The sequence below is a fragment of the Vombatus ursinus genome, unplaced genomic scaffold, assembly GCF_900497805.2.
Source record: "Vombatus ursinus unplaced genomic scaffold, bare-nosed wombat genome assembly UNPS02014841.1, whole genome shotgun sequence".
NCBI classification, from domain to species: domain Eukaryota; kingdom Metazoa; phylum Chordata; class Mammalia; order Diprotodontia; family Vombatidae; genus Vombatus; species Vombatus ursinus.
The window spans coordinates 40,466,949-40,611,127 of record NW_020954619.1 but is presented as its reverse complement, the minus strand read 5'-3'; positions in this window follow the sequence as shown (position 1 = coordinate 40,611,127).

Below are 144,179 nucleotides of genomic sequence, written 5' to 3'. Positions count from 1 at the left end.
TTGGGAGACTTTAGACAGGTTTCTGCTCCCTCTTTCCTCTTTATAGGTGGGTCCTGATTTTCTTCTGTAAAGTGGACATCTTATTATTATTATTATTATTATTATATACATATTCCTTAATTCACAAAATTATGGTAAGAGTAAAATATTACAATCTTTATTAAGTGTTTCACAAAGTTAAAGTACTCTATAAATGCCATTTTTTTTTTTGCTGGAGGCATTTTGATTTTGAAGAAAAGTAGATTGGACTTGAGGTTGGGCTGGGTTTGAATTCTAGTCCAGACTTATATTAGTTGTATGATTCTTAACCTCTAAGACTTTTAGTCTCTTCATCTGTAAAAAGTGTCAAGCGAAATCAACTACCTTCCAGAGTTGTTGTGGGACTCAAATCAGAGAACTATCTAAATGTGATCTGTGATTATTATATTATTTGATTTCAAAGAGACCCTGTAATTCATCTTGAGTGACTAGCTTCTTTCTAGCAAGTGACTATATCTACAGATGAAAAGACTAAAAGATTAAGCAATCAAGCCATCACTTAAATCATTTATTAAATATTTACTATGTTCCAGGCACTGGGTTAGGTGATAGAGATTAAAAAAAAAAGACAAAACCATTCCTCCCTGCAAGGATCTTGCCTTCCAATGGGAGAAAAAATATGCAAATACATAGGTATATATACAACCCATATTCAGGTAGTAATAATAATAGCAAGCATTTACATAATGCCTACCATATGCCAAGTACTATGTTAAGCACTTTACAAATATTTCATTTAATATTCAAGATCTATAAAGCAGATACAAAGTAACTTTGAATGGGGAGAAGCACTAGAAGCTGAGGAAAACCTAACAAATCCTTGTGCAGAAGGAGGTAAGTTTATTTCAGTCTTAAGAAACCACAGATTCTAAGAGACAGATATATGACATTGGGTCACCAGAGCAACAGGAAAGAGATGGGAGATGGTGTGTCATGTATGAGTCATACAAGAAGGCTTGTCTGACTGGATCATAGACTGTATAGATAAAGTAAGTGATGTGTAAGAAACCTGCAAAGGTGATTCACCCAAGGACACTTAGGTTATAAGTACCAAAGCCAACCCAATACACTTCCTCTCAAGTTTCTTCAGACTAAAATATTTTATATTGAAATGTATCTATGATTTCATCAACATAGGCACCCCCACAGACACAGATCACTACTGTTCTACATTTCAGTAAAGTAGTTTGGCCTTAATGATACAGAGCATTTCCTCAATTTTCTCCTTCTTTCAATCTGTGTAGACACAGCTTCAGAGATGTCAGTGCATGCAACTGCCTTTCTTCCCCTCCCATGAGAGAATTTCACTCATTTTTCTCAATATGCTGTCATAATGTCAAGGCAGCTGCTATTAAAGTGTCAAGTGAAATCATCCTTACTTTCCTTCTATTTATTCTTACTGAAAACCAGAGAAAATGCAACATTAAACAATGATGATGAGACCCTGACAGAAACACAAACAATGGCATTTAGAAGTGAGGTGACTGACTAATCCTTTGCTGGACCATTCATAGCAGATCATTCAGAGGTATACAGAACAATTTCCTTCACTAGCCATAAATCCATTCATGCAGTGAATACATAGGTAAGAAGAAATAGAATGAGAAATATATATACACTTGTTCTAGTGGTTAGTGGGTCCTTGTGACAGTCAAGAGTGAAGATACATTTTCCGTTTTTTTCCAAGCTTTTAAAAATGCAAGGTGCTATTGTGAAACATAGTTCACCTAAACTTCTCTTCTGTTGTTGCTACCTGATAAATGAAAGAGGATATTCATCATCTTGGAGATTTCTGAAACTTATTTAGATGCTTTTTATAAAGAGTTTTTGCATTCTCAAAGAAGTGCCATGTCGTTGGGGAATAATAAACATTATGAGTAATCAAGTTTATATGTGTAGCAGAAGTTACATGATTAAACAGTTTACTTAGAAAAAATACTCCTGAATTGTGCTTGTGTATGTGTGTGTGTGTGTGTGTGTGTGTGTGTGTGTGTACATGTGTATAAAAGACTTTGATATGTCAATGGAACTGTTTTCTTATCAATGTAAATATTCCCTTCACTGATAAAAATCATGACCCATCCATTACCATTCTTTGCAAGACTTGTCCAAGTTCTCCTCCCAAAAACCTTAAAGTTTCATTTGGAAGGAACCTCAAAAGTCAATCAGTAAATCAATTAGCATTTGTGAAGCATCTACTTTGTGCCTGGCAATGCTTATCAATATTCCTGAAGGAAGCTAGAAATTTCATGAAGTAAAGATAAAAGGGCAATGATTACAGAAATGGAGAAACACCTGAAAAAAAAAAAAGTCATGGGAAGAGGAGATTTCCATCTGTTTTATAGAGGGAACAGATAACATACCTGTTACCAAGGAAGCAAGATTAATGAAGCAGAATTTTATGAAATACAGCTTGAAAAGCAAGTAAAAGCCAGACTGTTAAGGGATTTATGCCAGGCAGATGATTGTGTATTTTGCCCTAGGGGCAATAGGAAGCTGTTACAGATTTTTGAGGAAAGAAATAAAGTGACACAATTGTATTTTAGGAATTTCAATGTGGCAGCTGTTTGCTGAATAGAGTAGAAATTGGAAGGAAAAGAATGAGTTAGGAGGTTATTGCAAGAGTCCAGGTGAAAGGTGATTTGGACCTGAACTAAAGCAGACATCATGTGAGTAGAAAGAAGGTGACAGATGCAGAAGATGTTTTTGGGAGAGAATGAATAAGATTCAGCAACTTATTAGATATGAATAGGGAGAACCCAACATATGAGTTGGGTCTTGTGACCCAACCCAAGAAAAGCATCTTCCCGGGTAAAGGTGAATATACTATTCTATATATTTTGTTAAATGTTTGCTTTTGTAAAAATAGATTTTTATCAATGTTTCCCTTTTAAATTGTAATTTTGGGGGAAACAAAAGAGTATGCTACCTTACTGACACTTTGAATTACACATTGTAAAAAAGAAAAATAATTAGGCAAAAAACATTTCATCACAGTGACCATATCTGACCATGTATATAGCATTCTGTAGTAGGCCCCCAGTTCTCTGACATAAAAAGAGAGTCATGGGTCAGTAAACAGAATGCTGGACCTGGGGTTAGGAAGACCTGAGGTGAAATCCTACCTGCACACTTACTATTGTATGACCCTGGGCAAGTCATTTATCTTCATTCTGCTTTGGTTTCTTCATGTAAAATAGGGATAAATGATATGAGGATAAAAGGAGATAATAATATGTAAAGCCTTTGCAAAACTTTAAGCTCTATATCAATGGTACCTATTATAATCATTTTCATTTTCATCATTACCATCAGCTTCTGTTCCTGTGACTATAATCTGCTTTTCAAAATTCAGTTTTCTTTGAGCGTTTTGTTCAATAAGCATTGTATTTTTTCCTCTTTTTCCTTTGGTTCCTTCTCATTCTAGAAGATCCCTCCATTCCTGCAGTTTTCTCATCTTGGAAAATCTCTTCCCCCTGGCAGTCCTTCCATTGGTAAATATTCCCAGAACCTTAATTTTGAGGAAATTGCCATGCCAAATTAACCTCACTCCTCTCTTGGAGCCTTTCCAGAGTCCATGGGCTTTGGCACCATATTTGCACACAGGTGCAAATCTACCTGGACCCCACAAAACCAGATACATTTATAGATCTCCTTTTCCCTATTAGAATGAATATAAACTCTTTAAGGGCAGGCACACTGTGTTTCTTTTTGCTTTGTACTATATTTATATTTATATTCTTAGTGATTAGCACAGTGTCTGGAATACAGTAAGCCTATAATGAATTTTTTTTTTTGCATCTTTGATTTCCTTGGAGTCTATGCCTAGTAGTGTGATCACTAGATTAAAAAGTATGGGAAGCTTAGTTACCTTTTTTGCATAATTTCATTTTTAAATATATCTATTTTATTAAATAATTCCCATTTACATGTAAAAATTTAAACATTAATTTTTTTAAATCTTAAGTTCCAAATTCTCTGTTTCCCTCCGGTCTCCCCTACCCTTTAAGAAGGTAAGTAATATGAAATGGATTATACATACGAAGTCAAACAAATCATATTTATTTATTTATCTTGTACCTTCCGAGGATTTCTCAAACTAAATGGATCAAATTTTTAGCCTATTAGCCATTTCCCCACATAATTTCAAATTGAAATTCAGAATGATCAGAACATTTCAAAGCTCCATTAGTCATACATCAATGTGTCTATCTTCCTATACAGCCCCTCTGACATTGTTTCTGTTTCCTTTTTTTTTTTCCTTTTCCTTTTCCAATTTGCAGAGCATAAGGTACAATTTAAGAACTTTTAAAATTTGAAGTTCTTTTATTATTAGTGACTTGAGGTATGTCTTCAAATGGCCAATTATAATTTGCAGTTTACTTTTGAAAAAGTGTTCATACTTTTTGAGCAACCATCTATTGGCGAATGATATAACTTTTAAAGTCTGTCCCTTGACATTGGATTCATTTAGTTTGAGAAGTCCTCCAAAGGTACAAGAACATTTTGCTAATTTGTTCCTTCGAGGAAAAGATCAGCCTAACAGCTAGGCGGGTCCAGTAGTTAGCTCTCTGGACCTCAAATGAGGAAATTTTGAGTTCAAATCTGGCCTCGGACATTTTCTAGTTATTTGACCTTAGGCAAATCATTCAACTTTTGTCTGCTTCAATTTCTTCAATGTAAAATAAAGTTAACTTATTCCCAGAGTTGTGATAGACAAGATATCTATAAAGCACTTAGCACAGTGCCCGGCACATAGTTCAATATAAATGCTAGATATTATTGTTGCCACTTATTATTATTATTATCATTACTGTTTTTATTATTAAAAAATTCTGAATTATAAACAGCTTCAAATGAACTGGCTTTCAATCATTTTCAATACTTTCAACTGCATAGACGACAGGAAAGACTGAGGCTGTCCTATTGGCTTAAAAAAATCATATGTTTTCATAAATAAGAACAATGTGGTATTATGAAAAGGGAATTAGATTTGTATTTGGAGATCTGGGTTTCAAGTCCTGGGTTCACTATTTACTATTTTTTTAATGGAATTGGGTAAACCAAGTCCCTTCTCTTGTGCCGTATTTGTCCAGCAATGAAAAAAGTGTTGGACACTAGGAGGACATTAGAACCCCTCTCATTTCTATAAAATATGATCTTAGCTATCATTTGAATTTATTTTAAAGAATGAATTCACATCTGTTTCTGCTGAGGAATTTAAAGGTTATCTGCTTGCACCTAAAACTTTTTTTTTTTAAATTAGCAGCCCATCTTTAGAATAGAAACTGTAAATTATCCACTCAGTTTCTTCCTCATGGGACAGAGAATATACCAGTTAAATATAAATTCTGTCTAGTTTAAAAATGAAATATCTTTGTTCCAGCCATTTGACCCTTAACAGATATCTTTGAGAAATTCAATAGATTACAAATTGTAGGACTGTTTCAGAAATCCAGAAAGAAGCTTTGAATTCCTGTGTATTCCTAAAGGTAAGAGTGGCTATGATTTGAGCTACAGGCTAATAAAATGGTGTCTGAAATATTTCATGTTGTTGTACTGATTAGCATGACCTAGAGTGAATTATTTAATCACCTTCCATCCTGGGGTCCTTATTTACAAAGCAAGCATACCTGCTCTAAAAAGGCTTTGGAAAGCAATGGCAAATAAACATCAATGTAAGGATGTTATAAATATGAAATGCTATTTAACTACATCATTATCTTTGCAGCCATTATCCTTCATTAAGTACATATCACATAGCCCACCAAACTGTTGGTCTTAGGGAACTTGGAAATAATAGGCAACAATGGACTAATAGGACTTAGTTTCTTGACAAAGTGAAAAGCTTTTTGATACAAGTAAAACATTTATTGTAAAATGTACTTTCAGGGGACAAAAATAAAATATGGGATAGCTCACATTATGTAAAACTTATTACAATCCCCTTTAGCAAATTAGTTTGTCCTGTAAGAAGAACCTACTAGATTTACAGCTACTTTACTGAAGGGAACAGAGTCAATAATCTTGTAATTACATATTTATGGGACAGAAAGTCCCTGGGGATACTACTGGGAATGTGAATTGTTTAGATTCTTTGAAAGAATGTAGTTCATTTTTATGTAGATGATACTGTGTTTTGTAATTTGTAGGCTACATGCCTTCAAGGATGATCCTAGTATATCCAAATTACCCTGGTAATTTTAAGATCAGGAGCTTAGATTTAGTGCTAGAAAGGTAGCTTAAAGGCAATAGGATCATCAGGACATTCAAAACTGGAAGTGACCTGAGGTGTCATCTAGTCCAACCATCTACTCATTCTATAGAATAGAAAGCTAAGGTCCAGAGAGTTTCTGTGAGTTGTCCAAAGTCAAACAGATAGTTACTGGAAGGGCCAGAAATCAGACTCAGGTCTTCTGAGGCCAAATCCATCGCTCTTTCCAGTGAGCCATTCTGCCTCTTGGGGCTTTTCTTTATTCACAGATTGATAAAACCACTAATATCAGAGTAAGAAAAGACCCCAAAGGTCAACTATTCCAATCTGTAGTAGAATATTAATCAACCAAACTAACCTAATTGCTCTTCCTCATACATTACATTTCATCTCCTCTCTCCATATACCACTGGCTGCTCCCCAGCAACTCCTTCCAACTCTGCTCCTAATGCAGTCCCTCATTACTTCTAGGAATTCCCTATGTTTTCAAAACCCAGCTTAAGCACTGCTTTGCAATTAATCCTTTTCCTTATTCCCCAGCTATTAGTGCCCTCCCATCCAAAATTACAATGAATTAATTTTGTATTCAGGAAACAGCTTATGGTAGTGGATAGGGAGCTGATCTTGAATCAGGAAAACTTGATTTTAAATTCCATCTCTGACATGTATGAGCTGTGTCATCTTGGGGAAGTTATTTGACCCCTAAGTGCCCTAAGAAACTTCTGCATTCATAGAGTTAGCTCCTCACACCTATATACTCACAGGTCTGGGGATAGGGGTGAAGTAAAAAACAGTAAGACCATTTTACATGCAGGTTGTCTTTCCATTCAAATGTAAACTCCTTGGGGACAGAATCCTTTCACTTTTGTCATTATATCACCAAGCTTGACAAAGTATCTGGAAAATTTACCCATTAGAGGTTTTCTTAACAAAGATACTGGAGTAGTTTGCCATTTCCTTCTCCAGTTCATTTTATAAATGAGGAACTAAGGCCCACAGGGTTAAATGACTAGCCTAGGGTCACCCTGCTAGTAAGAGTCCAAAGCCAGATTTGCCCATACACATATAGGAAAATTTAAGGTAAGTTGGAAACTTAATGAGGGACAAAGCATTGAAAACTGGGGTAATAAGGGAATGCCTTACAGAGAACATAGTTTGTTAGATCAGCCTTGAAAGGAGATAAATATTGAGAAAGGTGTAGTTGAGGAGACAGCATTTTCCAAGCATGTGATTGACATGCTAATATATGGAGATAAGTAATGAAATGTCCACTTTGCAGAACAGCTAGTTGAATAACTTGGTTGGTTAAAGGAAATAATAAGATTAAATTCAGAAAGGTAGATTAGAGTCAGACTATGAAGGGCATAAAGTACCAGGTTGAGGAATTTGCATTATTTCCTACTGCAAAAAAAACCCATCAATGATGGTGTTAAGTAAGAGGATGATATGGTCAAATCTAGATTTTAGGAATTTCCATTTTTCAGTTGTGTGAAGAATATATTCAAGAAGGGATAGATTCAAAGCAAAATGCCCAATGAGGTGGCTTTTAGAAGAGTCCTGGAAAGAGGTGGAAAAGACCAACAGAGACTGTATGGATAGAAAGAAGCAGAAAGATAAAGATACAATGGAGGGAAATGAATCAAGGATCATTAAAAATTATGAACTTTGCTAACTCAGATAATTGTATTCTTAAGAGGAAAAGGGAATGTTGGCAGTGGAAAGTAGGTCTAAGAGGAAAGATTATACATTTTGATCATGCTAAGTTTGAATTGTTGTTGGATTATCCAGGTAGAGATGCCCAGCAAGCAGTTGGATAAGGGGGACTAGAGAACAAAAGAGTCATATGCATAAAAATGATAATTAAGGTAATGGCAGCAGATTAGATCACCAAGAGAGCTTAATTTAAATATCAGCTCCTTTGAGAAGCAGCTAAGTGATACAGTGGATAGAGCTTTGGGCTTGGAATCAGAAAGACCTAAATTTAAATCAGCCTCAGATGTTTATTAGTAGTATGATACTGGGCAAGTGACAACCTCTGTCTGCCTCACTTTTCTCAACTATAAAAATAATAGCACCAACCTCCCAGCATTGTTATGAGGATCAAATAAGATAATATTAGCATGGTGCTTAGCACATACCAAGCACATGGTAAAGGTTTGTTTCCTTCCTTTCCTGATCAGTTTGCCCCTCTCCAGTTCTCAGCATTGTCTCACAGAAATTATATTGTATTTATTTCATATATATTCTCAATTTATTCTTCTGTATATATACTCTCCTCTTCAAAAGAATATAAGTTCCTAATGAGAACAGACTCTTTATCTTTGTCAGTCTGGTGCAGGGGTGGGGAACCTGAGGCTTCCAGGCCACACATGACCCTCTAGGTCCTCAAGTGTGGCCATTTGACTGAATCTAAACTTTACAGAATAAATCCCCTTAATAAAAAGAATGTGTTCTGTAAAACTTGGACTCAGTCAAAAAGCCACACCCAAGGACCTAGAGGGCCACATGTGGCCTCAAGGCTGTAGATTCTTTACCACTGGTCTAGCATGTAGCACGGTGATGGGTACATAGTAATGGCTTAGCAACTATTTGTTTTATTGCTTTTAATTTAAGAAAGCCAATACAGAGCCTTGGGAGATATCTACACTTGGAAGTCAAGGTGGATAATGACCTAGCAAAGTAAACTAAAAAGAAGTGGCCAGAAAAATAGGACAAGAATGAGGAGAGTGCATTGTCAGAGAAGAAAAAGTAAGAGAAAGGATCTACAAAAGGATGTGGTGGTGAACTATTGCAAAAACTGCAAAGAAGTCAAGGAGGAGGACCAGGAAAGGGTCATTGGATTGAACAATTAGAGATTATTGGTGATATTGGTAAGAGTTGTTTCAGTTTAGTGGGAAAGTTGAAAGTCTGATTATAAGGGGCGAAGAAATGGAGTGGGCAATAAGGAAGCATTGGTATCAAAAGGAGACAGCATTTTTCAAAAGTTTGCAAGTTAAACATAGGAAAAATATAAAATAGTAGCTTGATAACAAAGTCAAGAGTAAGTTTTCATTTGATTAATTTATTTTTCTAAGGATAGAGAATATCTGGGAATGTTTATAGGCTAGGTAAGGATAGCATAGGGGGCTTGAAAAAGGGAGAGAAGGTTTATAGCATTTACTGTGGTAATATTGTTGAGTCAGATGATGATGACAGCTTAGCATAACTAACTCCATTTTTTTTAAACCTCCATTTTGTGATTAAGCAATTAAGAGTAAGTTGTTTTTCAGTAATAAAGATAGGTGTTTTGTAGTATAACACAGTAAGGAACATGTGTGTATTCTTAAACAACTGATAACCATATGTGATGCCTCTGATAAGAAAGATCAACAATGAAAAAGTATTAGAAAAACTTTGTCAGTAATTTTGAAGTAAACTAGCAATCAAATTATGTGGCAAATGTGACTTTAGGGACAACTCTATTTAAAAATATTAATACCCATCAGAGATCCCAGCCATCAGCCTATTCCAAGCTCTTACTTCAGAGTGACTCCTTCCCCACACTAGGGACTCAAGCAGTTGTATTGACTTGAGCATGGTGATGACTGATGGAGACTTGCCAGATGACCACCTCAGAGGGAGACACATGACTTTTGGCTGGACAAGGAGAGAAACTTGCTACAAGTCCAATATAAAACAAAATTATCCAAGTCTCTAAGACACAGGTTGGAGGTATTTTTTTTATAAAGATTATTCTTTTACACTTCGATGAATAAAAATTGATTATATGCATAGAGGAGTGGAAATTTATTGGTGTTTCCATCTACTAGTCAGTATAATTAATTGTAAGTCAGCCATAGGTGTTTACCTTACATTATAAAAGCATTTCCAACCTGCTAAATCAAACCAGAAGATTATCTTCTATTTGTTGTGTTGACTTTCATGATTTGGTTACTGTGAATTTAGACACTGATATCCTATTTTAAATTATTTACAAAAAAAAATGATGGAACTTGACCAAAATCAATATTTTAATCCTAATCAAATTTGCTTAAGGTATGATTAAGTACTGGAATTAATTTTGAGAAGCTTTCTCAGCTGGAAGGGAGAAACAAATCCTTCATTTTACCTTCTCCTTTGTCATATAAACATTATGTATGACTCACTGTCTAATACTCACATCAACATCTTTTATTTATCTCACACCTTTGCTCCCAGTGGACTCTAAATTTGTGAAGAAAAGAAAGTCGGTCATTTTTACCAAATACTGACTTTTATGATAGTATTTATAGGTTGTTTTTATTCTTTTTAATAGCCTCTGGGCATATACAGCCCCTACCATTATTTTCCAAGTCTAAGGACAGCAGAGCATTTAGCATTTATGCAGACATGCACAAAACATCTCCTCCCCATTACAAAATTTTGAGGGCAGATAGAGGTGAATGAGACAAGGTAGGAAAGAGATATGAGTGAAACCTATGTTACTTCCTTTGTAATTCCACAGGTGGTAGTCAACAGCATCAGCATCCACTGAGAAGCAAGACGATAATCAAGTATGTATTGAATCTCTAGGGCTAGGGTATAAGAAATGTTTGAAATTAAGACTGCATCTTTGTCTGAAAAGAACATATAACCTAGTCCAATTCAAATCAGAGTAAATTATTTTATGTCTGCAAATAACTAAGTGTCTAATTAGTATAGAATCTACTGTTCTAAGAATTGGGAGATGCAAATAATTTAAATATGAAACTATCCCTGCACTCATGCACAAAACCTAGAAGGGGAATATGATACATACACATAATTGTTCTACAAAATAATATATAAGTGTATTGGGGACTTACAAAGAATGTGCTCCATAAAATGTATGAGAGACTAGGTAAAGGTTCATTGAAATGACAGTTGTTGAATTGGAATTTAAAGGACTAATAGGAATTCCTTAGTGGGAATGGTCATAAGGTCAATTTAGAAATGGAAGGAAATTAGAAATCACCTAGTATACCCCATCATTTTAGAGATAAGTAAACTGAAACCCAGAGAGGTTGTTACTTGTTCAAAATACTGTAGGCAGTAGAACAGCAGAACTAGAATCTGAACCTAGGACCTCTGATTTCCAACCCAGCACTTTACTACGTTGTCTCACCTTTGCATAATCATACCTTGTATACAAAAATCCATAGAATTTGAGGTTTGTAAGGAACATCAGCAGTCGTTAGTCTAACTCACACACAAAAGGAATCTCCAGTACAATACAAAAATTACCACCAGCTGCTGTTTGAAGATTTCAAGGAGGTAGAACTCACCACATCTCAAGATGGCCCATTGCACTTTTGACAGCACTCGGCATAGTGCTAGGCACATAGCACCTGCTACATGTTTGTTGTTTGATTGATTGATAGAGTAACAGTTTGAATTGAAAGAGATTTTTTTCTGACATCAAGTCTAAATTAACTTCTTTACCCATCAGAACTACTCTAATCTTTGATCCACATGACAACTCTTCAAACACTTGAACAAAGGTCTCATCTCTCCTTTTCTTTCCAGTATCTTCTCTGCTACAAGTTAAACATCCTCTTTTTAAAAGAAAGTAAATTAATTTTACTATGTTTTAAACTAACAAAGCATTTATTTTTCTCTTATTCTCATACCCCTGAACCAATTGAACAAAGGTGGTGGGGGCGGGGGATGGAGAGACAGAGACAGAAAGAAAGTCAGAAACATGGAGAGATAAAGAAACAAAGAAAAATGTGGGCAGAGGAACAGAAATAAAAGAAGAAGGAGCAAGAGCAGGAAGAGGAAAAGAAGAAGAAGGAGGAGGAGACAAAGACAGAGAGACAGACAGAGAGACAGAGAAGGAGGGAAGGAGAAAATTCTCACTGAAAACATTCATATGCAAGAAAAGCAAATTCCTTCATTCATCTTGATCTAAAATGTATGTATCATTGTCTATTCCAAATCTATCCCCTCTCTGTCAGGAGGTGGGTAGTATTAATAGATTAAGGAATAGAGTGTTTATTAAGTGGTTACTATATGCAAAGAATTATGTTAAGAGTTAGGGATGCAATTGTTGGTGGAGTTGTGAACTGATCCAGCCATTATGAAGAGCAATTTGGAACTATGCCCAAAAGGCTATAAAACTGTGTATACCCAGCAATAGCACTTCTAGGTCTGTATCCCAAAGACATCATAAAAAAGGGAAAAGGATCTAAATGACAAAAATATTCATAGCAGCTCTTTTTGGTGGCAAAGAATTGGAAATGCCCATCAATTAGGGAATGACTGAATAAGTTGTGGTATATAAATGTAATAGAATAATACTGTGTTATAAGAAATGACAAGCATGCAAATTTCAGAAAAACCTGGAAAGATTCCCATGAACTGAGGCTGAGTGAAGCAAGCAGAGCCAGGAGAACATTGTACACAGTAACAGTCACATTGTGTGATGACCAACTTTGATAGACTTAGCTCTTCTCAGCAATGCAATCATCTAAGACAATTCCAAAAGACTCATGATTGAAAATCCTATCCATATCCAGAGAAAGAGCTATGGAGTCTGAACGCAAATTGAAGCATACTATTTTGTCTTTTTTTCTTCTTTCTCTTGGGTTTTCCCTTTTGTTTTAATTCTTCTTTCACAACACGACTAATGTGGAAATGTTGAAAAATATATATATATATTTAAAAGAGTTAGGGATGAAAATATAAAAATAAGAGTCCCTGTACACCAAAATCTCCCATTTTTATGGGAGAGCCAATATATGTAGAAGGTTTCAGCTGCAAATCAGATGGAAAAGTTCCAGAGTCCTTTAATGTTCAGAGACAAAATACATGGTAATATCTGCCTTTATCATCATCATCTTCACTGATAAAATCATATCAATTTCTGATGCAGCATTGGCATGCATCATCATTGATTCCCAAGCAATTTGTCATAGCATTGATCACAATTACCATGACTAAATTGTTTTTCTTTATAATATTATCATCTTCCTAAAGTCCATTCCCATTCCATTCAACCAGTCCTCAAAAACAGGCTCTTTTCACAATTTTCATCACACTCCTCTAGAAGAACATAAGTTTATCACTGATTTTTCTAAAATACGGAGCCTAAACTGAATGACAAAATCCAGATATGTTCATATCAAGTATGAGAATTATGCTAGGAATACAATTTCATTCTGGACCTTTTGATGATGGCTAGGATTACATTAATAGTTTTGCTTTCTGATCTACATTTTTTCATATGAATTTCTCAATCCAAAATAGCTATCTAACAATACCACTTCATTCTTATGTTTTTAAAACTGATTTTTTAAACCCAAACATAAAATTTTACTTTTATAACTATTAAATTTCTTCTTACTAGGTCTTATCCAGTGTTCTACTCTGTCAAAAATTTTTCAGATGTTTTTCAGTCAAATACTGTCTTACCTATCTCACCCACCTTCATAACATCTACAAATTTGTTAAGTGTTCATTCATCTAGGACTTTGAAAAATAAACACTTGACAGTACAAAGCCAAGGTAAATAGGAATTACAGTTGATAGAGTGCCAGGCCTGGTGTCAGGAAGACTCATCTTCCTGAGTTCAAGTCTGCCTTTAGACACTTACTAGCTGTGTGACTCTGGGTGAGTAACTTAACACTGTTGGCTTCAATTTACTCATCTGTAAAATTAACTGGGAAAGGTAATAGCAAGCCACTCTAATATCTTTGCCAAGAAAACCCCAAATGGAGTCATGAAGAGTCAGACAAAAACTGAACAACTGAAACAACTGAACCACAAAAATATGCCAAGATCTGTGCTAGGCACTGGGAACACATTGAGAATAATGAATATCCCCTGCCTTCAAGGAGTTTATTTTCCATATATTTCTTCCTCTTTTAGTCTTTCCATCCTCTGACATTCAAGATAACCTGCTTTTCTTAAAACAAAAATGGCAAATCACTCCAGTATCTTTGCCAAGAAAACTTCAAATGAGATCATGAAGAGTTAGACATAACTGAAATGACTAAACAATAACACAAAGCCAAAGGTATATTTCTGTAAGACTCCACTAGTGATATCTATTCAAGTTAACATTTACTGGTTAATGATCACTTTTGGGGGGTAACTTTTTTCAGAATCTATGTAACTTAATTTTCCATTTTATGTAAATATAGCTTGAAAGACTTTTACTAATGCTTTACTGAAATCTGGCATAACTTGTTCTTGAAGTTAAGGTAGCTCTTGTGTTTTCTTTTCCCTTTCTAAATACTCACAATCTATGTTTCAGAATATTATGAGAAATTGAAATCAAGATGACTAGTTTTGAGTCATAGAAGCTACACTTTTCTCTGATTTGAATATATGGACTGCATCTTCCTTCCCCTAGTCCTGAAGTATCATTCTCTAAAATCTCTCAAAATCTCAAATACTATTCAGTAATCTATATCTATCAGATTTTTCAGTACCCTGGAAGTAATTCCTCTGCATCCACTGGTAACTTGAACCCATTGGTGTCAACTAGGTGTTCTCTTATTCTCTCCCTACATTTTGGTTTCAGTTCTTGTTAACCCTTTTCCCAACTAGGGACTATTCTCCAGGGCAGTGGAAAAAGAAAGAAACAAAATATGAATATGGAAGTGAGGAATGAGACTCTAATCCTGGGAGCATGCTCTGAAGTGGAGAAACTCTCTATCCCATGTCATCATAAACTTTCAGAAATAGGTTTATTGTATATCTGTGTTCTCAGGCTCTAATTGGGAACATGAGTGTGTGTAGTGAGACTACTTAACTTTATAGTCTGCTTCCAGGATTGCACTGTCATTGGCCAGTTCCTACCCTACACCTTTACAAATCATTTTCTTCCTTCTTCCAAAAAGAGTTGCAATTTGTGACAGTTCTAATTTTGAACTAAAATAAAAAGTGAATTGTTCAAGGCATAGCATTCATATTTTGGTATGAGGAATCAATCAGACATCTTTGAAATCATTGCAAGTCCAGTCAGATTGGATTGCTTTTAATGTGTCTGAATTGGGGATAGCTATCTGTGTAGTGGGACAGTTTGTGTGAGTTTTTAATTTTATTTTAATCCAAAGTTATTTAAAAACATAACAAACAAGCCTGTGTAATGGTGGATTTTTGGATTGCCATTGTTCCTATTATATATCCAATCTATCAGAAATATTAGGCACCCACACAAGTCTTAAAAGCATTGATAAACAGCTTTTGAATGCTCTACCTGAAACAGTACTTTTGAGATACTAAATTATAACAGTCTTCAGAAAGAAAAACATGGCATTCTGTGATCACAGGTGTATTCACACATGTCAGAAAATTGAAATCCAATTCAGAAGGCAATATTGGAAACAATTTGAGCTGGGACTCAATCCTGCCATGGCTGAAATAGCACAAGAAATGACTTTGAGAGTGATTCTACCATTTTTTAGTTCATTCTATATGACTGAAGTCATCAATATGGACTGAACTGGAAAAGTCACATAAAATTCAGGGCTTATGTCATTTCATCCAAAGCACAGGCAGAAAGGTATTTCCACCAAATTCATTTAAATAAAACATCATACACAAAAAGTAGTATGGAACTCAACACTGAGACCATAAAGCTGTGTATTCTTTGACCTTTCAAAAAAGGGCAGGAGGGGAGGGGGGGAAAAGACATGAATAAAATCTCCATTGACTTTTCTTATTGATTAAATACAAATTTTAATTCAAATATAATTTTATTTTTGCAATAGTGATAATCCTTAAAATTCTATATTATTTTTTATAAAATGAATTACATTATAAAAGTATTTTGTAATTTTTATATAAATGGAGAAACAGTATGATGTGGTGAAGAGAGTGTTGGACTTGGAATCAGGAAGATCTGGGTTCATATCTCGCCTATGACACTGGCTGTGTAATTGTGCAAAGGTCACTTAACCCTCTGAGCATCAGGTACCTAAGTTGTACTAAATTATAAAAAACTTATGTCATTGTTCTGCCAATGAAATTCCAGTTAATTATAATATGTATGTACAAATGTGTAAGATGAAGTTAGGGAAGGAAGCTCTGATCAATTGAATTTGTCCCAGGCTATTTGATGAAATTAGAAGCTAAAACATGCAGAAAAAAATTGTAACAAAAAAAGATATAATGGTAAGGTAATAGGGACAAGAGAGGTGTTGACATCTTAAAGGAAGTGAAAAGAAATCTTCATATATTATGTGACCTTTAACAAGAAGGAAGAAATTATTCAACCATTTTAATGTAAATATAAAGTGTTGAGACACTGATTGGCTGAGGAATCAGCAACATCACCACCACTATACCCAGCCACTTAGTCCCCGTCAAAAAGCAATCCTTTTATGCAACAGGAGATACTCTCTAAAAAATTATTTGAGAGTAGTCATCATGATAGACAAGGAAAAAGATAGCTAAGGGTCTCCTTCCCTCCTCTTCCTTTGATTATGATCAAGAAAAGAATCAACTGTGGAAGAACCTCATTCTTAAGGGAAAATCCATCTTTGCCTTTCACTTTATAACTCTTCTGCAAATTCATTAGGACATAAGGCAAGGAGATTTCCCTTTCCTCCATACCCCTCAGCAATGACACTTTACCATTCACCCAGGAGATATCACATCTAGTGGATAGGAGGTCCACAGAATCCATTTGTAAACACCAGAGGTTGAGCTACTAAGTGCAGCAGGCCTAGAGAGAAGAGATGAAGGTCTGCCCAACAAAGACATTCTACCTAGGGTTAATCAGTGTGAGGAAACCTCAAGTAGATAAAAGACAGACAGGTCTCAAATATTTAGTAACTGGGCCCTCACTGTAGCAAATCAATCATTCTACTCTTTGATATTCAATTCATTATTCCATTCACCACAGCTAGTTCAAACTTTACACTTTCCATGGAACCTCATCACTATACCCTCTCAGCTAAAGCCTGCCAAATACTTACAAAAAAAAAGACCAAATTCTGAGAGCTCCTTCTTTTCTCCTCCACTTTATCTCATATCAGACATTTTCCCCATCTCCTCTTTCCTGTAGTCTATCCTGAAGAGATGACCTTCTAACCCATTACACATGCCATGAAATTGCACTCACTATCACCTGTACTCTTTATCTTATCTTCATTCTCTCTCTAGCTGTAGGCACCTTCTTTGCTGCATAAAAACATGTTTGTTTTTTTTAAAGACCCTCATTTGATCCTACAATACCCACTAATTATCACCCATTTCTTCTTTTCTTCTTTTTTAGGTAAATGCTTGAGAAAACCATTTCTATTAACTAACTCTACTTCCTATCCTCTCATTCTCTTCTAAACCTTGTGCAATCTGGTTTCTGGGTCTCCTACTAATCAAAGTTACTAATGCTCTCTTAATTGCCAAATCCAATGTCCTTCATTCAATATTCATCCTTTTTGAAGATTTTGCAGCATTTAATACCATTGATCACCTCTTCCTAGATACTGTTTATACTATATCTTCATGGAACTTTTTTCCTGGTTCACAGTCTTTCTGTATGACTGCTACTTCTCACTCTCCTTTGTTGGGTTTATATCACAATCCATAATTGTTAGTATCTTCCAAGCCTATTTCCTGAGCCCTGTTCTACAATCTTACTTGATGATCTTAATAGCTCCCAAGAGTTCAGTTATTATCTCTGCAGGTGATTCCCAGGTCCATAAATTTAGCCTTAGCATCTCTCCTGAGCTACTGTCTTAGATTATCAACTGCTTTATGGACATTTCCAGCTTGACATCTCATAGGCATCTCAAACTAAACATACCTAAAGGAAAAGTTATTTTCTTCTCCCCCCAAATTTCCCCTTTTCCAAAATTCTCTCTTTCTTTAGAAGCCTCTACAATTACCCCAGTCATCCAACCTCATCACCTCAATGTAATCCTTAAGTCCTCAATCATTCACACTCATCCAATGTATCTAATCTATTACCAAGTTATGCCATTTCTACCTCTACATGTCTTATATAAATCCCCTTCTCTACTCATCTTTCATCACATTAATTCAAACTTTTATCATTTCTTGACTTGCCCTTTACAATTGCCTTCAAATTGTTTTTCCCAGCCTTGAGTCCTTCCTGATTCCAATACACTCAGTTTCCAAAGTGATCTTCCTAAAGTGCATTTCTGACCATGTTACATTTTTCCTCCTTACCCCTCACTCAAGAAATTTCAATTGCTTCCTATTATTTCTGGTATGCAGGGCAGTTAGATGGCACAATGGATAGAATATTGGTCATGAAGTCCAGAAGACTCATCTTCCAGATTTCAAATCTAGCTTCAGACAATTACTAGCTGTGTGACCCCGGTAAGACACTTAATTCTGCCTTGGTATCCTCATTTATAAAATAAGCTGGAGAAGGAAACGGCAAACCAGTCCAATATCTTTGCCAAGAAAATCCTAAATGTGGTCATGAAGAGTCAGAAACAACTGATCAACAACCTCTAGGGGCCAATATTAACTCTTCTACTTGGCATTTAAATCTTCATAACCTGTCCCTTTCCTACATCATTTTTCCTACATTTTGCTTCCTTCCCTATACTCTAGCATACTGGTGAAAACATACTGGTCTACTTTTCATTCCAACATAATGACAATCCATCTCACATATCTGTACCTTTGTTTTAGATGTCACACATTATTAGAATGTTTTTCTTCCTTACCTCTTCATCTTAGAATCTCTGGCTTCATTCAAGATTCAGTTCAAAAGCCACAATCTGCAAGAGATTTTCTCTTGTCCAACAAACTTCTAGTGTCTTCTCATCTGGGGTCAGCTTTCATTTTCCCTGTACATATTTTCCCTATCATATTTCCCATTAGAACATCATCTCTTGGGGGCAGCTAGGTGGCACAGGGAATAGAGAACCAGCCCTGGAGTCAGGAGGGCCTGAGTTCAAATCTGGCCTCAGACATATAACACTTAACTAGCTGTGTGACTCTGGGCAAGTCACTTAACCCCAATTGTCCTCAAACAAACAAACAAACAAACAGAACATTATCTCTTTGGGAGAAGGAAGTTTTTTTTCCTTTTATGTGTGTGTTTGTGTGTGTGTGTGTGTGTTTCACAAAGCTCTGCACAATGACTGGTATATTATAAGAGCTTAGTAAAGTAAGGACTTGTCTGAATGAGTGTTCAATCTTCCCACTGATAGTGGGATATTTGTGGAAGAATATGCCACAGGTTTATTGGGAGAATATTTTGTTATGATTGTTCATGGTATACCATTTCAGGAAATGTTTTGCTTTGAGATGATTATATCAATTAGCTGATTATTGAAAGTAAATAAAAATTTTCTCCCTCATTAGAAGGTAAAGTCAATGAGAGCAAAAACAGTTTCATTTCAGTGCATGATATGAAGTGGACACTTAATAAGTGCCTGTTGACTGAATTGCTAATTAATTTATGAAATTATTAAATGGGCCAGGCACACTGAATTCTTTGGGTACTTACCAGAAAAGACCACAATGACAGTGGAAATTGAGGTTCCAATCATACCTTAATAAGGTACAGAGGGTATAGGGGCAAATGTCACAGAAAAAATATAGAGAGAAGCAGCAAAAGGCAGCAAAGGCAGAAGACATGGGAACAAAAGGTGCGGTAGTGGAGGAAAGCAGGAAGTGGTGAGGAAGAGTATGGAGATGGGAAGAGACATCAAGTATTACTCATGTAACCATGGATTAGAGTTGTGAGGATCTGACATTATGGACCTGATAGAGATGGAAGAGGGTTGAAGAGGGGTGGGAGGAGGTTGGAGGGGGAGGTTGCTTATAGAATTTTGGGGAGAAAAACCAGGCCTTATCTGTGCCTCCTTGAGATTAATTAGTTCATTAATATGGCCAGATCATTTGAAAGTTATCAATAAAACTTTAAGATTTGTATATATATATATATACATGTACATCATCACAAAATTATTGGCACCATTTGGTGATCTGCTGGTCTTCTGGGATTTAGCTAAAGTTTACTTATCATAGGACTAAAAGACCCTGATAGTATGATTTCAAATCATATAAGGATTCAGCACAAATTAGCAGGATGTGATTTTTGATTAATTTATGATATAATTTCTAAATTATGCTTCTTTGATTTTTGGGCCAGACTGTACATTCCTTCTAGCTTCCCCTTTGCAATCGCACTTCCTGCAATCAATAATTTATATTGACTACTTATAAACTTACTCTACTGTTTGGAGGGAAGGTTGGTGGTCATGTGGACCAGAACAAAATACAATTTTAACATTCATTGATAAGTTTATTTATTTCCCACAAAAAAAGGGACCAGATAGACACCTTCAATTGAGTCAGCTTTACCTCCATCTGCCATCAAACACCCTAGGTATGAACTATTAATGAAGAAGACAAAATGGCAAAGTTTTTGCCTTCAAGCAGCTTACAATCTATGTTAAATGGCTTGCTTTTATGTTCACTCAGCAGGTAAATGTCAGACCAGATTTGAATCAAGTCTCCCAGCTCAGCGCTCTTTGCACAATGATGAATTACATTTGTTTTCATATATTTCCTCTTCCATACCCACCCTCCCCTTGTTATGCCTTAAACAGAAAATGAATGTATAGGATGACAATTTTCCCCCAGTATAAACACCTACCCATGATCCCTGACTTGCAGGCACACACACACACATACATTTCCATCAACACCTCAAGGAATTAAAGGGTAGGGAGCAAATTGTCTTCTGTGAATTTGAAGTTTTTCTTTATGCCTCTTGCTCACTGGTTCCAGTTCTAATAGCTTGTACTCCTAAAGTCTGGGCCCTACCCCACTCCAGACCTCAGAGAATCATCCCACCCTTCTTGCCAGAGGTGTCATCACTTGCATCTCTCAGAACCCTTCCCCTTTGTGGGACCCTGGGTCCTGACCCATAAAACAGCCCTGCCCTGATGTGACCCTTGAACTAGTGTGACAATTAGGTGGTCTTGAAGATGTTCAACTGAACATTAATATAATTCTACATTTATGGCAAATCAATGGAACTCAGCCACTAAAATTAAGTAGAAAATGGTGTTATCTAATGCCAATCTTTATTCTACTTGTTCTTTCACCTCTTTAAAAAGTTGACCACATAGAAGTGGTGTGACCTTCCCACAAAGTGGTCACATGGCTAAAAAGCAGCAGAGTTGAGTTTTGAACCCAGATTCCCTGGCAGCAAATCCAGCCCATTCAGGACCACATTCAGGTCTGTTTTGATTTGTTCTATACTCTTAAACTACTTAAATCATGTGAATTTATTTGAGAATCAGATCCTTAAGGGCAGTAGCATGATGTTTAAATCTTTATGTTGGAGACTACTAGGCTTCAGTACATTTGACAGTTGGTAATTTTACCACTTTTCCTGCCTTTGTTTTCTGCACCAGTGCATTGTTGAAATGACATTCATTATAAAAAAATGCAGGAAGTTACTCTTCCTACATTTTCTCACTTCAATTAGCTCTAAAACTGAGCACATCAATGACATGAGATTCCCACTACATTAATCAGACAGAAATCATCTAAAGCTTTATAGTTCCACTCTTAGTTTTGGAGCAAATAGCTTTGTGAGTCAATGACTGTGGTCATCCCAATATTATTGTAAGTTGTGGACTTCAGATTTCAAGTCCAGGAATTCCTCACTTCAGTACTTTTAGGAATTTGATGCCAAATTCCACAAGACAACTAAATTTCATATAAGGATATCATAATGCTATTCTCCTTTCACAAAGAATATACCCTGTGTCATAATTGACATTTATATAACACTTCAGGGTTTGTGAAGTGATGTATATACACGCACTTACATATATATAATATACACATGCATATACATATACACATACATATTTACATATATAGAGAGAAAGATCTACATTTACATATAGGTATCTATGTATAGATTAAATAGATATGAGGAGTATATATCTAATATACAGATATAAATATATCTATAGATATATATGCACTTAGACATATGTATATAAGTTAGTATATTATGTTTTGTGGATATACATACATATGTGTATATATGTGTGCACATGTATAATAGACACACTTATGTGTATAATTTTACTTGATTTGCACAATAACCCCTTTGAAGTGGGTACTATAAGATGTTATTTTCTTCACATTATGGATGAGCAAAGTGATGTTCAAATAGTTTAAGTGACTTTCTTGTAGTGATAATGCTACTAAATATGAAAGGTAGGATTGTACAACAGATCTTCTTGATATATTGTTAAGCATTCCATTAATTATTCAACTTACTAATCAATAAACATTTATTATATGCCACTGTGACTTACATATGGCATTAGGCTATGAGGATGCAAGTATACAAGCAAAACAGTCCCTGTTCTTAAGCTTGTTTTTTAACATGCACGTATATGGATGCGTATAGTAAAACATTATGAAAGAAGAAACAAGGTAAGAAGAGGCTTTAGTAGCTACAGGACTAGGAAAAGTCTCAATCAGGTGGAACTTGAGCTGAGTGCGGAAGGAAAATATGGATTACATGTGGCAGAGCTGAAGAGGGAAAGCAGTCCAGCCATAGGGGATAGCCAATGCAAAGGCACTGAGATGGGATATATGGTGCTTTGTGTGAGTAAGCTGAAGAAGGCCAATTTGACTAGACTGTAGAGTGTAGGAAGCATCAAACCTCTCTGTTTCACCTACTATATCATTTTCTGAAAAGTCATCAAGCATTTATTATGTTCTTACTGTGTGTCAGGCACACACACAAAAAAGGCAATGACATTGCCCCTGTTCTCACATTCAAAGGAGATAAGATGCAAATTAACTCTATACATACAAGATACAGTGTGAATGGGAAGTAATCTCAGAAGGAAAACATCTTGGTGGAAGGTGATCAGGAAAGGCCACCTACAGAATGAGGGAGTCAATAAATGTAAGTTGAATTGATTTGAATTATAATAAACAAATCACTGAATTTGGAGCCCACAGGACCTGAATTTAAATCCTGACTGCCACTTAACTGATTTTTTGCAAGACATTTAACTCTGAAGGCCTAGATTTTTTCATCCATAGAATAAGGAGATCAGATTAGTTGATTTTTAAGGTTTCTTGTATCTCTAAATCTTTGATCCTATATATTTATACTCCAATATATTTTCTCTGAGTTTGTATGTTTTCTAGCTAGGTTGAGCAGTGACTAGATCACTGGTTCTGAAGTCAGTAAGACCTGGCCTCAAACATTTAGTAGCTGTTTAACCCAAGGCAAATCATTTCACTTTTCTTTGCCTCAGTTCCCTCAACTGAGTTTAATATATATTGAGGTTAATAATAACATCTACCTCTCAGGATTATTGTGAGGATCAAATAAGATAATGTTTGTCAAGTACTTAGCATAGTGCTTAGCATATCCTGTTGTTCTGCAGTCAATTTTAAGTCCTGACTCTTCATGACCCCATTTGAAGTTTTCCTGACAAAGATGCTGGAAGAGTATCTCCTCCTGAGGCCAGATTTTAACTCAAGAATATGAGTCTTTCTGACTCCAGGCCTGGCACTCTATACATATGTCATCTAGTTGCCCAGTATATCATAGGCACTATGTAAATATTGATTCCCTTCCTTAAATAAGACCTAGAGAAATCTGCTCATGCTTTGGAGGTCAAAGGAAAAGTAGATTTTTCCTCTAATGATTCAAAAGTAGATAAGGGCATTAGGTAGAGGCAGCTACAGAGGATAAATATCCTTTGATCTCAGAATGAGTTTGGGGAAATAGCTTTAAGAATAACAAATAAAGCTTTACTAAGTCAAATGCATAGGTCAGCAATTGAGACTAGAGAGAGATAAGACAAAAACTAGTCAATCAACCAAAGAAAGGAGAGACTGAGAAAGAACTAGACCTACTTCCTTAGTGCAAGGAAGGCTCAGATTAACTGAAAACATCTTTATACTTTTAATTTTTATTGTTAAGTAGTTTTTCAGTCGTGTTTAATTTTTCATGACCCCATTTGGTGTTTTCTTGACATAAATACTAGACTGGTTTGCCATTTTCTTCTCCATCTCATTTTACAGATGAGAAAACTAAAGCAAATAGGGTTAAGGGACTTATTCAGGATCACACAAGTGATAAGTGCCTAAGGCTGGATTTGAACTCTGGTCTTGCTGACTCTAGACATAGCTCTCCATCCACTACACCACCTAACTACCCAAAAATTTAATAATTCCCTGTTATTTGAATCATGTAATGAGTTAGAAGGGACCTCAGAGATTATATCTTCCAACTGTCATTTTATACATATGGAATTTGAGGTTCAGAGGAAGTAAAGAACTTGTTAACCTCAGGGACAGGAAACAGGCTAACTTTTTTTAAGATTAATTAATTAATTGATTTTTAGTTTTCAGCATTCACTTGTATAAGATTTTGAGTTCTAAATATTTCCCCCTCCTTCCCCTCCCCTTCCCCAAGATGGCATGAAATCTGATATAGGCTATACATGTAAAATCATAGTATTATATTTCTAGGGCAGCTATATGGTGCAGTGAATAGAGCACTGGCTCTGGAGTCAGGAGGAACTGAGTTCAAATCTAGCCTCAGACACTTGATACTTACTATCTGCGTGACTCTGGGCAAGAAATTTAACCCTGTATGTGTGTGTGTATGTACACGTATATGTGTGTGTATATGTGTGTGTGTGTGTGTGTGTTTCCACATTAGCCATGTTGTGAAAGAAGAATCAGAACAAAAGGAAAAAACTCATGAGAAAGAAAAACAAATAAAAAAAGAGAGAAAACAGTATGTTTCGATGTGCGTTCAAACTCCATTGTTCTTTCTCTGGATGAGGATAGCATTTTTCATCATGAGCCTTTTGGAATTGTCTTAGGTGATTGCATTGCTGAGAAGAGCTAAGCCTATGAAAGTTAGTCATTGCACAATGTGACTGTTACTCTATATAATGTTCTTCTGGTTCTGCTCGCTTAATTCAGCATCAGTTCATGTAAGTCTTTTCAGGTTTTTGTCTGCCTGCTTATCGTTTCTTATGGAACAATAGTATTCTATTCGTATACCATAACTTGTTCAGCCAGTCCCCAGTTGATGGGCATTGCCTCAATTTCTAATTCTTTGAATACACTAACTCTTAAAGCAACCCATTCTCTTCTTAGAATGTTCTATTTCCACCTAGTAGGCAACAGAACCAGGATCTAAACCTAATTCTTTTGATGCTTTGTCTGACTCTTTTAAATCATATTGGTAATTATTGGTTGTTATACATTAATTTGAGGATAGCTATGTGGCACAGTAGATAGGGTGCTAGGCCTTGTGAGAGGTAAGAAATGATTATATTTCCATATAAGGAAATTGAGAGAAAGGTAGCTCTAGGTTAGATGTTCTAGAACTGGCTAAAAGTGGATGAAATTGGTTGTTGGGTTAAAGAGGCTGGAAGTGGGAAAAAGGTTAAGCTTTACTTAGAGTGCACATGCATAATGGGCTCATTAATACTAACTTCTCCTACCAGAGGGGAGCAATAGTACAAAACAGGCACATTTCATATGTTAACAGAAGGGAGAAAATGTTAAGGAATAATATGAAGTGGGAGTATCAGGAAGATTGTAACCCGGAAGAGCAGGGACAAATCTCAGCTCTGAAGGAAGGGATAAGAAGGGACTAACTGCATAAAAGTCTTGCTCTGGTTTCTGTTGGGGTGTGTGTGTCCTTTTGGGGTACCACACACACCCACTTCTTGCAGGAACCATAAATAAGTGCTTCCTTCACTCACTTTGGTTTAGTTTCATTTCTTGAAGAAGAACAGAACTCTAATGGTTTGCCATTAGGGAAACAGTGGGTTGCGACAGCTTGCCCACAACTCCCTAACCTTACCAAGGAGTGTCTGAACCCAATTTCTAACAGCCTAGAGTCAGGAAGACTCATCTTCCTGAATTAAAATCTGGCCTCAGACACTTCTTAGCTGTGTGACCCTGGGCAAGTCACTTAACCCGGTTTGCCCCAGTTTCTTTATGTGTAAAATAAACTGGAGAAGTAAATGGCAAATCACTTCAGTATCTCTGCTAACATAACCCCAAATGGGGTTACAAAAGAGTTAGATATGACTGAACAATAGAAATAAATTAATTTTGCCCTAAATTCCCCTGTATTTTCCCAGTACTGTTTTGTACTAAACTGTCTTTTAAAAACATACAAGAAGAGTGATTTGCTATTTTCAATTAAGAGAGGAAGAGAAAAGCACTTAATTCCTCTCAGATACTCATATGGGGATTTAGAGAAGTCAGAGAAGGTGATGATAGCTAGAAACCTGAAGGGGGTACAATGAGGCAAGCTTCATGTTGGAGTAAGAAAAGAGTCTTTGTTAGTATAGTTTGAATGAATGAGTGAATGGGAAGAAAATCCTTTCTTAAGTACTTTTTATGTTCCTGGCACTGAGATACACACACACACACACACACTCACACACAGACAGAGAGACAGAGAAATAGCTGTTCTGTCACGTAGGAGTTTACAATCTAATAGGACAGAAAATATGTAGAATTTTGGTCTGAAAATTTACAAGGCTGGTGAGCGAAGCCATAAAGGAGTACAGAGCAACCCCCATCCCCTTTCTAGTAGAAATTATGGTACTGACATGATTATGACTCCACAACATGAAACTGTGAATGACAGGAGTGACAAACTATATGTGTGTGGCAGCAATATGGCTGACTAGCTAATAACTATGGAGTAAAACAAAGTATTTCTGGAGCCTACCTAAATATGTCAGACCATAAGAGGCACTCACCAATCAAGAAGGGGTAGAGGGTGGGGATGGTTGCAGCAGGTATTCTAAAACTGAAAGGCTTAAGTAATTCAGGGCATCATCTCTGGTCTATATGACAAGATAATTGGCCAGAAGATGGCCAGAAAGAAAAGAAACCCCTGAGGTTTGAAAAGCACCTATGTTGCCTGTCTTGCCTCAGTATTGTTTACTATTACTATTTCACATTCGCTAGTCTTTTGTTTTCAATAAAATTGAGAACTTCTTGAAAGTAAAGTCAGTATCTTGTACTTTTAAAATATTTCACCTAGAACCCAGCACTGAGTAAGGGGCCCTATTTGTATCTATCACTAATCTATAACATGTCTAGATATCTCTTTACACACACAGACACACACACACACACATATACATACAGAGAGAGAGAAAGAGAAAGAGAGAGAGTCTTAGAGAGAGAGAGAGAGAATAGCAACAAGTATGGTAAAAGTTTACATAAAAACAAAATATTTGTTGAACTATATATGTACATATAAACATATACACATATATTTATATATGTATGCATATATTATACACACACTTTTGGGTTGATTAGCATGCAAATATTAAATTCAGAAAATGTATTAATTGCTGATTTCACCTTGGATGCTTGTCTTTGCACAGAACTGAAATGATGACATTTTGCTTTTAAGGCATTTTACTAATAAGCTCAGGGAGGATCTTCTTGTAGTTGTGTTAAACTACTTACTATTTAATAATTTTGTAACCATGTGACTGGCAAATCAGTTGCCAAATCAATTCCACTTTCACAATGTGCCCCCACCCCCAATTTCTTATCTTTTCTTCAGTCACTAAAATACCACTCAAGTGTATGCCCTCATCATCCCTCTTCTTGGGCTCTGGCAATAACCTCTAAATTGAATTCCCTACTTCTGGTGTTTTACCTTAATGATCTGTCTTCCAAATTGCTAACAAAATAATCTTACAGTCACAAACTTCAGAAACCATCCAGTCCAACACTTTTATTTTAGAGAGGGGGAAACTGAGCCCCAGAGTGGTTAGTGACTTTTCCAAGTTCATATGGTTAGTATGTATCAGAGATGATATTTAAGCCCAGAACCAAATTCTGGAACTTCTGCCCTTTCCACTGTACTACACAAAGGTCTGGTCATGTTATTCTATTGTTCAACAATCTTCAGTGGCTCCCTGTTGCTTCCAGGATAAAACAGTAAAAAACAAAAAATCCTTTGTGATTTTGTTCTAGCCTATTGTCATAGATAGGCTTATTTCAAATTGCAACAACCCTCCTGACACATGTATAAACACACACATAATAAATGAATGAATGAGAGAAACTATTATTTCTCTCTTGTATTAATAACTAATTGTTGTGTGAAACTAAGGATTTCCCCCTTTTCTACATCCTCATCCAGAAATCAATCAGTGTGGGAAATCTCTCTGAAAGACTTACCCAGACTAAAGCTCTAAATCAAAAACAGTAAAAGAAATTCTAAGTTTAGGATAATGGATGGATTCCTGCTCATTGTGTTTACTCAGGTCTGGGACAATGTTGATTCTCTCTTTTGTCAGAAAATTGGAAATTGATGTCTCTTTTGTCAGAAAATATAGAAATTGATGTCTCTTTGATGGAGATTTGGGTGATCTAAGTCACTGTACCCCAAACCCTCATTGTAATATAGCCCAGCCTCTTATTGCAATATCTATTTTCTCATTAATTGCTAAGCAAAAATAGTTGATTACTACCTTCAGAAACACCTGCTATTCCAAGGGCATATAAACTAGGAGCCCACCATCATGAGGGATCTTTAGTCTAAGAAAGATAGCCAAATTACCATCTTTTATCAATCAATATGCTGGCATTATTAATAAAATATTTAAACAACCCAGAAATTATGTCTCTTTTTAAAAATTTTTTATTAATTTATTTTATCAACAATCATGTCCATAAGCTTTTGAGTTTTAAATTTTTCTCCTCTTCCTTGCCTACCTTCCTCCCCAAGAGGGTGTGCAATCTAATATAGGCTGTACATATACATTCCTATTAAACATATTTTCACAACTGTGATGTTGTAAGTAAGAATTAGAACTAACAGGAGGAACCACCAGAAAGAGGAAACAAAACACAACAGAAGAAAAAGATAGCAAATAATATGCTTTGGTCTGCATTCAAACTACATAGTTCTTTCTTTGGATGTGGATAGCATTTTCCATCACGAGACTTTTGGAGATGCCTTAGATCCTTGTATTGCTAATAGGGGTTAAGCCTATCGAAGTAAGTCATCATTCAATGTGGCTATTACTGTGTACAACATTCTTCTGGTTCTGCTCACTTCACTCAGCATCAAAACATACAAGTCTGTTCAGGTTTATCTGAAGTCTGCCTATTCATCATTTCTTACAGCATAATAGTATTCCATTACATTCATATATCACATTCACAATTATGATTACTCTCTGTGTCTTTCTCTCTATCCTTCCACCCCACCCTGTTTATGCTTTTCTTTTCCCTTTCTCCTTTTCCCTCCTCACTAATGTTTTTCTTTTGACCACCACCTCCCTCAGTCCCACCTCCCTTCTATTAACCCCCTCCCTTTTCTTTCCCCTTTTCCCTCCTACTACCTATAGGGCATGTTAGATTTCTATACCTAACTGATTATGTTATTTCCTTCTAGAGCCAAATCTGATGAGAGTAAGGTTCAAACAATGCTCATCTCCCTCACTTTTTTCCCCCTGCTGTAATAGGTTTTTGTGCCTTTTACTGTGATGTGATTTACCCTTCTCTGCCTCCTCCTTTCCTTTTCTCTCAGTACATTTTCTTAGTTGGATCAGATTAATTCACTTACTTGGATCCATTTAACCCACTTGATTAGATTTTTTTTTCATCATTACATCAAAGTCAATTTATACCCACCCCCTTTATGCATATCCCTTTAACATGGTGTAATAACAATACAATTCTCAAGAGTTACAAGTGTCCTCTTCCCTTGCAGGGATGTAAACAGTTTCCCCTTATTAATAGCATATTGTTTCTTTCTGTCTCGTTTACCTTTTTATGTCTCTTTTTTGAAATTTGAAGATCAAATTTTCTGTTGAGCTCTGTTTTTTTTTTTATCAGGAAGGTATGAAAATCCCCTATTTCACTGAATACCCATCTCCTCCCCTGAAAGATCATGCTCATTTTCGCTGGGTAGCTGATCCTTGGTTGTAATTCAAGCTCCTTTGCCTTACAGAATATCATGTTCCATGTCCTACAGTCTTTTAATGGAGAAGCTGTGTAATCCTTACTGTGGTTCCATGATATTTGAATTGTTTCTTTCTGGCCATTTGCAGTATTTTTCTCTTTGACCTGGTAATTTTGGAATGTAGCTACTCTATTCCTTGGTGTTTTCAATTTGGGATCTCTTTCAGGAGGTGACTGGTGGATTCTTTTTATGGCTATATTACCCTCTGGTTCTAGGACCTCAGGGCAGTTTTCCTTTATCATTTCCTGAAAGATACTATCCAGGCTCTTTTTTTCATTGTGATTTTTGGGTAGACCAATAATTTTTAAATTGTCTCTCCTGGATCTATTTTCCAGGTCAGTTGTTTTATCAATGAGGTATTTTATGTTTTCATTCTTTTCTTTCTGTTTGACTGATTCTTGCTCTCTCATAGAGTCATTAGCTTCCATTTGTTCAATTCTAATTTTTAAAAAATTGTTTTCTTCTATTAGATTTTGTACCTCCTTCCTTATTTGGCCAATTGTATTTTTTAGGGACTTGTTTTCTTCAGTGTACTTTTTTTCCAGTTGGCCAATTTTATTTTTTAAAGACTTGTTTTCTACAGTTAATTTTTTTCCTTCCTTTTCCAAACTATTGGCTCTCACTTGCATACCTCTCATTTCTTTTTTCATTTTTTCTTCCACCTCTCTCATTTGACTTTTAAAATTCTTCTTGAGAGGCGGAGCCAAGATGTCGGAGTGAAAGCAGTGACTTGCTTGAGCTTTCCACCAAACCCCTCCAAATACCTGTAAAAAATGGTTCTAAACAAATTATAAAGCAGCAGAACCCACAAAAAGATGGAGTGAAACAAATTTCTGACCCAAGACAACCTGGATGGTTGATTGGAAAGGTATATCATGCTGGCAGGGAGAGGAGCGCAGTTTGGCATGGGTGCGCAGGCTGCAGTGAACCTAGAGCAGGTCTCAGAAGGTTGAATCATGGGCAACTGTGGCAGTTTCCAGACTTCTTAACCCATGAATGCCAAAGATAACTTTGAAGGTCAGTGGGAAAAGTCTGTGACTGTGGTGAGAGAGAAGCTAGGTCTCAGCCGCAAGTCCTGAACATGGCCCAGGGCAGCGGCTGTCTCCTGAGCTTCTGGCCCACGAACTGAGGGGGAATCAAGTGACTGATCAGAGAGGGATTGCAGGGGTCTGTTTGCCACGCTGAGGCAGGAATCTCTTGCTTTACTCATGCTTGGATCTGGGTCACAGTTCTGAGGGTCGGTCCTGGAACAAGAAGAAGCACTGGTGTGGTGGAGCTTGTTGTGGTGGTGGAGAAGAAACACCTTGCTCCTTGTCATAGCACCTTGGAAGAACTGAAAATTTACAGGTCCCTAGAAGTATCTCTGAAAACAGCTGCACAAGATCCCAAAGCTTGGGACCGTACATTCTCCACGTTGGAAGCAGACTCTTACCTTAACAAAGAGTTTAAAACTCAAGTAATTGACTGGGATCATGAGCAAATCTCACAAAAAGAGTCAGACTATATTATCTTACTTTGTTGATAAAGAAGATCAAAACATTTCACCAGAAGAAGACAACAAAGTCAAAGCTCCTACATCCAAAACCTCCAAGAAAAATATGAATCAGTCCCAGGCCTTGGAACAGTTCAAAAGGGATTTTGAGAAGCAAGTAAGAGAAGTAGAGGAAAAACTGGGAAGAAAAATGAGAGTGATGCAAGAAAATCATGAAAAACAAGTCAACAGCTTGCTTAAGGAGACCCAAAAAAATACTGAAGAAAATAACACCTTAAAAAATAGCCTAACCCAAATGGCACAAGAGATCCAAAAAGCCAAAGCGGAGAAGAATGCCCTAAAATGCAAAATTGGTCAAATGGAAAAGGAAGTCCAAAAGATTACTGAGGAAAATACTTCCTTAAAAATTAGAATAGATCACCCCAGAAAAAACCCTGGAACAGCTGAACCAGAAGAAAGACAGGGTGCAGCAGTTCGGTAGTCAAGGTAGCTAGAGGGATTAATGGAAAAGGTCCCTCTTAGCCTGGGGGAAGAGGAGCAGCATGAAACAGGAGTCACCCAGACAGCTAGTGGAAAGACCCACTTTAGCACACCAGGAGGAGATTCTGGTACCTCGGCATTCTACGGCAAATGGGTATCACAGTGCCTCACCAAAATAAGGGAAGTAGCACTACAAAGAGCCCCAGGCAGATAAGCACTCAGCAGCATTCATCTGAAAGGAGCTGAAGAAAGCAACCTAGAGGTGCCAAAAAGTTCCAGCCTTGTTGATTCCAGCCCAACACCAGGAAAGCTGTCAGAACCCTACAGCCTCCAACTCCCAACCAGGAAGAGATCCAGAAGCCCAGGTGGTCAAGCAGGCAAACACCAACAGCTGTACCTCTGAGTGCCTCAGTGAGGATGGGGTAGCTGCTGGAAACCAGCTCAGAAAACCACCAGGTGCCTCAGCATTCTACAGCAAAGAAGTCTCTCAGTACCTCAACAGAAATAAGGGAGGCAGCACTGCAAGGGGACCTAGGCAGACAAACAGCTGGCAGCACTTATCTAAAAGGAGCTAAACAAAGCTAAAGGAAAGGAAAAGCAGGCAACCTAGATTTACCTGAAAGTCCTAGCCTTGCTGATTCCAGCCCAACACCAGATAAGCTGCCAGAATCCTACAGCCTCCAATTGCCAACATAAGAGGCCCCAGCACACAAAGCCAGTGACCAAGACCTAGGCTCCAACACAAGAAGCTTGGGTCAGTGCCCTCTGCTCCCAGCAGGAGAGCTTAATCTCTGTAAAGGCCAGGGAATAAAGAAACACCATGAGTAAAAAGAAATGTATGATAGATTCATATAATGAGAAGAGTGAAGATCAAGACAGAATTTCTGAAGAGGACAACACTGTCATCAAACCCACATCTGCAACATCAAAAGGGAATATGAACTGATCTGAAGCCCAAAAAGCCTTCTTAGAAGAACTCAAGAAGTATTTTAAAAGACAAATGAGAGAGGTAGAGGAGTCCTTTAAAAGTACAGTTGGTCAACTGGAAAAAAAGTACAATGAAATTAAAAATACAATTGACCAATTGGAGAAGAAAGTACAAAATCTAACAGAAAAAAAAACAATGTTAAAAATTAGAATTGAATAAATGGAAACTAATGACCCTATGAGAGAGCAAGAATGAGTCAAACAGAAACAAAAAAATGAAAAAATAGATAAAAACATAAAATACCTCATGGGTAAAACAGCTGATCGATCCAGGAGAGACAATTTAAAAATTATAGGCCTACCTGAAAGTCATGATGAAGAAAAGAGCCTGGACAATGTCCTTCAGGAGATCATAAAGGAAAACTGCCCTAAAGTCCTAAAACCTGAAGGTAAAATAACTATAGAAAGAATCCAACACTCCCCACCTGAAAGAGATCCCAAATTGAAAATGCCAAGGAATATAATAGCTAAATTCCAAAATTACCAGATTAAAGAGAAATCACTGCAAGCAGCCAGAAAGAAACAATTTAAATATCATGGAACCACAATCAGGATTACACAGGACTTTGCAGCCTCTACATTAAAAGACCATAGGGCATGGAACATGATATTCCATAAGGCAAAGCAGCTTGGAATGCAGCCAAGGATTAACTACCCAGTGAAAGTGAGCATGATTTTTCAGGGAAGGAGATGGATATTCAATGAAATAGGGGACTTTCAAGTGTTCCTGATAAAAAGACCAGAGCTCAAACAAGAATTTGATCTTCAAGTACAAGATTCAAGAGAGACATAAAAAAGGTAAATGGGACAGAAAGATACAATATGCTGTTAATAAGGGCAAAATGTTTACATCCCTGCAAGGGAAGATGACACTTGCAACTCTTGAGAACTGTATTGTTATTATATCATGTTAAAGGAGTAAACATAAAGGGGGGTGGATATAAGTTGGCTTTGATGTAATGATAAAAAAAAATTAATCAAGCAGGTTAAATGGATCCAAGTAAGGGGATTAGTCTGAGCTAAGAAAATGTACTGAGAAAGGAGGAGGCAGACAAGGGTAAATTACATTATAGGAAAAGACACAAAAACCTATTAGAGCAGAGGTAAATAAGGGAGGGGGATGAGCATTGTTTGAACCTTACTCACATCATATTTGGCTCAAGAAGGGAATAACATAATCAGTTAGGTATAGAAATCTAACTTGCAATATAGGTAGGAGGAGGGGAAAGGGGAAAGAAAAGGGAGGGTGGATAGAAGGGAGGGAAGAAGCAGTAAGGGTAAAGAGGAAGAAAAGGGAAAGGGATAATAGAAGGGAGGTGGGACCAAAGGAGGCACTGGTCAAAAGTAAAACACTAGTGAGGGGGGGAAAGGAGAAAGGAGAAAGAAAAGCATAAACAGGGGGGAAAAAAGGATGGAGAAAAAGACACAGATAGTAATCATAATTATAAATGTGAATGGGATGAACTCTCCCATAAAACAGAAGTGTATAGCAGATTGGATTAAAAACCATAATCCTACAATATGTTGTTTACAGGAAACACATTTGAAAAGGAGTGACACATACAGGGTAAAAGTAAAAGGCTAGAGCAAAATATATTATGCTTCAGCTGAAGTGAAAAAAGCAAGGGTAGCAAGCCTTATCTCAGACAAAGCAAAAGCAAAAATAGATTTATCAAAAGAGATAAGGAAGGAAACTACATCCTGCTAAAAGTCATCATAGACAATGAAGTAATATCATCACTAAACATATATGCACCAAATGGTATAGCATCCAAATTCTTAGAGGAGAAGTCCAGGGAATTACAGGAAGAAATAGACATCAAAACTATACTAGTGGGGGACCTCAACCTCCCCCTCTCTGAACTAGATAAATCTAACCACAAAATAAACAAGAAAGAAGTTAAGGAGGTGAAAAGAACGTTAGAAAAGTTAGGTATGATAGACGTCTGGAGAAAACTGGGGATAGAAAGGAATATACTTTTTTCTTGGCGGTAGACAAAAATTGACCATGTACTAGGGCATAAAAACCTCACAATCCAATGCAGAAAGGCAGAAATATTAAATGCATCCTTTTCAGATCATGATGCAATAAAAATTATATGTAATAAAGGGCCACGGAAAGATAGACTAAAAAACAATTGGAAATTAAATAATCTAGTCCTAAAAAATGATTGGGTCAAACAACAAATCATAGAAACAATCAATAATTTCATTCAAGAGAATGACAATAATGAGACAACATACCAAAACTTATGGGATGCAGCAAAAGCAGGTCTTAGCGGAAGTTTTATATCTCTAAATGCTTACATGAATAAAATAGAAAAAGAAGAGATCATTGAATTGGGCATACAACTAAAAAAACTAGAAAAAGAACAAATTAAAAATCCTCAACTAAACACCAAATTAGAAATACTGAAAACCAAAGGAAAAATTAAGAAAATTGAAATTAAGAAAACTATTGAACTAATAAATAAAACTAAGATCTGGTTTTATGAAAAAAACAATAAAATAGATAAACCTTTGGTTAATTTATTAAAAAAAAAGAAAGAAGAAAATTAAATTACTAGTATCAAGAATGAAAAGGGTGAAATTACCACCAAGGAAGAGGAAATTAAAACAACAATTAGGAATTATTTTGCCCAACTATATGCCAACAAATTTGACAATCTTAGTGAAATGCATATATATTTACAAAAATATAAAATGCCCAGATTAACAGAAGGGGAAGTAAAATACTTAAATAACCCCATCTCAGAAAAAGAAATTGAACAAGTCATTGATGAACTCCCTAGGAAAATATCTCCAGGGCCAAATGGATTTACATGTGAATTCTATCAAACATTTAAAGAACAGTTAATTCCAATACTATATAAACTATTTGGTAAAATAGGTAAAGAAGTAATCTTACCAAATTCTTTTTATGATGCAAATATGGTGCTGATACCTAAACCAGGAAGAGTCAAAACAGCGAAAGCAAATTATAGACCAATTTCTCTAATGAATATAGATGCAAAAATTTTAAACAAAATATTAGCAAATAGATGACAGCAACTTATCACATGAATAATACACTATGACCAGGTAGAATTTAGACCAGGAATACAGGGCTGGTTCAGTATAAGGAAAACTATCAGCATAATCCATCATATCAACACCAAAAGTAACAGAAACCACATGATCCATCTCCATAGATGCAGAAAAAGCTTTTGACAAAATACAACACCCACTCCTATTAAAAACACTAGAGAGCATCGGTATAAATGAAGTCTTCCTTAAAATAATAAATAGCATCTATCTAAAACCTTCAGCAAACATAATATTTAATGGGGACAAGATACAAGCATTTCCAATAAGATCAGGGGTGAGACAAGGATGTCCATTATCACCACTGTTACTCAACATTGTACTAGAAATGTTAGCATTAGCAATAAGAGAAGAAAAAGGCATTGAAGGCATTAGAATAGGCAAAGAAGAAACAAAGCTATCAATCTTTGCAGATGACATGATGTTATATTTGGAGAATCCCAGAGAATCAAGTAAAAAACTACTTGAAATAATAAACAACTTTAGCAAAGTTGCAGGCTACAAAATAAAGCCACATAAATCATTGGCATTTCTATATATTACCAAAAAAGCCCAACAGCAGGAGACAGAAAGAGAAATTCCATTTAAACTTACTGTAAACATTATAAAATATTTAGGAGTCTACCTCCCAAAACAAACCCAGGAACTCTATAAACACAATTACAAAACACTTTTCACGCAGATAAAATCAGATCTAAATAATTGGAAAAACATCAGTTGCTCATGGGTAGGCCAAGCTAATATAATAAAAATGACAATTCCACCTAAGCTAATTTACTTATTCAGTGCCATACCAATCAAACTACCAAAAAATTATTTTGTAGAGTTAGAAAAAATAATAACAAGATTCATTTGGAAGAACAAAAGGTCCAGAATATCAAGAGAACTAATGAAAAGAAATGCAGGGGAAGGTAGCCTAGCCATTCCAGATCCTAAATTGTATTATAAAGCAGCAATCATCAAAACTGCTTGGTACTGGCTAAGAAATAGAGTGGTGGATCAGTGGAATAGGTTAAGTATGCAAGACACTGTAGTCAATAACTATAGTAATCTATTATTTGATAAACCCAAAGACCCCAGCTTCTGGGATAAGAGCCCACTCTTTGAAAAAAAAATCTGGAAAAGAGTATGGCAGAAACTAGACATAGATCAAAATCTCACACCATGTACCAAAATAAAGTCAAAATGGGTACATGATTTAGATACAAAGGCTGATACTATAAGCAAAAAGAGAGCAAAGAATAGTTTACCTGTCAGATCTATGGAGAACAGAAGAATTCATTACCAAACAGGAAATAGAGAACATTACAAAAAGCAAAATAGATAATTTTGATTACATTAAATTGAAAAGTTTTTGCGCTAATAAAGTCAATGCAACTAAGATTAGAAGGAAGGTAAAAATTGGGAAAGATACGGGCCTCTGATAAGGGCCTCATTTCCAAAATATATAGAGAATTAAGTCAAATTTATAAGAATAGAAGTCATTCCCCAATTGATAAGTGGTCAAAGGATATGAACAGACAGTTCTCAGATGAAGAAATTAAAGCCATTTATAGTCATATGAAAAAATGCTCTAAATCACTATTGATCAGAGAAATGTAAATCAAAACAACTCTGAGGTACCACATCATACCTATCAGAATGTCCAACATGACAAAACAGGAAAATGATAAATGTTGGAGAAGATGTGGGAAAATTGGAACACTAAGGCATTGTTGGTGGAGTTGTGAAATGATACAACCATTTTGGAGAGCAATTTGGAACTATGCCCAAAGGGCTATAAAAATGTGCATACCTTTTGACCCAGCAATAGCATTTCTATGTCTATATCCCAAAGAGATCTCACAAATGGGAAAAGGACCTACATGTACAAAAATACTCATAGCAGCTCTTTTTGTGGTGGCACAGAATTGGAAATTGAGAGGATGCCCATCAATTGGGGAATGGCTGAGCAATTTGTGGTATATGAATATGATGGAATACTGTTGTGCTATAAGAAATGATGAACAGGCTGACTTCAGAAAACCTGGAAAGACTTGTATGGTCTGATGCTGAGTGAAGTGAGCAGAACCAAGAGAACATTGTACACAATAATAACCACGTTATATGATGACTAATATTGATAAAGTTAACCCTTCCTGGCAATACAAGAATCTAAGACATCTCCAGAGGCCTTGTGATGGAAAATGCTATCCACACCCAAAGAAAGAACTATGGAAGCTGAATTGTTACTTTTTTTCTCTTCTGTTTGTTTTGTTTCCTCTTTCTGGTGGTTCCTCCTATTGGTTTTAACTTCTACTTACAACATCACTAATGTGAAAATATGTTTAATATGAATGTAAATGTATAACCTACATCAGATTGTGTGCCATCTTGGGGAAGATGGTGGCAGGAAGGAGGAGCAAAATTTTGAACTCAAAAGCATATGGAAGTGATTATTGATAAATCAAAATAAATTAATAAAAAAGGAAAAAAATAAATGAAAAAAGAAATTAGAATAGAGTAATTGGAAGCTAGTGGCTTTAGGAAAAATTAAGACACTGAAAACAAATACAAAAGAATGAAAAATTAGAAAACATTGTGACTCTATGAGAGAGCAAGAATCAGTCAAACAGAAACAAAAGAATGAAAAAATAGATGAAAATGTAAAATACCTCATTGCAAAAACAACTGACCTGGAAAATAGATCCAGGGGAGAGAATTTAAAAATCATTGGACTATATGAAAGCCATGATCAAAAAAAGAGTCTAGAAATCATCTTTCAAGAAATTATCAAGGAAAACTGCCCTGATATTTTAGAACCAGAGGGCAAAATATAAATTGAAAGACTCCACCAATCTCCTCCTGAAAGAGATTCCCAAAGGAAAACTCCTAGGAATATTGTAGCCAAATTCCAGAGTTCCCAGGTCAAGAAAAAAAATATTACAAGAAGCCAGAAAGAAACAATTCAAGTATTGTGGAACAATCAGGATAGCACAAGATTTAGCAGCTTCTACATTAGGGACCTCAGGGCATGGAATATAATATTCTGGAGGGCAAAGGAGAGAGGATTACAACCAAGAATCACCTACCCAGCAAAACTGAGTATAATCCTTTAGGGGAAAAAAAAATAGTCATTCAGTGAAATAGAGGACTTTCAAGCATTCTTGATGAAAGACCAGAGTTGAATAGAAAATTTGACTTTCAAATACAAGACTCAAGTGGAACATGAAGAGGTAAACAGGAAAGAGAAATCATAAGAGACTTATTAAGGTTGAACTGTTTATATTCCTGCATGGAAAGATGATATTTGTAACTCATGAGACCCTTGTCAGTATTAAGGTAGTTCAAGGGAAAAAATTATATGTATGTATAGATAGATAGAGGGCACAGGGTGAGTTGAAGATGAAGGGGTCATATCTGGAGAATAAAATTAAAGGGTGAGAGAGGATTATACTAGGAGAAAGGGAGAGGTAGAATGGGGTAAATTACCTCACAAAAAAAAACAGAAAAGAACAGGCTGTTACAGTGGAGGGGAAACGGGGAAAGGTGAGAGGGAATGAGTGAATCTTATTCTCACAGCATTTGACTTAAGGAGGGAATAACATACACACTCAATTGGGTATGGAAATCTGTCTTACCCTACAGGAAAATGGGGGGGGAGGGGACAAGAGAGTAGGGGAATGATAGAGAAGAGAGCATGTTGGGAAAGGGAGTAATCAGAAGTAAATACTTCTGAGGAGGGACAGGATCAAAAGAAAGAATAGAATAAATGGGGGGTGGAATAGGATTAAGGGAAATAGATTAGTTTTTCACAGCATGTCTACTATGGAAGTGTTTTGCATAACTGCACATGTATAAACTATATTGAGTTGCTTGCCTTTTCAATGAGGGTGGATGGGGAGGGAGGAAGGGAAAAAAAATTTGGAACTCAAAGTTTTAAAAACACATGTTTAAAAAAAATGTTTTCACATGCAACTGGGAAATAAGAAATACAGGAAATGGGGTACAGAAATCTCTCCTGCCCTAGAGGAAAATAGAAGGGGAAGGGAATAAGAGAAGGGGGGAAGAGATAGAAGGGAAGGCAGATTAGGGGAAGGGGTATTCAGAATGCATGCCATCTTGGGGTGAGTGAGGGGCGAGATAGGGTGAAAATTTGGAACTCAAAGTTTTGTGGAAGTAAATGTTGAAAACTAAAATAAATAAATTTATTAACTGAAAAAAATTTAAAAATTAAAAAAAGAAAAATAAATAAAATAAAATCCTTCTTGAGCTCTTCTAAGAAGGCTTTTTGGGCTTCAAACCAGTTCACATTCCCCTTTGAGCTTCCAGATGTGGGTTTGTTGACAATGTTGTCCTCTTCAGAATTTTTGCCCTGTTCTTCATTCTTCCCATAATAAGAATCTATCTTATGTTTCTTTTTGCTCATGGTGTTTGCTTATTTCCTGGCCTTTAAAGAGATTGGGCTCTTCTGCTGGGAAGCAGAGGACACTGACCCAAGCTTCTTGTGTTGCAAGCCTAGGGCCTGGTTGATGGCTTTGTGTGCTGGGACCTCCAATATTGGCAGTTGGAGGCTATAGGATTCTGGCAGCTTACCTGGTGTTGGGCTGGAATTACCAACTCTGGAACTCTAGGTGTAGGATTGGGTAGTGTGGCTCCTGGAGCTTTCCTACTCACCCAGGTCTTTCCTTCCTTTTGCTTTCTTCAGCTCCTTTCAGATGGATGTTGTAGGGTGTTCATCCACTGGGGCCCCTTGGAAAGCTGCTTCCCTTAGTTTTGATGAGGCACTGGGAGAGCTGGTTGCTGTAGAATACTGCGGCACCTGGTGGTTTTCTGAGCTGGTTTCCACCAGTTCCCTCACCCTCAATGAGGCACTCAGGGGTCCAGGTGTAGGTGTTTGCCTGCTCCACCACCTGGGCTTCAGGATGTCCTCCTGGTATGCTGAGGTGAGGCTTTCCACTAGCTCGCTGGGATGCCTCCCATTCTGTACTGCTCCCCTACCCCCAAGGTAAGAAGGCCTTTCCAGTTAATTCCTCAAGCTACCTGAGCTACTGGACTGCTGCACCCCATCTTTCTTCTGGTTCAGGTGTTCCAGGGTTTGTCCTGAGGTGATATTTTCTGGGCTTTCAGGGGTTAATAAGGGAGGGTAAGAGAGACTCACCTGTTACTCCATCATCTTGGCTCCCAGAAGTGGAAGTCTCCCAATTATATCTCTTGAACTTTTTAAATGCCACAAATGAATAACTAAATTAAAGGAAAGAAAAGAAGGAAGATAGAGAAAAAGAAAGAGAGAAAGAAAGAAAGAAAAAGAAAGAAAGAGTAAAAGCACTTGTTACACTTTACATTCTAGGAAAACTGTCATGCTTACTATTATTCAAAATTGGAATTCCATTCTCTACCTCCCTCCTATATTCCTAGAATGGAATTCATCTTCTTAGAATCTTTTTATCCTCTTTCAAGGCATGCATCTGCTGACACTTTCTACATAATACCTTTCTTGATCCCCCATAATTATAAGTGCTCCTTCCTTCCTTGGATTATTTTTTTTTTAGGTTTGTGTTTTGTGCCTCCCAGAAAAATGTAAGATCCTTGTGGCCAGAGACTTTTTTATTTTTTTTTTATAAACTCAATACCTAAAATAAGATCCTCATGCATAACAGCAAAACAAATGTTTGTTCAATTAAATTGAAAATGAGGAACAATTTTACAATAATTTTATGAATTAAATAAACCGGCTGGGAGATTAATCAGGATATAGAGGGAAAATGTGCACTTTGTTGTTCCTTCTTTCAAAAGTAGGCAGTTTTCACAAGCCTAGGTTAGTCTAGAGTAACAGTTTTTAAAGATGCAGATGCTGGGATTCCTCAAAAATATGAGGAGGATTTTTTTCAAAGCCCATAGATGTTCAATTGCTGAAAATCTGAAATTGGAAATTATTTAATATAGTACATTTCAGTAAACGTACTCTAAAGCTGCCTGACTTGACAATAGAATGGTTGACAAATGATCACAGTGTTTAGAGCTTGAAAGGATCTAGCCCAGGTCCTACAGGTAGGATGTAAAGGAGCACCATTTTTTCTATTTCATGTCTAGGTCTCTTGCTATCTCATGCTGCCTCTGAGGGGAAAATGTTACCTTACTAGAAATTAACTTAGGTCTAATTCATGGAAGCCTAGCATTCTACCATTAGTGTATCATATCTGTTTTAAGCAAATATTCTATATGAAAGTTCAAACTAAAAAGAAGTTAATTTAGGAAGTGATTATTCATATTACCAAAAGCCTTTTTCAGAGGTTTTACCATAAGTTTTGCTTGCTGCCGGATTCATTAAAAAGCAAACAAATTAACAGAGAAAAAATGTTTACTTTCTACATATTCTCCAAAGTAAGATTCTATTTGAAAAAGAAAATTCATAGATATATGAAAAATAAGTACATTAAGTGAAGCATGCAAGTTTGATCCTAGAGAAGAGATATGAAATGAAATTTTTCCTCCCTCCTTCTTTCATCTGAGGCATAGAGAACTATGGCTGTGGAATGTTTCATATGCTGCCTCACATGGATAGTATTGGCTTTTCACAGCTGCTTTATCTTTTCTTTTTTATCTTACATGTCAAACTCAGGGAGTAGGGGAGGGGAGTATATATAGAAATTAATGTTTAATAGGCCTCTACCACGAAGTGACCAAGAAAAGAGGGAAACAAGTCCTTTATGCACAAAACTATTTATACTACCTCTTCATAGTCTCAAAGACCTGGAAACTAAGGATGTATCCATCAATGAGAAAATGGCTGAATAAATTATAGATATATATGGATGCGATGGAATATTATGTGCTGTAAAAAATGATAGAAAGATACTTTCAGGAAAATGATAATGATAATTTTTAAAAAACTAGCATTTATAATGAGCTTTAAGGTTAGCAAAGCACTTTAAAAGTATCTTATTTTATCCTAAGACCAGCACAGGGAGGTAGATGCTATTATTATCCCCATTTTACAGATGAGGAAACTGAAGCAGACAGAGGTGAAGTGAGCTGCCCAAACTGAGTCAGTGCTGTGGCTAGTGATGGCTGAGGCAATACGTAAGGAGAGGTTAGGGAAAGTCTCTTGGGGAGATTGCCAGGGGCTGCCTCAGACAGGCATAGAGACACTGGAAGCATTACACCCACCCCTACACCCCAACCTTCACCCCATGGGAGCTCCCCCAGCATGCTCAGTTGAAGTTAAAGAGTTATTCAGGTGATTCAGACCAGAGTGTGATTGGTGCCTGTCATTTCAGGAGGTCTGGCACCAAGGATTCTCAACCTTTCTTTTTAAAGCTGAGCATCCTCCAGCCCTTGATCCCCCCCGGAGCTCCAGCTCAAGCTACCTCCCCAGGTAGCTTTCCACAATGGTCCACATTCCTCTCTCCCAGCCTACAACCTATCTTGTCTGCACGCTATAGAAACTGCCTTTCAAATCAATCAATAAACATTTACTCTTTGCTTTTCAAGTGCAAAGCACTGGGGACAAAGACTTAGTGCTTGGTAGGGATGGGAGTGGACAGTGTTGTTTGGAGCAGTGCTTGGGACTATGTAAGGGTCTAGAGGAGGGGTAGTCCCTATGTTGGTGCTGAGGTGGTGTCCAGAGTAATGCCAATGTGCCCACCTTTGAGCCTTCAATGAGTCACTGAGATAGCCCTGAGCCTGCCCTCTGTGCAGTACTGCTTAGCTTTCTCTTTTTCTCCTAAGGACTATTGGGTTACCTTTCTGGACCTTTTCACATTTAGTCTGATGTGGGAGAGGTGAAATAAGTAATACATTACTCTGTTATTCTCTCTCTTCTTGTTATCAGTTCTGGGAATAAAGGTTTCTAGGATGGATGGCCACTCCTTTGGTTTGAACACAGTGTTAGAAAAGCCAAGGACGGAGTTTGTGTCTTTGTGACTTTTGCAAAAGGACAAAGTGTTTCCTAACTACAGGCTACAACCCCTGCCTTGGCCAGGTGCCATTGCCATGTATTCTCCAGGTCTTTGAAAAGACACAAGAGAAAGGAAGATTTGGAAGAGAAGGGAAAGAGCCCCTGGACTCATTAAATGGGGACCAGAAGCACAAAATTCTAAGGATTAGCCTCACTTTGAATTCCTGGCTTGTCAGAAAGCCTTGGGGATTTCTATTTTCAGTCCTGCTTGCTCAGCCCAAAGACTTCAGTGACTGAGTTTGGCTCAGGTCATCCAGAAGCAGAGAAAGGAGATCCCAGGGCCAGTAAACATCCCAGAATCTTAGAAAAATTTTGAGATTCATCTGATCCGGCCTTTCACAGAAGACAAGAGTTTCTTTTACAGGTGGTCATGACTTACAAACTCAAATTTTTAGTTATGTTTTAAGGCTTACAAGCACTTTTTCTCTCAATACTGAGTGTGTGTGTGAGTAGATAAGTGAATTCTAGATTTGGGGTGGTGCTTATGAATCATTAAAGTAGGAGACCAATGGGGTTAAGGCCAGAAGTCCCACCAGACTAGGGAAATTGGATTAAGGCAATACAGAAGGATCAGGAGACCAGTGGTCATGATGAAAGACAAAGAGCAGATAATGTGAGAATGGGGAGAAAGAAGGATAAGAAGTTGGGATGAGAAAATAGAATTTCAAAATTAATATCTAGGATTCTGAGGTGGTGAGATTAAAAGTACATAAGATTACATGTAAAACTATATGAGATTAAAGGTAGTATAAGGATGATGCTGGGCAGAAAAGTTGGGCACTGGAGTTTGACATGGAAGAGTTGTCTTGGTCAAGGATTTTGGAGTGTTCACTATAAAATGGCAGTATTAATTAAAATACTACTATAGGGGCAGCTAGGTGGAGCAATGGGTGGAGCACTGGCCCTGAAGTCAGGAGGACTGTGTTCAAATCTGCCCTCAGACCAAACACTTGACACTTACTAGCTGTGTGACCCTGGGCAAGTCACTTAACCCCAACTGCCTAAAATAAATAAATTAAATAAAATAAAATACTACTATTATTAGTGCTACTATTATTAACTAGAATTTGTATAGTGCTTTAAAGTCTGCACAACAACCCTGGGAAGTAGGTGCTATTATTATCCCACATTCATAGATGAAGAAATAGCAATACAATCAGGTATAGAAATCTATCTTACCCTACAGGAAAATAAGAGGAAAGGGGATAAGAGGAGGGGAGATGACCTGGAGGGAGGGCAGATTGGGGAGGGGGTAATCAGAAGCAAACACTTCTGAGGAGGGACAGGGTCAAAAGAGACAATAAAATAAACTGGGGGGGGAATAGGATGAAGGGAAATATAGTTAGTTTTTCACAACATGACTACTATGGAAGTGTTTTACATGACTACACATATATAACCTGTATCAAGTTGTTCACCTTCTCAATGAGGGTGGGTGGGGAGGGAGGGTGAGAAAATTTGAAACCCAAAGTTTTAAAAACAAATGTTAAAATTGTTTTCACATGCAACTGGGAAATAAGATATGCAGGTAATGGGGTATAGAAATCTATCTTGCCCTACAGGAAAATAGAAAGGGGTAAGAGAAGGGGGGTCATAGAAGGGAAGGCAGATTAGGGGAAGGGGTGTTCAGAATGCACACTATTTTGGGGTAGGGGAGGGGTGAGATGGGGAGAAAAGTTGGAACTCAAAATCTTGTGGAAGTTAATGTTGAAAACTAAAATTAATAAATTATAATAAAAATAAAAAAAAATTCACACACATAAAAAAGAAATAGCAATAGACATGGCTAGGAGTTGTCAGTAGTGATATCTGAACTCAGGTCTTTTTGATTCCAGTCCCTGCACTCTATCTATTAAGCCACCAAATAATTCTAGATGTAGATTTGGAATATCCGGTTTGGGTCTTGGATTGCTTTTCACAATTTCTGTTAAATTTGAAAAGTCTGTTCTCTGGGCTTAGTTTAATCATTAGTGAGGGCTTGGAGGAGATGGCTTAAAAATATGAATCTATGATCCTATGAATTTTTCTGTTATAAAGAGTACATAAACTCCATCACTGACCATGTCATAGGTCTTAGATGTACTAGGAACCTAGTCCACAACTGCTACTTTTTAAAATGAAAAAAATAAAAGCAAAAAGAGAAATCAAGGTTGAAAGAAGGGAATTGACTTGCTCAAGAATAGATAGCTTTTATGTCAGAACTTTTGTTCAAAGCCAGGCCTCTTTCTTCCTGGTCTTATATTTTATACAATATTGCCGATTTTTCTAGGAACAGGGAGATTACTACTTTGTAGCCTGTGCTTGACTGTTTTTTGGAATGAGGAACTCAGTGGTTTAAGGTTCAGGAAGTTCTGTCATTAGTGATAACATCATTATTTTAACAATGCTTCCTGTATTAAGTTGAAATCTGGTAATTTGTAATTTCTACACATCAGGCTTAGTTAGTAATTTCTGGAGTCAAATGGAGCAAATTTACTCCTACTTGACATGTCAATTCTTCAAATACTTTGCAGACAACTATCACAGCTCCACATATTCTCCTCTTCTCCAGGCTCATTTGCTCAAAATGTTCGTAACAACAGCAACAACGATAATGAAAACTCACATTTATACAGCACCTTATGGTTTCTATAGTACTTTTAAAATATTTCATTTTAATAATAGCTAAGAACTAACATTTATATAACACTTACTACATACAAAGCACTGTGCTAAACATGTTAAAATTGTTTAATTTGATCCTCACAGCAAGTCAATGAAGTAGATGCTATAATTATCTGCATTTTATAGATGAGGAAACAGAGGCAAGCAAAGGTTAAGTGACTCTGAGGCCAGTTTGAACTCTGGTCTTTCTAACTCCAGGCCCAGAGTTCTATTCCCTGAACCCTCTACCTACCCCTACCGCAGTGAATAGAACGATAAATAGTACTGTTAAGTTTCAAACCCAGGCCTTATGATTCCCGAATCAGCATCCTTTCTCCTACACCTTCTTACCTCTTTCAAGGGAAGTTTAGGATCATAGGATCATAGGATCAACCTCGTTATTTTATAGAAAAAGAAACCAAGGCTAAGAGAGGATAAGGTCCTTGCCCACCATAGCACAGGCAGTAAGTAACAGGCATAGAATTTGAACCCAGTCCCATTTCTCCAGAGTAAGTGATCTTTCTCCTTGACTATCTTATGGGCTATCTCTCACCTCTGGACTTTACTTTTGGCACATTCTAATAATAAATGTGATTGGTCAAAGCTACAGCTGTAGCCAACGCAGAACTAGAGCTTTTGTTCATGTACAACCAGGAAGGAATAATCTGGAGAATCACTGTTATCACACCTATTCTTGAGATATGGCTCATTTTTCCAAGCTTGGTGTCTAATCTGGCAATAATTCATATACCTAACGAACATGCCAACACAGTATCAATTATTGAGCCCTTGCCAGGCTTCTGCTAGTTTTAATGAGGGAGGGAAGATTTCTGGACAAGTTATAATTTGCATGCCAAGAACTTTGTTTATAAATTACACTGTAAAGGTAGAATTCTAGTTCAACTTCATGCTCTCTCAACTTACCTCTTCCTCTCCTCCCACCCCTTAAAAAAAAAAAAAGCAAGACTACTCACAGATTATACCTGAACCAATGGCTTAGAAATTGGTGAATGTTTTATTCCCCATTTTCAATCACTCTGAGTCTGGTGATTTACATTTTATTTTTTCTTACTTATGAAATCCCACTAAATGTGTGAATAATATCTTAAATTTTAATCAGAGTAACTAAATCCAAAAATATATACCTTTTCAAAAGTTCCATTGACTGAAGTCTATTCAATACCAAACCTTAGCTCAGCACAGAAGCAGACTTAATGACTGCTCAGTAAATACCCCTGCTAAACTGGGAAGGCCAAGAAGATTTGACTGTCAAGTATCCATGGAAAATTAATGCTTCTTTATTGAAAAATACACACACACACATACATACATACACACAAAGAATTCGGGGCCATGTTTTGTGTTTGTCGTTTTACTTCTGCCATTTTCCCTTTGCATATGGAATGAGAAGTTATTAATTTTTGGTTGGTGCAGAATGACCTAGATGCTGGGGAAAGCTGGTATTACAGTAATATAAAAGTCTAACACCACAGTTTTATGTTTTTTTAATGTTAAAATATTAGAATGGACTTCTTTAGGCTTTCCCACAATTTTTAGGTCCCAACAGAGTTGACCCATTCAAATGGTTTTGGTTTTATTAAAACACTGTTCATTTACTTACCAAAAATAGTAAATGAGATCTTGTGCTCTTTGATTTGGGAGTGTATATGAATGTGTTTTTCCTTCACTTTAAAATTTTTAAATTAGGATTTAATTTTTAAAATTATGAATTCTAAATTCTTTCCTGTCCCTTTCCCATACATTGAGAAGGGAAGCAATGATATTAATTATACATGTGAAGTCACATAAAACATATTTGCATATGATCACCGGTGGGGGCAGAAAAATAAAGAAATTGAAATAAAAGTATGCTTCAATCTGCACTCAGAGTTCATCAGTTCTCTTTTTGGAGGTGGATAACGTTTTTCATCATGGTTCCTTTGGAATTATCTTGGATCCTTGTCTTGATCCACTACACTACACTTCAGGAAATAAGATTAGAATGTGGTGATTTGGGTAGATATAGCAAGAATGTAGGGACAGCAGTAAAGTCATGGGATCATTGATTTAGTTCTGTGAAGAATCTGAGAGGTACATATTTTATAGATGAGGAGACAGACCCAAAGAGAAGTTACCACCTGGGGTCATACAAGTAGCAAATGACAGAGCCAGAGCTCAACCTCTGATCATTTCTAATTCCAATAATCATTCCAACGTATCATATACTTGGGACTGATTGTGCTCTCTCTTGGCATGTGTGTTCAAATAAATATGCTCACAGATAATATTGCATGTTTCTTATGAAGCAAACCCATCCTCTCAAAAAATCATTAATGTTTTCAGAATAAGGTTAGGCATTGCAATAGATACACTTTTGAAATAAGATGCAATTCCTGTCCTCACAGGGCTTGCAGTTTGCTAGAAGGATAAAAAGCAAGTGTGGTTCACTATAATTCACATAGTGAATATGATAAGTGCATTAGAGAGATGTAGAACTAATAGGTATATAACAAAGCGGGTATATCAAGGGGAAATTTGTCATTGCCATCTGGCAGATCAGGGAAAGTTTCATACGATGTGTAGTTAAGTCATTTTTCAGTCATGTCCGACCCTCCATAACTCCAATTGGGGTTTTCTTGGCAGAAATACTGGAGGAGTTTGTCATTTCCTTTTCCAGATGAGAAACTGAGGCACACAAGGCTAAGCAACTTGCTTAGGGTCACACAGGTAGTAAATGGTGGGGACTAGATTTGAACTCATGAAGATGAATCTTTCTGGTTCCGAGCCCAGTGTTCTATTCACTGTGCCACTTAGTTGCCCCTCCTAGGACATAGTTGAGCTTTAAAGGATGAATGAGAATTAGATAAAAAAAAATAAAGAAAAGGAGAGGAAGACCACATTGAGATACCAGAGGAAATGGTTCTTTGTTTCATAGTTTTGGAGCTGCAAGAGATAAGAGAGATTTTCTATTCTATCCTCCTCAATTTACAAATTGGGAAATTAAGGTCAGAGAGATTGAGTGACTTGTCTTAGGTTTTGCAGCTTGTAAGTGGCAGAATCTGGATTTAAACCTTGGTCATCTGTCCCTAAACCAAAGGCTCTTCTGAGTAAGGGTACAAAAAGGCAAGAGAGTTAAGGTGTGTTCAGATATTATAGAGCAATCTAGTTTGATAAGGGATCCTATAATGAATTGAAGAGTGCAAAAGGAAATGATTTCAGAAAGATAAGGTGGTAGCAGACTGTGAGGGGCTTTGAATGTGAGGCATTGAGATTTGTCCTTACCTGATAAGTAGAGGGTTGTTAAAACTTTTTTGACCAGAGGAAATATAGTCCCATAACTCTGCAATTTGAAATCCTAAAAATGGCTCCTCTGAGCTCATCTGATTACTGAATGGGTCCTATACTGGCATATAAGAACAAGAGAAAGGTCTTGGAAAGTAGCTTCATAATAGTTTTAACAGAATTTCATTCAGAAAGGACAATTTTTTTCCACTGAAAAGAAAATCCTCCACCTGATCAATCAATTGATAAACCCAACTCTTATGCTCTTTTTGGTTAGAAGTAAGAAGATCAAAATATAGTGGACTAAATACTATGAAGACATAAGATTACTATGAAGACAAATTCAAAAAGATATATGAATTGAAATTTTTGGTGCAATGGGAGACCAGTTTTTAGAGCATGGTTGGACTTATCCTTTCTGGTAGATTATACAGAATATATGCAGATATTCCCTGCCTGGTTCCAATTCATAATGTAGAAGTTTGGTGAGCTCATTTCCAGACTTGAATGACTGAGAGGCTTTTATTGAGTAATTACACAAAGGCTCTTTTTCCTGAGTATCTGGAGGTATAGGTGACTCATGATGTGCTTAGCAGGAACTGAGTTCAAACACAAACATGATCCCACCAAGCTCTGAGTTTCTTTTTCTTCCTGACATTGAGGCATAAATACCAGGAGTTGCTTGGTGGAGAAAGATGATTGCTCTGTTTCCTACCAGATCACCATGTTTCTTTCACATTTAATCTTTCCTGATCTTAGGCAAATGAATATTCTAGAAAGGAGGGCTCAGATGATGATCAGAGCCATTAAAGTTCTCACTGACATTTGAAGTGAAAAACTGATTGCACTAGAAAGTGACTTGCAACAATATTCTCTTGCAGATGGAAATTGAAATAATGTCCTGGGAAAATGGTGTCAGCTTCAGGGATTATGCCTCTTCAAGACAGAGAGGATGATAGACTCTGGAAATGCATTAATCTTCAGACCCCTGAAAAGAACTATGCCTCAGAGAAATGTTATGAAGCCTCCATGAAGGAATAAAAGGACTCTCACAGTAAGGAGTCTTGAGGTATACCTAAGCCCTCCTTACATGTCCTCTATGTATAGGCCTAACTCCTCAAGTTAGAGGTTGGATCCAGAGTTCATTTAAAAGCCAAATAATGGGATCCTAGAGGCAATAGGGAGCCACTGAAGTTTATGAAAGGAGTGACATGGTCAAGTCTCAATTTAGGAAAATGATTTTGGAAGTTATGTGATGGATACTGAGGTGGGGGGTTAGACATCAGGCAGGGAGAATTATGAGGAGACTATTGACATTTTGTAGATGAAATGTCATGAGAACCTTGGTTCAGGTGATGTGGAGAGACTGGGACAGATGCAGAGAAATTGGAGAGGTAGTATATTACGCCTAATGAACTCTAAGTAATCATTTAAACAATATCTGGTGTTTACCAAGTCCTTTAAGGTTCATGTCCTTTATAGGCATTATATCATTTGATCTTATAATTATCCTGTGAGGTGGGGACTATAACTGTTATCACAATTTCTATTCTACAAATGTGTAAAATTCAGGCTCAGAAAGTTGAAATGACATCCATGGGGTTAGCTAGTAAGTCTCACAGGCCGAATTTCAGCATGAGTCCCTCCTGACTCCACATTCAGTACTCTTTCCATTAAACAACACTGTCTCATGGTATATTCCACAGTGCCTAGCACAGTCCATGACATGTGGTAATCAATAATAAATATTTGTTAGATGTTGAATAAGTGCACATTATGGATCAGAATCTGACATGACAGAAACCCCATATTGTATCCTTTTCTTAAAGTTTTTTTTTTTTAAATTCCTTAAACGAGATAAATGATTGATCTAAAAACATTTTTTTTTCTTGCAGTTAAGTAGAAAAGAAACAAATGTTTGCAAGGTCAAGCCTGTGTAGCAAAGAGATGATACAACAAAGAACATTTTTTTACTACATCCTGCCATGGGAAAGCAAAGCTGGGATGCCAATAATATTTTGTATATTTTTCAAGGTTTATCAGAACTTTAAAAAAATGAGGAGAGGTGGGGCTAGTTACATATAATAGGCAGCCCTCTGAAAGTATTTCCTTGACTCTCAAATGATGCCTTGAAAAAGGCTCTGAGAGGTTTCACTCTCTTCTAGAGTTTGCATGTCTCTCTTCAGGAGCTTGCTGTTCTTAAGAACTTAATTGTTTGGAGATTCCCCGGATTCCTCTTCCTGCACATGTAGGAGCTGCGACACAACCCAGCAAGATTGATGGGATAGGACTTTGGGAAAGGTATTTTACTGATATGTCTTATTTTCTTAGAAATACTTTTACCTTAATGTACTTCTGCTTTGCTCTTCAACGTATGTATGTACTTGTGCACTCATGTGTGTATTCTCATGTGTTTGTTCTCCTTCTGATGAACTCTGGCCCATCTCAAAAATGTTTATGTGTGTACTCTTTTCTGAAGAGATTGAGTTGTGTCAATTACTGTTAGGATTTGATAAAGCAGTCTTTTCCACATTCAAAATAATTACCTGATTGGTCTATTTTTCCATTTTAATGCATGATGATTTGCGTAATTGTCTTCAAGATAAAATGTCTCTAAACTGATTAATGTTGAGTTGAATGCTATATAGGAAACATGCAAACATTCTTGTTTGTGAGGAATGAGTTGTGTGAACTGCACTGAGAGCAGTCATGCCAGCTTGCATGGTGGCCAGCATCTAGAGAGATCATAAGACTCTTGAAAAGCAGAGAAGCCAACCTATATGCCAAGATAGATAGGCCTAATTTTGGAAAAACTGGCTCTGCAATCAGAAGACCTAGGTTCAAATTCAGCTCAAGTATTCATTATTTGTTTGACATTAGACAAGTGGTTTCACTGCTCAATATCATTTTCCTCATTTATAAAATGAGAGGACTCCACTCAATTATTCAGAGTAACCTTTAAGCTTAACCTAGGATTTTCTATGGATGTATATGAGTTTATGTTCACAAAAGGCCCATCAAAACTTTTCAAAATTTGACATATGAATTAGTCAATTCAATTTAATTTAATTTAATTTAATTCAAGAAGCATTTATTAAGTACCTACAATGTACAAGGCTCTACACCAGGTACTGGGGATATGAGTCATAACCAAAACTATTTCTAGCCCAGGTGGAGTTGAGAACTGTATATGTGTGTATGTATATGTATGTATGTACATATATGCATATGTGTGTATGCGAATAGATGGAAATATATACAAAATAAATAGAAAGTAATTTGAGGGTAGAGTGAGGAGATCACTAACATAAGGTTAGGATTAGAGGAAAGGCATCATATAGAAAATAGCACTTGAGCTGAGATTTGAAGGGAGCTTGGGATTCCAAGAGTGAGATCAAGGAGAGAATACTCTCCAGTCATGAAACAGTCATGACAAAGTTATGGAGGTAGATGATGAAGGGCCAAGTATGGAGATCCACAAGTTGAGCAATTTGGCTGAAACATAGAATGTATGAGGGGATATAATGTGACATGAAACCAGAAATGTAGTTTAGCCCAAATTGTGAAAGGCTTAAAATTTCAAATAGGAGTTTGTATTTTATCCTGACATTTCTTGAACAAGGGGGAAACATTGTCAGACTCATAATTTGGAAATATCAAATTGGCAGCTGGTGATGAAGAAAGACTGGAGATATGTGAGGCAATTACCAAAAATTTGAGGACCAACTAGCTAGATGCTAAATGTCAGGTGTTAAATAGATGAACAATACAGCTTCACTTTAATGATCTCAATAGAATCTTTCACTTCTCTGCAACATATATCCTCTCTTCTATTTTTTTCTTATTTTTTCCACTTAATAGTATTTTATTTTTTCTAATTATATGTAAAAGTAGTTTTTTACATTCACTTTTATAAGATTTTGAGTCCCAAATTTTTTTCTTCCTCCCTTCTGCCCCTCCCCACTCCTGCCCATCCCATTTCTCCAAGATGGCAAGCAATCTGATATAGGCTATACATGTAAAATCATATTAAACATATTTGCACATTAGTCATGTTGTGAAAGAAGAATCAGTACAAAAGGGAAAAAAATCACTAGCAAGAAAAAAAGAGGGGGAATAGTATGCTTCAATGTGCATTCAGATTCCACAGTTCTTTCTCTGGATGTGGATAGCATTTTCCATCACGAGTCTTTTGGAATTGTCTTAGATCATTGCATTGCTGAGAAGAGCTAAGTCTATCAAAGTTGGTCATCACACAATGTGGATGTGGCTGTTACTGTGTACAATGTTCTTCTGGCTTTGCTCACTTCACTCAGCATTAGTTTGTGTAAGTTTTTCCAGATTTTTCTGAAATCTGCCTGCACATCATTTCTTATAGCACAATAGTATTCTATTATATTCATATACCACATCTTGTTCAGACATTTCCCAATTGATGGACATACCCTCAATTTCCATTTTTTGGCCACCACAAAAAGAGCTGCTATAAATATTTTTGCACATGTTATTCCTTTTAACTTTTTATGATCTCTTTGGGATGCCATCCTAGTAGTGGTATTGAAGGATCAAAGGATATGCACAGTTTTATAACCCTTTGGGCATAGCTCCAAATTGCTTTCCAGAATGGTTGGATCAGTTCACAACTCCATCAACAATGTATTAGTGTTTCAATTTCCCCACATCTTCAACATTTATTATTTTCCTTTTTTGTCATATTAGCCAATTGAATAGGTGTGAGGTGGTACCATAGAGTTGTTTTAGTTTGCATTTCCTCTATTCTAGCCTCCTTCCAAGAAACTTATGTAGTTAAACAGTCTTTATTGTTCCTCACACATGGCATTCCATTTTGTCTCTATAGCTTTGTATACACTGTCCCCAACCCTGGGAATACACACCATCTTTACCTCCAACTCTTGGAATTCCTAGCTGTATTCAAAGCTCAGTTCAAACACCACCATCTCATATATGAGGATACTCCTTTTCTTAAGACTTATTTACATTCTGTACTTAACAAACATCTCTCATAGGAGAAAAAAATCCTATATGAAACAAGATTTCCATTGTATGTATACAAACACACACACATATGTATATATGTATATGTGTATGTATATATACACACATACACACATCCTTCTGTGTTTATTTTCTACATTTAAAAAAAACTGTCTCTAGAATCTTCTTTTCTTTTTTTTAATTGTCTTATTCCTATACTCTCTAGACCCCCTATCAAGCCCAATTACAAGAAAAAAAAAGAAAAAGAAAGGAAAACAAAGCCATGGTAACAAATTCCCACATTGATTATGTCTGAAAATGTATGCCTTAATTCAGCATGTTAAGTCCATCACCTCTGTCCATAGGAGGATGATTTCAGTCCCAAGAAGCATTTCTGATTCCCCAGCTTCTTGACCTTTCCTTGAAATTGCTTTGCATTTATTCTGTATGTTCTTATTTGGGTAAATATTGTATTTCTCTAATACCATGTTAGCTCCTTGAGGATGGGGACAATTTCTTTTTGGTCTTTTTATCCTCAGGTCCTGCCACAGTGCCTGGGAGAGAATAGATATTTATTAAATATTTATTATTGATTGATTTAAGGCATCAACATATTTTTAAAAAATAATAATACAAAGTAACATGTAATAGATATTTGATCATGTCATACCCTCATTAACTTTTTTCTGTTCTAATTTCCATTATGCTTCTGAGTATCTATGTCATATGACCATGACTATAGCTTAAGCTCCTAGAGGAGAAAGATTAGACTCATTGTTGTTCATCTCTCAGAACCTAGCACTTCCATTTATTTTCTGTGTGACCTTGGGCAAGTCATGTTATCTCTCTGGGCCTCAGTTTTTTTTGTTTGTTTTGCTTTGTTTTGTTTTTATCTGTGAAACAATGGGATTGTATTAGTGGGTCTCTAAGTTTCTTTTCAACTCTTAATCTATGATCCTATGAAAGAGGTCAATGATTTGCACTTAGTTCATATGAATATGTGTATATTTGTGAAATGGATGAATGAATAGCTGACAAATATGTGGTCTACACATTAAGTATATAAGTTCAGGATACTGAGAGATCTTTGTGGTCAGGGTTAGTATGAGAAGGTTTTATAGAAACTTAAGGGCAAGCTTTAAAGGATGGTTATGATTTAGACAATTGGAAAAGAGGAGTTGGGCAGTATTCTGGGCAAGAGATATGGCTTGTGCAAATGTTATGAAATAGGGAATATGTAGATTCCCATGTCTAGAGACTGGAAAATACAGATACAGTTGGAAGGGGTGCAATGAGTAGAAATGTCTGACAAGGAATCAAAGGGAGGCAGTGTCATGTTAAAAAAAGACAACATAGTGACTTCAGAGGAACACTGTATAGTCAAAAGAACCTTGGACATGAGGCGGGAAGTGACCCAGGTTAGCCTCTGACATGATAATCCTTGGCAAATGACTTAACTTCTCTGAGTCTAGTTTTCTTTACATATAATACCTCTAGTATTTCTCACAGACTTGTCATGAGGATTATCTAATATAGATAGATGGATGGATGGATAGATAGATAGTTATTTTCAGAAGGGGGTTATCAATATGGAGCCATTGATGATTTTTAAGGCAGTTCAGTCACTTTGTTGATCTGGTAGGATATTCTAAAGAGTTTTAAGCAGACTGGACAACCAGTTACTAGAGATGATAACAATAATCTACATATGAGGTTATAGCCTATACTAGCTAGGATGGTCAGAGATATTAGGAAGTTAGAATATACAGGGTATGTCATAGATGCAAATATGAGTCACAAAATCTGGGACACATAAAGTATTGGCAGTGGCAGTAGTAAGGCTACTTTTTTCTGAACTTGATAGCGAAAAATGAGAGTACCTGAGAGAAGTCCACAAATGAGAACAACATATCTAGAAAGAATAAAGAAAACTTTAAAGCTGGTTGCTAGGTGCTGATGGTTAAGGAAGGATCTGAAAGGGTCAGTGGGGAGTAAGGAATATGCCAACTTCTCCCCTCTTGCTATGTGTAAAGGAGTATGAAAGAAAGTATAGCCAGCCTTAGAGAAGACACAAGATTTATTGATTTGAAGAAAACACTAGGTTTCAGTGAACACTTTAAGAAGGAAGGGATGAAAAAGAATGAAGAGAGTACAATTATAGGATAATAGTTTTGGAGCTGGAAAGAAACTTAGAGGTCATCAAGTTCAAATCCCTCATTTTACAAATGAGAACATTAGGTCCAAAAATGTGTTGTGACTTTTCTGTGGTCTTTGAACACATAAATGGAAGACCTATAATTGAAGTAATATCAGATAACAGGAAAAGTTAAAATGACTTACACTAGGATTAAGTAACAGAGACTTTCTTATCCTGACTCTTCAGTCTTGGCCTGTGGTGGTTGATTCCTGAATTTTCCTCCTACCCCCAAATATCCCTTAAACTTGATTTTAATTAAAACTTTTAGTTTATATACGATATACCTGAGGAGAAATACTGGTACCCAGAAAGCTAAAAAGATTAGAACATGGTTATTGTTTTCTTCTTGGATCAAATAATTCATATTAAAATAAACGCATAAATGTTCCAGTGTGTTAGCAAAGAATTTTGCCTTGCCATTTATACCATAGGAGGGTGCAAAGGATGCATATGGTAAGAAGAGGGGGCAGGGGAAAATGAAGAAATGACCCTTTAAATATTGTGGGTTTCTTTCTCTTTTCAGGACATATCTTGAAGAATAATGCTTCCCCACAAAAGTTTCAAGAGTCATGCATCATTGCCTCAGAGTAACTGTCTACATTGCCCATGGAAGGAAAGTGAAAAGGCCGTCTCTCATGTCAATCTGATATATACACAGTCAGGCCAACTGAAATTCCCTTCTGAAAGTCAAGTCTGTGAAGGTTCCCATTCAGCTGAGATTCCTATTCCTCAGGGAAAAGGTGCCATGTGGCCTCCACCATCAGATCATGATAAATGTACCCATGGGAGTTTAGCCTGTGAAGGCACACAACAAACTGAGACACCCTCACCCCATGGAAAAGCTGCCCTCCAGTGGATACCATCAGGCCAAGGGAAATTCACTAATGAGACTCCAGGCTATGAAAACTCACAGTCCACTGATTCTCCCCTTCCCCACGGAAAAGCTACAGTCTGGCCCCCACCATCAAGCCAAGGAAAATTCTGGGAAGGCTCACATCAATCTGAGAGTATTATGCCTCATGCAAAAGCCATCATTCAGAAGATACCATCAGGTAGAGGGAAATATAGTAGTGATAATAAAATCTGGGAAGACTCACAACCAAATCAGTTTACCCTCTCCCATGGAAAAGCTGGTGTCCGTCACCTATCACTGGACAGGGGGAAATTCATCCGTGAAAATACAATGTGGGAAGGATCACAACCAAATGAGACTCCACTCCCTCAAGGAAAAGCTGCCATTCAGCACACACCATCAAACCAAGGGAAATTTACATCTGAGAACACAGTCTGGGAAGGCACACAACCTCATGAGATCTCTCTCTCCCATGAAAAACCTGTTGGCCAGCACCCATCATTGATCCAAAGAAAGTTCATCCATGAGAATTCAATGTGGGGAACATCAAAACCACCTGAGATTCCCCTGTCCCATGGGAAATCTAATGTGAAGCTCCTGCCATTGGCTAGAGGAAAACTCAATCGTGACATTACATTATGGGAAGGTTCACAACCAGCTAAGACAACCCTAACTCATAGAAAAGCTGTGCTTTGGCCCCCACCATCAAACAGAGGTAAATTCTTCTGTACGAGTCCAGTATCAGTAGGTTCACATTCAGTTGAGGTTTTCCATTCCCATGGGAAATCTATTGTTTGGCCTCCTCCTCCAAGCCGAGGAAGATTCACCAGTGAGAATTTTCCAGGGTGGAAAAGAACACAGTTAGGTGAGACCACCATCTCTTATAGAAAAAACACAGTGCAACCTCCAGCATCAGCTCGAGGGAAATTCACAAATGATCGTCCAGCCTGGGAAGGTTCACAATCATCTGAGACTTCCCAGCCTCCTGGAAAAGCTATTATTTGGCCTGCACGATTACGCCAAGAGAAATTCAGCAGTGAGAGTTCAGGGTGGGAGGATTCACAACCAAGTGAGATTCCTCAGCCCTCAGGAAAAGTTTCTGCTTGGCCCCCACCATCAGGTCAAGGGAAGTTCAACTGTGAGGACCCTGACTGGGAAGGTCCACAACCAACTGAGACTCCCCATCCTCATGGAAAAGTAACTGTCAAGCCTCTGCCTTCAAGTCAAGGAAAATTTACTTCTAAGAACTCAGGTCATGAGGGTTCACAAGCAGTTGAAATTGTTCTCTCTCATAAAAAGCCTATAATCTGGCCCCCACCATCAACCCGAGGAAAATTCAACTGGGAGAATGCAGCTAGTCAAGGTTCAAAACCAATCACAGCTCCAAATGTCCAGGGAAAGTCTGTCATCCTCCTACCATCATTAGTCCGAGGAAAATTATCCAATGACAATTCCATGTGGGAAGGCTCACAATCAGGTGAAACTCCCCTTCCTGGAAAAAATGTAAGAAGTTCCTCATTAGGCAGAGGGAAATTCACCTGTGATGGTCCAAAGTGGAAAAGTTCACAAACTGCTGGGGCTACCTATCCTTTTGGGAAAACTGCCACCAAATTTCCTCAATTAGGTAGAGGAAAATTACTTTTTGAGAAACATCTAAGGGAAGGTTCCCGAACATCTGAAACTCCTCATGGAAAACCTACCCTCCAAAGCTCACCATCCTGTCTAGAAAAATTTACAAATGTTAAATCAGTTTGGGAAAGTTCGCAATTAGCTGAGACTTCCTTAACATTTAGAAAAGCTACCGTCGATCACTCCCCATCATGTCTAGGGAAATTTACTTGTGATAAATCAGTTTGGGAAGGCTCCAAACCTCCTGAAATTCCACTCCGTAGTGGAAAAGCAACAGTCTGGCCCCCATCAACAGGCCAAGGAAAATTGACCTGTGAAGTTCCATTATGGGAAGGTTCAGAGTCAGCAGAGACTCCCCATTCCTTTGGAAAAACTGCCACCCGAGGGAATTTCATGTGTGAAAGTTCTGGCAAGGAAGGTTCACAAAATGCTGAGATTTCCTATCCCCTTGAAAAACCAGCCATTCAACTCCCACAGTCAGACAAAGGGAAGTTAACTTATGATAATCCTGAATGTGAAGGTGCACAATCAACTGAGACTTCTCTCCCTCATGGAAAAACTATCATTCAACAAACATCATCTTACAGTGGGAAATTTACCTATGAGAACCAAGCCTGGGAAGAAGCACAATCAGATGAGAATCGCATCTCCAATGGAAAAACAGCAAGCTGGTCCCCACCAGCAGGGAAAGGAAAATTCTCCTGTGACAATTCAGGCTGGGATGATTCCCAAGCAGTTGATAATACCTACCCTCATGTAAAAATGACTCTCCATCCCCAACCGGTGGGTATAGGGAAATGCACATATGAGAATTTGGGCTGGGAAGGTTCACAGCCAGGTGAATCTCCCCTTCCCCATGGAAAATCTGCTGTCCAGCCCACACCAGCAGGAAGAGGGAAATTCACCTGTAAGAGTTCAGTCTGGGAAAACTCCCAGTCAACCTATAATCCTCCTTCTTATGGAAAAGTTGGAGTTCAGCACTCAGCATTGGTCCGAGGAAAATTTCGCAGTGAAAGTACAGTCTGGGAAAACTCACAACAACCTGAGGCTCCTCTGCTTCATGGAAAAGCTGCCATCTGGCCCCCACAATCATCACGTAAGAAATTCACTTCTGGTAGTCCAGTCTGGGAAAGTTCACAACCAGCTGAGACACCTCACCCTCTTGGAAAAGTTGCTTTGCAGGCTCTACCCTCAGACGGGAGGAAATTTGCCTGTGAGCATACAATTTGGGAAAGCTCACCAGTAGCAGAAGCCCTTCTATCACAAGGAAAATCTGCCTTGCGGCCTATACCATCAAGCCAAAAGAAACTGTCCAGTGAGAGTCAAGTCTGGGAAAGCCTTCCATCACAAAAGCATTCTAACTGGTACCTGGGGTCTGGTTTATTCTAGAAGGTTTTCATTTAACTATTCCTTTTCCCCTTCCTCAGCACAAATGTGGGTGTAAACAATTTCCTCTTGATAATTCTTCACTATTGTTGTTCCTAGCTAGCATAAGGCTACCCCTTCTCAGCCCCTATTATCCTTTGGACACTACTTTACTATCTCCTTCCGCTATGTGAGCTGAAACTCTTGTTTTTAATTTTGATTAAATTTCACCTCATCCTAAATTTCTTTCTCTTGTATTCCTAACTCTTCTCATTAATTTCAATGGTTCTTTCTTTTAAGACACCAATTTTCTGGCAATTCTTTCAATTGATGTCCCTTTTTCTAGTCCTTTGGATTTAACAGGTCTAGGAGAAATTAACATATTCATTGTTATCTAATGCTACTTCTGGATCTTTTTTGCCACTGTTAGTAAATAGTCTCTTTTCTTTTTAAAATCATGCCATTTTTTTTGTATAAACATCTGCAAACTCTCCTTGCTGTCATCTCTTAATTTCCCAGCTATTCTACTTATCTCTAATGACTAGCTCTTGGCTTATTTAGTTTCTCTCAACAAAAAGCCTTGACATCGTCTTTAATACCTTTGTATTCACATTGATGATATCCTACCTATGCTGCACCGTCCCTCATATCACCCAGTTCTAAATGACATTCTCCTTTGTTCTATTTCACCTAATTACTAAAGCATTCACACCTATCATTTGAAATTGCTCTGCATCTAAGATCTGAACCCTGAAATTCTCTTTCTAAGGACCTCTTATTCATTCAGCCCTCCTAGAATCTCAGTCAATCTCGACTCATCCTTTGGTTTCACTGTAACCTCTTGTTCCAAATTTCTTCCCTATTTTACTAGTTCACAACTGCCAAGGTTCTGTCATTTGTCTTCTCTTCTGCTAAATTAATCCAAACAACTTCTCTTTCCACACTCTCTCGTGATCTCACCTGCTTCCATGACCTAAATTATTGTATCTGTGAAGCCTACTTGGGATCATGGGATCACAGATTTAGAGATGTGAGAGATCTCAGAGGTTATCTAGCCCAACCCACTGACTCCATTGAAAAATAAACTGAGATACAAGGAGTTTAAATGATTTTGCATAGAAATATAGGTGACAATTAATAGAGCTGGAATCCAAAGCTATGTTTTCTGATGATAATTCTAGTGCTCTTTCTACTATTCCATGCTGCCTACAGTTTCTATCTTTAGCTACCTCTTTTCCCACCATCATTCATTCATTTAACAGTAATTTAATGAGTACCTACTATGTGCAAAACACTGCACTACTTTTTTTGAGGGGAAGGGGGAGAGAGGAAGGGGTAAAGAAACCAACCCTGTATAAAACCATGAAGTTATTAAAAGTCATTTCCCATCCCTTATATTTTCTTCCTTTTGACCCACTCCCAGTACCTAACACTCTCAAATCCTCTATGATTAAAAAAAAATCTCTGATCTAGATTTCAGCATGGCATAGTGTATAGGGCACTAGATTCACTAGCACAAAGATTTGGGTTCCAATCCCACCTAAGAAACACTTGCTAGCTATGTGACCCTGCACAAATCCCTTAACCTCTCTGTGACTATTTTCCTATCTCTAAAATGAGTGATGTATACCATTGATCTCTTGCATCTCTTCCAGCTCCTAAACCTATAACCCTATGACTTCAAGAATCTGATTTTATCAGAATGGATGCTGTCACCATTAATGTGGTCAAAACGACTCTGTCTTCAGGAGCTGACGTGGTCAAAAAATAAATCATCTGCTGATGTTCAGACTTAAGGTGATGAGCCCTCACCACACCTAATGAGACTGGTCCTGAAATGAGAGCTACACGGTCTGCTGCTGGACTCAATCTTGGAAGGACCTGCCCGAACTTGCAGAATTGCTGTAGTGAATTCATGTTCACCTCTGTACCACAATGAGACAATGGAGAATGTGTGGTAGAAGTTCTTGTTATAAAGAGGTGTATCAATATATAAGTAGAAAATAATAACAGAAGACTCCCCACAACAATGGGACAGGATTCCTTTTGGGATTAATTAGCAAGTATTTGGGCAGCAGAGGTGCTGGCTGTTTATAGCAGCACCTTCTCTGTGAGCTTTTCTGAATCAGTATATTTGACGAGCAATACTGCTGCAAGTGGAAGAAAACAAATTGACTTATGGTTATGTAATATCTTTCAAAACCTAATGTAGTGTGAAAAATGATATCTGTTGCACAGTAGAAACTAGTCGAGACTATGCATTGAAGGATTAGATTTTGCTCTCTCAGGTTTTCTTATTCAAACTTTTAGCCTTTTCACTTTGGGGGTGGAGAGGGGGCAACATTTTTAAAAATTGATTTTGTCAATCGTGTGCTAGGATTCAGAATGTAGAAAATGAATAGAAGTTGAATTCCCTTTCACTTTTCATACTTAATATTGTTACTAACAAGGTCAAAAATGCTATTATACATAATTAAGGGAAGAAATGAAGTTATTAAACCTGTTAAAATAGTATTAGATTAGAACACCTCTATATTCATAGAATCATTATATTACATTTTTGATATAGGCTGGTCAGACAGGTGACTTCTAGCAGGGGGAGAGGTAAGGGCATATGTAGACAGCAAGATTGACTGCTGAGGGTTCATGAGTACAGTCCCTGACAGTGAAGATTTTCTAACAACTCTTGTTTTTATGATTTTCTGACCTACTGATTGGTAGAGTTCAAAGGTATCTGGAGTCTGCTTTGTTACAATTTCCAGCACCCTTTGTCTACCTCATTATAAAACTACAGAGACCTTTAGAGTAGAAGGCTGTATAGAATCAGTCTATTGTCTGGATAGAGCTCTTTGTTTGAGTTGTAGTTACATGGATGGCTTCATGTCCCATAGAGCAAAACTGGAATATAAAATAGCAATGAGACAGAGGTATTTTTAACATCCTTATTGTATGAATAAGTATTCCATAGTAGTTTGCATTGGTATCAATAAAACCTGTAGTTAGCTTAAGATGAATATGACTTTATCTCTATAATTTAAAATCTTAGATGTGACTGACAAATTTGTCAGTTTTGTTTTTAATTACACTATTTAAAAATTCATTTTTTTCATTCACTTAAGTATTTACTAAATGCATAGTGGAAGCGCAGAATAGTGCATAAGCATAGTAGGAAATTCAGAAGAAATGAAAAGATGTTGCTTTTGCAATTGAAAGATTGCTTGAAAATATTGTTGTTCTTCTTGTTGTTGTTGTTATCAAAAGCATTCCTGAAAGGTTGAATGGGTAAACACAGATAGTAAAGTGTTACCCTGGAAAAGAGAATTAGAAAAGAGAAGCCATCACAAAATCAGAGTTTAAGTCTTCAGGTTTCACCAACACTGGAGACTACTCTGAATGGACTTCAGTGGCCAGAGGATCAGCAAAAATTGTTTTGTAAACTTTAAAACCCTATAGATTTATAACTAATATGAATTATTATTATAATTACTGATCAATTAAATAGTAAATCAATAATAGAAACTGTGTGTTATGATGCACCAGGAATCTGAAGTCTGACTTGGTCGTGGGTCCTGGTTCTGCTACTTATTGATTATAAGACTTTAGTCAACTCACATCATTTCTCTAAGCTTCAATTTCCTCACAAGTAAAATTAAGATTAATAATTTAGGTCTAATATAGACCCTAGTGATAATAGAGGACATGAAGTGATATGCCTAATCTGACACATTCATCACCAAATCCTGATCATCCTCTTATTGAAAAGCTAGGCTTCTGTCTACTACAATATACTGATCCGCTGACTTAATAGGTGTTTCTCAGAATAAATTGAGATAATGGTTGTGAAATTACTTTGTAAAATATAAAGCACTGTATAAATATACTGTTATTACCTTTAGGATGAGGAGAAGGTCTATAGGCCTATTTTTGAGTGCCTCATTGGAGTTGTAGTGCATCTCCCACAGAAGGCAAGAATAAGTTCCCAAAGTTCTTCTGGTTTTGTTTCAGTTTTATAGAATATTGGGCAATGGAGAGAATAGGATGGAAGAAGGAATACTACTCTGAAGTAATAGCATGTTTGAAAAATGATCGTCTCATGGAGACATGGCCTCAACATCTATGATCTGAATATAGACATTTCTATGTTTATCATGAGGTCCTTTGTGACTTAGAGAGAAGGCCTATAAGAGGGATAGAGGACCATTGCTCCTCAAAAATTTGGTTCTCATTGGCTTGGTAAATTAAAATTGTTTCTTGTGTTCTCATTTTTTTTGCCCTTTATCCATCATTAAAATTGTTTTATTTCTGAGCTAAATATGTTAATTCATTAAATATGCTTATAATGCTTCTCAGAAAGCTTATAAAATGATAGATTAAAAAATGCTTACCATTCAGCCTTTTTGCCTTATTTCACAATCGTGTTTTATCTTTGTGTATGTGAGTGTATGCATGAGCATAAGTGTGTGGTCATGGATAGTGGGAGGAAAAGTGGAGTGAGATATAGAAACTACATGTAATATAGAAAAACAAACACAGAAGCTACATGTAATACAGAAAAATAATAATTCTTCATTGAGGAAAGGAGATATGATAATGTGGTGCAATATTACTATGAAATCATGACCATTGGTTGCCAGGATCACATGATTTGTTTTTAGGGGTTCCAAATACCACTGGTCTTATGACATAACATCATCATTTTTCTAGCCCTTTGGCTAATTTTATTCTTAATATATCAAGCAGCTTCAAACCTAGCACAGAGTACAAGATATTCCCAAGAGATACACAAAACAAATTAAAAAACAAATGCAGACATAGGGAAAACCATCAAGGTAACCAGACAATTCAGAGTTGCAATGCCAAGGTAAAAAAGAGGCCTCACCTGACAATTACTCTTTCCTCTCAACATGCTTAAGTCTACAGCTGTAGACTTGAGGACCAGTTTATAATACCAGCACAGAAGGCTGGGCTCTTCCTGATTTTACAAGTAGCTTCAAAGTAGGTGAGAGGCTAGTATCCTCAATAGCATTATTAGCTACACGCATTGCCTTTCTTTTTTCATTCTGTATTTGCCTTACTTCCTTGACTGTTCTCAAGATACAGTATCTATCCTTTCTGGAGGCTTATCAAGGAAGAAGACTACTGGATAGGAAGAATGGAAAGTTACAAACTTACATTCTAACTGCTGTCATTCATTTGCTCCATCAGTGAGCAAACATTCATTAAGGACCTAGAAATGTGCATATTATCCATGTTGATGCACATGCTAGAAATAGCATAAAACACTATGAGTAACAAATATGACTAGAAAAAGAGGTGGGTGGATCACATAGGGAGAATGAAGAATAACAGATGGATAGCCTGGAAGCTAGTGCTGCACCGTTAGCCAAAGGGCATTAACACCCCTAATATCTTGAGTGGATCTTCTATGAAGGATTTTCAGAAAAACATGGACAAGAATCACATGGGATAAGAAATCATGAATGAGTTGTAAATGCCATCAGTAGAGGGATTACTCACACTAATAGTATTACAGACTCATTGGAGTATTAATGCAATATATGATGCTAAGTACAGGAAATATATAAACCACATGTACAAAGAAAACTACAAGTGAATACGAAGACAGCAACAGAAGACTATGAGATTCAATGAAGAAAAATTTACCATCAATATTTGTGCTGTGGATCTTGAAAGAGTGGTAAAATGTTAATAAGAAGATATGGGGGCAGTGGGAGTGGAATAAGTACATAGCATTCCAGTTGCAAAGAAGAGTATGAACAAAAAAAGAAATAAGGGGAAGATGACAATATTTGGAGGGCACTTACTCTGCATAGAGTCTGGTACAGGGGTCTTTAAAGACTTAATTCTACCAAACTCTTGACTTCCCTTTTTAGAAATCCTTCTTCCTCCATGAAACCTGAAGTGATTAAAGAATACCTTCCCACTTGATTCTAACACAACTTCTTAAAATTCTAGTGCTCTGGACCCACAAATAGTCTTCTATATTATATGATCACCTCCAAGTCAAGATGAAATATTGGAGGAGGAATTTATTGGAATAATGGCAATTATTGTTATCTTCCTAAAATCATAGCTACCTAAAATAATACTTCAATTAGCAGGGATTCCTGCTAAACCCAAAAGTCACAAAAGCACAGCAGAATGGGGTTGTAAAATGTTCCTCCCCACCCTCTACCATCTATAATCATAGCCATTGGTCACTTAACATTAGTAGGCATCCTCTATTCTGAATAACACAGGAAATCTCAGCATCATCTTAGCGTGATGTAGTTTCAAAGAACTGGACAAGCCCTCATTTTAATATCCTCACATAAACTCAACATTTCCAAAACAGAATTATCTTTGCCCTGAAAGATTTTCTTTTCCCCAACTTCCCTATTCCTACTATCATCCTCCCAGTCACCAAGGCTCACAAACTAGCTTGCTCTCTCATTCCGCATATCTGATTCATTGTAAAGTTGATCATCTTTCTTATATGGCCCCTTTTCTTCTCTGACACTACCACAATTGATAGTGCAGGTCCTTGTCACATCATACTTGAACTATTACTCCAGTCGATCCTCCATTCAACTGTCAAAGTGATCTGACCATATTACTTTCCTATTCAATAAACTCCACTGTCTCACTTTAAGTACAGGTTCAAATAGAAAATCCTCTTAAAGCCCTTCGTAATCAGGCCCCTTCTTACCTTTCTAGTCTGTTTACTCCTTATTCCCCTCCACAAAATCTTTACTTCAGTGACACTGACCTCCTTGCTGTTCTTCAAACATGAAAATCCATTTACTGACTGGGAATTTTCACTACCTGTCCCTCATGCCTGGAATATTCTACCTCCTCATCTCCATTTCTTCACTTCCTGGCTTCCTTCTAGTCTCAACTAAAGCATCACCTTCTGTAAGAAACCTTTCCTAGTCCTCCTTAGTTCCTTCCCTGGGAAACTACCACCAATTTTTTTTAGTATATATTTCTTGTACATAGTTGTTTGCATGGCATCTCTCTGATTAGTCTGTAAGTTCCTTGAGATCTGTGACATTTATTTTTTGCCTCCCTTTGTATCCACAGTGCTTAGCACACTACCTGGCATATAGTAGGCATTTAAGAAATGACAGTTGACTGACTGCTTGGCAAGTTAGTGGTGTTTATTTTGTTTTTACATATAGGAATCACAAAGTTTTTGATCTATTAAAATTCTAAGAAATACAATGAATAATTTTAGTCACCATAGCCAATGCTAACATCAGCCTGTCACAAACTCCTGGAGGCTGGTCACATATTGAACAGTTAGAGCTATATAACAGCATTAAAAAAATAAAATGATACTTTATCATTTCATGATTATTAGTTCCAACCCCACATCACCTCTTACAGTTTAGTTCAGAGGGTACAATAGGATCATTTTGATGCTAATTATTACTAAGACCTTTGGAAAATAAGAAAATATTTGAAATTGCAATATCACTCATATTGTTCAATGCTTTGTCATTGGGCTTCAAAAAAAAGTGAGGGGGAAGATTTAGGTCTCATTCCAACCTATACTTTTGGAGAGATTATGTCATTCAAATACTTCCGGTAATAGAGGCAATATAGTCCTGAATTACTTTTCATAAATTCAAAACTGCATTAAAACCTCTATTCCCATTATATCGGTGATGTTTTAGTATTTGATCTCTATTTTTGATCATGAGGCTTCCTGATCTCCAGGCACAGCCAGTGTACTGCTACCTGTTTTGCTACCTCTGATATTCCACATAAGCCACCAAACTAAGATCAGAATCTCTCCAGAAATCCTTTCTTCTATCCAGGGAAACAAAAATCAATTCAATATTGGAACTGGCCCTGGAATTGAGTTATTCCAGTTGCTAAATGAAGGGTGAATAAATCAACCATGTTTTAGCCTTCTATAACTAGCTAAGCCATACCCTTGGGCCTACCTAACCTCCAAGGTCACCAGGTAGGACCAAAGTCTTACCATCTCTCCTGACACAGACACAGACAATTCTCCTCATCCCTACCCTTTTCAGCTTCCATTTTTTTCTCAGGGAATAATAATCAAATTAATATTAACATTACTTCTGAAAAGTTTAGAATAAGTCACATTCTTATGACTGTACTTTGAATTTCAGGCTGTCTAGGTAGAAGTTATCTTCCTTTGTTCTGACACACTCATTCATGTAATATCTGCCTCTGCTATGTCCCTATCATATTCTAACTTCCTCTTCCATTATGCTCTGTGAAACTCTTATTCTATTATTAACAAATTGCCTTTCATATTCACATCACAGAAATATTCTTCTGCAGGAAAGACACTGTATCCCTGGCTACCTTCCCTAGTATTAGATATCCCTCATGCTCAGCAATGTGCTGGTAAATGTTTAACAACCAGTTCCCTGGAAGAAAAAGAAGCACCTATAATACACTTTTAAGTTCATTATGCATCATTAACACGACTCCATTACTTTCTCACTAGAAAATCAACAAAACAATAAAGCTTTTATTTGTAGTGTTTGCTAATTTCCAAGGTATAAATACACTAAAAAATTAGCAATCAGCTTTCATGAACTGGTTTTAGCTGGTTCCAGCACAACCCTGCTCATGTCCCCTGGAAAAATGCATGTGTCTTGCTTCTCATTGCAGCTTTCATACCTTTCTACTACCATTGTCACTCAGGAACCTTTTCTCTTTTAAGGCTTATAGGACCCAAATATCTCATCCTATCCAGATTCTGGTGGTTGTACTCTATTGTTCTTAATGTTATTCTTCCACCTTCCTTCCTCAAGAAGTTCAACATCTGCCTCACAGTCATTCTATTTATCTCTTTTGTGGTTGTTGTTCAGTCTTTTCTGTCATGTCTGACTCTTCATGACCCCATTTGGAGTTTTCTTGGCATATATTGATGTAGTTTGCCATTTCCTTCTCCAGCTCATTTTACAGATGAGGAAACTGAGGCAAACAGGGTAAAGTGACTTGCCCAGGGTCACACAGCTAGTAAGTGTCTGAGACTGGATTTGAACTTATGAAGATGAATCTCAGGCCCAGCACTCTATTCATTTTACTGCATAGCTGCCTTATCCCTACCCCTGCCCTTATATTGGGAATTTCAACAGACATATTGATGCATCCTCAAACATCCTTATTTCCCAGATCATTAAAATCCTAAACTCCCATGATCTGTACCTGCACTCTATCCCAGCCACACACAAAGATGATCAACCTTTGAAATTATAAGCAAATGTCTTATCTCCACAATCCCATATTCTGAAAATCCTTCATCTGATCTTAACCTTTTAGCTGTTCATTTCTTCCTATAACTTGTTCTTCCAAAATCTATTTTCCATCCTCATTGCAAAACATAGGCATTCCATCTGTCCCCCCTTTCCTATACTATTATGCCTCTTCCAGCCTCACTTTCCTCTCCTCGAATTATTAACCCTAATTCAACAATTATCATTCAATTTCATATTGTCCTCTATCCTTCAGTCTCTTGTCTCCTTTATGGATTACTCCTAGTATCTACCTTCTTCTCTCCTTCTCATGTGTTACTGAATGCTGAAATAGGAAATTGCACAGCCATACTGACTGGATCCAATAAAAAAATTATGTTTTGTAACCTCAATTAGTCTGTGACTGTTTTCAGTCTTTATAGTCTTCCTTTATTGACTCTATTCCATTGACCAATCTAAAATTTTACTTCTATCCTTAAGCCATCCTCCCACTTACCTCCCAGCAAACCTCAATACATAATTCATTGAAAAATTTGACATGATCTTGAGCTCACTTTTCTGCCTAATTCTACATTTGAATTATCTCAGCATTATATCCCCTATCTCTCCAACTTTGTTCTAGTCTTGGGGGAAAAAGAGACCTCTCTTGTTGCTATTGTGAACTCTTTTCTTTGTGCCCTTGATTCCATCCCTTCCTTTTTCCTCTAGAAGGTTGCCTACTAATATAACCACCCTTGTAGCTCAGGCTTTCATTATCTGTTACCTGAACTATTGCAATAGGTCTCCCTTAAAGCTCCAATTGGTTTCCCTGCCTTATGTCTTTTGTCTCTCTGATCCCACCCCGCACACCACACACGCATCATACATACACACACACACACACACACACTCAGAGTTGCTTAATTCATGTGTACAAAGGGCTCTTCTGACCACATCACTCCCCTAATCACAAACCTTCCATGGCTCCCAATTGCCTCCAGAATAAAATATAAAATCATATTTGTGATTTAAAGTCCTTTAGAGTCAATTTCCTACTTGCCTTTGTGGACCAATTTCACTACAGCCCTACTAACACATTTTATCTTTCAGTCAAATTGGCTTCCTTGCTGTTCCTAACAAATGACATTCCACCTCACATCTTTTTTACTTAGCATAGACTGTCCATTATACCTATGTATATTCTCTCTCCTTATCTCTGCCTTCCTGGATTTTGCTTACTTGTGAGGTTCAGATAAAGAGTCACCTCCTTTAAGACAGATCTTATGACTCCAGTGCTTAATGTCTCCTGGTACCAAATCATTTTGTATTTCCTTTATACATATTTTATATTTATTTGTCAAGGTAAAAGTTGTTTATACTAATTATAAGCTATGTGAGGGTAGAAGCTATTTGGTCTTTATCATTGTAGTCACAGTGTCAAGCATTGTACCTGACATACTAAGCAATTAATCAATACTTGTTGGATTGAATTGATTTTTTTAAAGGAAATGGTACTTTGAAATCCAGAGGATATATTGAGTGTCATAAAAATGTATAAGTGTAATTGTTTCAAGCTGATCTTCATATTACAGAATCACAGAATCTCCTAGTTGGAACATTCCTGAGAAGTCATCTAGTCCAACTATGTCAAACTCAAGGAGAAATAGGGGCCCATAAATACGAATGGCTGTGGCCTGCATATTGACCTAGAAAATCCTATGTTAATATGTATGTTTTATTATCTCTTTATTTTGCTAAATATTTACAAATTATATTTTAATATGGTTAAGATCATACTTGCTAGTGTTGTTGGCTGATGCAACCCATGGGCTGCATGTTTGACACCTCTAATCTGGTCCAAACTCCCCCTGTATAAGAATTTTCTTCATAACAAGCTCAAGTTGTCATGAAGCCTCTACAAACTGACTATTGTCTAAGTCAGTGTTTATACTGTTTCTGTTGTTGTTTACTCATCTTTCAGTTATGTTTGACTCTTCGTGACTCCCTTTGGGGTTTTCTTGGCAGAGATACTGAATTGATTTGCCATTTCCTTCTCCAGATCATTTTATAGATGAGGAACTGAGGCAATCAGGATTAAGTGACTTACACTGTGCCATCTAGCTGCATACATACATATATATGTATGTATATACACATAATACGTATATATGTATATGTTTATGTCTGTGCATAGATGTGTATGTATATATGCATGTGTGTGTGATATGTGTATGTGTATATGTATATATGGAAATGGCAAACTACTCCAGTATATTTGCCAAGAAAACCCCAAATGGGATCACAGAGTCAGATATGACTAAAATGACTGAACAAAAACAACAAAAATACACTATTTACCATACTCATTCATATACACATATGTGTGTGCATATGTATATATGCATAAAATTTCTACGTGTATGTGAGTATTTACCAAAACAAGCTGACCTTTTCTTTTTTGAACAACTTGTAGCTTTTGACCTATAGGATGAAACTATTTGGGGATACTTTAATCCAATCACAATAGACTAATGAACTTATATAAAGTCAGCTTTGGGCTTAATTTTCTAAAAAATTGAACTGATGGAATAAAATGTTTACCCATGGAATAAAATGTTTCAGTAGTAAGCTTTCCATCACTGAAAATGTACACACCCAAAGGCTAGATAGCCACCTTTCAGGGACTCTTGAAATGATTGGCAGTTTGTTGCATATGACCTCTAATTTTACTTTCAACTTTGAAATTCTATGTCAAAAAGAATCCTTTCAAATCCAAGAGGATTAAATGACCTGAGTGCAGGCTTTTTTTTTGTATTAAGCAAAGAACTTAGCACATTCCTGACTTGATATGAGGTTCAATAAATATTAAATTTTAGCGTTGTTGGTAATGATGAAACCTTTCTCTTCCCCTTTTTATCTCATCTTCCTGTGTTCATTTTTATTCTATGAAAATAATATGTGTGCCTCAGTATATATGAGCATTAGAGCATTGAACTGGTCTCCTTTCATCTTACCTAGCCATTGCCTTATCTAATGAATTCCTCTTAATATTTGCAAGTTGATTCTCTCTCTCTTTCTCTCTCTCTCTCTCTCTCTCTCTCTCTCCTAAACCTAGTCTATCAAATCTTTCTTTACCCAATGAAAAATTTAAAAAAATCTGAAACCATCATTTATTATCTCTTTTCATTGGATATCCTCCAAATTGACTTTCTCTTTTTTTAATATCGCTTTATTCATTCTCTTTATCTTCTTGTATATTGTTTCTTCTCATTCCCTTTTGCCTAGTATGTTTTTTTTTAGTGGTAACCCCCTTTTATCTATTGCTTTATTCTTCCAAAGAAGAAAATCTAGTTGGACCCATTACCAGGAACACAATTGGAAAGGGAATTTAGACAAAATCTTTTTTTTTATTCTGATCGACTAAAAATCATTATCTCTGTAGACCTCTTGTAAGTTTTTTGAGTTTCAGTGAAAAAGAAAACCTATAAGAGCCTCAGTTTTAATTCCTAATGAATAATAATCATTAAGAATAGCTATCCATCATCTTCACAACTGGCAGCCTCAGATTAATGAGCTATGATACAGAAACCCTCTCACCCCAGCCATACAATGCAATCCTATTTATTTTTTTCTATAGCATCTCTCATACACAATATCAAAGAATGCATTGCAGACAGAGGTAGAAGAGAAAAAAAGATAATGCTTCACAGCTCTAGAGACTGTGGCTAATATAGGTAAAAAAAGAAAAATGATCCTCCAAAAAAGGAAGGCAAGACAAGGGGGAAAATCAGTTGACATTTAAAGGTCATGAATATTCAGTAAATGAAAACCCTTGCTACTATGGAACTGAGAGTGGAAGCAAGTGATTTTTCAGGATGTGTCTACATAGACTATGGTAGAATTGTCCTAGATTCTTCTCCTTGTAAATAGGCAGCTGTGGTTCATGCACATAGGGCATCAGATTAATAAAGAGTTGTAAGTAGTGATTTGGAAATGGTATTGCCACTATTTCAATACCATCTCAAAACTCATTCCAATGAACCAAGTACTCTAGAACTTTTAAAGAATACGATATCTCAGGTGTGAGGGAAAGGGCCAAGGTCTTACATAAGAAGGAAATATTTTCATACAGTCAAAGGACCTTGGATAGTATCACTGGAAACTTAGATAGAATACACATTTAATTTAGCCTGAGGGTGGATGCTTCATTGACACAGTACGTTTTCCTTTTCCAACTAAAATTTTTTTGTTTGTTTGTTTTGTCTGTGTTTAATTGTTTTTGTAAGGTGGGCAAGTTTCTTTTGCATGCTTAGATGATCAGAAGTTGCTTGGAATTTAGCAACTATACTAGTAGGTGGAAGAATTAGAAACCTAGTTTTTATCTTATATAGCTGTATCCTTGAGTAATGTTTAGAAAGTCAGCCGCCCTATCCCTCTCTTAACATAAAGTAGAAGAATTATAATAATTTAATCCAACAAATTGTATCATTTAGTGTTAGAAAATCTACTCAGTTTCAGAAAAAGAAAAGACAACTGAGAATATTTATTCTTATTATCAATATCATTAGAAAATTTACAAGCCTCCAGTGAAACTGATATGTAGTAATCACAATACAAATTCTGTTCACCAATTACATTAACAATCATCTGTTGTTATAATAGAAATATCTTGGTGTCATAACATTTGGATACAAACTACAATTTGAACATCTCATCATGTTGTTGAGGTGACCCTGGGTTGCCAAAGGCTCTGTCAATGGAAAATAATCTTTGTCAAGTTCTACTATGGTGGAGGGTATTAAGCATGACCCTGACAACAGACTAAGTCTGTTTTCTGAAGACCAGCTTAGATAAGTACAGAGAGGCTCATTACTAGTAGACTGGCCACTTAGTGATAAATTCATTTTTCGACCGTGGTAATCCATGAAACAATGAAAAACAGAAAATGGCTTATGTGTTCCATTTATTTATTCATCAACAATCACTTCCATGTGCTTTTGAGTTTAAAATTTTTCTCCCTCTTCCTCCCCATCACCCTTCCCAAAATGGCACAAAATCTGATATCTGATACATTCCTATCAAACATATTTTCACATTAGTGATGTTGTAAGTAAGAATTACAACCAATAGGAGGAATCATCAGAAAGAGGAAACAAAACTCAACAGAAGAAAAAAAATAGCAAATAGTATACTTCAATCTGCATTCAAACTCTCATAGTTCTTTCTTTGAATGTGGATAGCATTTTCCATCATGAGACTTTTGGAGATATCTTCTATCCTTGTATTTCTAGGAAAGGTTAAGTTTATCAATATTAGTCATCGCACAACATGGCTGTTATTGTGTACAATGTTCTCTTGGTTCTCCTCACTTCACTCAGCATCAGACCATACCAGTCTTTTCAGGTTTTTCTGAAGTCAGCCTGATTATCATTTCTTATAGCACAATATTATTCCATTACATTCATATATTACAACTTGTTCAGCCATTCCCCAATTGATGGGCATCCTCTCAATTTTCAATTCTTTGCCACCAAAAAAGAGTTGCTATAAATATTTGTGTGCATGTGGGTCCTTTTCCCAATTGTGTGATCTCTTTGGGATATGGCCCTAGAAGTGATATTGCTGGGTCAAAGGGTATGCACATTTTTATAGCCCTTTGGGCATAGTTCCAAATTGCTCTCCAAAATGGTTGTATCATTTCACAGCTCCACCAACAATGCATTAGTGTTCCAATTTTCCCACATCTTCTCCATTTATCATTTGCTTGTTTTGTTATGTTGGACAATCTGATAGGTGTGATATGGTACCTCAGAGTTGTTTTGATTTGCATTTCTCTAATCGATAGTGATTTAGAACATTTTTTCAAATGGCTATAGATGGCTTTAATTTCTTCATCTGAGAACTGCCTGTTGTTCATATCATTTGACCATTTCTCAATTGGGGAATGACTTCTATTCTTATAAATTTGACTTAATTCTCTATATATTTTAGAAATGATGCCTTTATCAGAGAGACTGATTGTAAACAATCTTTCCCAATTTTCTACCTTCCTCCTAATCTTAGCTGTATTGGCTTTGTTTGTTCAAAAACTTTTCAATTTAATGTAATCAAAGTTATCCATTTTGCTTTTCGTAGTGTTCTCTATCTCCTGTTTGGTCATGAATTCTTCTGTTCTCCATAAGTCTGATAGGTAAACCATTCCTTAGTCTCCCAGTTTATTTACAGTATCAGCTTTTATACCTAAATCATGAACCCATTTTGACTTTAATTTGGTATATGGTGTGAGATTTTGATTGATGCCTAGTTTCGGCCATACTCTTTTACACTTTTCCCAGCCATTTTTTTTTTAAGATTGGGTTCTTATCCCAGAAGCTAGGGTCTTTGGGTTTATCAAATAATACATTACTATAGTCATTAACTACTGTGTCTTGCATATTTAACCTATTCCACTGATCCACCACTCTATTTCTTAGCCAGTACCAAGCTGTTTTGATGATTGCTGCTTTATAATACAATTTAAGTTCTGGAATGGGTAGGCCACCTTCCCTTGCATTTCTTTTCATTAGTTCCCTTGACATTCTGGGTCTTTTGTTCTTCCAAATGAATCTTATTATTTTTTTCTAATTCTATAAAACAATTTTTTGGTAGTTTGATTGGTACAGTACTGAATAAGTAAAATAGCTTAGGTAGAATTGTCATTTTTATTATATTAGCTCGGCCTACCCAGGAGCAGCTGATGCTTTTCCATTTATTTAGATCTGACTTTATTTGTGTAAAAAGTGTTTTGTAATTGTATTTATATAGCTCCTGGGTTTGTTTCAGCAGGTAGATTGCTAAATATCTTATAATGTCTACAGTAGGTTTAAATGGAATTTCTCTTTCTATCTCTTGCTATTTGGCTTTCTTGGTAATACATAGAAATGCTGATGATTTATGTGGGTTTATTTTATAGCCTGCAACTTTGCTAAAGTTGTTTATTATTTCAAGTAGTTTTTCCTTGATTCTCTATAATTCTCTAAGTATATCATCATGTCATCTGCAAAGAGTGATAGCTTTGTTTCTTCTTTGCCTATTCTAATACCTTCAATTTCTTTTTCTTCTCTTATTGCTAAAGCTAACATTTCCAGTAAGATATTGAACAATAGTGGTGATAATGGATATCCTTGTTTCACCCTTTATCTTATTTGAAATGCTTCTAGCTTGTCCCCATTACATATGAAGCTTCCTGAAGGTTTCAGGTAGATGCTATTTATTCTTTTAAGGAATACTCCATTTATTCCTATGCTCTCTAGTGTTTTTAATAAGAATGGGTGTTGTATTTTGTCAAAAGGTTTTTCTGCATCTATTGAGATGATCATATGGTTTTTGTTAGTTTTGGTGTTGATATGATCAATTATGCTGATAGTTTTCCTAATATTGAACCAGTCCTGTATTCCTGGTATAAATCCTGCCTGGTCATAGTATATTTTTCTTTTCTGTTTGTTTGTTTGTTTCTTTTGTTGGTTTTTGTTTTTGTTTTAGGCAATGGGTTTAAGTGACTTGCCCAAGGTCACACAGCTAGTGAGTGTTATGTGTCTGAGGCTAGATTTGAACTCAGGTCCTCCTGAATCCAGGGCCAGTGCTCTAACCACTGTGCCACCTAGCTGCTCCCCCCCCATAGTATATTATTCTTGTGATAAGTTGCTGAAATCTATTTGCTAATATTTTATTTAAAATTTTTGTGTCTATATTCATTAGAGAAATTGGTCTATAATTTTCTTTCTCTGTTTTGACTCTTCCTGGTTTAGGTATTAGCACACTATTTGTATCATAAAAAGAATTTGGTAAGACTCCTTCTTCACCTATTTTCCCAAATAGTCTATATAGTATTGGTATTAATTGTTCTTTAAATGTTTGATAGAATTTGGTTGTAAATCTGTCTGGCCCTGGAGATTTTTTCCTAGGGAGTTCATCAATGGCTTGTTCAATTTCTTTTTCTGAGACAGGTTTATTTAAGTATTTTACTTCCTCTTCTGTTAATCTGGGCAATTTATATTTTTGTAAATATGTATCCATTTCAGTAAGATTGTCAAATTTATTAGCATACAGTTGGGCAAAATCGTGCCTAAATATTGTTTTAATTTCCTCTTCCTTGGTGGTAGACTCATCTTTTTCATTCTTGATACTAGTAATTTCATTTTCTTCTTTATTTTTAAAATTAAATTAAACAAAAGGTTTATCTATTTTATTTTTTTCATAAAATAAGCTCTTATTTTTGTTTATTAGTTTGATAGTTTTCTCAATTTCAATTTTATCAATTTTTCCTTTGTTTTTCAATATTTCTAATTTGGTGTTTAATTGAGGATTTTTAATTTGCTTTTTTTCTCATTTTTTTAGTTGTATGCCCAATTTGTTGATCTCCTCTTTTTCTATTTCATTCTATTTTCTATTTCATTTACGTAAGCATTTAGAGATAAGAATTGCTTTCACTGCATCCCATAAGTTTTGTTATGTTGTCTCATTATTGTCATTCTGTTGAATGAAGTTATTGATCGTTTCTATGATGTGTTGTTTGACCCCATCATTTTTTAGGATTAAATTATTTAGTTTCCAATTATTTTTTAGTCTATCTTTCCATGTCAGTTTATTACATATATTTTTTATTGCACCATGATCTGAAAAGGATGCATTTAATATTTCTCCCTTTCTGCATTAGATTGTGAGGTTTTTATGCCCTAGTACATGGTCAATTTTTGTGTATGTGCCATATACCGCTGAGAAAAAAAGTATATTCCTTTCTATTCCCATTCAGTTTTCTCCAGAGTTCTATCATACCTATCTTTTCTAATGTTCTATTCACCTCCTTAACTTCTTTCTTGTTTATTTTATACTTAGATTTATTTAGTTCAAAGAAAGGGAGGTTGAAGTCCCACACTAGTATAGTTTTGCTGTTTATTTCTTCCTGTAACTCCCTGAATTTCTTCTCTAAGAATTTGGATGCTATACCATTTGGTGCAAATATGTTTAGTAATGATATTACTTCATTGTCTATGGTGCCTTTTAGCAAGATGTAGTTTCTTTCCCTATCCCTTTTGATAAGATCTATTTTTGCTTTTGCTTTGTCTGAGATCAGGATTGCTACCCCTGTTTTTTTTACTTCAGTTGAAGCATAATATATTCTGCTCCAGCCTTTCACCTTTACCTTGTGTGTGTCACTCTTTTTTTTTTTTTTTTTTGGTGAGGCAATAGGGGTTAAGTGACTTGCCCAGGATCACACAGCTAGTAAGTGTCATGTGTCTGAGCCTGGATTTGAACTCAGGTCCTTCTGACTCCAAGGACGAAGCCCTATCCACTGCTACACCTAGTTGCATTTTTTCACTCTTTTTCAAATGTGTTTCCTGTAAACAGCATATTGTAGGATTATGGTTTTTAATCCATTCTGCTATCTGCTTCCATTTTATGGCAGAGTTCATCCCATTCACATTCACAGTTATGATTACTATCTGTATCTTTCTCTCCTTCCTTTTCCCCTCCTGTTTATGCTTTTCTTTCTCCTTTCTCCTCTTCCCTCCTCACTAGTGTTTTGCTTTTAACTGCCACCTCCCTCTGTCACTCCTCCCTACTATTGGCAATTTCCTTTTTCTTCCCCTTTACCCTTACTGCTTCTTCCATCCCTTGTATCCCACCTCCCTTTTCTTTTCCCTTTTCCCTCCTACTGCCTATACGGTAATTTAGATTTCTATACCTAACTGATTATGTTATTCCCTTCTTGAGCCAAATATGATGAGACTAAGGTTCAAACAATGCTCATCTCCCTCCCTTCTTTTCTTCTACTGTAATAGGTTTTTGTCTCTTTTCCTATAATGTAATTTACCCTTCTCTGCCTCCTCCTTTCTCAGTACATCTTATTAGATCAGATTAATCCACTTACTTAGATGCATTTAACCCACTTGATTAGATTTTTTTTATCATTTCATCAAAGTCAACTTATATCCACCCCCTTTATGTATACTCTTTTAATACGATGTAATAACAATTCAGTTCTCAAGAGTTATAAGTGTCATCTTCCCTTGTGGGGATGTTAACTGTTTGCCCTTATTAACAACATATTGTATCTTTCTGTCTCATTTATCTTTTTATGTCTCTCTTGAGTCTTGTACTTGAATATCAAATTTTCTGTTGAGCTCTGGTCTTTTTACCAGGAAGGTTTGGAAGTCACATATTTTGTGGAATATCCATCTCCTCCCCTGAAAGATTATGCTAATTTTCACTGGATAGTTGATCCTTGGTTGTATTCCAAGCTTCTTTGTCTTATGGAATATCATGTTCCATGCCCTACAGTCTTTTAATGTAGAAGCTGCAAGGTCCTGTGTAATCCTGACTGTAGTTCCATGATATTTAAATTGTTTCTTTTCTGGCTGCTTGCAGTATTTTCTCTTTGACCTGGTTATTTTGGAATTTGTCTTCTATATTCCTTGGCATTTTCAATTTGGGATCTCTTTCAGGAGGTGACTGGTGGATTCTTTCTATGGCTATATTACCCTCTGGTTCTAGACCCTCAAGGCAGGTTGCCTTTATGATTTCCTGAAAGATACTGTCCAGGCTCTTTTTATCATCATGATTTCAGTTAGACCAATACTTTTTAAATTGTCTGGATCTATTTTAAAGGTCAGTTGTTTTGCCAATGAGATATTTTATGTTTTTATCTTTTTTTCATTTTTTTGTTTCTGTTTGACTGATTTTTGCTCTCTCATAGAATCATTAGCTTCCATTTGCCCAATTCTAATTTTTCACAAATTGTTTTCTTCTAGTAGATTTTATACCTCCTTCTCCATTTGTCCAATTCTATTTTTTAGGGATTTGGTTTCTTCAGTGTACTTTTTTCCCAGTTGGCCAATTTTATTTTTTAATGATTCTTCTACTTCTCTCATTTGACTTTTAAAATTATTCTTGAGCTCTTCTAAGAAGGTTTTTTGGGCTTCAGACCAGTTCATATTCCCGTTTGAGATTCCAGATGTGGGTTTGTTAACAATGTTGTCCTCTTCAGAATTTCTAATCTAGGGTATGTTTCTTTTTGGTCATGTTGTTTCTTTATTCCCTTGTCTTTAAAGAGATTGAGCTCTCCTGCTGGGAAGCAGAGGGCACTGACCCAAGCTTCTTGTGTTGGGAGCCTAGGTCTTGGTCACTGGCTTTGTGTGCTGGGGCCTCCAATATTGGCAGTTGGAGGCTATAGGGCTCTGGCAGCTTACCTGGTGTTGGACTGGAATCAGCAAGGCTGGAACTCCAGAGCAACTCTAGGTTGCCTGCTTTTCCTTTCCTTTCACTTTCATCAGCTCCTTTTAGATGGATATTGCAGGGTGATTATCTGCCTGGGGCCCTTTGTAGTGCTGCTTTCCTTATTTTTGCTGAGGCACTGTAAGACCCATTTGCAGTAGAATGCCGAGGCACCTGGTGGCTTTCCAAGCTGGTTTCCACCAATTCCCCTGCTCTCCCTGAGGCACTCAGAAGTGCAAGTGTTGGTGTATGCCTGTTCCACCACCTGGGTTTCAGCATGTCCTCCTGGTGTGCTAAAGTGGGGTTTTCTGCTAGCTTGCTTGGATGCCTCCTGTTCTGTACTGCTCCCCTTCCCTCAGGGCAAGAGGGGCCTTTCCCGTTAATCCCTCAAGCTACTTGGGCTACTGCTACTGTTCCCCATCTTTCTTCTGGTTCAGCTGTTCCAGGGTTTTTCCTGGGATGATCTTTTCTGAGCTTTTAGAGTTTGATAGGGGAGGGTCAGAGTGACTACCTTTTTACTCTGCCATTTTGGCTCCCAGAAGTGGAAGTCACAAATTGTGTGTTCCATTTCTACAATTGAAGAGAAATACATATAATATAATGTTGCCAAATTATATGACAACTATGTCATCTTTGTCTTTTTCTAAAGATATAGTCAAATTATTTTTTTAAAGCCTACTGCAATCTTGTTTGGTGTAGAGACTGTATATAAGCTATGATTTGGGACATTTGTATCTTATTATGGTAGTTTTCATTTCACATCTCTGTGCCTTTGCATATAGTTGTGTATGTTTGTGTGTGCATGTGGGTGTGTGTGTAAGGAGGGGCATAGTCATAAATGTACTTGGGGAGTATATTTTCATTCATTCAAATATTGTCACATCCTATCCACAGTCATGCAAAATCTTACAATCAGAAATGGTGGCTAATTATAAGGGTAGAAATATTTAATTACATAGATTATACCAGTAAAGTTAAAGGATGTGGAAAGTGCAATTAGATTGTGCAAACTGGAAAAGCCAGGAAAGCAGAATCAATATGAAGTCTGAACCCTCAGCCAATGACCAATTTGCCTTCATTATTATGGCCATACTCCCTTCTGTTCTGTAAAGGGTCAGAATTCTTAGAAGCCAGGCTTCATTCAAGTATTTATTGAGTGTCTACAAGTTGAAGGACTCTATTAAGTGCTGAACTGCTTCTGCCTTGGAAACATTGCCTTCTGCTATCATTTTAAGGAATTCTCTACAATTTACATGACCACTTAGGAATAATTTCAAATGATATTTTCCCCTATTTCTCTCACATATGGGTTACATGGGGAAACATGAAGTAAAAGAGACCATTTAGGACACATATGACATGTAGCAGGTTATGTGGCAAGAGTAAAGGATAATGGGTACAGGTAGCTCTGTGATACAGTGGTTAAAGAATTGGTTATGGAGTCAGTAAAACTTGAATTCAAATCTTGTCTTGGACATTTAACTAGATTTTAACACTAAAGAAGTTATTAATTTCTTCATTTGTAAAATGAAGTGCTTAGTCTTCATTGCCTCTAATATCCAATCTAACTATAAATCTATGAGCCTTGAAGGGGGAAGGAGTAAGGAAGGGAATAGTATAAATGAACCAAAAAAAAGTTCCTTGAATTAGAATTCTTCCTTTCTGGCTGCTTGTAGTATTTTTTCTTTTACTTGGAAACTCTAGATTTTAACTATAATATTCCTAGAAATTTTTTCATTTTGAGGTTTCTTTCAGAAGATACTCATTGGATTCTTTCTATTTCTACTTTGCCTTTTTATTCTAAAACACTTGGGAAATAGTTTTTAATTTTTTTTTTTTAAAATATAATGTCTAGGCTCTTTTTTGGTCATGACATTCAGGTATTCCAATGACTCTTATTTTTTTCCTCCTCAATTTGTTTTCCAAGTAAGTTTTTTTTAATTATGAAATATCTTATATTTTTAGCCTTTGGATTTTCTAAAAATAAAAGTGTTAATTGATGGCTTTGGTTTCTTACATCACCATAGAAGGAGTGGCATTCAGAGGGGTGACCCATCATATCTCTTCAATTAAATCCTACTTGATTTATAATTTTATTAAATTTACCTTTGATTTTTTTGGTGTGTAATTGTCCCTTCCATTTATATTGTTATAGTTACTGGGTATATTTTTTTCTTGCCTCTGTTTAAGTCACTCTCCATTTGTTTCTACAGATCTTTTCCCATGCTTTTCTGTATTTATCACACATCATTTCATAAAGCAAAATGTTATTGCAGAGCATTCATGTTCTACAATTTGTTTGCTCATTTGGACATTTACTTTGTTTCCAATTCTTCGATCCCACAAAAATAATGATGCTAAATGTATTTTGCTATATATGGGGATTTTATTCTTATCAATGGCTTCCTTGGGTTAAAAGTCTAGTAATGTAGTTTCTAGTTCAAAGGATATAGACATATTAGTCACTTTATTTGTATAATTCCAAATTGATTTCCAAAATGGCTGTACCATTTTACAGCTTCGTCAACAAAGTATTAGTGTGTCTAGTATTCCACAACCTTTTCAACTTTGACTACTGTCAATTTTCAGGCATTTGTGTTGATTTAGAGGGTATGGGGTGAAACTTTAGGATTCTTTTATGTGCATTTCTCTTATTGCTGTTTGGAGCATTCTTTCATATACTTGTGAATACTTCACAGTTTTTTCTTTCGAGAATTGTTGTTCATAGCTATTGACCTACCTTTTATCTAGTGAAGAATGGCTATTAGGGGTGTGTGTGAGAGAGTGTGTGTGTGTGTGTGTGTGTGTTTCATTTGTCTTGGACACCAAAATCTTAGCAGGGAAATAAAATACAAAGATTATTTTTTTCCCATTTGGCCATTTCCTTTTGTACTCTAGGTGCATTACTTTTGTCTGTACAGAGGTTTTTCAGTTTAAAATAATCAAAGTTATTTATTTTATCTTTTGTAATTGCCTCTATCTCTGGTTAAGAATATACTTACCCATATCTTTGAGAGGTGTACAATCTGTTTCTCTTCCATTTTGCTATAGAATGATCTTTAGTATTAAGGTCATGTATCCACTTAGGCAATATTATGGAATGTGATATAAGTTATTGGTGTAAAACTATTTTATACCAGACTGCTATCTAGTTTACCAGCAGTTTTTTTATCAAATATGTTTTATTTTTGCCCCCAGGTAATTTATATTTTCTACTTTATTGAACATTAGGTTATTGAGTTTTAATGTTCCTGATTCTCCCTTGTCTAGTCTATTCCATTGATCTATTTCTCTATTTTAACCAATGTCAGATGATTTGATGATTTTATAGTAGAGTTTGAGTTCTGGAAATACTAGCCCCCCTTCTTTGCTACTTCTTTTCATCATTTCCCTTGATATTCTAGATCTTTTGTTTTCCTAAATTAATTTTAGGTATTATATTATTGAGTTTTGTAAGGTATTGCCTTGGTAATTTGATCGATATTACATTAAAGGTATAAATTAGTTTTGTTAGTATTATCTTTTTTTATTATGTTGTCATAGCCTAGCTATGAGTGCTAAACATTCTTTTAGTTATTTGAGTTCTATTTTATTTCTTTTAGGAGCATTTTGTAATTGAATCTATACAAGTTCTCTGTGTGCATCTGTGTGTGTGTGTCTCTGTGTCTGTGTGTCTGTGTGTGTTTAATCTTTAGACATTTTATGCATTTTGTAGATTTTTAAAATGGATTTCCTTTTTTATTATTTCTTCTTCTGTTTTATTATTATATAGAAATAATGTTGATTGGGGATTTATTTTATAGCCCAAAATTTTGCTGGACCTATTAATTGTCTCAATAAGTATCTTGGATAATTGTCTAGGATTTTCCAAGTAAATCATGATATCATGAGCAAATAGGGATAGTCTTGTCTCCTCTTTACCTAACCTTATGCTTTAATTTCTTTCTATTGTCTTATTGTTGTTGTTAGCAATTCCAAACCTATGGCAAATAAAAGTGGAAAAACATGAGAATCCCTGCTTCTCTTTTCTATTTATTTAAAAAGGTTCTAGTGTATCTACATTACATATGATGTTTGCTTTTGTTTTAAATAGATTTTTATGATATTAAAAAGCATACCTCTATTTTTATACTTTGTAGAATTTTTAGCATGAATGTGTGTTGTACTTTGTCAAAGGCTTTCTATGTATCAATTGAGATTTCAATGTGGTTTTGTTTTTAATGCTATTAGTTATGATCATTGTTTTCCTAAAATTGAACCATCCTTGCACCCTTGGTATAAATTCCACTTGGTCAAAATGAATGTTTTCTTGAATAAATCACTGTAGTCTATTTGATAGGATTTTGTTTAAAATATTGTGTCAATATTCATTAATAATATTGGCCTATAGTTTTCTTTCTTTGTTTTCTCTTTCTTGTTTTAGATACTGGGCAATATTTACCTCATAAAAGTACTTTCTTTTTAAATTTTTGGAAGAATGTGTTAAGTATGGGTACTATTTTTTAAGTTTGATAGAGTTCTCTTGGGAAAAGATCAAAACCAGAAGTCTGTTATATTTCTATTCACCAAAACTTTGAAATAGGAAAGGTCCTCTTCATCCATTTTGTCTTTCAAAGGATTGTTAGGTACCAAGATTTCCTCCTTCTAGTTTTTTTTCTCCTTTCTTTTCTGTTTTCATCTACTTCAGATTGCATTTTTCTGAGTATAAAATTTGGCTTTAAAATATAAAGAATAAGAAAATATCATCAAGGCTCCAGATAGTTGTGATTTAAATTCAAAATATCAAACTTTAATGACAAATAATTGGATAGAATTCTTATCAAAGACACAGTTCAGTGACTTTGGAGTCTATCTATGTTAAGTATGCTTGGAAAGAGATACATTTGCTGAGAATGAAAAGAAATTGAAGGTCAACTATATTCCATCAGAGTTGCCTTGTTATTCAAAGTTGATCTAATGTGATGTCTTTGCTGGACAACTTACTTTCCTTCAAGGGAATTTATAACCTTCTTAAGCCTGACAAGTTCACATTCCAGTTCTACAAGACTAGATTGCTTACCTTGCCTCATGTTTTTGCCGTTGAAATATATATATTGGAAATGACTCAGCAAATTTGCTTCACCAGACTGAAGGGATTTAAAGAAGTGTCTGAACTCATAAATTTCAAATCCAAACCAGATGCTCAAATGATCCCCCAGATACTATGTGTTTTAGCATTAGTAAAGGATAAACTACTGACATTTCCCACATTATCTAATGCCTTCCATATTTTTATCTATGAATTTGTGACATAAGTCAAATTTTTAAATCTTGCTGATGTCACATTTGCCTCAGTTGCACACGTTATGAATGAAGCTGGATAAGGAGAAAGTCAGGTAGTAGTTGAAATATATCCAAATAATCATGTGCTAAACATTCCTCACTTCCCAATCTGCAATATCTTTGTGTGAGTCTACTTATTTTCTTCAAAATGTTTTCATCCATATGCCTTAAGTGGACTGTTGAGTCAGCTGTTAAAATAGAGGAATTAGCATAGTGAAAAGAAAATTCTCAGTGACTGAGGTAATGTAGTTCCATAAGGAAATTAAAATATTCTTTTGCAAATTAATTACATCATCTTCTGGAAGGATCCTATTCATTCACCTCAAGCTAAGTCTTCCTGACTCTTAAATAAATAGCAGTAAATATGAGCTTTAGGTTTGTGTTTTTCCAAATTCTGTGAATTTATTCTTCCAGGCCAGAGTTGACGTTTCATTTCTACCATTCTTAGAGGAAAGATTCTTGAAATTTTAGCATGCATTAACATGTGTTCAAATCCTTATGTGGAGACAGAAGTGTAATATGTAAAATGGACATATACCTGAGTAACTGAATAGTCCCTTGAACAAAATGCTGAGGACAACAAGTTTCCAAAAAATATTGGGTCGTTGTATTCAAAATGAAGCCTATAAAGGACTGAGCTTGACTTGCATGAATATTCTCAAGGAAAAATAACATGTTGAAACACCAGTATTAAATATTATGTTGTAGGTAACATGGTGTAGTAGAAGGAGCACTGAGGCTGGAATCAGGGCATCTGGTGTGGTGTTAATGAAATGGAAGGTTTGAGGTTACTATAACCATTCCCATAATGTGTAAAGGCTTACATATTATTTAGGATGCTTAGTAATCATAAATGCCACCCTTCCTTTGTGAACAAATTAACATTGCCTTTGAGAAAATGTATACGTTCATATGCACACTTTTAGTTGAGACCCTATTGCCCCTACTACTAGGCTACTATTAATATCCTTGTACATTTGAATAATGTCCTCCCCCTCTTTTGGGCATCTCAGTCTCTTTCCCTTTTCCTCAGTGTCAGTTAGCATTCATGTATAGAAATCCAAGGGAAAGCCTGGAGGATATTCTCCTGCTGATGGCTAAACAATTTAGATATTAAAACCCTAAAATCTTACCTCTGTCACCACTAACTGTGTGACCATGGGCAAGTCATTTTTTCCTTTTCTGAGACTCAATTCCTTCATCTATTAAATGGGAATATCTATACTTGTACCTAGCTCATAGAGTTGTTACAAAGATAAATGAAATAAGGTCTATATATAGTCTATATATAGTGCTTCCCAAGTACAGTTAGGTAGGGCAGTGGGTAGAGCACAAACATGATTAAATGTCAGGTAGTTAGGAAAAGTGGATACTAGCAGTTGGGAATATCAGAGAAAACTTCACATAGAATATGGTGTTTCAACTACATATTGATGAGAGAGTGGTATTCTATGCAGCAAAGGTGAAGAGGGAGTGTACCGTCTGGCATAGAAGATAACCGGTGTAAAGTCCCAAAGATAGTAAAGGAGAGATAGAAGATAATGTATGAAAAATAGAGAGATGCTAAGTTTGGCTAGATCACAAAGTATTGGAGGGATTAACATATAATGAGGCCAAAAAGATAAGTTGGGGCAAGACGTCAAAGAGATTTAAAAGCTAAAGTGGGAATTTATATTTTATCCTAGAAGCAGTGAACTGGGAGTCACTAGAGTTTATTGGAAAGTGGAGTGAAATGTTCAGATCCACATTTTAGGAATATTGTTTTGACAGCTATATTTAAGGTAGACTGCACTCTCCAAATTTCCTAATGATCTCTTAGTTGCCAATTCTCTTTGACCTCTATGCAGCCTTTGATTCCTCCTTGAATCTCTTCTCTGGAGATTTTCCAGACACCACTATCTCCTAGTTTTCCTCCTACTTATCTGTCCCTTCCTTCTCTCTCTCCTTTGCTGGATTCTCCTTCAGACCAGGTCCTCTAAACAGAGATGTCCCTCAGGGTTCCATTCTGGGCCCTCTTTTCTATTTCCTCTGCAATATTTCCCTTGGTGATATTATCAGCTCCCATAGATTTCACTGCTATCTGTATGCTGATGATTCTCAAATCTGTCTTTTCTGCCCCAGTCTCTGTGTTGACCTCCAATTTCACATCTCTCATTGCTTTTCAGGTATCTTGAACTTGATGTCCAGTAGATATTTTAAGCTCAATATTTTCAAAAGAGAATTCATTATCTTTCCTCTTAAACCCTCCCCTTCCCACCTTTTCTATTACTGTTGTGCAGTTGTATCTGACTCCTGTACTCCCTGACACACACTCTTTAATCCAGTGACTCTAGCCTCCTAACTGTCCCATCTTTTGGCTCTAGTCACTTTCTCTGGCTGTTTCCTATGCCTGCAATGATCTCTTTCCTCTGCTCCAATGACTGACCTCCCTAGCTTCTTTTAAATCCCAACTAAAATTCTACCTGCTATAGGAAGCTTTACCTAACCCCTCTTAATTCCAGTGCTTTGCCTCTTGTGATTTTCCATTTATCTTGTATTTGTTGTTGTCATTCAGTCACTTCAATCATGGCTGACTCTTTGTGACTCCATCTGGTGTTTTCTTGGCAAAGATACTGCAATGGTTTGCTACATCCATCTCCAGCTCATTTTACAGAGGTAAACAGGGTTAAATGACTTACCCAAGGTCACATAGCTAGTAAGTGTCTGAGACAAAATTTGAACTCAGGAAGATGAGTCTTCCTGGCTCCAGGCCCAACACTTTCTCCACTGAGTCATGTAACAGCTTCCTTATCCTGTACATACCTTGCTTTGTATATTTTTATGTGTTATATCTCCCATTTAATTATAAGCTCCTTGAAGAAAGAGATTGCCCTTTGTTCCTTTTTTATCTCCAGTGTTTAGCATAGTAGCTAGCACATAAAAGGTGATTAATATATGTTTATTGATTGATTATTTATTGATAGACTGGAATAGAGAGAGACTTGGCAGGAAAACAATTGGGGGGCATTGAGATAATCTAGGTGAGATGCCATAAAGATCTGAACTAGAATGGTGGTTGCATGAGCAGAGAAGGGGTCAGATTGAAGAGAGTTGTAGCAGTAGAAAGGCATAAGATTTAGCAACTGTTTGGATATGTGGGATGAAGGAGAGTGAGGAGTAGAAGGTAATCCTGAGGTTATGAACCTGAGAGGCTATCAATATCTTCTCTGAAATCTTTGAAAGGTGACTGAGAGAGAACCTACCATCTCTTTCTATCTCTTGGCCCTAAGGCAACCCATTCCAGTTTTGGACACATCAAAAAAGAAGCCTTTCCTTTACTTTGAACCCCAAGGTGAATCTCTGCAAGAGAGCCAGGTGGGATACTGTCATGGTCTGCAGTACCCACACCATTCTTATAGCCTTGCTAAAGATGTCCTCTAGTTTGCCAATGTCCTTCCTAAAGTGTGATACCCACAAGACTACCTTCTCCAGAAATGGGGATATTTCATAGTGGGAGTGAAGATAATGAGTTCTATTTTGGATATACTCAGTTTGAGATGTACTAGATATGCTATTTGAAAATGTCTATTAGGTTATTGATATTTTGAGACATTTAGGGGAGAAGTTGGACTGGATATATGGAGCTGTGAGTCATCTGAATAGAAATAAGTTAAACCCAAAGGAGTTGATGAGGAGAGGGAAAGAGGGAGAGAGGGAAAGAGAGAGAAAAAGAGAGAGAGAGAGAGAGAGAGAGAGAGAGAGAGAGAGAGAGAGAGAGAGAGAGAGAGAGAGAGAGAGAGAGAGAGAGTATATATAAAAAGAAGGGAAAGGAAAAGAAGGCCCAGAACAGACTTGAAGAATGTTGCCTGAATTAATCATGCCTCTCCCACTTGCATGCATTTTTACAGGCCTTGAATGAGCTCCATCTATATTTCTGCCTTTTGAAAACTTTCTCTCCCTCACAGATCTAGCTCTAATAAAACCTCTTCCATTATATTTTCCCTGGCACTCAAGCTAGAAGCAGGATAATAGTATCATAGATTTGGAGCTGGAAAGAACACTCTGTATATAGGATATTAGTGGTCTCTCCAACTTGCCTTCCCTGAGGGCATCTCAAATCCTCTGAGTCACTGAATCACCCTGTCAAAGTAAGACTGGCAGTAATGTCTTCAGTTAAGTTTGAATATCAACCAGTTGTCAATTCCCAAAGTTCTCTACCTCTCCCCATGCACACTGTACTTTCAATGAATCAGCACCTGTCCCAGAACCTGGATGTTTATACCGAGTCAAACTCCTTCCCTCAATATCTGGTCCTACTTGACCCATATAAGAAGTTTATAAAATCCTCTATATTTTACTGGCTTAGGGCACCCAATTCTACCTGGAATTCTGGAAGACCTGGTCTGTGTCCATATTCCCTGAATGTGCCATTCTTATTATATGTCCTCTCCATAAAGCTGGTTTGCTTTATTTTCTGTTTACTTCTTATGATACTCTGACCTTCCTTGTATTAACCTTGGATTTTGGAAGCTCATATCAAAGTGCATTAAGACTGAGGATCTCTATTCCAATTCATTGTTACAAATAATAAACCTAAGGTCTAGGGAAGATAAGCAACTTACCAGTGACACACCTGTCTTAGTATAAGTGGGGGGATTTGAACCTAGGTCATCTGACACCAGATAAAGAAATCTTTCCACAGGCTACATTGCCTTCTGATATTCAGTTGCAAAATGTAAAGAGAGAGGGAGGGATGAAGAGAGAGACAGAGACAGACAGAGAGAGAGGGAGGGAGAGAGAGTTTGCAGATTGACCCTTATTTGTCTAGGAATTTAATTTACCAGAAACATATACTTCCCCAGGCATAATGGTTAGCTAAGGCACTATTGCTATATTCTATGGATGTATAATTTTGTTGGTGTATGTGCCCCTTTCTGCAAAATAGACCATAGTGCCCCTCCATCACTTAGTGAATGGTATTCAAAAATTTCTGTGGCTGAAAAATCCATCTCCCAGTGGTCAGCTTGGGAAAATCTGCTTCAGACATAACTAGGCTGGTAATTGGAACACAGTTACACAGTCCATCATTGAATCTGTCCCGGAAGCCTTCCTGCTTGAGAGCAGCTGCCAAAGTTTTAGGTTTATTGGTTTAGCTTTCAAGAATCACAGAATCTCTGAGTTGCAAGAGAGCTCAGATACTGTTCAGTTCAATGAATACTGGGAAAAGAATATCTTCTCTGAAATCTTTGAAAGGGGACTGAGAGAGAACCTATCATCTCTTGCTATCTCTTGGCCCTAAGGCAACCCATTCCAGTTTTGGACACATCAAAAAAGAAGCCTTTCCTTTACTTTGAACCCCAAGGTGAATCTCTGCAAGAGAGCCAGGTGGGATACTGTCATGGTCTGCAGTACCCACACCATTCTTATAGCCTTGCTAAAGATGTCCTCTAGTTTGCCAATGTCCTTCCCAAAGTGTGATACCCACAATAATGATGATGATGATGATGATGATGGTGATGGTGATGATGATGATGATGATGATAGAAGAAGACAAAGAACAACAACAACAACAACGACAATGACAGCAACAACATTTATATAGCACTTTCTATGTGTCAGGCACTGTGCTAAATGCTTCATAATTGTTATTTCATTTGATCCTCACAATAACCCCAGAAAGTAGTTACTATTCTTATTCCCACTTTACAGATTAAGTAGCTGAGTCAAACAAAGGTTAAGTAATTTGCCCAGAATCAAACAACTACTAAGTATGTGGGGATGAATTTGAACTCAGGTTTTCCTGACTCCAGGCCAGACATGCTATCCATACCCCCTATGTAACCTTGGAAGTTGTTTCAACCTTCAAAGTTCAAAGATACTGTGCTTGAAGCTGGGGGTTGGGCATAGGGGTGGGAAGCAATCATTACCTTCACCCTCATTTCATCCTGAGAAACAGCCCTATTACTTCTTTGGTCAAATTTATCTATATGATTAAGACAAAGCATCGAAACTCTCTGGATTCCAGTCAGCCGATCTGTAGAATAATAAGGTTATACTAGATAATCTTTTGGGTTTCTTCCAGCTCTGAATGCTATGACATTTACAAGTACATATTTACAACCTGATTTTGTTTCTATGTATGTAGGCACATGGAAGAACCACCCACAGCTACTGAACTGAATTAAGAGAGAGTAGGAGAAAGTATGATTTATTCGCCTTTACACATCATCTCCCAGTTCAATGCATAAACTCCAATTTTAGCCTAATCCTCCCTAACTAAGTCATGGCTAAATTCCCAGCCATTTATTCTGACTATGCTGGAAAGCTAACATTGGAATTAGAAAAGTGCAGGTGTAAAGCCACCATGATTCCCCAACTCTCCTCTGTCTTTTTTATTTCTTTTTTTGGACAGGTGATTCAGATAGCAAAGGGAGAAAGAGTCATCCTGAACTCAACTATTCCTTATCTTGGGAATAATGTAAATCCAACCTTTTAACTTTTCTGCGTCATTCTTGAAGAACTACTTGGTGAGCATTGTCAATAAAACACATAATGTCGAGCATTCTTTGGTCAAATTCTCAAAGTACAGTTTCTTTATGAGATGGCACTAGGCACCTTGGAATTTCACAGTCAACCCAAAGTTCCTCAAAACAGGTATGGGTGAACTGGGGAGAAACCACATATGAAGCAATTGTTACTGGGATCTTGAGGAAGTTCATACTGGGTATGGACTCATGGTGTCCTAGACTACTTCTACTCCTTTACCTGGGTGATTGATTATGTGTGGAAGATGTTGGAGTCCAGTTTTGTTGGAGAAGAAGCTTTTGAATAATAGTTTGTGTGTGACCCAGTTTGCTTCACTGAAAGCAAGTCAAAAGAATTACTGATTGGATTATCATTTAGGAGAGGCAGCACTCCACTGTGCATAGAGAACTGGTATTGCAGTCAGAAAGACCTGAGTTAAAGTGCTGCTTTTAACACATAATGGGTATTTTATCCCTAGGCAAGTCACTTAACTTTTTAATTGAGGCAGTTCTCTAAAACTCTAAGTTGCAAATGAGACATTTATCAGAATTGGGAGAAGGAATTCCTCACCTGGGAGCTTAGATGTGATTAAATCATAATTCCGGGGGGCAGTTATGTGGTGTAATGACTAGAGCACCCAACCCAGAGTCAGGAGGACCTGAGTTCAAATCAGACCTCAGACACTTGACACTTACTATCTGTGTGACCCTGGTAAAGTCACTTACCCCCCTTGCCTAGCCAAAAAAAATCACAATTCCACTTAAAAAGTAGAATTATCTGGATATCATGTGTATATATTTATATATATGTACAACAATATCTATGTTTATGCCTACATCAATATGCAATCTCTCTCTTTGTCTCTCCCTCTCTCTCAACATATATATGTATATATGTATATAAACATACATATATTCACCTTTATATGTGTGTATATATGTATCTATATGTGTATGTATGTATATATTACAGTGTTCCAAATATCTTAGGGCTGTTTCAAGCTATTAAAGTTTAAAATATTTGAGATATCATGTGAATGTATGTGTGAGTGTGGTGTGTGTATGGGGAAGTGTCTGGACCTTTGATTTTGTCTATGTAGGGAATTCCATTGTGGAAAATCTCTTCATCAATGTAGATAATCTTTTTTTTATTTGTTTATTTTTATTTGTTTTTTTTTTATTTTTATTTTTAGATAATTGGGGTTAAGTGACTTGCCCAGGGTCACACAACTAGTAAGTGTCAAGTATTTGGTCTGAGGTCAGATTTGAACTCAGGTCCTCCTTACTTCAGGGCTAATATTCTATCCACTGCACCACCTAGCTGCCCCAGATAATCCTTTTTTGCTGCAACTTACAGACTTAGAGAGTTTTCTTTAATTAATGTACATAAATGAAATTTGACTATTTCACTTTTGTTTTCCATTTGCTAAAGTGGGGAAACTAGTGTCCTTCAAAAAGAGGTTCTTAATTCATCACCTCTAAAATAAAAGCCTTCAGTAAAATGTTTTCTTTTTCTTCAATCAATTTTACATATATATGTATGTATATGTATATATACCTATGTATGTGTATGTTTATATGTGAATGTATACATATACATATATGCACATATATACATGTGTGTGTATGTATACAAATATGTATGGATGAATAAAGTAGAATCTTTATGTATACCCATTTGTTTCTAATGGTGGCCATCTCTAGTACTGGGTGGGGGAAGGGAAGGAAATTTACGTGATAATTTTGTTGTATATTTGAAAGGAATAGCAAGTTTTACATAGTAGCTATACACTTTCATATGCAATCATCTTTTTATTGTGCTATATTATGGTAATGCCTGTTTTATTCCACAAATTAAAAATAAAATTCAAAAACTCAATCAGCCATGGAAACTTCTCTTTCTGTAAACAACAGTTTAAAGCCAACCTTATAATGAAGCTCCTTACCATAATGTCCTCTTGATCTATCAGTAATGATACTCAATTGGATAAGGTAAGGGATATATGGTAAATTTGGTCTGTCAGCATCTTGGAATCCTTTTGAAAAATAGGAATGATATTCTTCCTAAAGAACTGAAAAATAGGGGCAGCCAGGAGGCTCAGTGGATAGAGCACCAGCCTTGGATTCAGTAGGACCTGCATTCAAATTGGCCTCAGACACATAACACTTACTAGCTGTGTGACCCTGGACAAGTCACTTAACCCCATTGCCTCACCCCCTCCCCCCAAAAAAAGAACTGAAAAATAGCAAGGTAAGGTGAAAAGAAAAGAGAACTGGATATAGAGCCAAATAACCAAGGTCCAAGTCCTGGCTTTATCACTTACTATTCACAGGACCTTTGAAAAATCATTTCACCTCCTTGGCCCTCAGTTTCTTTATTTGTTAAATTAGAGGGTTGGATACATAACCTCAAATGTCCCTTCTAGCTCTAAATCTATTATTCCTTCCTCATTAAAAAAAATGCCACAAACTATTCAGTATATATCATAAAATATCAATTTTAGAGATGATCTAGGGCATATTTTATCCAAAGTAAGGATTTTATAGTTGAGAAGGGAATGTGACCTTCATATGATTATAAGAATTTGAATTAGAAAAGACCTTAGAGATAATCTATTACAACTTTTAAATGATTATTATTTTCTATGCAGAAACTAAAACTCTGAGAAGAAAAAGGATATGTTCAAGATCATACATTTAGCATAAGGCAGAGTGAAGATTTGAACCAAAGTCTTTTGACTCTAAATTCGATGCTCATTCCACTGTTCCTTGCCATATTTAAATGCTCTAGGGAAAATTCTGATTCCCAATTTTACAAAAAAGATTCAAATACATGTACTGGTACACTGGCATGCCATTTCCTAAAGAGCTGAATTTAGCAGGTCTTGGATACATACCCAGACCTTTTGAATCCAAATCTAGTGATCTGTCCACTGCAATATCTGTTTTAACTGTCATGTCTAGTTGAGAGAGTAAGTAGGGTTTAATGGAGGAGAAGGCATTTGTGATTGACCAAAAAGGATGAGTAGGAATTGGACAGGGAAAACTGGAACCAAGTTACATTTAATTTAATATTTAATTTTTCAAGGCAAGGGTCATGACTTATTATTGTCACTCACAATTTGTTTGAGAATCTGTTCCTAGTGGGGCTGGATATAAAAGTGACAGCAGCAAAATCTAGAAAGTGAGGTTGAGGGGATTAGGAGAAAAACATTTTATAACCATAAACCTGTAGCTACATTTCTTTTTTTCGAAAGTGCTTTGTAAACCTTATATTTTTTATTTGTAATTAATTTTATTTTTAATTTATGGAATAAAACAAGCATTTCCATAATATAGTATAGTAAAACAAAAATGATTACACATGAAACTGCAAATCTATTATGTACAACTCACTATTCCTTTTAAATATATAATAAAGTTATCATGCAAATTTTTTCTTCCCTTCCTTCATCCGTACCCTAGAGATAATTACCATTAGACACAAATATGTATGTATGTATGTGTAAATGCATATACACATATATATGTAAAATCATTCTACACATATTTCTATTGATCAATTATTTCTCTGGATGCTGATAGCATCTTCCTTTATATGTCCTTTGTAGTTTATTTCGGTGTTTATGGTAGTCAAAATGACTTTGTTGCTCAAAGTTATTCTTAAAAGAATATTGCTATTATAATATACGACATTCTCTTGACTATGCTCATTTCACTCTCCATTATTTGGTGTGTCTTTCCATGTTTTTCTAAGATCATCAAGCTCATCATTTCTTAAAGCTCAGTAGTATTCCTTCACAATCATATACCACAGCTTGTTCTGATTTTCTGATTAGATTCGTTCTCAATTAATATTCTTTCATTAGTTTTTGCTTGTTTTTAGCTGACTCAGCAAGAAGCAGGGAGGCCACACAAGCTGGAGGGTTTTCTGATGTGACTAAACATACATGCATACACACACACATTATATTAGTTTTCCTCAAAAATTACTTTATTTAGATATTATGGTTGATTGTAATAACATTTTAGCTACTGAGTCTAAGAGTGAATCCATCTGAACAAGTCCTGTGGCAAAACTCAAGTTTCTAAGTTGGGAAAAATGCATTATGGAAAGTGGTTCATCTTGGGGAATATGCTAAAAATATTAAGAAAGATTCTTAGAGATATCTTTTTAACTGACTTAGTAATGCTCTTGGATTCCATGACATTGAAGCTTGAATTCCCTCATACAAGTTATGTCTTTTTCAACCCTTGGAACTAAAATGTATGAAAGAACTGTAAGAACATGGTTCAAAAACATCCTGGCATTGCAACTTTGATTTGGTGGAGATTCACTGAGGAGATAAACAGATGTGCCCACTCAGTTAGCTACGCTCCCTATCTGCCACCTAATTCTGTACCATCCAAGAGAAACGAAATAGTGCATTGAAATGAACACTGGGCATATGGTAAGCCAACCTGGGTTGAAATCATGGCTGTTCCTTAGTTTGTGACCATGGGCAAGTCATTTCCCTCTATGGATAACTATTTTTACATCAATAAAATAATGAAATTGGACTCTAAGTGCCCTTCCACCCTTAATATCTTATAAAAGCCTATCCTCTGCATTCTATCCCTGACTAAAGGCCCAGATGTCTCCATTTTGAAATTATCATTTGAGGACAATACTTTAAGACTGAAAATTTAGAATAAAGAGTTCTATTTATTGCTAGCCTAGTAGTCAAAAGTTCAGTTATCAACCTGTATGATAGAACAAAAGAAATATGTAACTGTGGTACAGTGAAAAGTGAATGAGCTTTGGAGTCAGCATGAAGTACCAGTACTACCACTTACAAATCCACATTGCTTTATACAAGTCACTTCTCCCTCTCAGCTTTATTCGATGAAATATGGATCATAATAGAAGGCTGTCTGTCTCACTTGGCTATTACGAGGATCAAATAAAATTATGGATATGTACTGCTTTCTAAATTTGAAAGCACTTTACAAGTGAAAACTGTCAATTATTAATATCCTGGGGAAGAAAAGTAGTAGAGATTATGCCAATTAGCATATAATCTTCTATCTTGAGAAGCATAGATCTTTTGTATTGGAAGGAGCATTAAAGATGGAGGAGTCATCACCTCTCTGGGGGAAACCAAAACTGTGCTGTAAGTGATTTGCCCAAGGTCACACAGCTCGTGATTGTGTGTATGGGTGCGGTGGTATAGTATGTAAGGACTCAAACTTTGAGCTTCTGATTCCAAATACGGGACTTTTTTCCATTACGCCAAACTTACTAGATTTACTTCGGAATGCATTCATAGATAGTAAGAAATCCATTCAAAAACAAAACCTAAATCCAGCTTGAATCCTAAAACTCACCAAAGCTATTCCCATATACTATCTTGCTATCTTCTCTCCTTGAGCTACCCATACCCCACCTTCTTCCCTCTCCTTCAGCTTTAGACTTTTCCTCTTCTTTTAATGAGAAAATTAAAACCATTCAAAAATGAGATACACTTGCTCCCCTTGTCTTCATTTCCAAACCTTTTAACATTATCTCTCACTGTTTCTTCCTTTTCTATGATCTCTGACAATGAGTTGGCCAACAGCCCCCCCTCCCCCATTTTTAACCTATGACTCTCTATGGGTTCCTTTTCTACTGCTTTCCAACATTTCCAAATATTCTCCATCTTAAAAACAGACAAACAAAAATGCCTTCACTAGAACTTACCTCCTATCAACCTATTGTTCTATTATTTCTCCTCCCTTTTCCCACCTAAACTACTAGAAAACAGCTTCCTATGCTCACTTCCTCCACTTCTTTGTCCTTTCACTTTCTCCTCAAACCTTTGTAATCTGGTTTTTGACCTTATCATTTCACTGAAACTCATTTCTCCAAAGTTCCCAATAATCTGTTAATAGACAAATTTAATGGCTTTTCTTTTTCAGTCATCATCCATTTCAACCTACTGGTTTTGATGCTTTTGATCACCTTCTATTCCTAGATAATCTCTCTTTTCTAGTCACTGCACTGTCCTGCTTCACTTCATATGTATCTATTCTCCCCTTCTCAGTCTACTTTCCTGGTTCATTGTTCATTTCGGTTTTTCTCTTGAAGGTACCACATTCTTCCGGTGTCCTACATTTTAAATTGAGTGTTATTCTCAATTTCCCACTCTCCCTCACCTAATCCATTGCCAGATATTGTCATTTCTAACCTCCACAACATCTCTTGTATCCAACCCCTTTTCTCTACTTACCAACTTTTTTTCAGCCCTTAGTCACTTCTCACCTATAATGTTCTTTTAATCCGTCTCCCTGCCTCAAGTCTCTTACAACTTCAGTCTATTGTCTACAAGGTTGACAAAATGATTTCCCTAAACACACATCTGATCTCTTCACTCCTCTGCTTAATAAACTGTATGTAATTATATATGCCTTGTGTCCTCCTCAAGCTATTTGAGAAAAACAATTGATTCCTTCATTCTATCTGTAACCCCAGCCTGAACAGAGTGCTAAGACATGTAGACACTTAATAAATACTCGATGATTGATTGATTGATTAAAGGGGATACTTTTTAGTTCTTTTTCTGTTTCATATTCAGTAGCTTTCCTTTTTTTAAACATCTAGCTTATTTTCAATTAGCAAAACTTTTCTCTTCTACCTACTTTCTACCTAATTAAAAAAAGAAAGAAAAAAGCATTGTAATTTCCAACCTTCCCTGTGCCAGCTATTTCCCTGCACCCCTCCCCCCCAGGCTCCTACCATTCTATTTCCATATCAGCATCAGTTGCTTCTTTCCTCATGTTTTGTCTCTCCCCTCTCTAACTACATGTCACTGCTTGTTGATCTTGGATGACTTTACTGCAAGACCTAATACCTGGGGATGACAATTACTTGCCTGACTTATCCCTCAGTGATTAACAAACTCCTACCCAATTAAACCCACTCCATCAAAGTGATTTCAAAACCCTGGAAGTCACTGTTGAAATCCTATGAGTCCCCTCATTTCTATCCTGAATACAACCCCTGCAAGGTCCCACTGTAAAGCTACCCATTCCATCTCCCACGCTCTCTGAAATTCTTGCTCCAAAGTTTGTAAATTTAGTCTTCATCTTATTTTTTTTTCCTTTTCACTAGCTCCATTTTCTTATACTCTTTGAGACCTAGCTCTTTCCGTGTAACCTAGCTTCCCTTATCAACCATTTCAGCATTGGTTGCACTTTCACTCTTACCTCTTGACTCACTGATTACAATGGAGTTGGAATATTCCTTGTACCCCAGTTAGTTCCTAGTTTATAGCCCCTCTTCCCCAACTCCTCTTTTCACACTAATGGATTTGAACACATATTAATTCTCTATTACACCCTCTAACCTCCTTATTAACCATGACCCACTGCTCAACTCCACTTTAACTACACAGGGAAATGCTCATACCCTTGATCTTGCCTTCACCCACAAATGTTCCACTTCTATGTTCATGAACTCCAAAATTCCCTTATATGATCAAAATCTATTGCCATTCAACCTCTCCCTCTGTCTTATGATCTCCTAACTTTGTTCTTTATTTTCACAGTAACATCTAATCCCTCCACACAGCAGTTTTTTCCAATGCCTTCATCCCTTCACTGGCTGTATTCTCTTTTCTTCCCTATGTTGGCTTCTTAGTGAACCAATTTTAATTCTAAAATACCTTCTCAATTCCCTTTCTCCCTCATCTGTTACCTATGTTGCCATGTCAATCCTTAGCCATAGATTATTCCCACCTTCCAATACCTTTGTTCCTCCTCATGTGTTCCTAGAAGTTGAAGGGAACAATGAAACCATACAGATTGGGTTCAGTACAAATTTATATTACATAATCTCATTTTGGCTCTCATTATATCAAGGCAATCTTTTTATACTTCCTTAACTGATTCACTATTCCACTCATGATAATGACTTCTCTAAACCTCTTCATCCCTCCCCCACCACCCTCTTAGCTAAAAATCTTGACTCATATTTCACTAAAAAAAAAAATGAATGAGTCAACAAAGTACCTCCCAACCTATTTTAGAACATTAAACATGAAACATCCAAACAGAGAAAATGTATTAAATTATTCAAATGCCATCATTCACCCATTGAAAAGATATGAATCTCTCCTCATGTAGTATCTCTCAGGGTGCCAAGAAAATTCACTGAATTGTACATATCTGAAGCTGCAATAGAAGCAGGAAGTTATCTTATTTGAAATTGATCAAGAATTTTGGAGGGATTTTAGCTAAGGCAAGGTTCTCTTCACCACTTATGCATATTTTCATAAAAATAAAGTTCATTTTATGGAAGTTGACAGTGCAATGGATTGGCTGGGTATAGAAGCCAGGAAGAAGTGGGTGTAATCTCATCTCTGAAGCAGATTGATTATATAACCTTGAGCAAGTCACTTAAGCTCTCAGTATCCTTGGCAGCTCTCTAGGATTACAAGTTTAAGAGAAAGAGCTAATCTGTGTTTATAGAATGAGTTTTCTCCCTCAGGAAACTGAGACTTAGAAAAAGTCCAGGATCCACTCAATTTGACACAGGTAGCAAGTAGCAGAGATATAATCCTGGTAAGCATTTAAAGTCTTTCATAACCTGGCCCCAACCTACCTTTGTAGCCTCATTAAATATTATTATGCATTCTTCATTCTCTGATCTAGCCAAACTGGCCAATTTACCTACTTCACAACAATCCATCTCTTCTGTCTCCATGCTTTAGTACCAGTTGTCTAATGTCTAGAGTGAATTCCCTGTACACTTCAATTTCATAAAATCTTTAAAAGTCTACACAAGCACTACCTTACTAGGCAAAGTCTTTCCCAAGTTACCTGCCTCTCAAAATTGCCTTATATTTATTTTGCATATGCATATTCCCATTGTATCCTCTGATATAATGTAAAAGCTCCTTTAAGGCAAGAACACTTTCATTTAATGTCTTTTTTAATTCCTACTAACTACCACAGTTAGTGGCATAGTGTAGGCAGTTAATATATGCCTGTTGGTTGAGTGATTAATTTAAAGCCAGGTCAGCTAAGTTCTGAACCAGGGTTCTTTTCAGCACCATATCTCCTCTACTTTCAGTTAGTTTCTATCTCTCTGAAAACATCCAATTTTCTTTTCTGCAGCATTATTTTTTAAAATAGTGGCACTTCTCCAGAAAAAATTGGCATGATACTGCACCCAGAATCATAGAGGTAGAAGGTGCTTCCAGAACCATCTAGTACAAATCAAAGCTCAAAGGAATCCCTCACTACAACTTATTCAACATATGATCATTTGTCTTCCAGGGCAGACCTTCCTTGATGGACCACTCCAATTTGAATATTTCTAATTATTAGGAAGTTTGTCCTGATATCAAGTTTGAATTTGCTTCTATGTCACTTATAATCATTACAAATAATGCTATTTTTGGAGTCAAACAATATAACACCAATCCCTTTTCCACATGGTGGCCTTCAAATGCTTATATTTATCTCTCATTTCTCTTCTGAGTTTTTTTGCACTCTGCCTGCACAGAGTTTAAGAAATTCTTATGAATTCGTGGATGGGAAGCATGATAGTATGGCATGGGTTCTGGATTTGAAATTAGGGATACTGGGCAATGGGTTGTAGGGCAAAAACTTTAGAGTTATGTGACTATGGACACTTTAATTTGTGGTTGTGGTAGACTGGAGACAGAATTGAAGGAACAGAAAAGGTTAAGCAACTGAGCAGTCATGATATTTAAAAAGGGTAGAATGGAGAAGAACACTAGTCTTTTATTGGGGAATAGGAATATTAACTGAGGAATCTATAGGTGAGGACAACAATGATTTGAAAAGGATAGTATGAAACAGGAGCAGTTTCCAATTGATGGTGGCACAGCAAGGATCTGAGAGTGGTAGGTATGGAGTATGTCAATTCCTCCTTCTGGCCTAGTGTGTGAAGAGATATGAATGAAAGAATGAGTAGCTAGCCTTTAAGATAGTGCCAAGAGATGTGCTACATTCACAAGAAAGCTAAGTTTTGTTGAGCACCAGAAAAAGGAATTGAATAAAAATATTTTTATATAGATTGAGAGATAGAAGTCACTTTGGGAATGATTTAGTCATTTCAATATTTATGTTTCTATATTATATATTTCTATTTATAGAATGACAATCTATCCATCTCATGATTTTGTTTTCCCTTTGGTAATTTAGAAGGCCTCATTGGCCTATTGTAGATTTGATATATAAAAAAGAAAATGAACCCATCTGAGCTGATGAGATCACCAAAGAAAGGGTATAGAGTGTAGAGAGAAAGGAGGTGATTAAAGAGAGTCTTTGTAGAAGTACAAAAATGAGGTGTAGTGTAGGACATGGAAGATAATCCAGCAGGAAATAGAATAGTAAAGAAAGGTAAGTGGAGGACTGGGAGAGAACAGTGCCATTAAAACAGAGAAGGAGAATCCAGCCTCAGACCAAACACTTGCCGCTTACTAGCTGTGTGGCCTTGGGCAAGTCACTTAACCCTGATTGCCTCACCAAAAAAAAAAAACAAAAGCAAAAACAAACAAACAAAAAAAAATAGAGGAGAGAGGGTCTGTGAGGAGAGGGTGGTCAGTAATATTAAAAGCTTTATAGAGCCAAGAAGGATGAGGCTGAGAGAAGGTCATCAGATTTAGCAATTAAGAAATAATTTGCAATCTTGTAGAGAGCAATTTCAATTGACTGGTGAGGTTAGAAGCCAGATTACAAAAGGCTAAGAAGTGAATGGAAGGCAAAGATATAGAGGAAAGAGTGTATAGAGTTCTTCATGGGAATTTGGCTTTAAAAAGGAAGAGAGGGAGTATATAAAAATTTCTGCTTAATCGATTATTCATACTATCTGCAAGATATACAAATTATGCCATGTGTGGTCAACTTATGGGCCCTGGAATGGCAGGAATATGAGGGAGGAATACAGAAACTCTTTTCCATGCTCTAGTCTCTCATCTCCTCTGCTAACACACCCATCTCTGAAACATATTGGCAGTACTCCAGGTATTCATTTTTCCCTTTTCTTGATGATGCTCAAATGAAACTTGACCCTCAGAAAGGTGGTTGCAAAGGGGTTGGTGCCTTTTACAATGTGACACAGATATATGCCCCAATGGTCTCATGGGGTAAGGATACAAGAAGGGAATTCATCATCATGGGCCACATGCAGTTCCTTAGAGTGTCTCTACATGGCCCCAACAAGTGACCCTAATGATCATCTTATCCTTCTATTCTTGCAAAAGCCTGACACAAAAGAATAAAGGGTCCAGACTCTGAAAAAAGTGAAAGGAGAGTGGAAACTTATACACATGACACCCCATATGCTCTTAGAATATTCTCTGCTACTCCTTAATAAGTTGGTTAGGATCAGGGGAACCACACTGTTCATATTCTGGTTCTGGATGCTTAACTGGTCTCAGCCTCCCATCTACCAAGAAGGAGAAGAAGAAAGAAGCTCTATCTTGCTTAGGGATCTGAATAGACAAGAAAAACTGATGGTTGTAGCCCTGTTCTTAATCTTTAATTCCTATTTGAGTTCTTCCAGCCTTCTGCTATCCGTTGGAAAATGTTCTCATCCCACATAGAACCACTGAATCTTCCACATGTATTTGTCATCTTTGTATAATAATCCAGCTAGTGTCCATGCACAAAATTTCACAAATTTAGGGTTACCTTTTTTACCTATCCTGATGCTCTGCATTCTCCATACCCCCTCCCTTAAGTCCAGATTTAAGTCAGAAGTTCCTAGGCTATCTTAGAGAAAGAGGAGATACCTGGCTTCAGTTTTCATAGAATTTTTTAACTTAATATTTTATTTTCCCCCAATTCCATGTAAAATCAACTTTTAACATTCATTTAAAAAGTTGAGTTCCAAATTCTCTCCCTACCTCCTTCCCCCATCTCCCTGAAACAGCAAGCAATTTGATATGTTATATATGTGCAATCATGCAAAACACATTTCTGTATTAGTCATGTTGAGAAAGAAATCACAGACCAAAAAAAACTAAGAAAAATAAAGATTTTTTTTAAAAAGTATGCTTCTATCTGCATTCAGACTCCATCAATTCTTTCTCTGGAGATGGATAGCATTTTTCATCACAAGTACTTCAGAATTGTCTTGGATAATTTTATTGCTATGAATAGCTAAGTTATGCATGATTGATCATTGTACAATATTGTTTTTACTGTGTATAATATTCTGGTTCTTCTTATTTCACTTTGCATCACTTCATGTAAGTCTTTACAAGTTTTTCTGAGAGAATCCTGCTTGTCACTTCTTATAGTGCAATAGTATTTCATCACAATCATATCACAACTTGCTTAGCCATTCCTCAAATGATGGGCTTGCCCTAAATTTCTGATTCTCAGGCACTACAAAAAGAGCTGCTATAGATATTTTTGTACATGGAAGTCCTTTTCCTTTTTTTTTTTAATCTCCTTGTGATATAGACTCAGTAGTGGCATTGTTTGATCAAAATGTATGCATGGTTTTATAGACCTTTGTGCATAGTTCCAAACTGCTCTCCAGAATGGTAGAATCTCTTCACAATTTTACCAACAGTGAAGTTGTACAATTTTCCCTTATCCCCTTCAACATTTGTCATTTTCTTTTTCTGTCATATTAGCCAATCTGATAGTGTGAGTGGTACCTCAGAGATGTTGTAATATACGTATCTCTAATCAATAGTGACTTTGAGAATTTTTTCATATGACTATAGTTTTGATTATGTTATCTGAAAAAAATGTCTGTTACTATCCTTTGACCACTTATCAATGAGGAAATGGCTATTTTTTTTTATAAATTTGACTCAGTTCTCTATATATTTGAGAAATGGGTCATGTATCAGAGAAACTTGCTGTAAAATGTTTTCACAGTTATGATTATTATTTCTCTTCAGTCTGTTTTCCTCTTTTCTTCTACTGTCTTCTTTCACCATGTCCATCCTCAAAAATGTTTTGTTTCTGATTACTACCTGCCCCAATATACTCTCCTTTCCATCAGCATGTCCATTCTCTTATCCTTTTCCCTTCCTACTTTACTTCAGGGTAAAATACATTTTTATACCCAACATAGTATGTACATTACCCCCTCTTTGAGCCACATTCAATGAGAGTAACGTTCAAGTACAAACCCCACTTTCTCCATCTTCCCCTGCCTCTTTTATGTAAGACAATTTGCCTCATTGTATCTCTCCCTTTCCTCTTCTCACCCCTTAGTTTTATTTTTTTTAGATATTATCCCATCATATTCGACTCAATGATTCAACTCAACTTAATACCTCTGAACCGTGTATACTCCATCTAACTGCCCTAATAATAAGAAAGTTCTTAGGAGTTACAAGTATCATCATTCCGTGTAGAAATGTAAACAGTGTAAATTTATTGGTTGCCTTATGATTTATCTTTCCTTATTGCCTTTTTATACTTCTCTTGACTTTTGTATTTGAAAATCAAATTGTCTATTCAGTTCTGGCCTTTTCATCAAGAATTCTTGAAAGTCTCCTATTTCATTGAACATCCATTTTTCCTCTGAACAATTATATTCAGTTTTGCTGGGTTGATGATTCTTGGTAGTAATTCTAGCTCCTTTGCCCTCTGGAATATCATATCCCAAGCCCTCCAGTCCTTTAATGTAAAAATGGCTAAATCTTGTGTAATACTAACTGTGGCTACATGATATTTGAGTAATTTTTTTCTTGCTGTCTGCAATATTTTCTCCTTGACCTAGGAGCTCTGGAATTTATCTATAAGATTCCTGGGAGTTTTCATTTTGGGATTCCTTTCAGGAGGTGATTGGTGGATTTATTTTTTAATTTTCTATTTTACCCTTTGGTTCTAGACTACCACGGTAGTTTTCCTTGATAATTTCTTGAAAGATTATGTCTAGGTGCCTTTTTTTTAATCTTGGCTTTCAGGTAGTCTAATAATTCTTCAGTTATCTCTTCTCAATCTATTTTCCAGGTCAACTGTTTTTCCAATTAGATCATATTTTCTTCTATTTTTTTAAAATTCTTTTTATGTTGTTTTACTGTTTTTTGATGTCTCATGGAGTCATTAGCTTGCATTTGCCCAATTCTAATTTTTAAGGAATTATTTTCTTCAGTGAGCTTTTGTACTTCCTTTTCCATTTGGCCAATTTTGCCTTTTGAGGAATTCTTCTCTTCAGTGGATTTTTGTGCCTCTTTTTACAGTTTGACTTATTCTGTTTTTTTAAAGTGTTATTTTCTTATGGAGTTGTGAAATGACCATTTTGGAGACCAATTTGGAACTATGCCCAAAGGGCTCTAAAATTGTGCATGCCCTTTGACCCAGCAATATCACTTCTAGGTCTGTATCCCAAAGAGATCATAAAAATGGGGAACTGACCCATGTACAAAAATATTTATAGCAGCTATTTTTGTGGTGGCAAAAATTGGAAATTGAGGGGATTCCTATCAATCAGGGAATAGCTGAACAAGTTGTGGTGTATGAAGGTAATGAAATATTATTGTGCTGTAAGAAATGATGAGCAGACAGACTTCAAAAAAACTTAGAAAGAATTACATGAACTGATGTAGAGTGAAATGAGCAGAACCAGGAGAACATTGTACACAGTAACAGCCACATTATGGGATGACAGACTTTGATAGACTAGGCTCTTCACAGCTATGCAAGAATCTAAGACAACCCCAAAAGATTCATGATGGAAATTACTATCCACATCCGGAGAAAGAAATATGGAGTCTGAATGCAGATGGAAGCATACTGTTTGCTCTCCTTTTCCTTTGTTTTGTTTTACTGCTTTATTTTCATGGTTCTTCCCATTAGTTCTTATTGTTTTTACATCATGGCTAATGGGAAAATATGATAAATATGAATGTAAAAGTAGAGCCTATATCAGATTGTACACTATCTTGGAGGAAGGAGAAGATAGAGGGGGAGAAAACTTAAAACTCAAAATCTTATGGAAGTGAATATTGAAAACTAAAATTAAGTGAATTTTAAAAAGTGTTATTTTCTTCAATATTTCTGTGCCTCCTTTACTAAGCTGTTAACTTTTTCATGATTTTCTTTCTTCATTTTAATTTCTTTCACCATTTTTTCCCTCTACTTCTCTTAATTGATTTTTAAAGTCCTTTTTGAACTCTTCCAGGAATTCTTTTGGGTCCTGAGAGCAATTCCTAATTTTCTTTGAGGCTTTGGATGTAGAAGCTTTGACTTTGTTGTCTTCATATTTTGTGTTTTCATCTTCTCTGTCACCACAGTAACTTTCTATGTTAGTTTTGTTGTTGTTATTGTTTTCTCATTTTTCCATCCTATTTCTTGACTTTTAACTGTATGTTAAAGTTGGGCTTTGTTCCTGGGGTGAAAGGGGAACTGTCTCAAGTTTCAGAGATTTTGTGCAGTTGTTTGCTGAGCTAGTTCTTGGGGTTTTCTAAATTCTCAGTTCTTCCAAAGTGCTATGATCTAAGGAGAGGTGTATTTACTGCTTTCCTAGCCTGTGCTTTTGTCTGTAAGAAACCAAAAACACTCTCACTGTGACCAAGGTTCCCAATTTTCTTCCACAACTCTGGTATGTTAATGCTACTCCTTGCTCTAAGACTGCAACCCAGAGATGCAATGCAATTACACTCACTACCAGCAAAGAAATCCCTGAAATCTCCTTCTGATCAGTTTTCTGACACCCTTACCATCTGTGGCCTGGACTCTGGTAATCACAATGCCACTGATTCAGTTATCTATAAGGTCTGCTGCTGGTTTGTTGGGGTACAGCCTGCACTAGACTCCACTGCACTCCTTTCCTGGTGTGGCAGACATTTCCTGCCAACCTTCAAAGTTGTGTTGGCCTGGAAAATGGTTTCACCCCATTCTTTGGTTGGTTATGCCATGCCAGAATCAATTTTGAGAAGTTATTTAAAGTTGTTTGGAGGGGAATTGGGAGAGCTTAGGTGAACTGCTGCCTTTTCTCCACCATCTTGGATCCACATATTCTCCATCCCCCACTCAAGTTTTCCCAGGATTTGATAAAGGGATGGTAGTAAATGAAGTGCAATGATATTGAAAAGCCAAGTATCCTACCTTACCACTCCCCTGTAATGCCTCTGTGCAGAGAGGAAAATACCTTAAAACCAAATAGTAACGTGTCATTGCTGTAAGTTTTCTCTAAACTAAATAAGTTCATTTATTTTGCCCTTTGCCTTTCTAGAGCTTTTAGCCCATTTCTTGAAGTATTCTCTCTTTGTCTATCTCTGTTTCTCTTTGTCTCTCTCTTTGTCTTTTTTTCTGTCTCTGTCTCTTTGTCGCTCTGCCTCTGTCTGTCTTTCTCTCTCTTTCCCTCCCCCCCAAATAAAAAGTGAAGGGTGAAGGATACTAGAAGGAGAAACATGCTTAAGAAAATGATGAAATAGTTACCACTTATATAACACTTTAAGCTTTCCAAAGTGTTTTACATATGTTATCACATTTGATTCTCACAACAACAATGTGAGGTATATGTGATTATTATCCTTATTTTGTAGATGATGAATTAAAGCTGAGAGTGGTGAAGTGGGGTACACAGAATAATATAGTTAGTAAGTATCTGAGACACAGTTTGAACCTAGGTCTTCCTACGTTCAAATCTAGCACACTGTCAAACCACCCAACTGCAACATCATTTAATAGGTCTACTGATATAGACAGACCAATTCCAAATCCTAAATGGTCTAGTATGTCTCCATATATACAATGCCATCAAATTTCAAACTTCTTCCCTGTGAGGTTACCTGTTTTTCTGTACATCGGAATTTTTTCTGCTTCATTCTGTTCATTCAATTTGTGTCTTTGCTTTAAATCCCAGGGAACAATTTAGGTGATACCAGTTAAGAGACAGTGGTTGTTGAAGCCATCACTGATGATGGGGATTCTTTAGTTTGATCTGTTCATCTACTTGTTCAGCTTAAAAACACTTCTTTATCTCCTGCAGTAAATTTTGTTGCCTGAGGTGGCATTCAATCCTCCTACAAAGACAAGGATTTAGGGAGGATTATGTTGATAGAAGTCTCATATTATAGACTTTAGGTACCAGAGGTATTGTGGTTTCTCTTGGAAATAAAAGTAGAGAGAAACACATGCACACACACACATAAGAAATGGGCTTTGAATGTGTAAAGCTTCTCCCTAGAATAAGATTTGCACTGGTCCACAGCTGTTCTGTCTCAGAATAAAAGGGAAATGAGATGACAGAGGAGTCACCAACATGTCCAAAAAAGTCAGGCAACATTTTTGTTTTGTTTAGTTTGGAAACTAGGATAATTAGCTTTGTTGGGAGAGGGTCATGTAGAGAAACAGCCTATGAGTGATGAAGATGAAGATGACAGCTGAGGTACACAGTGTCACCCATACTGTGGAAGCTAAAATTTTCTCCACCTCTTTTCTTTCAGCTATTTGTAGAGTAAGCATAAGAGACTAGAAGGCCTGATCTTCACTCCCAAGATTTTGGGCCCCACATCTATAAACAGATTTACATAAGGAAAAAAAAAGAACTCCATTACAATTAGAAGTTTCCAAAAGTGGAATGGACTTCCTCAGCCTGTAGTAATGGATTCTTCTTCATGGGAGGTCTTCAAATTTGCCAGGTATTGTTTATTGGGAATTCTTTTTCAGCTATGAATTAGGATTAGCTAAACACTGAGGCCCCTTCTATCAGTGAATTTCTATGATTCCATGACTGAATTTGAATCTGGAGGACTGTATCCAAATTCCAGATCAACCACCTGTGTGGTCTTAGACAAGTTAATTCCTTTATGAGGGTCTCTGTTTCCTCACCTTTAAAATGAAGACATTGGACTATATTAGGGATTCCTAGTGTGTGCGTGTGTGTGTGCATGTGTGTGTGTGTGTTTGTTTGTGTGTGCATGTGTAATGGATCCTAAGTCTAATAAAGCCTAAGGACCATGTCTCAGAGCAATATGCTTAAATATATCTATACATATCTATATTGATATATCTATCTATATGCATATATATGTGTGTATATGTATGTATATGATTACTAATTAATTATATTGAGATATAGTTATTCAAACATATTTTTAAAATGTTCACAAATCCTAGGACCCCTGACCTATATGAATGCCAAGTCCTTCATAGTTGAAAATCCTTTGTCTTATGACCCAACTGTAATGCTTCCTCCCAAACACATCCCTCCTAACTAACCACTCCCCTTAGAAAATGAAATTTAAAACATAAACATGTCCTCCAATTTGAGTGCTCTAGCTTTGGGGTTAGCTGGGGGAAGGAAGAGGAAAAGATGGAGAGAGGAAGAGAGACAGAGATGGAGAGAGGGAGGGAGAAATGGAGGGAGGGAGGAAGAGAGAGAGAGAGAGAGAGAGAGAGAGAGAGAGAGAGAGAATGAACAAAGGAATGATCCTACATAAAGATGCTGCACAAAGAATGTTTCTCTTCCCTCCTCAATCTCTGACATCCATTCCATCTTTCACCTTCCCCTGATGTTAGCATCATAGATCCAGGATCCAGAGTCTGTCTGCCTGTCTGTCTCTCTTTGTGTGTCTCTCTCTATCCCTGTCTCTATTTGCCTCCATTTCTGTCTTTCTGTCTCTGCTTCTGCCTGTCTGTTTCCCTGTCTGACTCTCTCTCTGTCTCTCTTTCTCCTTCTTTCTTTCCTTTCCCCACTCCATATTCCTTGGGAGGCTGACCAAATCTCAGAGCCCAGACTAGTTCTCTAGAAATAGAGACTTTTGCCTGCTTTGAGTCAGTCACTCATCTCCAAAAGTTCTTGACAACCTGAGGAACTAACACATGTTCAGATTTCTTGTGATTGGTTCTGAAATTATATTTAGTATAATTAATCATGCATATGAGCTATTTAAAAAAAAAAAACTTCTCCAGATTTTACTCCTCTGATTTTATTAGTACTTACTTGGCTGCTCTTGATTAGGGCTCATAAGGAAAGCCTGGTATAAAGAGATTTAAGGCCTGGTTAGAGAGCTGTAACCCTGAATGTAACTGCTCCATCAGCTGAAGGTATGCCTGCATTTGTTTGCTAACAGAGGGGTCACTGAGAGTCCACTACAGTTCCCCAGGAAGCTCCCATTAACCTGTAAGAACCTTGCAGGCGAGAGGACATTTCACTGTCTCAGCAGAATAGCTTATGTCACAGACAACTGCACCAAGAGCTCATTGAATTTAGCCTTGTATGTATTCAGGGGCTGAGGGGCCTGGGGGCTCAGCAAAACAGGGGGAGGATTCTTGGGATCTCTTTTAAGAAATCTGTTTCCTCTCCATTGCTTGATCTTGGTGTTTAACAATTGTATTCACATGCAAATTAAACTAAGGGAAAGAGCTTTCTTCTGGGACCCACCCTTACCCTCAGGCAGTGCTTAATGAGATTTCACTATCATAATTTTTACCTTCCTGAAAATAATATTAATAAAGTGGAAGGTCCTATTTTAAGTCTGGAGAGTGCACCAACTCTGGAGTCAATAGGACATTGGTTCAAATTCCTCCTGTGACACATTACCTCTAAGCTTGAGCAAATCACTTAATAACTAAAGTCATGTACATATGTGTGTGCATGTGTGTTTGTGTGTGTGTGTGTATACCAGAAATTTTGCAAAACTCTTTCCACATAGTATTTTTTTTTTATTCTCACAATGTGCCTAGGAGCTAGGTGCCATATTATCTCCATTTTACAGAGGAACTGACAGGTTTAGTGCCTTGTCCAGAATCACACAGCTAGTTAAGGCCTGAAGCTAGAATCCAACTCAGGTCTTCCAGATTTCAAGTCTGGTGCTCCATCCAATATACTCAGCTATTTTGTTATCTTAACCTCTGTGGACCTCAGTCCTCTCATCTGCTAAATGAGAGGATTGGATTAGATAGTCTCTAGAGTGTTTATTTACCTAAGATTTATGCAAGGAGTTGATTCTAGGGAGACAAGGAGTTTATCCAGAGATTGTAATGGAAAGGTTTGCCTAAAGGTATACTGGAACTCCCAAGTCATGTACCTCTGATAGTGACAGAACCTAGAGAAAGGAGTGCAGACAGTCAAGGTAGGTAGTTTTTAGCATGTGGATCCTAAGTCCTTCTGCATTACCTCTAAGCTTCTTGAATATGGTCTTCTGACCTGCAAGGAATAAGAAAAGGACAAAATAAAGCATGCAAAATACATTTAAATGGATCTTAAAAACACACCTAGTCACTATGTACACCTAGCCTGCTGTTCCTCTGATATTTTTCCTTAGGAAGTGAGAAGTGATTGAAACAATTTACTGGAAACTTGGAGAATATGTAAAACAGATGATACTGCTAATTAATGAAAATAGACATCATTTTACTTGAGCCCTCATAAATGAGTAAACTACCCAGAGCAATCTGCTATTAGTAAACTTCCCTTGTAAAGACCAAAGAATTATAAGAGGATTATGACCCTTGTAGAGGAAAATCCCTGTTGTCTGTTCTAGACTAATAGCCTAGTGTTTTGTTGTAAGAAAATAATTACTGAGGTAAAGGTGTAAGTTGCTGATTGAACATTTATTTTGGGACCAGATCTGTGATTTTATGCGTATTGGAAATTCTCTCTATTAATAGGCATTGGTACTTTCTTTGACACTTAGAGAGGAGTGATGAACTGAAGGTCACTCAACCAATATGTGCCAGAGTCAGGATTTGAACCTTGGACTCCAACACCAGTTACCTTTCTAATCACAAAGTAATTAATTTAAAACAATTAGACAACTATGATTAGATTAAATGGGGGTTGAGACTAAGATTAAATACTGCACTTATATGTGATATGGAAGTGGCACACATTGAAATCAAATCATAGAAATTATCAACACCATAACTAAGTTAGAGTCATCAGGATTTATACTCAGAGCTATGAAATTTAGAAGACGTGCCTAATATTTGTACTCTTTCAGCAGATAGAAACAATTCCATTTAGCACTTAATTAGCAAGAGTAATAGAGATAGGCTGCTCCCTAATAAAACAAATCCCAAGGTCAGAGGTCTCTCTACTTCCTAACTGAGTTCATCTTAAAATGTAGAGTTGAAGGTACACTGAGGCTACTTTGCCACAGGGATGGTTTGTGGAATTTGCCGACGATGCCATAGATGCCATTTCATTATGAAAAAAGATAATATTTATAAAGTGTTTAGTGTGATGCCTGATACATAGTAGGTGCTTAATATAAATACTTGTTCCCTTCACCTCCCTTTCCCTTCTCTTCATCATAGAACCAAAACTGGAAGGGAGCATCCAATCTAATCTCCTTGGTTGTACACAAGAGGAAACTGAGGATCAGCAAGGTCTAGAACAGAGAAAGTGAGTACTTTACTCTGGTAACACAGATAGGGAATTAACAGGACCAGAACTAGAACCTGAGTTTTCTCAGTCAATCAGTTAACAATCATTTACTAACTACCTCTTTACTTATGTACCACGTTCTGATTATCAGGCTCCCTGTCTGGACCCTTAAGAAGCTTATATTCTACTAGAAGGAAAAAATACATTGACCACTTAAAAAGTTAAAAAAAAAAGAAAGGTAAGGGACACACACACACACACACACACACACACACACACACACAATATTACATATAATCCACAAATGTGATAGTAGCACTAAAATTGGGGGAATGTTAAAAGACTCCTTGATGTGTCACTTGAGTTGAGTTTTGAAAGGAATACATCATCCAAAGATGTAGAGGTGAGAAGGGAGAGTATTACAAGAATGAAGTATCTCCTTTGCAAAAGCACGGAGAGAACAATCAGCCCCATTTGGCTGTAACATAGAGAAAATGAGACAAAGTAAGGTGTGGAAAGATAAGTTGGAACAATATTATCAAGGACTTTAAATGTCAAAGAGAGGAGTTTGTGTTTTAAAATAAATGCAATGGTGGACCCCTAAATCTTTTTGATTTGGAGCAGAGGATTAATAATATTCAGACCATTGTTTCAGGAATATTCATTTGGCAAGTGTGTGAAGGATTAATCAGAGGAGGGCCTTTTTTAAGGGAGACTGCTTAGGATGGTATTAAAATAGTTGAGGCAAAATCTGGTGAGGAAGATGATTTGAGCAAAGGGAAGAAGGAAAGATATGAAAGAAGTTGAGAAGAAAAAACTGGAAAGATTTAGAGGCTAACTGGGTATGGGATAGAAAGGTGGTAATGGTGAATAATAGAAAAAAGTCAAGGATGATTCTGAGGTTCAGAAGCTATGTGGTTGTCCCTGACAAAAATAGGGAAATTTTGAAAAGGGGCAGATTCAAGGGAAAATAAAATGAGCTATGTTTTGGATATGCTAATTTTGAGGTGCCTATAAGATACCCAGTTTGGTATATATAGCAAAAAGTTAGAGGTACATCCAAAGACAAGATGAGGGTTAGATATGCAGATTTGGGAGTCATCTACATAGAGATGTTAATTGAATCCATGAGAACTGATGAGATCATCCAGAGAAAAAGTAAGAAGAGGAGAGAGACAAAAGCATAGCCTTGGGATCCACCTTATCCATAGAGGGCAAAATATGGATGATGAACTTGTAAGAGAGATTCAAGAAGAATCTGTCTTCAATATTTCTACTGCATGACAGAGCCACTCTCACCATGGAAAGGGTACTGTTTGATTTTCATTTAGTTCCATATTAACCCCCTAAATAGTTCAGGATCATTGGCTTGATTATTTTGTATAAATTATTGCAGCATTCCAGTTTATAAATGGATATAAACAATGCACAGTGGATCAATATTTCCAATGATATACTGTCTAGATCTACATATGCAAAATTTTCCCAAGATTTTAAGGTTTAGACCCCCAAAATTTTTTTTTTTCATTTTCCCCATTGCCTACTTTGTTCAAACCAGAAATACAAATGGAAAAATGTGGTTGGAACCTGACCCACCACCAATAAACCATAAACCTGACAGAACTGGCAGTTTATCACTTTTGCCTGGGAAATACTCCTCAAATTTCAGAAATTAAGATGTAACTTACATGTATGGATTATTTATTTCCTATCTAATAGGCTTTATTGTCAAAAAAAGATCCAGTTTTGGGGAGAAGTAGCAAGCACAAAGAAGAGAATGCTCCAGTCCCACTACCTGTCTCTCATTTCAAGAGAGCTGACACCCTCACTTCCACACAGCATGTGCAGATTCCCTGCCTATTTGACATGTACCCTAACAAGAATCACTGAATGATGAGGTAGCTGGAAAAGTGGAAGTCTACTTTGTAAATGTGAGGTACTCTTGTGATCTTGCCAGAGAAAGCTAGAGTTTCAACTTCTACTGAGTAAACATCTAGCCATTGTTTAAATGTGGAATAGAATCACCAGCCCAATTAAGCATGCCAGTGATCAGTAAGGTAAAATTCCATGCAACTCTTAGGAGGTCACTGCCTCGTGTCGATAGAGCTCCACTGTTGGGGAATCATCAATAAATTTAAACAAGCAACTGTCTCTTATCCAGTCACCTCAGCATTTCCATTCCCTGCCTCTGAATCCATTTTTAAGGAGTCTGCCTTTGCTTTCTTTCCCATGCAGTCCACCCTCCTCCTAAAGGTCGACTCTCCTTTCCCTTTCCTGATTTCCTGTGACAGAAGAATTCCCCAAAGTGCTGCCTAATGGATATGTTAGCCCTGGGAGCTGAGCTTAAAGAAGAGCTGCTTTCTAAAAAGGGCAGAGCTTTCTATTTTAAGAAATCAGTTAGCCTTGTATTGGAGGTAGTGGGGGAGCAGAAAGGGTAGGATAGGTCAGCATGCTTGCTGACCTAATATATAAGTACAGCAAGTAGCTGCCAATCTAGAATGATTAGATGAAAATTCATTCAAACATTTATTAAATAGCTCCTGTTATATATGTATTCTGACTATTGAGTCAGTGTGGAGTAATGTGTTTGCTGTCAGAAAGACAAGGGTTTTAATCTGACAAGACCTGTGTGGCTTTGGACAAGTGACTTAGCCTCTCAGCTTCTCAGACATCTCCTGAGTATTTATTAGGTTATAAATTGGCTGCAATCTGAAATTATAAAGGGTCTTCCCACACCTGGAGCCATCCCCACCTTCACTCTGGCACGGGATGCACAGGATACAGGGTCATAGGCTTCACAGGCTTCTTACAGTTGTGTGTTATATATCCTTCCCTGATTGCCCAAGCAGTAAAGTCCCTTGAATATCACATAACAATTAAGTGCTTCTGTAGCTTATATGTCTTGTAGAATTACCTGCACATCCACTAACTATAGAGTTACCTATACAACCATTAACTATAAATTCCATGAGAAAATTATGCACTACATATTTCCATTGAGCTGGAACAAGTGACCATGTTTTACACAATTATAACTTTAATAGTATGAATTCACATAAATGCAACAACTTCATGGGATTCATTAGTCAGACTAATCAGGGCCCAGCTGTATGTTATCTGCATTTTATACCTCCCCCCAGAGGTATAAACACAATAAGCACATAAATATCTTTTGAATGATTTCCTGACTTTATATGAGCCTAGCACCATGCTGTTTCCTGGCAAGGGGAAGATATAGAATTTAAATAAGATATTGTTCACATCCTCATAGAATTGAGTCTGATAGACTATAGATGCTGCCAAAAGCCCCCCCCACCCCCACCAAGAGAGTCATTCATCTCAGAATCCCAGAGCTCTTTAAATTTACCATTCATTTTTTTCTTTTTTGGGGAGCGGGGTTTAAGGCATTGTATTTCCTGGAATACAAAAATATAAATATTTCTGCAGCCAGTAACAGAACAAGTCATTATCAGAAATTAACGCTTTGGCATCAAATTAATTATAAATTAGAAAATTCATTGCAGTCACCTTAAAGGACTGAGAGAATGGGTCCCAGGGTAGTTAAGTTTTATTTTATTTTTATTTTTTAAATTTATTTTATTTTTAATTTATGGAATAAAACAAACATTTCCATAACATAACATAATAGAATAAAAAAGATGATTGCACATGAAACTGCAAATCTATTGTGTACAACTTGCAATTCCTTTTATATATATAATAAATTTATTATGTAAATTTCATTTTTTTTCTTTTTTTCTTCCCTTTCTCTGCCACTCCATCCTATAGATGGTGACCATTTTTAAAGGGTAACAGAATAACTAAGGAGAAGTCAGAAGCATGGGGAATGTAAGGCCTCAAAGGATCACTAAAGTTTCTAAGCTGTGAGAGGGTACTAGTGCTAAGGAAAAAGTACACTAGTTGTAGTGAGAATGTCATAGAAAATGAAAGAGGGACCATTCCAAAAACTAACATTGATTCAACAAACATTTACCTAGGTCTGATTGTATGAAAGGCATTGGGCTTGGCAATATAGAAAAAGAAAGAAAAATATACACAATCTTTGCTCTTAGGGAGCTCATGGGTTTGTCTAATGCCAAATGCTCACCCTACTTCTGCTTTTTAGTTGTGAACAGAGAGATTGCTTCAGAAAGAAATTCAGGTACAAGTAAGTCAACAGTTATGGGGCCAGAGCTGAATCTAGGCAACTATTATGAGCAGAGGAGGGGAGGAAGAATGGGAAAAAGAATTGCTATTTATAGAATTCCGTAAGTATTTGAAACTACAAACTGTGGAACCTGACAGCCCCCACATCAATTCTGTATTCATTCATTACAAGACATTCATTATTCTTTTCCCTAGCTAGCAAACTCCTTTCTTCTCCTCCTTTTATCCCCATGACTCAGGGCTTCTTTATCAGTTCAATGGAAAATCCTTTGCCTCTGTCAAATATTCCCATACTCTCCTTTCTATGCATCTTTACTTCACAACTTTTCCATCTACTGAAGCTCCTAGGAACTTGTATTCTTCAAGAAGGCACTGCTTTCCTAACCATCCTCTCCAATACAAAATGTCCCTCCCTCATAGTGCCTGATACACTGAACCAGAAGGAGGAGTAGGCATATTGATTGGTTGGCCTACTTTTCCCCTCATGTTTTCAGTTTTGCTATTTATGCCAATAGTTTGCATGCATGGCTACCTCTATATACCCTTGTGTTTACTCAATCCTACTGACACCATGAGTCAGTCCTAGAGTTTAAACCACCAAACACTAAGAGTGGGAAATTAGGTTGCTTTTCTAAAGCTAGTAAAGGCAATATTAAGAAGCCCATAATAAAACCAAAGGCCAATAAGTACAATGTACAGCAATTGGACAAATTTAAGTAGTGTTTCAAATTTGATTCATATGGGAAAGGAAAGAAGAAAATAATTAACACCAAAACCTAACTGCAACCTAAAGTCCCAAAGTCTAATTAATCTGCCCTTTCCTGTTCCATAAGTCTTCTAAGTCACAAGTGTACTCTGATTTCTACTAAGTCTTTACTTCTTGGTTAACAGTCCCAGCTTTGCTATTGCTATGAAATAAGTATTCTATTTCTCAAGACACTGTAGCAATGAAATATACCTATAATTGAATCCATTTATAATATAGCTAATTGTTACATAGGTTTGACTAATCTATGTGTCAAATCAAAATGATAAAATTCCGTATGTAGTAGTGTCACCTTCCATCATCTAATCCAACCTGTACCAAAAGTCCCCTCTACAACATTTTCTTAGCATCTCAAACTTAACTTGTTCCAGACTGATCTCATGCTTTCCTCAAAATCTACCCTTCTTTTCAACTCCCCTATTTTTATTCAAACTAATAATGGCATGCGAGTCACTTTTCTCTCTGTCCTCTGGAGCTGAATTGTGTTCTCCTCACCCAATATGTACTATGAAAGTGTAAACACATCATGATGTTAAATTGCTGCAATGTAAGAGTTTTTTGTAGGGAAAAAAATGTTTTCTCTATAACCAATAAATATGTTGACCAACAACTCTTGGCTGTTTTCATCAGCTTTAAGTTATAGACAATTAAGTCAATTCAATTGATTCTTGTGTGAAAGATAGATTAGAGAGGGGAGAAACTGAAAACAAGGAGATTAATTGAGAAGCTATTGACATAATTCAAGTGAGAAGTGATGTGAACCTGTCTTAATAAAATGATTTTGTGAGTAGAGAGAAGGAAATAGATGTGAGAAATGTTATAGAGATAGGAATAAACAAAACTTGGCAAATGATATAGTATGGCAAATGAGGGAGAGGGAAAAACCAAAGATATCTTAGAATTTGTGATACTGTGAGTCTGGAAGGATGGTGATACACTCAACAGAAACAAAGAAGGCAGAAGAGTGGGAGGAATATTTTTGGATTTGCCCAGTTTGAGATGCTGATGAGATAGTCAACCAAATATATCCAGGAAACAGATGGCAGTGCTAGACTAAGGGTCAGGGGAGGGATTAAGACAAAGTAGAAAGATATGGGAGTCATCCAAAAATAGACAATAAATGGACCTTCGGTTGATAAGCTCATGAGATTATTAAAAGAGAATGAAAAGGGTTAAGCTCAGAGTTTTGGGGGTTGGGGTACATCTGGACTCAGAGATCAGAGAGTGGATGATGATCCAGCAAATAAGATAGAGAAGGAACAAGTAAAAAGGTAGTAGGATAACCAAGATGAAATAGTAGCATGGGAGACAAGTGAGGGTGTTACAGTATCAAAAGCTTCAGAGAAGTCAGGTAAAATGAAGCATTTCAAAATCTTTACATATATTATCTCATTTGATCATCACAATAACCATAGGAGGGTCAGTAACTATAGGTGTTATCACAATTTTATAGATGAGAAAACCGAGGAAGAGACAGGTTAAATAACTTGCTCAGAATAACATTGCCTATCGGTAATGGGAAGGGGCTTTGGACTTAATCTGGACAGTTAGGTTGCTCAGTGGATAGAGTACCATGCCTGAAACCAGGCAGACACATCATCTTGAGTTCAAATCTGGCCTTAGACACTTATTAGCTGTGTGACCCTGGGCAAATCACTTAACTCTGTCTCAGTTTTCTCTTCTGTAAAATAAGCTGGAGAAGGAAATAGCAAACTATTCCAGTATTTTTGCCAAGGGAACCTCAAATGGGGTCACAAAGAGTCAAACATGATTGAAATGATTGAATAACAACAAATTTCATGACTTTAAACTAAATATTCTATCCACTACAACATATTGCCTCTACAATTGTAAAAAATAATTTTACAGCAGATTAGTGTTGTAATTTAGGCTCCAAAACACATCAACTATGTAAGGTTGGATCAGTCACTTGAAACCATTCAGCTCCAACTTCTATATCAGTGAAATAATCATAATATCTGCCTTTATACTTCCTAGGATGAGACAATGCTTTCAAAAGCTATCTGTAAACCTCAGTGTTACAGAAATGCAATATATGAGTTTTATTACGGTTTTAAGACTCCAATCATTGAGTTGATGTTTAAAACTGAAAGTTTAAAAACACTATGCAAATGCAAAGCATAGATACAATCGATTTATCATCCTTATATAACAAACAAAAGAATTGAGACACAAAGTGGTCACATGCCTAAAGTCACATACCTTCTGGTTTATCTACAACTAGAACCTATACATCTTGATTCCCAGACCATCTCTCTCTCTACCAAACATTTTGCCTCTCTTTGAACTTAGAGCCAGCTAGGTATCACAGTGGATAGAGCACTGGACCTGGAATCAAATATGAGCTTAGGTATGTTCAAATATGAGCTTAAATATTGCCTAACTAAGACAATATGGAGACTAGCTAGGCAAGTCACATAACCTCTGACTGCCTCAGTTTCTACATCCATAAAGTGGGAACAATATTAGTATTTATCACATAGGGTCATGATGATAAAATCAAATAATATTTAAAGTGTTTTACAAATCTTGGAGTGTTATACAAATGCTATCTATTAATATTATAATTATTGTTATTAACATGCCACCTCATGAATTGAAGATGATGCTTACTGTTGATTTAGCCTACAATAGAAAACTCAATAGAACAGAAAAGAAAATAGATTAAATGCGTGGAGCACAAGGAAAACTACCAGGGGTGCATTCAAAAATGCCTGGTATAGAGCAAAAGTGACAGGTGTTTGTTCAGAAGATGTTATTTTGTTTTGTTTTATTTTGATGTGTTTCTAGGATACTTTTATTGAAAAAGTTTACCAAACACATCTAATGGGACACAATATTGCCAGTAAGAGGTCACTGCAGAGGGCTCTGTAACAGTGTTACTATATCATAAATACAATTAGCACTAATAGATATACAAGTTTCCTTGGTGACCTTCACTGTATCTCCCAGCTAACAGAACACATGCTTTCAAAGGATTGAGGCATTAAATGTCCTAGGAATGAAAAACCAGTTTCCTGATGACTTCATCAACATTGACCTTAGGAGACTTGGCATCCCTAGCCTTACTTCTCAGTGAGCATTGTTATTTGGGCTACCCTTGTTAACTTGTTGGCCTGATATAGCTATTCCCTTGTCTCCATTAAGTTTATTCTCTGTGCATTCAGTTTAACAAGAGATATCTTGTTTTTATCTTTACCTAGGGTGATAATCAAGTTCATTTGACCCTGAGCTACGGTACACATGACTTGTACATCATTCTGCCAGGGTCAGAATGCCTCCAAATATTTCTGAATTGGGCCAACCAGAAAATTGATACGCAAAGGCATGGGTTCAATAGGACCCACTGATACCAGACCAAAAGATAGCATTATTTATGGGAGAGGTACAACAACTTCCAGGAGAAAGCTATGTGGCACAGTGGATACAGTGCCAGGCCTGGAGTCAGGAAGACTCATCTTCTTGAGTTTAATTCTAACCTCAGGCTATTGTGTGACCCTGGGCAAGTTATTTAACCTTGTTTGTCTCAGTTTCTTTAACTATAAAATGAGCTGGCGGAAATGGCAATCCACTCCAGTATTGTTGCCAAGAAAACCCCAAATGGGGTTATAAAGAGTCAGACATGACTAAAAATGACTGGATAACAACAACAAAAGCAACAACTTCAGCTAGCCAATAATGTGGCCCACAATAATCCTAAACACTTTATCCACAAATGCAAACAATTTCTACTTCCTATGGGGCTTACTTCTTAATCTTCTATCGAAGATATGGGAAATAGAGATTCTGACTAAGGAATCCTTTGTGTCTCTAGCACTAATCTGCCTGTAGGAAGAAATGAGATACACAGTTCTCACAATTACTGTTTCTCTGTGAAGTCACTGTTTCAAAGGCAAGATATTCAGATGCTTCCACATGTCCAGAAATATGTGCCTTTCTAATTTCATGAGAACAGGTTAATAGTCCCACCAGGATATATTAATTGTGACTTAAAATTTTGTATTCTACAGAAACAAAAATTATACTTTTAAATACAATACTGCTACACTATGACTGATTGTCTCAAAAAACCTGTCACAACATGACATGTCAAATTCAGTTTCCTTCCACCAACATATCACAATCTGTTTTGATCAGGAAGGGATATATTTTAATTATTTGTTTTTAATCTGACTCCAGACTTGACATATGGCACCTCATTAAGTTCTCTCTACATATTCTGGTAAAAACAAAAACAAGCTGTACAAAGATATTCAACTTCTGGCACTAGCTATTTTTAAAAACTTATCCTCCTCGTGATAGGGTTAGACAATTCTAGCAAACACCCTTCTCAGGGCTGGAGTGACACTTCGTTTTGAAAGATTTGCCTGAAATCAATCACAGCAGACGTTAGCTGTTGGCAAAATTTGTTCTTTGGATAAGGAAGGGTGGATATAAAGATAAATTATAATTGTTCTTTCCACAAGCTTTTTGCAGCCTGTGATTCAGAAATGTTGCCTAAGTTGAGAGAAAACATGTTTATGATTCAGTTCTTCTCAAAACATGGATGAAATCCTCCATACTTTGATCCAATTTGAATAAAGGGAGAGAGCATTAGAATGTAAGTTCTTAGTCCAAACTCTTTAATTTTTGTATTGTTACTCCAGTGCCTTGAACAGAGCCTGGTACATAGAAGGAGCTTAATAGATACTTCTTGAAGGAATTAAAGCCTGATCAGATAGAATTTGTCCTAAGGAAGAATATTTCTATATAAAGCTTTATTAACACATTTTTTATCTATCATATATAAAATAAATAATAGCAATTCTGAATGATGTATGTGGTTTTAAAATATTGGAAGGTCCATTTACCACTTATAATCAAAAAGAATTTTTTTGCAGGGCAGCTAGGTGGTGCAGTAGATAGAACTCTGGCCTTGGAGTCAGGAGGACCTGAGTTCAAATCTGGCCTCAGACACTTGACACTTATGAGCTGTGTGATCCTCCACAAGTCCCTTAACCCTGATTGCCTCACCAAAATAAATAAATATTTTTTTTTACTCAACTTTGAAGGTGAAAAAATGCACCATGATAATAAAATAAGTTCATTTTAAGAAATCATCAAATGAAGGAATTTTAGTTATACTTCAAAAATTCATTTTAATGAACACTTATTAAGTCCCTAATGTATGTCAGGTATTCAGATAGTTTTTGGTGATACAAAGACAAAAAGTCTCAGGAGTTTAAGTTCTTTTGGGAGGGTGACATCATAATGTTGGGGTCAAGGTACAGTGTGTCTGACTGTGACTGATCAGTCCAATGTAAGTTTGGAAGACTCTACCACAGATCCAGTACAAGTAGTGCATCAGAACATTTGGGATGGGGATGTCTCTGGATCTACATCACTCATGTTCCATTTGTGCTACTGTGATTCTGCTTCACTCATGGAATACAGGGTCTTCTTGGATGTGAGCACACTGTGGACTGCTGGGCAGTCCTGTGCCAGCATCAACCATGCCTCACAATCGATAGTAAAGTTTTTCAGAGAGAACATGAGAGTGTTCTCATACTGCCTTCTCTGACCTCTGTGTGAGCACTTGTCTTGTGTGTGAGTTTTCTGTAAAATAGTCTTTTGGCATTTAGGCTATGTGGCTAGCCTATTGGAGTTGCACTCTCTACAGCAGAGTCTGAATGCTTGGCAGGTCAGCTAGAGAGAGGAACTCAGTGTCCAGTAACTCATCTTACCAGGTGATTTTCAGACTCTTCCTAAGACAATTCAAATGGAAGCGGTTTAGTTCTCTGGCATGACACTGGTAGACTGCCCAGGTTATACAGATACGCAACAGTGAAGTCAGCACAACAGCTCTGTAGAACTTCAGTTTGGTGTGAAGCCTAATATCTCTTCTCTCCCACACTTTCAAGCCTCCCAAATGCTGAACTAGCTCTAACAATGCATGCATCAACTTCATTATCTATGTGCACAGCTCTAGAAAAAATACTGTTAAGGTAAGTGAACTTATTGACAGCATTTATTTTTTTTCCATTTACTCCAATGGTTCTGCATATGGATGGCGCTGTACTGGCTGGTGGAGGACCTCTGTTTTCTTGGTGTTGCTTGTCAGGCCAAAATTAGCACAAGTGGCAGAGAATTGATCCATACTCTAATGCATCTCAGTGTCAGAGACTATACTGAGTACATAATCATCTGTGTACAAGAAATCACACACCAACTCTCCCTCCACTTTGATCTTGGCTTATAGCCTTTTCAAGTTAAATAGTTTACCATCAGTGAGGTAGTTGAAATTGATGCCATTGGCATCCTTATTGAAAGCATTTGACAACATCATGGAAAATGCCATGCTTAGAAGCGTGGGAGCAAGCATACAACCTTGCTTCACTCTACTGATGACTGGGAAAGTCCAAGAGCATTGTTCTTCACCCAGAACCTGTGCAAGCTTGCCATTATGAAACTGGCATTTAATAGTGATGAACTTCTCCAGGAAACCAAATTTTGCCATGATCTTCCATTAGCCCTCACAGCTGACAGTATCAAAGGCTTTGGTCCAGTCAATGAACATTGCATACAGACCTCTGTTTTGCTCCTGGCATTTGTCTTTTAGAGTTGTCAGGCAGCAAATGCCATGTCAGTCATTGCTCAGTCCTTTCTGAAGCCATAGTGACTCTCAGGCAGATGAACATCTTTCAGGTGTAGAATTAGCCTCTTAAAGAGGACTCACACAAGAATCTTGCCAGCAATGATTAAGGGGGAGATGCCTCTTTGATTGTCATAGGACAGCCTGTTTCCTTTTTCTTTATAGGGATGGGCAATGTAGGCATCTTGAACTCCTGGGAGATAGTCTCCTCTTGCCATATAATACAGGAGATTTCAGTCACCTTCTGAATGAGCCATGAACCCTATGCCTTGTAGAGATCTCTGCTAAGATGGAATCAGAACCAGGAACTTTGCCACTTGAGAGGAACCTAATGGCATTCAATATCTCTTCTTCCATTGGAAGTTCAGCTAGAGAGGGATTGACTAGAACCTCAGGCATATGGTCAATGGCTTCAGCATTGATTAATGAAGGTCTGCTGAGAACATTTTGGAAGTGTTCAGCCCATCTCTCCAGGATTATGTCCTTATCAATAATAAGTATGTCTCCTTCAGCTCACCTGGGCCAGAACACTTGCAAACATCAGGATTGGTTTGATGAAAATAATGGGGCATTTCAGAAGCTACTAAACAAGAAATGAGAACTCCAGAGGGGATTTTGAGAAGATGATGGAGTAAGTCAGAAAACTTTTGGTTCTTCAAATTTCTTCCACAAAAATAGACAGAACATCACTTCAGAGGGAACATAGAGCAGCAGAAATAAACAAAAGTCAGGGTAAAGCAGTTGTCCTCCTAAGACAATCTATGAAGACCTCAGGAAAGACCATATCTCCAGTAGTGGAGGTTTGGCCTGAAGTGCAAACATCTCAGTGAGGGTTAGAAGGAGAGAGAGGGATAGAATTTATAATTCAAAAATTTTAGAAAATGAATGTTAAAATTGTTCTTACATGTAATTGGGAGAAATTAAATATTAAATTAAAATATTAAATACTAGACATTCAGGGAGCTGAAAATGCCCCAATGCCCTGAGCTGCCTGAGTGCTAGATTATGGCTACAGCTTCTAATTTATCCACACCTGCTGCTTTGTCACTCACCATCATCAAAGAACTTCAAGATAGGTAAAATAGTTAAATAGTAAGAAAGAGAAATAGAGAGTAAGACAGTAAAATAGTTAAGTAGTAAGATGGTAGAGGATGGGTGATGTCTTGACTTATGAATATTTGCATTTTACTGTGGCAGAGTTGCCCAATGTTGTCAGTCTTTCTCTCTTTTCCAGAGTCATTGGTATCCAGCAACAAAATGAAAATGAAGACAATTGGTAATGCACTGGGATGCAGCAGATGGCCTTAGTGTCTTCATTGTATGACCAAGCTCTAAGCACTCCACAGCACCTGCTTCAGTTGCTTTCATGGCCATTGGAACAAATTGTTCTTATCTACCTATTCTACCAAGGGAAGTCCTCACACCCCATTAACTCCCTGACAGATTGGAAGTCTGTCAGCTACTCTTCAACTGGTTTAACCCATCTGCCAGTGGGGTGTGGCCAATGTGCATGTTGCAGATGCTAGGAGCCACAAATGAGAGTTGAGGGACAGGTGTACACCAAAGGTGGATGAGCAGTCCTGAAAGGGCTCAGCAAGCCCTCACACCAGAGTTGCTAGTCTTCCCTGAATTCCTTATACACCTCTTTGGGAGGATTCAACAAATACATAGATAGGAAATTATTATGTATGTACTAAATAATATGAAGTGATTTCAAAAGGGAGAGAGTGCAAAGAACTAGGATTCTCATTTAGTATCTGGCACTTGAATATTCTTTTAAGAAAACTAGGAATTTGTAGAGATGGAGGAAACTGCTTTAATACATCCACAATCTCATCATACCCTTATCTGTGTAGAATAGAGCCTATTCAGGCCTTCTACCTCTCTGGCATTTTTGCCCATGTCCTTCTAATCCTTCTTAAAGTTTCTACCCAATGAAGTAGAAGTCTTTCCTCAGATTTTTCTCAGATATTGTGGGTATCCAACTAATATCCCTTACTTTTCCAATGTGACCTATCTGTTTTTTTTTTTCCCAAATGTATGTTATGTTGATGATGAATAGGGAGAGGGAGAAGGATTAGGATGTGGATAGGGATGGGAATAAGGATAGGGAAAGGGATAGAGGCAGAAGAAGGGGTAGGAGTAATCAGTAGACTTGTGAATTCCTAAATGACAAAACTCCTTCACTGCAGGTCAGCACTTTCTTTTAATCTTTGAGTTGCCTGGGGGCACTGAGAGGTTAACTAACTTGCCTGTGGTCACACATCCAGTATATGACAGAGGCTTGAGATAATATCTTCCAGACTTCAAGGCTAACTCTCTATCCATTATAGCATGTTGCAACTTGGTACCTAGGAAGAAAAATGCAAAAATGAAATGTGTATTCAGTCAGTAAATAAATAGTTATTAAGCACCTACTAGGCACTGGCCTAAGCACTGAGAATACAACAAAAAGTAAAAATCAATCCCTGATGATATGTCTGGAGTGTTGAGAGAAGGATGAATGAATTTACCAAGTGAGTGAAGGAAAGAATAAGTGATCAAGGAAGCATGAGAACATAATGTTTTTAATTCATTGTCATTAAAATCCCATATTATTTATAGGATTCACCCATGCTCATTAATATTCCAGATGGTGACCTGGGTAGTACAATCAATTCATTAAACAAGATTTTGTTTCATCATTTACTAAATTCTGCACTGTACTACCCAGTATAATAAAATCTGGGGAAAAAATAAAATGGTAGGAGACACTATTCTTGCTCTCCAGAAACTTTTAGTTTCACTAGAAAGATAAGAGATACACTTGTGAAGAAGCAGCTAAATAATCCAAGATTAAGTATTAATGTTTGTAGTAAAGACAAATACTATGGAATTCAGAAAAATGAAGGGGTAGAGTTCAAGTGAAAGTAAAGGCTTAATGAAGGATGTGTGAACTGAACTAGGCCTTGAAGAATAGATTTGTTTTGGATAGCTGCAACAGGTAGGAAAGGATTTTCTAACTAACTTTCTGTTCCTTATCTCCTTTAAACAAAATACTCTGTGGGTAATTTCTAGCCTCCAGGGCAGAAGTCCCAGCAGATATTCCAGCTGATGACATTTATCTACAGTGTCCTTGTTTCCTCTTTTATGGGAGTTGGATATGACTTTCTCACACAATTTTTCTGTCAGGACAGGGACAGAGAAATGTTCTAGTTTTCAGAGATCTTAACCTCTTTTTCCTCAAAGACCATGGTGGAGGATGAGAAGAGAATTGCAGAGGAATAGATATGCTATTATGAAGAAATTTTTAGACAAAGATATTCATGACAAAGCATCAATCTTTTCTTTGGAAAATAATTCATTGAAAAAATGTGGGAATAGGATTGATGGAGATATTGGTGAATTTGAGAAAGAGAAAATTAGATCTGGCAAAGTCTAAGTGATCATATTCATAAATAATAATAATAGAGATGACTACCTTCTATTTTAACAAATTTGTGTATAAAAGATCTCAAAGGCTTCAAATTCACTATGACTTATTTGCAAGTAATAAGCTTACCAAAAAAAAATTGAAAAACAAAGTGGATGAAAAAAACATATTGTTCAGATGACAAGATGCAGTTAGATGGTAATACAGGAGCTTAGCTAGATAATTTAAATGATCTCAGGATTTATTAGCAGACAAATGGTACTAGGAACAAAAGAATTGAAAGTCTTATCATACCATGTAGATTTAGGTGCTACATTTTAAGAAGATTTTGACAATTGGAACAGGTTCAAAAGATGGTAAGGTGGATTGGAAAGAATACTATATGAATATCATGTAAAGCTACTTAGTATTTCAAGGGAATCTGAAAACTAAGTACTTGACCCCAGAAGGTAGAAGTAAGAAAAATGTGCGGAAGTTTCAAAGGGGCAAATTTAGGCTTGATGTAAGGAAAACTTTCTAAGAACAAAAGTTGTCTGAAAGAATGGTCTCTTTTGAGAGGTAATTGATTCTCTTTCACTAGAAGTCTTTAAGCAAAGATTAGATAACCAATTATTCAGTGTTTCATAGAAGGAATTCTTGTCTAGGTATGGGTTTAAATAAATGGATTTTAAATCTTTATCAAATATTTCAGATCACTGAAATGTCTATAATTAATAGCATATAGATACAAATATACTTTTTATCCTCTTTGGATTCTTCATTATAAGAGCAAATAGAATAATATTCACCTTCCCACCACTAATAGCCAATATAACTCCACCTGCCCACTTTTGAAACCAACATGAATAAGTCTCCAATGAACATAGGAGAAAAATTTAAATTTGCCTGCTGATATCATGCCCTTCAGGTATTTTCTATAATTATTTAACCAAGAAATTGTTCTAGTGACATGGTTCTTAAAATGTTTATTGATTGATTAATCAATTAATTTCCAATCCCATAAAAGATCTGGAGCTAATTAAATAGCAGACTAGAAAGCAAAGGCACCCTTATATTCATTTAAACATACTTGAAAAACAAAGTAGAAGATAAATGCATATTGTTCAGATTATGACATAGAGTTATATGCAGAGTTCTTGGAGTAAATCCATCATTACATATGTCCTACATAAGCACTATAGATGAGAAAGAAATAATATGGGCTTTGAATTTAGTCAGAAGAGAAGTAAAAACTTGTAGTATATAGGAAATAGTTTGGTAATTTCATTTTATCTCATACTACTCCTTCCCTCATAATGCTCATCTTCCCTCCCCCCCATAAATATTTTCCTAGTGATATTGTATGGCTATTTGTCATGTAATGTCATGGATCTTAGAAGAAATAACATTTCAACTGATCCAAAAGGCAAAAGAAAGATACATGGTGAGTATAAATAGGTTATAGACTATCATCAGTGATGACTTCCACAAGAGAAGTAGAGGAAAAGACTTCACAGAATGAGTTATGAAAATATATAGAGTGGGGCCAAAAATGTAATTTGCTCACTTATATCTTCAAATACTAAAATAACCAGAGAGGGTTTCAAATATGTTGGAAAGAATCTCTCTAGGGGACTTAGAGAATGGTACAGACAACAATAATATACCATTAGAAAGCATGTAAATGTTTTGAGGGCCACAGTGAAAATTCTCATATTGAAGAAATCACAGATCCAGCAAAATTTCAAAGAAAACATAATAAGATAGACACTCTGCTTCTTGAAATTGTTCTGTATTATTTTGTTTATATTTTGCTTCTACTTTTAGGCATACATGTTTTATCCTCTCTGCTGCCTCCAGGAAATGAAAGCTCCTTGAAAGTGTGTGTGTGTGTGTGTGTGTGTGTGTGTGTTTGCATGTGTTCACATTCTAAGTGCTTAGCACAGTGTCTTAAAATAGTATGTGCTTGATAAATGTTTTTTGAATTAAGTATGATTAATATTTAAGTATTCTATGTTTATCATGCTTAAACACTTAAATTGTTCCCAATTTGTTGCAATTCTGAAGGGATTACTAAATAAAGGTAGTTTCTTTTCTGCTTTCTAAACACAAAGAATAAAAAAAGGAAGAAAGAATGAATGCTACTATTTTCAAAATACATAGATTACTCTTTTGGACACAAATGACTTTTCCATTTGACCAGTTTTGATAGCTGTGAGTGGATGAATGGTAATATTTTTAATTGAAGGAAATTATACATTATTTAGTATTTTTATTTTCCAAAATCCATCAGTGTTTTTTAATGGATTCACATCAGCTTCTTGAGATCTGAGAACTATTTTGTGTCTTAGCATCTCTATTTCCTGGGATAGCTAGGTGGCACAGTAGATAGAGTGCAGGGATTGAAGTCAGGAAGACTCATCTTCCTAAGTTCAAATCTAATGAGATATTTCACATTGTCTTCTTTTTTTTCATTCTTTTGGATTTGTTTTACAGTGTCTTGATTTCTCATAAAGTCACTAATTTCCAATTGCTCCATTCTAATTTTTGAGGAAGTATTTTCTTCAGTAAGCTTATGGACTTCCTTTTCCATTTGGCCAATTTTGCTTTTTAGGGCATTCTTCTCCTCGTTGGCTTTTTGGACCTCTTTTGCCATTTGGGTTAGGCTATTTTTTAAGGTGTTGACTTGTTTTTCATGATATTCTTGCATCACTCTCAGTTTTTCCTCTATTTCTCTTATTTGCTTCTCAAAATCCTTTTTGAGCTTTTTCATGGCCTGGGACCAATTCATATTTTTCTTGGAGGCTTTGGATGTAGGAGTTTTGACTTTGTTGTCTTCTGCTGGTTGTCTGTTTTGATCTTCTTTGTCACCAAAGTAAGATCCTACAGTCTGACTCTTTTTGCACTGCTCGCTCATGATCCCAGTCAATTACTTGAGTTATAAATTCTTTGTTAAGGTAGGCTTCTGTTTCCAATGTGGAGAATGTAGTGTCCCAAGTTTAGGGGGTTTTGTGCAGCTGTTTTTAGAGATACTTCTAGGGACCTATAATTTTTTTCAGCTCTTCCAAGGTGCTATGATCAAGGGTGAGGTGTTTACTCCTTTCCTGGCCTGTGCTCTGGTCTATGAGTGACCACAAGCACTCTTTTCTGTCTTGGAACTGTAAGGGAGATTTCCTCTCCCCAGCCACTACAGGCTCCACCATGCCAGTGCTCCTCCTAGCCCCAGGACCACCACCCAGAACTGCAACCCAGATCCAAGCACGGGCAAAGCAAGAGAATCCTGCACCAGCAAAGAGATCTCTGCAATCCCCCTCTCATCAGCCACGTGATTCCCCCTCAGTCTGTGGGCCGGAAGCTCAGGAAGCAGCTGTTGCCCCAGGGCCAGGCTCAGGAACTAGAGCTAAGATCACCAAGCTTCTCTCTCTCACCGCAGACAGACTTTTCCCATTGACCTTCTAAGTTGTCTTTGGCGTTTGTGGGTTGAGAGTTCTAGAAACTGCCACAGCTGCCCATGATTCAGTCATCTGAGGCCTGCTCCAGGTTCACTGAGGCCTGCCTTGCCTGTGCACCCACACCGAACTGGGCTCCTCTCCCAGTCCGATGCAATATACCTTTCTGATCAACCATATAGGTTGTCTTGGGCTGGAAATTTGTTTCACTCTGTCTTTTTGTGGGTTCTGCTGCTTTAGAATTTGTTTAGAGCCATTTTTTATAGGTATTTGGAGGGGTTTGGGGGAGAACTCAAGCAAGTCACTGCTTTTACTGTGCCATATTGGCTCCACCCCTAAGTTCATATCTAGCCCCAGACACTCACCAGCTGTGTGACCCTGTGTGACACTTAACTCTGTTTGCCTCAGTTTCCTTATCTGTAAAATAAACTGGAGAAGAAAATGGCAAACCATTCCAGTACCTCTGCCAAGAAAGCCCCAAATAGAGTCACAAAGATTTGGACATGACTGAGAACAACTGAGCAATCTCAATTTCCTGCATGTACCTGGTGTATAATGGGCACTTGCATAATGTGTGTTGGATTTAATTGAATTGAATTGCAGTCACTACTTAAATTAGGGCCTACTTCAGGATGTTAATATAAATGAGTTCACAAAGTCTACACAAGTTCAGTAAAGATTATATTTTGATAGGCCTTGAAAAGTTACTGTACTTCCCTCTGACTCCAAAAGTTTTTGCTACGACATGCTGACTCTTCTTTGAAACACTATTTACCATAGAATGAAATTATGTATGAAACCAGAACATGGTATCCAAGGGAAGTTAACTCTGGAAATGTTGAAATTAGCTCTATCTAAAACTGTCTTGTTTTAACTGGATCCAAGGTATAGATCCCTAAGACTGACTTTATAGTCAGGCAATAGTGTGTTTCTAACATGAAACTTATTCCGACACATTCACTTGTTCAGCACATAAGAAAAGAGTTGTGCATTTTCTTAAGGGCCTATACTTATTTGGATAAATGGCTTCATTCTGTAAATACTCATAAAATAAGACCTTCCCCCCCACCCAGTCTAAACTTTTGTACAAATAAGCTCCGACTAATCACGAATTGTGCCTTTCTAATAAAGTCACTAGCAGATATTCATATAACATTTTGGCTCACAAAGCACTTGCCCATACATGATTTCATTTACACTACATGGACATTGTGGATGCAGTCACTGAAACCAGAAAATTGGAGAAAAGTGAGGGTGAGACTCAGAACCTGAAAGCATGGGTCAAAGGAAAATAGACAAATTAAAAATGAAAACAAAAACAAACAAACAAACAAACAAACGAAAACAAAACTTATTATATAAGTCATATAGCAAGTGCCAGAGCCAAGACATAAACTCAGTTCCCTTGACTAAACAGCCAGGGCCAGGGCCAAGCTTCTTTCCAATACAAAGAGCTACATCTCTATCATATCAACTCCAACCTAAATCAGAATAAAACTGTCAGAAGGAAAACAATGTCATAAAAACATGCAGAATACAAATACTCATGCATGTACTCACAAAACTGCCAATGGGGTTTTAAATCTTAAGAGTGTCTTTTCAGTGAAGATCAAAATATCTCTTCCCAGGGCTACCAAACAACATAAGAAGATGGGAAGCTTCAATTTAGAGGCAACTTCTAGAGAAGAAAATTGAATTATTTAGCTTTGGCAAACAAGTATATAATTTGCTTTGAGATAGATGTTTATAATGCCTTTTTGTCATACAGTTAAAATAACATATCTGAAGCTCCTTGTTTCTGGGATGCTGGGAGAGGAGATTTAAAATGAGCTCCAGTATTTGATCTCAAAACTATAAGGAAATCTTCCAGGAATCCAAGACAAAATCAAATGCAACATCTAGCTATTTGTTAGCTACTGGAATTGAAAACCACATGTGCCCTTGAATGTGTCACATCATTAGCTGCTGAAAGTCACTACTTTGCCTCCAGTAATGGTCAATATGATGAGGTAAAGAAGACTAGCCTCTTCACCAATTATAATCCATGCCAAATGTGTAACTTGATTCCTGGATATTTATTGGAGAAGCTAGAGAGAGGGGAGGGGAAGGTGAGGAGTAGGAATTCCAACAACGGCAGCATTCTGATTTGGGCTTCAGAATCAGATATTATTTAGTCTGTACATGTACTACCTTTCATGTGGAACTAAGTTGAGCCATCAAATTCAAGGGCAAAATCAGATTGGATTTGTGCCTGGCATCTTTTTAAGTGCAAAGGAGTTGGTGTCTTTAAAAGTCAGGAACAAATCCATTTGGTGATGGACCTGCCCTTAAGGGAAAACAACTGGAGACTATGAGGTGCTGTGGTATGTGTGTATAGTCTGAAGGAAAACTCAATTACCACATTAGTAGATAGAAACAAGTCTGACATCTCCATTAGTTTTGATAGATACATAAAGACAGGAAAATTCAGAATTGTCAGGCTAAATATTTATAAAATGATTGGCTAGCCCTTCCCCAAATTCTACTCCTCAACCTTAAAAATCTATAATGGTCCCCAAAGAGGAGGAAAATCAATGCCAGATCATAGCTGTCCCTCAAAAAGTGCACTGGACTTGGAGTCTGAGGACCTGCATTTGAATTGGGCCTCCATACTTGCTACCTGTGTGATCTTACACAAATCATTTAAGCTTCCTGGGCCTCAGTTTCTTCACCTGTGCAATTAGTGGGTTGGACTATATATCCTCTAAATCCCTTTTATCCCCATATCTGATTTTTATCTTTTGCTTAAGCTAAGAGCTTTAGCTAATGAGTTTGGGCTTTTTCAACTCAAGTGTATAGTGGCATAGAATTCTAGACTTAGATCTATGAGAGGCTTTAGTAGTCATCTGGTCCAACCTCCCCATTGAAGTAACTGAGGTCAAGAAATGTTGAATGATTTGCCCAAGGCCTCATGGATAGTAAGCAGTTGAGGCAAAACTAAAAGAGAAGGTCTTTACATCTTAATTTTTCCACTGCTCCACTTTATCCCTTTGCATATAAGAACATACAGAGCAGTATAATGTGAATGACTTCAAGGTTCTACTAGCCCACAAGACTTTGGAAAGTCTTATTAAAATGCCACCTTGTCAAAAGCAACTAACATAGTGCTCTATCTACAGTAGTTATTTAATAGTTGCATGATAATTATTAAGGAGAAAGATAGAAACTTGGAACACTGAACTCATATTTCTAAGGTTTGGATTCTACTTCCATGTTTAAAAATTTCACCAGGTCTTTTATATGATCACAGTTCTCTACATTCTATCACTCCCTTTGTCTCACAACTCCTAAAGTTATTAAATTTCTCCACCTGTCAGTATTTTCCAGACCATCTTCCTCTTCCCAATCTCAACCCCTTAGTGAATCAGTTTATTTCATCACTACCTCTACTCTCAAACTCTTTGCCCCTTTCTTAACCCAAACTATAGGTTACTCTCCCTGGAGGCCATCTCTAATTGTCCTGATCTGTGTCTTGCCATTGGACCCAAATGGCTCCAGAGAAAGTGAGGCTGGTGACTTTGCAAAGTCCTTTGCATAGCCCTTAAATCCAATTCACTTGCAAGTCATGGCATCATTTTCCTGAAGTCATGGTCTTCTTCAAGAACAAAGGACAAACAACAACAAGAACAAGAAGATTAATCTTACTATCCACCTTTTCTGCTCATATACACATACCACAGAATGGAGCTAGAAAAGGCCTGTATCTGTGATGACTAGATCCTCTACTAATAATCTCAGTCAGCACCTCACTGCAACAAGGCAATACAATAATACTTTTATTACTCTTTAAATAATTCTCGATCACACTAGAAGAAAATTTAGTGCTAGTCTAGTCCAGTTCCCTCATTTTGCAAATTGTAGGACCCTAGATTTAGAGATCAAAAGTCTTAGTTAAACCCTAATTTTACAGATGAAGAAACTGAAGTACAAAGAATTCAAATATTTATCCAGGGTCACACAGGCAGTAGGTGTCAAAACCAGCAATTAATTGAATGGATGCTCTTTGAGTTGAAATACAACTTTCTTTCTGATATATGACAACTGGACTTACAGAAGGGTACAGGAGAAGTGGGAGATAATATAATAAGTTCTATTTCTCCTGGGTTAGCCAGTGCATACACAGGGGGAAAAGAGAAGTAAAAATGGCCCACACAGCAATTTTAAAGAAGTGATATAAATGGCTGAGGCGAATTCTTTTACCTAGAGAATTGGGGAGCAGGAGTCCAATAGAAATGTGAGAAGTAATGTTCTATTCTCTTTTCTAAATACTATAGTCAGGCATACAAGCATTCCATATCTTTGAGATAATCCAGGACCTTGCCAACACATAAATCAACTGACATGTTTTCATTGCTAGACACTGAGGGGGAAACAAGAAAATTGGAAGATATGTTCTTGCCCTTAAGGAAGAGTATGAATTTGCTCTTCTCATCATGTCTCTGTCCCTTTCTGATTCCTTTCTTCTTTTGATCTGTATCCCACTATGTCCATTTCTGGGTATCTTCTAATTCTTTAGTGTTTCTATACATATTGCCCCCTTTCTCGATTTAACATATCTGTTTCATTAAGCAAAAAAGAAACTTAATAATTCTTCAGACCCCAAATGGAGAGTAAATACATACATACATACCTATATATGTATGTATATAGGTATGTATGTATATATGTGTGTGTGTGTGTGTGTGTATATATATATATATATTAGTTATAACTCATAATTCTAATTCTATAGGAATGGAGTATCATAACCATTTTGATCTTCACTTGCCTTTATATCCTGCCTTGTTAGGTCTCTCCATTACATGTATCATCATAGTAGAATGTAAGTTCCTTGAAGACAGGTATTGTTTTATTTTTGTCTATTTATTTTATCTCCAGAGCCTACCTCAGTGTCTTGCACATAGTATATGTTTAATAATTATCTGTCAAAATGAATTGAATCAAAACCTGGAAAGATATATGTGAACTGATACAAAGTGAAATGAGCAGAACCAGGAGAATATTGTACATAGTAACAGCAACAATGTGTGATAATCAACTATAAATGGACTTAGCTCTTTCCAGCAAAACAATGATCCAAGATAGTTACAAAGGATTCTTGATGCAAAATGCTGTCCACACCCAGAGAAAGAATTGATGGACTCTGAATGCAGATTGAAGCATACTATCTTCACTTTATTTTTTCCATTTTTTTCCTTTTGGTCAGTTTCTTCTTTCATAACTATGAGTAATATGCAAATATGTTTTACATGATGCACATATATAACCTATATCAAACTGTTTACTGTTTTGGGAAGAGGAGAAGAAAAGGAGAAGGAGAAAAATTTGGAACTCAAAATTTTCTAAAAATTATCTTTACCTATAATTGGAAAAATAAAATACTATTAAAATAGTAGTCAAATTAAATTGAATTTTTGAAGTTGACAGTTGAACCTCTAAGATCTCTTTCAATTCTCAATTCTGAAATTCTATGATTGTGTGATTCTGGATCATCTTGTAAGGGAAGGGGCCATGAACCAAGTCCAATCCCAGGCATTTGTCATATTAACTACACATAGCAAATAAAAATAGAAAAAAAATTCATATTTGTGTTAACATATTGGACATGAGAAATACTGTGAATGAAATGATATCTCAATACCCATAGCATAAAGTTCTTTTTGTTTTAATATTGGATTTACTTTCAGGAAATTAAAATATCCCTCTCTGTCTCATTTTCTCTGTTTTTGTGTGTGTTTCTGTCTCTCTGTCTCTGTCTCTCTATCTGTGTGTGTGTTTGTGTGTGTGTGTGTGTGTTACTCCTGACAGAACTAGATGCCATAAAATTCCCTAGATGAAAGAGTTTATGAGAAATAGGTATCAAAAATCTTAGAATGACAGGGTTTAAAGGGGCTTTAGAAATCATGTCCAGGTATTCTTAACATGGGTTCCATGAACTTGGTTCTTTAAAATATTCTATTAAACATATTTCAATAGAATTGGTTTCCTTTGAAATCCTATGTATTTTATTTTATACATTTAAAAACATTTTGTTTTTCTGAAAATGTGGTTTACAGGCTTTCTCAGATTGCCAAAGGAGGTCATCATACTAATTGCATGTTAAGAATCCATGTGCTAAGTCCAAACCCTTCCTTTTATAGATAGAGAAACTAATAGCCCGAGAAATGAAGTGACTTGCTCACAATTATAGAGATGTATGTGTAAGTACCAAAAATAGAAGCTCAGTCTCAAAGTTCAATACTCTTTCTATTACACCTGGGTTCAACAGAGGGTGGTCAAATGGATAGAACAATGAACTTGGCATTAAAAAGACTCAGATTCACACCCTACTTCAGATACTTAGAAGTGGTGTTATACCAAGGGGATCATTTAATACCTCTGGATCTCACTTTGCTCATCTTTAAGGTCAGGGCTTAGATGAGATGATTTCTAAGGTAGCTTCCATTTCTAGATCTCTGATGTCCAGGGAGGGTGGCTAGCCAGGAAAATCAACATTTCTTTTCACTAAGGTCTGATGAGGGGAGAAAGAAAAGTAACCTTTGTAAGCTGAGGTATCCTTTTCCTGAAGCAGAAATCTTTTCAAAAAGAGCAATAACAGATCAACTTCTAAAGAGAGTCTGGAAATTAATATCCAGTAGTTGTCTTGACAACTAAATTGTGCTAGGGCTTGCTTTAGAAGATTAAAAAGATAATTATTTACTTTGAGAGAGGAGAAGAAGAGAAGGAAGTCTGGGGAAAGACAAGGATTTCTGAGGCCCTAATAAATTTAAGAATGACAGACAAAAAATAGCCTGAAGGAGCTGGGATGTGGTCTGTGAAGGTGTGATTGCTGCCTAAGCAACAACTGCCATGCTTGGAGCTCACAAAAACAAGGGGCCCTCCAGGAGGTTGGGGAAGAGAGTGAGCTTTGCTGCATTTACCTGGGAGACAAGGAATTCAAACCAGTCATCTCAATTAATGCCTGAGCCTTTGTGACAATCCAAACACTTAAAAGCATTGAGCCTTGGAAACAGAAATGTGTTTCCTAGAGTAACTAAGTTATCTCTGTATGGTGGTTCAGTCAACTAGAATCTAATTCTGAATGAAGGCTTAAAATTCTTTCCACTTGTATTTGCCCATTCTCAAAACGGTCTCTACCAGGAAGTTGTCAAACTACAATACCACTACTCATGATCCAGTTTTCTCAGATTTATGACATTAGACAATTCATTTGATCTTCCTTAAACCATATATATTATCAGAAGAGGAGCTTTTCTAAATATTTAGGTTATGCTGATAGGAAGAGAAAATGTGATCTGGTCTCACATGAAAAGACTTGAATTATATTATGTTTGCTTTAGCTTCCTTTGAAATAGCTCAGGTGCCACGTCTCACCAGAAGCCTTTATCTCTCTAGTTATTAGCATATTCTTCCACTTGAAATTATTTTGTTACTGTGTATATATTGTATGACTATTTACTTATGTATATGATATACAGCCTCAATAGAAAAAAAATGTAAGCTACTTGAGAGCAGAGCGTGCTTCACTTTTTTGTCTTCAGATCATCCATGTCCTTCTTAGAAGGGTTCCTGACACATAGTAGGCACTTTACACTGATTGTTGTATTGAATTTAATTGCTTTGTGATGATTCCATCTTTGACACTTAACAGTATGAGACATTAGCCACATAATTAGGTGATTGTCATTTATATTAAAAATAAGAAGGTGCATGAAATCTTTCTGCCCTATGAAAAGTAAATGTGGATAATTTTCACCTTTTCTTTTTCTCCTCTTTCTGTCTTCAGGTCCTATCTATTCCAGGCATTGTTTCAGGTTTTTTGTTTATTTGTTTGTTTTAGTTTTGCTTTGTCTTTAATCTTTTTTTTTTTAATGCTGAAGTTAAACCTTGGTTAAGCTTTTAATTAGACTCTGTCAACACATTCTGGAGTTAGGGAAAGAAAAGTAGTATGTTTGTCTGACCGAAGGTTGTATGCTTTCTACAAGGTGTTTGTTTTTTTTTATCCTTGCTCTTTTGAAAAGTTTGCAGGTTTGAGAGAAATAGAAAGGTGCAATGGAGAAATTATTGGATCTGCAATCAGAGAAACTGGATTTGAATACCACCTCTGATATTTACTATCCTATCTGTGTGACCTTCCCCAAGGCACTTAATTTTTATAATTTGTATTATTTCTCATGTATAAAATTTGGAAAATAATAGCACCTATTTTACAAAGGTGTTGAGAGGATCAAATGAAGTAATATGTAAAGTGATTTGCATCTTTAGTTCACCATATAAATGTTAGCTACTATTATTATTACTATTTGCAATATATTATAGTTACACAATATAAGTTTCTTGAGGATTGGATCTATTTGTCATTTTATTTTTGCATTACCATGGCTTAGCATAACATCTATCACATTTATAAGAAATATTTAGATAATTAATTCAGGGCATGCATGCATGCATGCATAAATGTATGGATATAAGGTATGCATGTTGCCCATGCAAATACGTGATATATATATGGGCCTGTCTAAATGTGACTCAAAGGACGGTATGACTAGATAGCTCTGGAATCTCTCCAACCCCTCTCCAAGAAAGATTTTTATTCCTTTCAGGAGATGAGTGGGGCCATGAGGCTGGCATATTCTTCTCTCTTCAGAGAGGAGAGATCAGACCAAACCTAAATATTGTTTGTGTAGGGGAAATATGTATGTGCATACACACATACATAATATACATAGCATATAATATATGTATACTGTATAAACATATATGTTATGCATATGTGTGCATATGTACATACACATGAGCATACACATATATACATATTTAATCTGCTTTTCCTTGTTGCTAATCCTTAATAGGGAAGCAGTGTCCCATTAGATTTTTTTAAAATTGATTTCCTTCACCCAAAATGCAAATTATCCAATGACTGCCACAAATACTGAATGTTGATTAAATCCATTGTCTAAGCCTTTAACAAATAGAGATCAGAGAAATTATACATATTGAATTATACCAGACAATGCACAGAGTGAATTCATTCTCCTACTGGGAGTAAGCTTTCTCAGCTCAATTGAGAAAATCTTTAATCTTATCCAGGAGACATTTCTAAAAGTTTCTAGTTCAGGAAGCTGGAAATGGGGGACATGCCTGAGGCACCAGTTCCTCTACATGTCAGTTTCTTCCAAAAGTCTTTTTCTCCATCCAGGGGCCTTTTGCTGAAAAAACCTGGAATTATGGTTTTAATTTAGGTAGTCAGTCATTAAGCATTTATTAAGTTCCTTCTATGTACCAGTCATTGTGTTAAGTGCTAAAGATACAAAGAAAAGCAAAATCCTTCTATCAAGGACCTCATAATATAAAGGGGGAGTCAACAAGCAAACAGATATATACAAAATGGATAAATAGGAAATAATTAACAGAGGAAAAGCACTAGAATTAAGAGGGATTGGGGAAGACTCCCTGTACAAGTTGAAATTTAGTGTTGTGCTATAAGAAATAATGAACTCAATGATCTTACAAAAACATGGATAGACTTGCACAAAATAATGAAGAGCAAAATGAACAGAACCAAGAAAATGTTGTATAGAGTAGCAGCAATATTGTTTTAAGAACAACTTTTAATGAATAAGTCATTTTGACTATTATAAATTATTATAAAAAAATTTGATTTCCTCCCCCCAAAATTCAAATTATCCAGGGACTACCACAAATACTGAATGTTGATCGAATCCATTGTCTAAGCCTACAAAAGACTAGTGAAGGAAGACACTATCTGCATCTAGATGAACTGATAAATAGAAGTATCTATAGAATTATTTTTCATATATATATATTTGTGTCTAATGGTAGCCATCTCTAGGGCAGGTGGATGGGGGAGAGAAAAGGGGGAAAAAATGAAAATGATGTGACAACCTTATTATATATTTAAAAGGAATAGCAAATTGTACGTGCTAAATTTACAGTTTCATGTACAATCATCTTTTTTTTCTATTCTATTGTGTTGTGGAAATGCTTGTTTTTTTTCTCCTAAAGTTCAGAATAAAATAAATATAATTTAAAAAAAAAAGAAGTTGAGGTTTGAGTTGGGACTTGAAAAAAATTCAGGGAACCCAGGAGTCAGAGATGAGGAGGGAGAGCATTCCATACATGAGGGACAGAAAGAAAAAATACCCAGAGCCAAGAGGTGAAGTGTCTCGTTGGTAGAAAAGCAAGGAGTTCAGTCACTGGAGTGAGATGTACATGGGGAATGGGAGGCTAAGATATAAGAAGACTGGAAAGGGATTCGAAGAGGCTGGATTATGAACAGCTTTGAACACCAATGGAAGATTTTATGTTTGATCCTAGAGATGATAGGGAGTCACTGGAGTCTATTGATTCTGGGGGTACCTTGGTCAGACCCCTGCAATTTCAGAAACCTGTGGCTTTTCTGGTGTCTGGAAGTTACAAATGAGTGAATGAATGAAAAGGATTTTAGGGAAGCACAACCTTTCTATGAGGAGAAGTCAATTTTCATATTCCTAAAATTTAACAATACCAAGGCAGGAGAAGGGGAAGATGTCTGTGATTAGATACCTAATCACTTTAGGAGAGAAGACATTGCCGCTAATGAACACTTTTCTGTACTGGGAATCTCAATAAACTTGAACTTAAGACTTAATGTCCTAGCTTTGCCACTTAATAGCTATGTGACTATCAAAAAGTCACTTCCTCTTTCTGATCCTTAGTTTCCTAATTTGTAACAAGAGTGTGTCTCCCCCAGCTCTAAAGTCTTAAGATTTCTATGATACCTCATGGTGGGAACACTGAGGAGTACAAGCAATTTGGTTGGTTTAATAACTTAAAATGCTGAAGAATTTAAGATTATAAATATGTTAGTTCAGAAACTCAGAATTAGATAGTTTATAAGGTTCCTTCCAGTTCTACAAGTGAGTATTAGTGAATTTTTAGAATAATA